The 121,896-nt window shown below is 38.6% G+C and overlaps 2 protein-coding genes across 3 annotated transcripts; both read right to left on the bottom strand.

Annotated features, from left to right (window-relative positions):
- Positions 1 to 680: 680 nt before the first annotated feature.
- On the bottom strand, positions 681 to 51,044 carry syne3 (spectrin repeat containing, nuclear envelope family member 3). Of its 2 annotated transcripts, none has more exons than XM_022673287.2 (18): positions 50,873 to 51,044; positions 42,286 to 42,444; positions 40,871 to 41,043; positions 39,025 to 39,334; positions 37,447 to 37,602; positions 34,955 to 35,299; positions 30,670 to 30,806; positions 27,257 to 27,431; positions 25,879 to 26,061; positions 24,027 to 24,170; positions 21,520 to 21,654; positions 20,905 to 21,066; positions 16,678 to 16,850; positions 13,367 to 14,033; positions 11,897 to 12,055; positions 9,759 to 9,926; positions 8,050 to 8,091; positions 681 to 1,757 (listed from the first exon to the last, which is right to left on the bottom strand). In XM_022673287.2, the coding sequence occupies exons 2-18, from the start codon at positions 42,427 to 42,429 to the stop codon at positions 1,566 to 1,568; spliced, it is 3,465 nt and encodes a 1,154-aa protein (XP_022529008.2). In that variant the 5' UTR covers positions 42,430 to 42,444; positions 50,873 to 51,044; the 3' UTR covers positions 681 to 1,565. The 2 variants fall into 2 exon arrangements, with proteins under 2 accessions (XP_022529008.2, XP_049319282.1); XM_049463325.1 differs by having other exon boundaries at positions 11,897 to 12,052.
- A 2,173-nt stretch (positions 51,045 to 53,217) lies between these two features.
- gabrr2a (gamma-aminobutyric acid type A receptor subunit rho2a) lies at positions 53,218 to 120,122 on the bottom strand. The gene is made up of 9 exons (XM_022673288.2): positions 119,909 to 120,122; positions 111,621 to 111,727; positions 82,120 to 82,187; positions 77,232 to 77,455; positions 65,938 to 66,020; positions 63,904 to 64,044; positions 62,201 to 62,353; positions 60,243 to 60,451; positions 53,218 to 57,098 (listed from the first exon to the last, which is right to left on the bottom strand). The coding sequence occupies exons 1-9, from the start codon at positions 120,031 to 120,033 to the stop codon at positions 56,796 to 56,798; spliced, it is 1,413 nt and encodes a 470-aa protein (XP_022529009.2). The 5' UTR covers positions 120,034 to 120,122; the 3' UTR covers positions 53,218 to 56,795.
- Between the last annotated feature and the right edge of the window lie 1,774 nt (positions 120,123 to 121,896).

The raw sequence follows: 121,896 nt of genomic DNA, 5'->3' as shown, positions 1-121,896 counted from the left end.
AATCCCTTGAGAAACTAATTCCATCCGGATAGGGCTTATCGTCGCTGTCCAATAAAAAACAAGTATCTCCAAAACAGCAACTTTACAGGATAGAGAAAAAAACTTTTCAATGGAAGTCAATGTAAAAAGAGTTTATTTCAAGTCATTTTGAAGAGTTTCTATTGGTTCGTTCATCAAGATATTTTGGCACAGTGTAAGGTACAGTCAAGGCCTCGGCATACTTCATGCAGAGACGACGTTCGCATGGCTTCAGCGAACAATGTGACGTAATTGCGGAAAAAAACGAACAGCCGCGGACGTCGTACAGGGATTTAGTTCGCAGTGTGGTGCACATGGAAGCTGGACGAACTCCATGGCCGAACACACAATGCGACAACGCCTGTGATTGGTCGTTTAAAAAAGAGGCATGCCATGAAAACAAAAATGGACGATTTCGAAGATTTTCGAAGATGATTTTTCATTGAGAGAAACATACCGAAGCTTGTCTAGACAGAGCGTGATGGGTAATTGTTTTCCGGTAGTCATGAAACTTAACTTTAGTAATGTCACAGCACCACCTGCAGTTGTGGAGCATACGAGACAGGCAAAGCGAAGCCGCAGAAAGTATGCCAGCTCTAAAACTCACAAAAGCGCGCTTGACTTTGTGCAATGCTCACGAAATTCGTGAGGCCTTTAGTCTGTTCAAATGATTTAGGAACCTAAAAGTCGACAAAAATGGAGATAAGTGTTTAAGTATTTCATTGGACAGCGACGTTATGTTCCCTTTAACTGTAGACTACTTTATCATGATGGGCTTAGTGAAGAGAAATTACGTACATGATTTTTACTAAAAGTGTTATAAAACTTATAATCTTTAGCTTTTCTTAAAATATAAGGGTTAAAATACGACTTCAGCAAATACTGCCTTCTGAAAAATTTTCGCAGGTTTGAAAAAAATAAAGCAGGTCCCTCACTTAAGCCAAGTGCGAACACACACACACACACACAAGCCACTACTGTACAACAGAGCGGAGTGACGTCTCTTTAAGAGCTTCTGCACTCCACTGCCTTCTCCAAACGCAGGAACCCAGCAGAAAAGCTTGAGTCATGTGGAACAGGCTGCGAGTGTCAGAGCTAACCACCCACACACACTTTCTCTTACACACACACACACACACACACACACACACACACTCTCTCTCTCTTTTACAGACATACACACAAAAGCTGCAGCCAGCCGCTGAAGTGTGAACGGCGCAGCTGAAGTCGCCGGGTGGCTCTGGGTGGTGGGCGCAGTGCGAGAGGTGGTCTGTGTATCTCCTCAGGCTTTTGTTTTCTCCTGTATCTTCTCAAAATTATTCATTATATTACATAACTATATTATATTATATTCCACAGCTACCCTGGTTCGTGTGTCTGTATGTGGGAGTGTCTGTGTGGGAAGGAGTCTGGGAAAAGCTTCTTCTCAGGAGTGTGCTGTGTAGGAGTGTGTGTAGCTGTGTGTAGGAGTGTGTAGGAGTGTGTGAGTGTGTGTAGGAGCGTGTATGTGTGTGTAGGAGTGTGTGTAGGAGCGTGTGTGTGTGTGTTCAGGTGGGCGGAGGGCCGTGGTAGCGCAGCATGATGTTGAAGGAGCGGGCGAAGTTGTTGGACAGTGAGCAGCTGGTGCCCTCGTCCATCATGGGCAGCAGGAAGGCCAGCAGCAGCAGAGCCAGCAGCAGGAGCTGCAGAGGGAGAGCCACGCGGCACACGCGGTACAGGAACCCACAGCACGTCTTCTCCTGTAACACACGCGACACAAAGACACACGTGCACACAGTAAGTGAGAGACACATAAAAACAGTAAAAGCATTGAATTTGCTTAATTTGTCTGATTCAAGGATGGGAATCAAGATATGAGACCACGATACTGTACATTTAATACTGAGATCCAGTAAGAAGAAGAGAAAAAAAAAACGTACTTTTCACACTATAAGGTGCACCCAGAGACTGTAAAAAAAGATGGACGCCGTGTCGCCGTTCCCATTCATTCAATGAAAATGAAGCCAAAATCTTCCGCCATGTTGGCGATCCCGAAACCCGAGTCTGCGCAGTAGAGACCAGAGGAGGGAGAAAGACTGTGGAGAGCTTCTACTCATTTAAATAACCCCGCCCCTGAGGGCTGCCTCGAGGTCACAGGCTGCAGAGCGGAGCTGACGTTCTGTTATTGGTCCCGCCCATAACCAGTCCTTTTACAATAACCACACCTTTTTTGAATAGAGCTGAATAACCTTCTTAAAAATGAATTCTGTGGGGATATAAAAAAATTGACAATATAAGCAGAGGTTACACTAGCTGCTACATTTAAATAATGGAGGTAGAATTACAGTATATTTGAAAAAAAAAAACGTGATTGAAAGTTGTCTGTTTTGCCATTGAAACCTATGGGAATGGGTGGAGTTACACAGCTTTCTGAAACCGAACAGCAGGGGGCGCCCGACCTGTGGTGGCTTCACTTTTGAGAGACGATGCTCTGTCCAGCTATATAGAGTCTATGGGTGCACCGGATTATAGAGCGCACTATCAATAAACATCTATTTTCTGATCTATATTCATCAATAATGCCAAGCTCAGACTACACAACATTTTTGTCCCTCACGATGTTCACTGTCAGATTAAGCAGTTATCTTCGGTTTGTGTCGCTCTCAGGGATCTGGCAACACTACACGTTAGTCACCCACCAATCATCGTCCATGTCCATGCGTGAGTTCGTAGGTCATCGCGGGAGAGGAGCATAGAATCTGACAACCATGGCTACAGAAGCGCTTTTTCGGGTCAAAATAGGGCTAAAATTGTGTAATCTGATCCGGACATAAGACGCACCAGATTATAAGGCTGTTTTAAGAGACTATAAGGAACTTCTAATTCAGCAGGTCTCGCCGCTGGGTGGTGGTGGTGGTAAGGGGTAGCTAACCAAGTTAAGTAAAGCTAAGCTAAGTAAGCTAAGTACAACTGTAATAAAAAAGGCTTTTTTTTTCCAAAGTCAAACAAGTGCTGGATGTTAATCTACAAAAAAACTTAAAAAACTTATTTACAATAAGCTTAGATTCCTGAATTTCTCCATCGCTAACGCTGAAGCATTAGCATTAGCCGCAAACCAATAGCAGTACAGCGCTACACTGAGGAACCCTGAGTGTTCCAGTGAGCCAGGATGATATTAGCTAGCAGTTCGTCCCACATGTTTTAACATGGTAAACATGCAGACTACAGTCTTATACACTCACCTCTGAGCGATGAAAGACCTAGTGCTTAACACTGTTAGCGGCTAATGCTAATGCTGCCCAAGCAGTGCTAGCCGGGGTTAGCAGCAGGCTACAGGCTGATAATACTCACCTTTAAACAGGGAAATAGCAGTTACAGGCTAATATTACTCCAGTCTCAGTGCTGGAGAACTAAACTGAAACTCCTGTATAACTCTGTACTTCAGCAGAGTGGCTTTACTGCTCCTTAATACCTGACTGATACACCAGGTTATAAGTAGCACTGATGATTTTGGAAAAATTAAAGGATTAACCAACCATTTAAGCAACCATGAAACACCAACATTAGGCATCTGCCTAAAATACCACTAAAATATCACTTGGCAGCACTGTATCTGGCAAGGACTTAGCAACCCCACAGAAACCACCAGGGAGGCCATAGCAACCACCTAGCAACACCACAGTAACCACCTAGGACACCTAAGAAAGTAAACAGCTGTCAACATCATAGTAACCACCAAAAAAAGTGTTATTTTTTTAGTCCTTAGTGTTTGTTTTATGTTACGTTATTTCGAAGCATTTCTAGAACGTTCAGTAAGAAATTTGGCACAGTGTAAGGGACAGTTTGTTAGTTCAAATTTATATGGCTTCTCACCTAAATTGCAAAAGACCTAGTTCTTAGCGCGGTTAGTGGCTAATGCTAATGCTGCTCCAGCAGTGCTAAATGGGTTATCAGCAGGCTACAGGCCAATAATACTCACTTCTGACCGGCAAAAAAAGAGCTAGCACTTAGCAAGGTTAGCGGCTAATGCTAATGCTGCTGGAGAACTAAACAAAAAAACTCCTGTATAACGCTGTGCATTTTTGGGAAAATAAAATTATTTCAAGTGCACCTTATAGTGCGACAAATAAGATATTACCCTTGGTTTTAAAAGAAGTAAAATAGCCTTGAGTTCAATGCCTTTTTAGCAGATTTAGCAGAAATGAAGTCCAGTCTGGACATGGTATCCAGGGAAACGGTTAACCTTTAAAATCTGCAGCAGGTTTGAGAGCTGAACTCTTACGTAATCGAGCGGAGACACTTTGGGACAGTTTGTTTTAGAACCTCCTGTACTTTCTCAGTTTATAATAACAGGCTCTGCTGTTCTGCTGAACCTTGTTTGACTACCCTCCTCTCTAATTTCAACAACCACCTCAGTGTCTGACGAGGAAAAGAGCACGTTTTCCCATTACGGACCACTACAGCCCAGTATACTCTCTGTGCTGATCCAGTGTTCCACTACAGAATCACACAAGAGTCCTTCTATCATCAGCAGGGACTGAAGGAAAGCATGAGAGCACATCTCTCAGATCTAGCGCCTCTGCTGGCTGGTTGCAGTATAACATGTAGCTCAACTCGCCTTGCAATAATGTATATGGAAAAACACTTAGCAATACCACAAGAGGCCATAGCAACCACCAAACACCACCACAGTATCCACTTAGCATCCCAAAGGAACCAGCTAGCAACGTCACAGTAACCACCTTCCATCCAATACTGCAAAACCGTACCAATTAGGGGTGTAACAATACGTATATTCTTAAGAACAGTCACCATACAGGGGTCACGGTACAGTTTGCTAGTTCGTACAGTCTCTCTCTCTCTCACACGTGCTGTCATTCGCGCTGTCTGTCTTTCTCTCTCTCTCACTCTCCCTCACTCGCGCTGTCTGTCTCTCTCTCTCGCGCTCTCCCTCACTCGCACTGTCTGTCTATCTCTCTCTCTTGCTTGCTCTCTTTCACTTGGCCTTGTCTCTCTCTCAGTTATTTGCACCCTCTGTCTCTTTCTCGCTCATTCTCTTTCACTCGCTTGTACTCTCTCTCTCTCCCTCTCTCTCATTCACTTATGCCATCTGTCTCTCTCTCGCTTGCTCCCTTTCACTTGCTCGTACTTTCGCTTTCTCTTCCTTACTTGTGCCGTCTGTCTCGCTCTTTACCCTCACTCGCACCGTCTGTCTCTCTTGCTCACTCATTTTTGCCCTTTCTCTCTCTAACTCACTCGCAGCACCTGTCTCTCTCTCCCTTGCTCTTTCACTTGTGCCGCCTGTCTTTCTCTTTCACTTTGCGCCCTCTCTCTTCCTCTCTCTCCCTCACTTGCGTCGTCTTTCTTTATCTCTTTCTTTGATTTAACCAGCTAATGCTGATATTTCTAAAAAATAACTTTAATGCATCCAATTATATGCTTTGTAAATTGTAGTTTAAGCAGTTGATTATGAAGTTAATAAAGGTGAGGCTATACAGAATGCCCAGCCTCTTTATTTTTCACCAAACGTACCGAAAACGTACCAAACTGTGGGGTTTATACCGAGGTGTGAACAAAACCGTGAATGTTCTGTATTGTTACATCCCTATTATTAATGGTCTTGTTACTGAATGCAATCAAATTTTCACTGTAATGCGTAATAATAAACAGAGTAAACAGAGTCTGGAATACAGGAATAACCACGAATTCATGAAAAAAAATGCTCTGCTTCTGGGGATTCAGGCTGCACTATAAATTCAATGAAGGCAGTCTGAGACTCTTGGGCTTCGAGAAGAGGGCAGGGCTAGCTGACTCCGCCTACTCTTAACTACACAGACTCTGGTTGCAATTTAACAACATGGTGAACAAACTGGTCTTGATTTCTACAGAATATACAGGAATGGAACCATATCATCCATGCTTATACAGTTATTAATTTGCACCATAAATCCACATTTCACACTAACCCTAATACATATATTGCTTTAAAAACATATAATAAATAAATATAAATAACAGCCTGCGACTGAGTCACTTTTCCACATGACTCATGGATCAGAGCAAAATGAATCCACACAGTCTAATCCAAATTACAGCGTCAGGCCTGAGCACAGGCAGGGTGTATGAAGAAAGCGCTCATTGATGGAGCTCCGGCTCCATATTCCGCTTGATTGGTGGACGTGAACACCACCCACACCTGCCTGCACCCCCTAACGCCTATGAGCACGAGGGTTTCAGAATGAGAGTGTGTGGGGGAGAGAGAGAGAGAGAGAGAGAAAGGAAATCTCTTACGTTCTTAATCTGCTGCTGTTCTCTTTATAATTACAATCATTACACTCAGCCAACTGACACAGTGCACCACATCAATATTCATCCATCCATCCATCCATCCATCCATCCATCCACGTATCTATTTTTCAATCTATCTATCCATGCATTCTTCTATCTATCTATCTATCTATCTATCTATCTATCTATCTATCTATCTATCTATCTATCTATGCATTTTTCCATCCATCCATCCATCCATCCATCCATCCATCTCTGCATGAGGCATATCTATGAGAGAGACAGAGAAAAATATGAGACAGAGAGAGACATGAGACAGAGAGAGACAGAGAAAGAAAGAGAGAGAGAGATGAAAGACAGAGGAGAGAAATATGAGAGATGAGAGATGAGAGAGAGAGAGATGAAAGACAGAGGAGAGAAATATGAGAGAGAGAGAGAGAGATATGAGAGAGAGGGAGAGAGATAGAGATAGAGAGAGCAGTAGTGATAGTTGTTTATGTGTAATCTTCCAATTGAGCTGCTAAATTAAACTAATTTTGTTACACTATGCAAATATTGCTATTCTATATTGCTGATCTGTCCATCGATAAACACCATTAAACACCATCAAACACCAGCAACCTCCATTCATTCTATTCTATATCGCTGATCTGACCATTGATAAACACCATTAAACACCATTAAACACTATTAAACACCATTAAACACCATCAAACACCATCAAACACTATCAATCTCCATTCATTCTATTCTATATCGCTGATCTGTCCATCGATAAACACCATCAAACACCATCAACCTCCATTCATTCTATTCTATATTGCTGATCTGACCATCGATAAACACCATTAAACACCATTAAACACTATTAAACACTATTAAACACCATTAAACACCATCAAACACCAGCAACCTCCATTCATTCTATTCTATATCGCTGATCTGACCATCGATAAACACCATCAAACACCATTAAACACTATTAAACACTATTAAACACCATTAAACACCATCAAACACCAGCAACCTCCATTCATTCTATTCTATATCGCTGATCTGTCCATCGATAAACACAATTAAACACCATTAAACACTATTAAACACCATCAAACACCAGCAACCTCCATTCATTCTATTCTATATCGCTGATCTGACGATCGATAAACACAATTAAACACCATTAAACACTATTAAACACCATCAAACACCAGCAACCTCAATTCATTCTATTCTCCTTCTTACTTCCCACTCCATGACTATTCACTTACACTACTACATATAATGTATTTACCAAAGACTGTATATACGTACTTATATAAGCACTTACAGTGGCTTGCAAATGTATTCATACCCCTTGAACTTCTCCATATTTTGTCATACACCTGAGCTGTGGATCTCTGCATTTCGTCCAGTCACCATGGGCCTCCTGGCTGCATCTCTGATCAGTGGACACTTTTATGTCTTTAGCATCATCAGGCAACTTCTGAATGCAATTCGCTGCCTCATACTTTTAGTTTTTTATTTGTAAAAAATATTTTGAGTCATGCATAATTTTCTTACCACTTCACAATTGTATACCACTTTGTGTTGGTCTTTCACATTAAATTCCAATGAAATATATTTGTGTTTGTGGTTGTAATATGACAAAATATAAAATATAAAAACATTGTTTCTTTGCAGAAACTTAACAGGTAAGTACTGTTTTCTGCTTTAATATTTTTTTCACAGTTAATTATAAATATATAATTTTAAATAAACCCTTACCTTTCTAGAGCGAACGAGCTCCTCCTGCTGGACTCCTTCAGTCTGGAATAAAGCAGAGCTCTGGATCAGACAGTGCAGTAAGTGCGCCCTCTTGTGGTTGGGAATAATCAGCACATTCAAATATATATTTATCAAACCTTTTCTGTAATGTTTAATTTTTTACAAAATATAATGATATTGTTAGTAATACAACCATTCTATCTGCTGACAACTTTTATGGAGATGCAGATTTCATTTTCCAGTAGGACTTTGCACACTGCCCAAAAGGTCAAAGTAATGGTCTTATATAATATTCTAATTTTCTGAGACACTCAGATTTGTGGGTTTTCATTGGCTGTAAGCCATAATCATCAACAATAAAATAAATAAACGCTTAAAATAGACCACTCTGTGTTTAATACATCTATATAATATATAAGTTTCACATTCTGAACTAAATTACTAAAATAAAGTAACTTTTCAATTAAGGCTACGTTCACATTACAAGCTTGTTGCTCAAATCAGATTTTTTGCTCAGATTCAGATCTTGACGGTTCACATTCACTGTAAATGTAAGTGATCTGTATCTGTGTGTAATGTGGATGAATCTGTCCCTAAATTGTCTCACATGTGCCTCACATTGATACCCAGTTTATAAACGTCTCCTTCTTCACCAACAATAAAAACCCTCATATTAGAGAGAGGAGAGACTCGTAGCTTTATAAAGGGAAATGGATGAGTTAGCAGCTCATATGTGGAGCATCTTTTGCTGGAGTGGAGAAACAGGAAACAGCTGCTCTGAAGTTCATGCTCAGGTCCAGGAGGTGAAAAAGACCAGGTGGTTTGCTTTTGCTGTTTTTTTTTGCGGCTATAGCTGCACAGCTGCACAAAGAGATGTGTGATGGGTACGAGAGAGAAGCACATAGAGCTAATGCTAATGCGTAAAAGCATTTCCCCTCGGGGATCAATAAAGCATCCATCCATCCATCCATGATCCGATTTAGGAGCACATATGAAAGTGACTCAAATCTGATTTTAAAAAATCGGATTTGTCACGTTCACACAGCTATGAAAAATTCAGATTTGCGCAACATTGGGCAAAAACTTTGATTCTGGTAATGTTTAGTAACTGAGCTTTATTAATGAGGAGAAAGGGATTTCTATCAGATTTTATCAGTGATTTAATTTATGTTTCTGAAACGGTAATCTGACATTTGATTTGCAGGATTTTGGTCTCTCTCTCCCTTAAATAAATCCTTTTTTTGATTTTAAGGCGAATAAATGTATATTAATCTATAATAAATTAGTCTAGTGTTGTAAGAGATACAGTACAGTATTTACAGCATCTGTTAATGACTGATGTTCAGGGATGTAAAGGAAGCCACCCTATGCCTTTCCTAGTTTCTTAAAGGAGTTCCTGGAGGTGCTGAACAATAGTTGCTGCTTTTCCTTCACTTTGCTGTGAGGCTCCAGCTCATCCCAATTAAATCACCTCAAATCACCTCAGTCTCAGTTCATCAGGTTTAGATCAGGAGATCAATATGTGTAAATGAATTGTTTTCATGTGTTTAATATTAATCTACAATGTAGAAAATGTATTAAATAAAGAACTAAAACATAAAAATGGAATAAGAAGGTGTGTCCAAACTTTTAGCTGATACTGTATATAAACTGGACTTGTACTCAATAGTGGTGTTTTAGCTCCCTCTGCTGGTTGTAGTTCTCAGTACCTTGCGTTTGAGCGGAGCTTTCAGGTCTTCTGCTTCCTTCAGTTTGGATTTGTAGAGCATCCATCTGTACCTCAGCTCCTCCTTATCCTCCACCCCAGCATCCGCCTTCCACCAGTCCATCAGCTGCTGGAACAGAACCTGACCTGTGGACACCTCCGCCCGCAAGCCCTGCAGCAAAACACACACATAGAATGAGTGAAAAGTACAGATACACCTTCTCATGTAATGTTTTTTATGCTTTATCTCTTTATTTTATTGATTTTCTACATTGTACATTAATATTAAAGACAGGAAAAGGATTAAGCGTAGTTTCTTAGCGGGACGTCTGTGAAAAATATATCACACTTCTAATCAGTGATCAACTGTAATTGGAAAAAAAAAAAAAAACAGGAGGAGCAGTGATTTTTTTTTTTTTTTTTTTTTTTTTTTTTTTAGGTTTTCTCGGTCACATGACATCGCGTTCAGTAGCTCCTCCATTTCCACTCGCTGTTGTGTTATTTTTTTTTTATAATTTTATTTCTAATTTTTCCCCATTTTCTCCCCAATTTACACGGCCAATTACACAACCCACTCATAAGGACTCCCCCTATCACTAGTAATGCCCCAACACACCAGGAGGGTGAAGACTAGCACATGCCTCCTCCGATACATGTGAAGTCAGCCACCGCTTCTTTTCGAGCTGCTGCTGATGCAGCATTACCGAGCAGCCAGCGCCCTTGGAGGAAAGCACAGCGACTCGGTTCCGATACATCAGCTCACAGACGCCCTGTGCTGCAGACATCACCCTGTAGTGATGTGTGGAGAGAGCGCCATCTACCCACCCGGAGGCAGCAGGGCCAATTTTGCTCCCTCTGAGCGCCGGCAGCTTGATGGCAAAGCTGCATGAGCTGGGGTTCAAACCTGCAACCTCCCGCTCATAGTGGCAACGTTTTAGACTGCTGGACCACTCGGCGCCTATGCTGTTGTGTTTTTAACGTGGATCTCCGTGGAAACGTGCTCCCAAAGTGTATTAATAGCTATTAATAGACGAAACTCAGAGATGTGGATCCGGATGGGACTAAAATTACCGGAGGACCACGGAGTTCAGCAAAAAACAGTAGATAATTCAGCCTGTAGTTTTTTATCTCAGAGGACGTCTGAGAAAAACACGTACAAGATAGTTCTGGACGGGAATAAAATCACAGAGGATAAAAAAAACCCCATAAAAGTTAAAGAAAGAAAATTACCCCAGAACCCCCTGAGAAACAAATCCCGTCCAGATCGAGCTGTATTTTGGTTTGTTTAACAGCTTTAATACAGTTTTCAATATTAAATTTACAAGGTAAAAAAAAACAAAAAATAATAAAAAGAAAGACAAAACACATTAAATGAGAAGAAGAGGTGTGTCCAATTTTTTTTTTATTTCTACTGTATATTAGACGATACCTGATAAGTCAATAATGACACTGCCACTACTCTGACAGGCCTAGTAACTTAAACTTTTCCCTTTTTTACTTAATTAATGCCCAAGAAAAGAATACACGTAATATTAATGGCTGAATTTCTTATTAAGAGATTAAGAAAAACATGTTTACATCAACACCAGTTCTTCTTTATGAATATTATTCAAGGCGTAGAACTTCCACAGACCTCTCCAACAAACAAACACGTCTAAATATTTCTCTTTTATGAAATACAGACACCCTATGGAAACGGCGAACTCACTTTTCCCCAAATCACGCTCTCAAACTGTGACCAAACACAGCCGATCCCGTCCTCCGCCAGCAGCTCCTCGGCTCCTCTGGCAGGAAGCCTGGAGTTCCTGAGCTCTGTGTTCTTCAGAGCCCGAGGTAACAGACGAGCCACGACTATCAGCCTATCAGACGCAGCGGTGCAGCGCTCACGGCACTTTCACAACCTCATAACTCTCATATAAACCCATATAAACCCTCCAACACCTCCTCCAAAACCTCCTCCAACACCCTCCCACTGAGCTCCTGCACTTGCTACACCACACAGAACCCCACAGCTCTCACACACACACAAACACACACAACACCAAGTGAATAGGACATCAAAACACTAAACTCTCAGAAGCGAACATAAAAGTTTCATCAAACAGAACACAGAGGGAAAGTGAGGACATAAACAGGCCTGACCTTCAGTACGTTCTGCCTCTTCTTCAGCTCTTTGGAGCTCCAGACTCTCTGGTTGTTGGAGATGGACGAGAGCGTGTCGTTTTCCTTACGCAGCCAGGCCTCGAACTCTCGCCTCAGAGCCTGCCAGTCCCCACCACGCTCTCTAAACCCCGAGATCTTCTGAAACATACAACATATAACAGTGAAATTCAGTACAAACAAATATTAGAACATTATTTAAGACCAGTTGGTACTTTTGGCAGTACTGTGGGCAGTGTGCCAAATCCTGCTGGAAAATGAAATCAGCATCTCCATAAAAGTTGTCAGTAGCAGAGAGAAGCTCTGTAAGATATTAAGTGCTGTAAGATTTTGTGGGAAAACAAAACTGCACTGACTTTAGACTTGATAATAAAACACAGTGGATCAACACCAGCAGATGACAGACATGTCTCTCCAAGCCATCACTGATCATCAGTACATTTTACATTTCATTTAAAGTAAAATAAGGGAGCAGAGTCTGGAGGAAGAGTGGAGAGACACACAGTCCAAACTGCTCGAGGTCTAGTGTGAAGTTTCCACCAATCAGTGATGGTTTGGAGAGACATGTCTGTCATCTGCTGGTGTTGATCCACTGTGTTTTATTATCAAGTCTAAAGTCAGTGCAGTTTTGTTTTCCCACAAAATCTTACAGCACTTCATGCTTCCCTCTGCTACTGACAACTTTTATAGAGATGCGGATTTCATTTTCCAGCAGGACTTGGCACACTGCCAAAAGTACCAAAAGGTCTTGTATTATAATATTCTAATTTTCTGAGACACTGATTTTTGTTTTTTTCATTGGCTGTAAACCATAATCAATAATCATCAATAAAATAAATAAATGCTTAAAATAGATCATTCTGTGTTTAATACATCTATATACTATATGAGTTTCACATATTTTAACTCAATTACTGATTTTTATCAAATTCTTTGAGATGTACTAATATATACAGCTCTGGAAAAAAACAAGAGACCACATATAAAATATGAGTTTCTTTGATTTTACCAAATTGAAAACCTCTGGAATATAATCAAGAGGAAGATGGATGATCACAAGCCATCAAACCACCAAACTGAACTGCTTGAATTTTTGCACCAGGAGTAAAGCAGCATAAAGTTATCCAAAAGCAGTGTGTAAGACTGGTGGAGGGAGAACACGATGAAAAGATGCATGAAAACTGTGATTAAAAACCAACCAGGGTTATTCCACCAAATATTGATTTCTGAACTCTTAAAACTGAAATATGAATATTTTTTATTTGGAATTTGGGAGAAACTTTGTCTATAGTTTATAGAATAAAACAACAATGGTCTCTTAATTTGTATCCAGCGCTGTATAATGAGCTGATGTACAGTGAGTATGGCTGTTGTCTTATCCCTTATCTGATGTGGTTACATTGTTTTACATGGTTTATTGTTAAAGTGTTGGAGAGAGTGAACTTTGCTGACCTCAGTGACGTCCGCTGATCCGTGAGCTGCACTTCCTGTAGTAGGAGGTTTGTATGGAGACGGCTGTCTCTGCCGGAATTCGCCAGAATCGGAGGTTTGGAAGGGTCTGATGATTCCAGCTCCTGCAGTTTGATCATCACCTGAATACTGAGCCTTGTTTATGCGAAGACCAAACTGTCCATCCACGTCCTGGACCCCAGACGAGTGTTCCTCAACCCATTCTCTCGTCCGGCCTCCACTCCGAGATCCTCCTCCTCCTCCTTTTAACCCCTTCTGCTCCAGACCTCCAAAACCTCCACCCACACACCCCGAGTCCACCTCATCCACCTTCACGCCCAGCTCTGAACGGATTTTGATGCCAGGGCTGAACTGCCCATCACCTGATCTCTGATCTCTACCATCATAACCCGTCACAAATCTCCCAGCAGCCCCGAACTCGGACCCTCTGCCCAGTCCGGAGTCTTCATACGGCCAGTGGCCGAGCTCCTGGGCTGGATGACCATCTGCTCTGGCTCTGCTGGAGGACGAGCTGCCCCTAAGAGAGCCATCTCCTTCTGTCAGCACTCGTCTTTGGTCCAGCCCCAGGAACCCATCCCCCTCACTGAAGGCTTGGTGTGTGAATGAGGAAGAGTCCCGCCCCCCTGAGACACCGTGTTCATTCAGAAGCCTGGAAACAAAGTACAGGGTTCATACTAAAGCTGGGCGATTAATCGATTTTATTGATTAATTCAAATTTACAGTTAAGGACCCTCTCTCCCTCCCTCCCGCAAGCTATTCAACAATTTGTCTATAATAGGTTTGAAAATAAAGAAAACTTAAGAAAGCTAAAAAAAAACTGCTCTTATAATAACACTTAACAACACAGCAAAAAACTGATTTATGTAATTTACGTAAAAATAAAGTTATTTTTAGACGTGACTGCCTATTTAAAAAACAACAGAAGTTGTTCATTTGTTGGAGTTCATTTGTATCATTTCTAACATATTTAGGGTGTTTTTTACTCAGTTTTTTTTCTCTCACAATGTTAATCCTTTACAGCTTCAAAAACACGTATTATGCAAATTAGCGATGACGTCATTTAGCGACTTCTAGCGACTTTTAGGAGATTTAAGTAGAGGAAAAAAATCAATTTAAATCGAAAATCTGATTTTTTTTTTTTTTTTTGGGCCATATCTCTAGTTCATACACGTTTTAACCAATAAATTTCCATGATTTTCCATGACTTTAAGGTAAATTTTCATGACCATACAATTTTTAAAACATCAGTGCAGATATGGACAATAAAATCAAAAATAGGTCTAAAATTTAATCAGATAAAATGTTGACAAAATTTCGCAATCTTTAATAATACAACATGTATCTAATCCTGAGAGCTCCATTGTGTAGAGGCTTAAATTACTAAATTAACTCTGAGATGACATATTTGTTTGCTCAAAATAGATTTTCTTCATCAATAAAACTGAAACACAAAGATTTGTAGAGCAATTTTTAATGACTTTTCCAAAACTTTCTGAGCCTTTTTAATTTTCCAAAACTTATCCAGGCCTGGAAATTGCTATTTTCAGATTCCATGACTTTTCCAGGTTTTTCATGACCGTTATGAACCCTGAAGGTATTGCAAATATTGACATGATTTTTTTATCAAATAGTATTTATTTATTTATTTCAGTATTCTGAAATAAAGCTTTTAGCTTTTAGTTGATGAGTCCAACATGCTTAAAATGCAAGTAATAGGAGCACAGAGTTCCCTATGCAAATACATGCCTATTTTTACACCATTAACAAATTCTGAGGGTCCTGACGTTTAAAACAAGGGTGAAAACACTGTATAGGTATATACAGCTCCGGAAATAAATGAAGAGAGCACTCAGTTTAAAGGCACTTCAGTTTCTCTGATTTTGCTATTTATAGGTTTATGTTTGAGTAAAATAAACATTGTTGTTTTATTCTATAAACTACAGACAACATTTCTCCCAAATTACAAATAAAAATATTTTCATTTAGAGCATTTATTTGCTCTATTTATTCAAGTTCATATTCATAAAGTTTTAAGAGTTCAGAAATCAATATTTGGTGGAGTAACCCTGTTTTTAATCACAGTTTTTTTCATGCATCTTGGCATCATGTTCTCCTCCACCAGTCTTACACACTGCTTTTGGATAACTTTATGCTTTTACTCCTGATGCTTTACGCCTGGTTCAGCTTGGTTTGATGGCTTGCATCTTTTTCCTAGCGGGTGTCCCACGTATTCACTGCTCCGTGTATTAGAGCTTAGATTCTCTGCCCGAACCCGACCTGACCCGAGGCCCGACCCGTTCGGGCCGAGATTTCCTACCACATTCCTCGGGCCGGGTCGGGTTCGGGCTCCAGAAAATAGTCTGAGATGTAGGCATCTGTTTTTTATTTAGATTTTTATTTTTAAATAAAATAACGAAAACTGAAAGTGAAACTAAACTAATTTATTTAGAAGCGATGATTTCACTCCCGCAGTTGTACAGCGGGGGGTGTTGTGCCGATTCTGTCCGCGAAGTGGGAGTCGGATCAGCAGGGAGTCGGATTCGGCACAAGCGCGGCGGCACCTCGCGGTCCGCGGTGTTAGTTGTAAGCGCTCACGCTAGCCGCAAAATACGACAGAAAACACTGAGGGAGCTGCAAAATTATGTATGGGACTAGAATATGAGCACCAGGAGAAAAAAGAGAACCTTTACCTGTGAGTAGCTCACACCAGAACACGCAAATCTCTCCCTCTCTGTGTGTCTCTCTCCGTGTGTCTCTCTCTGTGTGTCTCTCTGTCTCTCTCTCTCTCTCTCTCGCACGTGAACTCCTATGCGTTTGACTTGCAGCACTGTGTTTAGCTGTTCTTAAAAATCATTTTAATTAAATAATAGTTCTATGCTTCTATGTTTCAGTGTTATTTAACATAATTCTGATCATATTTCGCTCATTCAAACAGCCCGAAAACAGCCAGTTTATGGGGCGGGTCGGGACGGGCTCGGGCTCATAACGACAGTTTATGGTGCGGGGCGGGGCGGGGCAGGACGGGTCGGGCTTGGGCTGGGCGGGGTTGGATTTTTTGGGCCCGATCTAACCTCTACCGTGTATTCCAAAGGGATCGATTATACACATCCTCATGGGCGAGGTTTGCTTTTCTCAAGTCCTCTGCGGTTATATCTTCAGAAAAAAGCAAACCTCCTCCCTTTATCTCTGCAAATAAATGCTCTAAATGACAATATTGTATTTGGAATTTGGGAGAAATGTTGGAAGTGCTGGAAGGAGAGAAAGATAAAATCACAGCATGTGAAGAGTCTGACCTGTAGAGGTTGAGACTGAGCGAGTGGAGGGACATCCAGGACTCGCGGAGACGCTTCAGGTCTCTCTGAATGTGAACTTTTCCCTCCTCAGAGGTTTTAGCCAGAACAGCCTGACCCTGACCTTCTGTCTCGTGCAGCTGCAGCTCCTTATCAGGAAACTCCCCCAGCGCCCTCTGCAGGAGAAACACACAACTTTCATTTCTCTCATTCTCATTTTCTTTCTTTTTATGATTTTTTTACATTGTAAATTTAATATTGAGTTTATGGGTAAAACAAACCAGAATATGTTTTATACTTTAGATTCCTCTAAGTAACACATTTTCATTCCAGACGGGAATAAAATCACAGAGGACCCCCCTTAAAAGAGAAAATTACCCCAGGACCCCCTGAGGGCTTAAGATTTTATTTTTTTTAAATAAAGGATTATCTACAAAAGTAGGTAGGAAGGATTGTTAGAAACAGCACTTGTTTTTTTCTTGTTTAGACTGTTACATCAGACTGTCCTAAAAACACACATTACACTCAGGAACAGGAACACATGCACAAGATTATTCTTCAAAAATAATAATAATAATTTTGTTAAACAAACCAGAATATATATATATATATATATATATATATATATATATATATATATTTTTTTTTTTTTTTTTTTTTACTGTTTACTACGTAATTCTATACGCCTTCTTTAATTGTTTCATGTCTTAAATATTAATCTACAATGTAGAAAATAAATTAAAGAAAGAAAGACACTGAATGAGAGACGAGGTATGTCCAAACTTTTGACTGGTTCTGTATTTTCCGAAATAATAATGTGGAAAAAAGACAGAGGCCTTCAAATAATAATAAAAACCTCACCCACTGAACTATATATCAGAGCTAATCCTATTTTCAGTACACAGAACTAACTGGGTTTCCCAAAAAACATCTCAGAGCACTAACATGTCTCTCCCTCTCTGTCTCTCTCTCTTGGTCTCTCTCGCTCTCTGTCTCTCTCTCTCGCTCGCTCTTTCTCTCTCCCTCTCCCTCTCGGCCTCTCTCTCTGTCTCGCTCACACTCTTTCTCTCGGCCTCTCTATCTCGCTCTCTGTCTGTCTGCCTCTCTTTCGCTCTCTCTCTCTCTGTCTCGCTCGCTTTCTCTCTCCCTCACGCTCTCTCTCGCTCTTTCTCTCCCTCTCTTTCTCGATCTGTCTCTCTGCCTCGCTCTCTCTCTCTCTGTGTCTCTCTCACTCTCTTGCTCTCTGTCTCTCTCTCTCACTCACTCTCCCTCTCGCTCACTCTCCCTCTCGCTCTCTCTCCCTCTCGCTCTCTCTCCCTCTCGCTCTCTCTCCCTCTCGCTCTCTCTCCCTCTCGCTCTCTCTCCCTCTCGCTCTCTCTCCCTCTCGCTCTCTCTCCCTCTCGCTCTCTCTCCCTCTCGCTCTCTGTCTGTCTGCCTCTCTTTCGCTCTCTCTCCCTCACGCTCTCTCTCGCTCTTTCTCTCCCTCTCTTTCTCGCTCTGTCTCTCTGCCTCGCTCTCTCTCTCGCTCTCTCGCTCTGTCTCTGTCTCTCTCTCTCTCTCTCTCTCTCTCTCTCTCTGAGTTAAGATGTTCTTAACTCATTAAGATGCTTTTAGAGAGCAGAGCTCTGTTCATTGAGATCAGCACTAATCCTGCTCTCTATTCCTGACTGATAAACACTCAGCGCTGCTACAGCTCTATACAGCCACCTGCTATTGTTTTAAAACACCAGCGACGGCATTCTGGATGATTTAGGACAGTTACTAAACAATAAATTAAATGTAACTTAAATAAAAGTACGAAAGGGTATATATTTACAGTGGCATGAAAAAGTGATCTTATTTTTTTGCACGTTTTTCACTCCTAATTGTTTCAGTTTAAATAAAACGCAAGTAAACATTAATTTCAGTTTTAAAATGAATTCATTTTAAGGAAGAAAAACATCCAAACCTACATGAACGCTGACCTTCACTAAGACAAATAAGGCCTACAGTTCTTTGGATGTTGTTGTGGGGACTTTTCTGACCTCTTAGATGAGTGGTTGCTGCACTCTTGGGGTAATTTTGATTGGGCGGCCACTCCTGGGAAGGTTCACCACTGTTCCATGTTTTCTACATTTGTGGATTATTGATCTCACTGTGGTTCTCTGGAGTCCCAAAGCTTTAGAAATTACTTTGTAACCTTTTTCAGACTTATAGATAATCAATAACTTTGTTTTCTCTTCTGTTGTTTCTGAGTTTCTTCAGATCACAGTTTAACGTGTTGATTTTGAGGTCTTTTATCTGCTTCATGTTGTCCGACGGATTTTATTTAAGTGATTTCTTGGTTCTACAGGTCTGGCAGTAATCAGGCCTGGTTGTGGTTAGTAGTGAAATTCAACTCAGCTTTCCAAAAAAGTGTGATGTATTAGGGGCAAACACTTTTTCACAAAGGGCATAGACTATTTGACATAGTTTTTTTTCCTCATAATGAACAAAATCAGATTTAAAAATGTGTCTTTTTATATTTATTTAGGTTGTATATATCTGATATTAAAGTTTGTTTAACTTTTTTTTATTTTCAAACAAGCTGATGAAAAAGTGCACAACTATAACAGAGCTAAAGTGTGAGGAAACAGTGGGAAAAGCCACTACAGAACTCCAGTATGTTCTTTGTACAGTATAATTCATGAGGATGAGGATACGGCAGGAGGAAGATCTGGGATTTGCCGGCAGAATTTTAGCTCCTGACATCTGTGTGAGAAGGCTGCTTATATTCAGAGAGCAAGATCGGATTTGGTCCATTAGGATTACAGTGTAAAAAAGTGTGTGTGTGTGTGTGTGTGTATAGAGGAAGAGGAGCAAAAAGTCTATTTATTTTGGTCACTGAGATTAAGGTTAAGGTAAGATTAGATTAGATTAATACAGTGATTCTCCATATAAATTAGACCAAAAAACATTCCATATAATATACAATACAGCTTCTCAATTCTTCAGTCTTTTTATATTTTACTTTTTTCCAACACAGTAAACAAACAGTGAAGTAATTCAGATTATGAAGGAACACATATTGAATCATGTAGTAACTTAAACATGTAAAAAAAAAATAATAATACTCTGTGAAGAAGCATTTAGATGCTCTTATCTGGGGAGCTGTTAACTTGCGGTTTCTGAGGCTGATAACTCTGATAATGAAATTATCCTGTGCAACAGAGGAAGGTCTTGCTCTTCCTTTACTGGAGCAGTCCTGATGAGTGCCAGTTTCATCATTATAATGTTTTGATGGTCTCAAAGTTGTTGAAATTCTTCTTTTCAGCTTCACTGACCTTTATTTCTTTTAAAGTAATTTTTTTCCCTCTTGCTTCTCATAATCTGGATTAGAACATTACTCAAATAGAGCTATTCACTGTATACCAACTAGGGATGCGCCATATCGTATTATACCGTATTGTAGACCCTGAAATATAGTACTCAATATCACCCACCCCTAATGATCACATCAGGGAACTACTTGTTTTTAGCAAAAGAAAAATTCACACTGTTCTCATTTCCCAGTAGATATATTTACTAGAGACAGATTATATCTGTCCACTATCATTTATTTTACTTTAATCCTGGATATATGGAGATATTAAGATATTATAGTATTTGGAGTGTATCATTATCAGTATCATGACATTTTGGATCATTGACTGATTCTGTTACAAATCTGATATATATATATATATATATATATATATATGAATTATTGTATTTTTTTATATCTCAGTTAGGGGTGTAGCATATATAATATCGTATGCAATAATAAAATTTAATTCTAATTTTGGTGCAGTATATATATATATATATATAGTGTTTTGTTATATCACCCACCGCTAGTATCGCTAAAAAAATAACATGAAATATCATGATATTATTTTAGGGCCATATCGCCAATTCCCAATACCAACTCAACCTCTTCACTTTCAACTTTACACAACTGAAACACTTTATTAAGAGACAAGAAATTCAAGTAATTAACTCTTGATGAGTTCAGCACAGCTGTTAACTGAAAGCCTGAAATTCCAGGAGACTCTACCTCATAAAGCTGACTGAGAAAATGAAAAAAAATTATTTAATATCACATTTAGGGCTTTATTACAGGCACTTAAAAAGACTAACGTAACTTCTGCATCTGTAGCTTAATAAATATGATGCTTTATATATGAGTGTGTGTACATATAGTGTGTGTGTGTGTGTGTGTGTGTGCGTTACCTCTGCTTCGTGCTGCCGGTTCTCCACGCTCCATTCTCCGCTGGACCCTCGGAACGACTCCAGCTTCTGCCTCATGATCATCAGCCATTTCTCCATATTAAGCATACTGTCATGAAAACTCTCGTGCTGAGAAATATTCTCCTCGCTTTCATTTACCTTGCCCTGATAAACAAACACACACACACACACACACACACACACACATATATACACATTACACACACACGATCTTCCAGAAAACAATGCCACGTCTGAGATGCAGGGCTGCTATAGGACGGAGATCACTTTGTTCAATAAATAAAGAGCTCCTCGGGCCAAAACACTGCATTAAAACTAAAATAACCACAGTTTGATCAAGGTCTTCAACATCATCATCATCATCATCAAAGCACAGCAGGAGATAAGGAAACCAGGGGGGCAATCTTCGCCGCTTCTACAGATCTTGAGAACTGAGTCAGAATTACTTGAAGCCTGGCATTTTGAAGTGGCTAGTTAGAGGGTATAAATTCACTCCGTGAAATATTTCACATCTTTATTCATTAAGGAGACGAAACTTTACTTCATCAGGACTTCCAAGAACCTGCAGCAGCAGCAGCAGCAGCAGAGCCCGCTTACCCGCACTGCTTTATACAGGAGCTTCCAGTCCGCGTACAGCCGCTCGAACCTGGTCCGGTTGGTGGGGCTGGACGAGACCAGCATCTCCAGAGCTGTGATGTGAGCCTCGCTGTCCTCCAGGTCTCTCTTAATCACCTGAGGATAGAAGAAAATACAGCGTTAACCCCTCATATTCAAGACTCAGCATTGAGAATCACGTTCATGTGCTATTCCAGTATATCTTGGTTCAAATAGGTCATTTTTACTAATTCTTTGTGATTTAGAACACTTCAAGTCAAGAGTCAAGAGGCTTTTATTGTCATTACATCTGAGTACAGGTACACAGTGTGATGAAATTACCATGGTGCAACATGGAACAACAAGCAATAGACAACATAAAGTGCAGGAGTGACGACAGTGCAACATAAAATTATAAAATTATAACACTAAATAACAATAAATACAATAAATACAAAGGACGAGACAATTTAAAGACAGGACAGTGCAGTACCGATACGGTATAATAGAGTGTTTAGTGGGGATAAGGTGCAGAGATGTGTAACATACTGAACATATAGAACATATATAATCACAGCAGTTACTGAGGTAGAGTTTATAGTCTTTAAGAGTGCAGCAAATAAAGTCATGTCAGCCTCTGTGTGCTAAGTGGGTGTGTGTGTGTGTGTGGGGGGGTGAAGTTCAGTCTCTGTGTGTGTAAAGGGGGGGGGGGTTGTTGGGGGTTCAGTTCAGTTTTGTGTGAGTGGTGGGTGGGGTGAGGTTCAGCTCTGTCTCTGGGTGTTGAGGAGTCTGACTGCCTGGTGGATGAAGCTGTTCCAGAGTCTAGTAGTGGAGGCTCGGATGCTCCTGTATCTTGTATCCTGTATGCTCCTGTCTTGCGGTCTGAGGTGTTGCAGTTCCCAAACCAGACGGTAATGCAGGTGCTCAGGATGCTTTCTACTTTTTATCGTCTTCAGGAATTGAAATTGTAGTTAACCTCCTATTATGTTAATTTTTCAGAAACAGCATGTTTAATTATCAAAATCATCTGAAACTCCCAAAAAATCATTACAAGCTGCGTAAATATTCTATTTCTAACTCCATTACTAATTATTATAGCAATATATAGTTCAATAGTGTTCCTTACCTCAAACCGCTCTGTGAAAAAATAAGAGAGCACTTAAAATGATGAGTTTCTTTGATTTTAGCAAATTAAAAATCTCTGGAATATAATCAAGAGGAAGATGGATGATCACAAGCCATCAAACCACCAAACTGAACTGCTTGAATTTTTACACCAGGAGTAAAACAATAAGGTACCACTTTAAAATAAGACTTCCCTTATAAATGGTTTATAAATGGTTTATAAACTAGATTATTAAGTATTATTGATTAGGTTGCAAATGCCTTAAAACCATTGATAAGCAGTTACAACACATCAATTAAAAAGGCAACAGTGATCCATGGTTCAGTTTTCTTATTATTTTAATCAGAATGATTAATTTAATTTATAGTAAAGAGTTGTGACTGATACTGACAAATTTATTACTATCACAAGCTTAATGCAGATTGATGGAAAACACAAAGAAATATCAGTATCCAGAAAGATCTAAAGGTTTGACAGTAGAAATTAGTGTAGAATCACTACTTTGACATTTTTTTAACTTACTGTAGTCATTTCTATCCATGTTTTTATTTATTTATTAACTGCTTATTAATGAGTTTTAAAGTATTTGCAGCCTAATTAATAACCATTCATAAATGTTTCTTTATAAATGTAGTCTTATTTTAAAGTGGTACCAAAAATAAAGTTATCCAAAAGCAGTGTGTAAGACTGGTGGAGGAGAACATGACGCCAAGATGCATAAAAAATGGAATTTAAAACCAGGGTTATTCCACCAAATATTGATTTCTGAACTCTTAAAACTCTTTATGAATATGAACTTGTTTTCTTTTGCATTATTTGAGGTCTGAAAGCCAATAAATGCTCTAAATGACAATATTTGTATTTGGAAATTGAGAGAAATGCCTGTAGTGTACAGAATAAAACAACAATGTTCATTTTACTCAAAAACATACCTATAAATAGCAAAATCAGAGAAACTGATTCAGAAACTGAAGTACTCTCTTAATTTTTTACAGAGCTGTATATTCTTAATGTAAAATTAAAGTACTAAAAGTAGTACTCCTGCAGTTTGAGTGTGTGAAACGCACTCTTCACTCCAGTTCTTCGCTCCTGCATGAGAAACCTGGATCATAGGATCATACAGAACCCCCTGCGGTCCGGCCTGACGTAACGCTCATCAGTGTCATTCCTGACATACGCTTCTCCTCTCTCTCGCTCAGAGTTACGCTTTAATCAAACGTACGCTCGCCCGCAGCGGACTCAGCCTGGAGCTGTAAACTCCACCTGCTGCTTTTGTGCTCCAATAAAGACCAAATCTAAAGAATTTATCAAAGCTGCAACATTTATGAGAACAGCTCTGAGTCGGCGGACTGCTGGAGCCCTCGCCGGGGCCGGGCGCACTCACCTTCAGCTGGTCAGCCTGGCTCTTCTTGGCCAGGATGTCGGGCTGGAGCCCTCCGGCTGCGAGAAAGCGCTCCTTTATTGAGATCAGCCTCTTCTGGATGGAGTCGTAGGCATCGCCGAAGTCCTTCGTCCTTGAGATCAGGCCCTGAAAAGAAGAGAAGAAGGAGGAGGAGGAGGAAGAGACATAAAAGTCCTTCAACTGTCTGAAAAATCTTCATTTACATGCGATGATTAGAGTTTAGAGAAGGCGGATGCGCTGACTGAGACAAACAATAAACAGAAATTTCCATAAAAATCAGGTTTGGTGAGAAAGCACGGAGGTAACTGCAGGGCTGCAGGCAAGATCAGTCAATCAACCAGAGCAGTAGCCGTCTAACGTCTGATTATTCAGCTCTGCAGCTCTGCAGTTAGGAGGATAATATAGCTGATAAATAAGGATATATGCAGAATAATGAGAGAATACACATTTAGAAAAAAATGTAGAAATTGGGAACAAACCCAACAAGATCAAAGATCAAAAGAAAAGATGAAGAACAAAAAGGTTATAAATGTCAGTTTGAACTGATCATCAATTAAATGTAAATAGCTTATACTTGTATAGCCCTATCCGGACAGGATTAGTTTCCCATGGGATTCTGTGGTAATTTTCTTTCTTTAACTTTTATGGGGTTTTTTTATCCTCTGTGATTTTATTCCTGTCCAGAACGATCATGTACGTGTTTTTTTTTTTATTAGTCATCCTCTGAGAAAATTACAAGCTGAATTACCTACTGTTTTTCTCTGAACTCCATGCTCCTCCGGTAATTTTAGTCCCGTCCTGATGCACATCTCTGAGTTTCGTTTCCTTACGTTTAATAAAATAGCTATTTGCACTATTTTTGGAAATGGAGGAGCTACTGAACACTACTGATGTCATGTGACAGAGAAAGCCTAAAAAATTTATTGGTTCTCCTGTTTTTTCAATTGCAGTTCGGATGCAGGAGTTTTATCACTGAGTAGAAGCATGAATTATTTTTTTTCAGATGCACCTCTGAGAAAATAAACCCGTCCGGATAGGGCGGCGACTCGGTTCTGATACATCAGCCCACAGACACCTCGTGTTGATCGACATCACCCTAGGAGTGATGAGGTGAAAGTGCGCCATCCACTGTACCCACCCAGAGAGAGCAAGGACAATTTTGCTCTCTCGGGGCTCCGGCAGCTGATGGCAAGCTGCATGACCAGGATTCGAACCAGCGATCTCCCGATCACAGTGGTGTTTTAAACTTTATTGACATCCTATTCTTGATCCATAGGGTTTACCATAATCTGTGCCCACCCTTTCCACCTTTACAACAGCTTTAACACTTCTGGGAAAGCTTTCCACAAGGTTTAGTAGTGTGTTTATGGGAATAAATGTTTAATAATTCTTTCAGAAGCGCATTTGTGAGGTCAGACACTGATGTTGGATGAGAAGGTCTTGTTCAAAGTCTCCTTTCTAATTAATTCATTCCATAGGTGTTCTCTATCAGCTTGAGGTCAGGACTCTGTGCAGGCCAGTCAAGTGCTTCCATACTAAACTCACAAAGCTCAGCCCTGTCTTTATGGAGCTTGCTTTACAGCAATCGTGTTGTAACTGTAAGGGAGCGTCTCCAAACTGTTCCTGGAAATTTGGAAGGATGAAATTGTTCAAAATCTCTTCGTATACTGAAACAATAAGTTTCACTTTCACTGAAACTAAGAGGAAGAGCTCAACTCCTGAAAAACAACCATGCACATTATCCCCCCTCTACCAAACTTTACACTTGGCACAGCAGTCGGACCGGTGCAGCTGGTAGCTCAGCTACAGGCTGGATGAAGTGTTTGGTTCTGACCTGTAGGCGGTTCTTCCTCTGCAGAAGCTGGTTATGGAGCAGCTCCCTCTTCTTCATATCAGCGCTGAGCTCCTCCAGCAGACTGCAGGCTTTCTCCTGACCGAACACATCCGTCAACAGCTCCGCCTTCATCTGCAGAGGACTCAGCCTCTCCTGCAGCTGCACACTGTGCTTCAGCAGCTTCTACACAGCCAGAGACACAGAGCAGCACAGCTTCATAAACACAGTCATTAGAAGAAGAAGCAGTTTTAACACAGCGATTAATATTTCAGCGTATCGGTTTTACCAGAGCAGTAATATTTAAACCCCAGATCAGCTCAGGTTAGAGACAACACCTCACAGTCTTACAGAGAACATCCTGAACCTTTTAAACCACCAAACATCATCAGAAACGCAACACAGGGCAAGACAGGGCATCACATGGCAACACGGAGCAAAAAGGAGAAAGACAAAACAACACAGGGTATCACAGGGCAACACAGGGGAAAATAGAGCAACACAGGGCATCACAGAGCACAAGACAAGACAAGGAAACACAGGACAAGACAGGGCAACACAGAGCAAGACAGGACAACAGGGAAACAGAGGGCAACACAAGGAAACATAGAGCAACACAGGGCAACACAGAGCATCACAATGCAACACAGGGAAACAAAGGGAAACAGGGAAACAGAGCAACGCAGAGCAAGACAGGGCAATACAGGGGAACCAAGGGAAACACTGGGCAACACATGAAAAAAAAAGGGAACAAAGGGGAACACAGGGCAACAAAGGGAAACACAGGGCAGGACAGAGCAGCACAAGGCATCACAGGGCAACACAGTGCGAGACAGGGCAAGATAAAGCAACAAAGGGCTGCACAGGGCAAAAAAGGGCATCACAGGGCCACACAGGGCAACACCGGCAAGTCAGAGTATGACGGAGCAACTCAGAGCAACACAGGGAAACAAAGGGAACACAGGGCATTACAGAGCATCACAGAGCATCACAGGGCAACACAGAGCAACAGGGAGCGAGACAGGGCAACACAGAACAAGCCAGGGCAACATAGAGTGAGACAGGGCAAGACAGAGCATCACAGGGCAACACAGGGCAAGACAGTGCAACACAGAGAATCGCAGGGCAACACAGTGCATCATAGGGCAACAGAGAGCCAAACAGAGCCAAATAGAGCAAGACAGAGCAACACAGGGAAACAAAGGGAAACAGAGCATCACAGGGAATCATAGAGTATCACAAAGCAACACAGGGCAAGGCAGAGCGAGACAAGGCAACACAGAGCAACACAGGGGAACACAAGGGAAACACAGTATCTAAGCTCAGCTTCTCCTCTGTCTGAATGAAGAGCAGAACTCCGGCGGTGCTCTGGGGGCTTTACCTCGATGTTCTGCACCAGCAGAGCGATGTGGGAGAACTCCGTCACTTCAGCCGACGCCTCCAGCACCTGAGACACGGCCTGACTCCACTGACTGAACCCGTGCAGAGGATCCTGCAGAACCTGCCTCAGAGCCGTCTCACTCTCCGACGACAACCGAGACGATCGCCCCTTCACACTGCACACAAAAAAAAAAAAACACACACAAACTAGTGTCAATAGATACAATAAATTCTCATTTTTCTTCTCTGTACAAATGAGCCATTAATAAACTACAACATTCTGTAATATATTGTAATCATGATTAATATCCTTGAATTATTTTTTTAAATGCTCAGTAAACATCAGTTAACTGTTTATTTTGTGTAATAAAACAGTATACTCATTGCTGCTGCAGTGATGTAATATGTGCAATATCTACATTAACCATGTATAGCAGAGTCTGTTTTCAATAACCATTACTATGTGCAATATTTTTATTTATTTACTATTTATTTACTATCGACCTATGTGCAATCTTAGTTTTTGTAGATTTATATAGTTCTAGTATTTTTATATTCTCAGTTTTTAGTCAGTGTAAAACAAATAAATTTGTATGTATTTTTCTGGTGCATGCAGTGCTCAAATTATCCACCAGGGGACAGTTTTTTTAACTTTATTTTATCATGGATATTACTAAATAATATTAAATTACTAAATAATTCCATGTTTTTCTTCATAGTTTGGATGATTTTAGAATTAATCTACAATGCAGAACCTTTCAAAATAATGAAAAACCTTTGAGGTGTATCTAAATGTTTGACGGGTACTGTACAGGGGTTGAACAAAGAAACTTAAACACCTGGTTTTAGAGCACAATAATTGATTGTGGTGACGGACAGTTCTGGTGGAAACAGGAGAGTTGAGGTGCACATTGAATTCTGCTGTGATTTGATCAGCCGTGGTTTTATGTTTTTTTGGATACAATCCGGGTTAGCACCCGAACATCCCTTTCAGACAGCTTCCTCTTACAGCGTCCACAGTTAATCCCGTTGGATGTGGTTGGTCCTTCTTGGTGGTATGCTGACATTACCCTGGATACCGTGGCTCTTGATGCATCACAAAGACTTGCTGTCTTGGTCACAGATGCTCCAGCAAGACGTGCACCAATAATTTGTCCTCTTTTGAACTCTGGAATGTCACACATAATGTTGTGTGCATTGCAATATTTAGAGCAGAACTGTGTTCTTACCCTGCTAATTGAACCTTCACACTCTGCTCTTACTGGTGCAATAATGTGCAATTAATGAAGATTGGCCACCAGGCTGCTCCAATTTAGCCATGAAACCTCCCACACTAAAATTACAGGTGTTTCAGTTTCACTGTCCAACCCCTGTATGTGTGTGAAATATTGGATATTGGCATCAGTGCAGAATTCTTATAATACACTGCTATAGCTATTAAGAGACACTAGTAGTGTAATTACATCAATCAAAACTGACATTTAAACATGTGTACTTATACTAGCTTTAATCTCTAGCTGTAACAGTGTTACATTGTTATTACATGGATTTTTATTAATTTTAGTCTTTCAGTTTAGCTGCTTTTGGCGAAAACTATGTGTGACGTATTTTATTCATATAGAAGATTTTCTATGCAGTTTTCAGTGGGACTGAACACAGCTGGCTGTGTGCGCTCTGTTCATAATAATACAGTCTTTTTAATCCTAAAGGCTGAGATGTGAATGAACTGAGAATAAGGGGGTAAATATGTATGTGTGGAAAGGTTGCACATGAATAAAACATCAAAGCAATCCTGTTACATCAAAGCAATTCTGCACATAACAAGTACATTAAAGAAAACAATGTGTTGATGTAATAAACTGTATTTGTACGCAATGTTTTCTGGCATATGCCAATGTTTATATATTTTACTAGACCATCAACCACTGGATGGAGCTCCATCATTCCTGAGAACCCAGTTCTCCAAGGTACTATGATAGAACTGGAGCGAGAACGCCTCAACACATCAACATAACGCATATAAGGGCCATTCCACCGAATCTGTGCCATTTACTTGTTGTAACTCTTCAAAACATGGTGTAAAAACGCTCTTTTATACTCAGCTAATTAAGTTCTAATTCAGAAATCCTTACAAGCAAGCCGAGATGTTTATAATAAAATAAAAAAAGTTTCCTCTATATAATTCATTATGCTTTCTTTATTTCAGAAGCCCCACTTCGGAATAAAGTTCACCTCCCCTCAAATATATACTCAAGTATATACTTGTATTTTTTATAATATAAATATTAGGGCTGCAACTAACGATTATTTTGATAATCGATTTATATGTCAATTATTTTCTCGATTATTTGATTCATCGGATAAACATAGTAAACAAAAACACAAATTTAATTTTCAGCATTTTATTTCTCAAACCAAACTCTGTTCGTAAAAATTATAAAAAATAAACGTATGCTACATTGAGTTAAAAATAAATAATGAAAAAAAAAAATTGCAGCAGCTGAATCAATGAAAAGAAAAACTTTGTCCCTTTTATATCTAAGCCTAGCAGGCTTAAGTAACACTTAGAGAGAAAGTAGAACATGAAACTGCTTTCCGCTGCACATTTAAGGTAGATTTAAGGTGGAATAGAATACTCGGAGGTTAATTTTAAGGGAAACTTGTTCACTAAACGCGAGAGAGATATAAATTTACTAAGAATGTGATCTTGTTTAAATCCAGGAGGCTTTAGTAACACTGAGTGAGAGAAAGTAGAACGTTAAACTGCTTTCCGGCTGCACATTTAAGGTGGAATAGAATTCTCGGTGGGTAATTTTAAGGGAAACTTGTGCACTAAACGAGAGTGAGACACTAAACGTGATTATTAAATTAGTTGCCAAATATTTTATTAATCGATTTTAATCTATTAAATCGATTCGTTTTTGCAGCCCTAATAAATATAATTTCATTTTAGCTACATTTCCTTTATTTATTCTTTTATTTACATTTATATATCTACTAAAAAACTTATGTCTTAAGAAGAACGTCTTTGATCACAGAATATTGTTGTGATTAATTTGATTTTTTTTTTTTTTTTTTTTAAATCGATTGACACCACTATTATAAACGTTTCTACGTTTTTTTCTAAATCCATTTATTTTGCTGTACTGTTCTGTATAGCTGAGCAGTTGTAATGGTGTAATTGGTGATGACAGTGAGAAAGTTAAGTTGAGAAAGTAGAGGAATGTAAAACCTGTCTGTCTGAATATTTGTGGCTGTCTGTCTGTGCTGCATGCCAGAACTACACGTGTGAATGAGATGATTATCTTAAGTTATTATTATCATTATTATTATTTTATATACAGGTGTTACTTGTTCGGGCGTGAGCGTGTGATGATCCACCCTGTGGGCGTCTCACTCTCTCTCTGGTCTCACCTCTGGTACTCTTTAACCGCAGACAGGACGTCGTCAGACAGCTCTCGGCGGTCCTGCGGGAACCGGAACAGCTCCTTCAGCTGAGCTTTGAGCTGCTCGACCCGCGGCTCCTCCGCCAGCAGAGCGTTCCTCACGGCCTGAAACCACAGAACCACAAATCACACATTTACTATAATATATCAAAGCACACCCTATAGTAACTTAGAACAACATTTATCAAATAAACTTATTTTTAATTGAGCTAATTGAGTTTAATCTGATATATATATATTAGTCACATAATACACTGCTATTAACAAAAGCTGTGTCTGCTGCTGCTCTATGCTGTTCACACACTAAGATCGCGGTATGTGCAGCGTTCACTGCTTGCAGCTGCGCAACATTATTAGTTCAATCCAACCAAAGGTGACTTTAAAACCTAAACATGTTACTCCACATTACATTTACTGTTGTTAGAAAAAATATATACATACAATGTCTGTTATATATATATATATATATATACAAAAACTGATCAGTTATCACCTAATATTTAAAATAGTATAACAACAGATTTGATTATTATTATTATTACTATTATTATTATTATTTTTTATTATTATTATTATTATGTATTGGCATGATAACTCGTTTGTATATTCACATTTTCTCTACTGCACTTTCTGTGAAAAAAAAATCTTTTTTTTTTTTTTATTGTTTAGCCCTGCCTTAATTCACTGAATTAGAGGTCTCTAAAGAAAGACAGGATTTGGCTCTTGATCATGAATATTTATACATGCAAATACATTGCCTCTGATTGGCTAACAGCACTGCAGCAGAGAAAGCCTAGCTGCCCCACAGTCAATTTACAGCTCTAAACCTCAGAGAAAAAGTGGATTTTAGCGGAAGGAGACATTTAATATAAAAGTTAGATAACCCAAACCCTCCTAGTCCAAAAGTCATTTGTATTGCAGTATATTGTCATTGTTGCGATTTACTGCTCTCATCACTGATCTCGCGTGTAAAGCCAGTGTAAAGCCAGTGCTCTCAGGAGCGTGTACGCACGTCTTTTAGGCTTTTACTTAAAAAAATGGAAATACCCAAGACACTGTTCTAAGCTACGCTGACTTGAAAGAAATAAGGAAAAAGGAACGTCACTTGCTGAAATCTGCATCCCCGCCGTGAAAAGCACCCCCTCTTGGTAGCATGTACGCACCATCTTCTCGATAAAAGCGGAGATAATTGCTTTAGTCAACTTTAATTAGAAACGCACTCCAGAGAGAGGGTGCTTTTCATGGCGGGGGTGCACATTTCAGCGTGCTTTCAAAAGAAAACAAATATTTTAAAACAATTTCTGCTTATCCTCTGCAGTATCTAATTCTGATATCTCTTCCAGTTCCTACGCCAATGCACAGATCTAATCAACAGCGCAGAACACATGCTGATCACGAGCCCAGAAACAAGCTCTCCAAACCCGCATTAACCACTAACTCCTCTCCACAGGGTACAGAACCCCGCACTCACTGATCTGCACAGGATTCAACCTGTCAGAACCTTCAAACCCAGCCTGAATCCTAACCAGCCCCCTGTATCAGCTCGAGCTGCTGCAACGTCTTCCTCAGTCTCTCCCTCAGAACATGAACAGACTGATAATTATCAAAATTTCATCAAAAACAGCTGGATAAAGTGATAAAGCGCATCAGAGAAAAAGCCCAAACAGAACAGAACTCTAGTCTGGATCAGGAACGGAAACACGGCACTGTTTGAACTGGAGAAAACATGAAAATTATTATTAAATCTTAAATTTAAGGATTAATATTAATACCGTGCTTTACATACACTCGTTTCTGGACTTAAATATGAGCCAATTCTAAAAGCAGTGCTGGGTGATGTTGCAAAAGTAACTAAATGTTGATTTTACTATAAATTCTTCAAAATTATAGGTAAATATTCTCAAATTACAACTTAGATTTCTACATAACTGAAAAAAGACAGTTTTATTCAGATTTTGTCTATACATTTTTTCAACAAGACAATGAAAAAAACACATGCTGCACACTAGGTGTGGACAATATGGCTCTAAAATAATATCACAGTATTTCATGGTATTTTTGTGATAACAATACTCTTGGCAATGAGACAAAACACTGATTTAAAAAATATATATTGTATCATTGTATACTATATGATATGATATAGTATGCCCCTAACTGAGATATATAAAATATACAAGAATTTTATCAGATTTGTAACAGAAATCAATAATCCAGAATATAATGATACTAATAACAATGCACTCCAAATATCTCCATATATCCAGGATTAAAGTAAAATAAATGATACTAGACAGATATAATCTGTTTCTAGTAGATATATAATGGTAAATGAGAACAGTATGAATATACAGAAAAAGTATATTTATCTCACTTTTCTATTCCTACCAGTTACAATCCCTTTCAGAATACGCCTTTTAAGGGCTCTGTCACTTTTATGCAAATAAAAAGCTGTTGCTGGCCACGCCCATGTTTACGCTGAGTGTTTGCCACATGTTAGCGTTAGCTTGTGCTAAATAGCAATACACAAACTCGCTACAAAAGCACAAAACGTATTATTTGAAAGTTCTTACATCTCTCTCATCTGCTGATATGCCACAAACAGTAAGTACAGATCCCACCCTCAGAAGAAGTCTGCTAGCTTATCCTGCAGTGTACTCTCCAAGGTTCTTAACCAAAACGAGTGGTTTCAAAGTGGCGTTACTTCAACTGATGTAAGGGTGAGGGGTGGAACCAGGGTGGTTCTATGCAGGTTTCCTTATTGTGACTTGTGGGCGCCATTAAATGGCTTGTAGAAGCTTGTAGAAGATTCCTGACAGATTCCTGACTCTTATAGCTGATTCACAGAAAACAGATGGATTGATATTTTTTTGGTGTTTGAAGTGTTTTTATAGGGGCAGTCAAGACCCTGTAAATACAAAAGCAGGTAAAAAGTGAGTTTTGAATAATACGTCCCCATTAAATTACTATATTTTTCCTTTTTTTCTTTATTTTATTAGGGGTCCAAGCAGTCTGTTGGGATTGCTCAGATGTAAAAAAAAAAAAAAAAAAAAGTATATATCAGTGGCGTGCAGTGAATATAGTGGGTACCCCTTCTGCAACCCCCCCACCCCCAACCTGCTGCCGGCCGACCAACACATAAATAAATATTACAATAACTACATATTCTCTCTCTTGACTTAATACACATCACCAGCTCACAAATTCAGCTACAACTTACAAAAGTACACAATAGACCCAACAATAAATGTTTAATTTTCCTACAAGTACAACCGTTCAACAAAGATCACTCATTAGTATGTCTACAGGTCGCCCGAGCAGCCAAAACATTAAGTACACACAAAAATTCACCAGTCAGACGGCCTATTATTGTGAATTAGTTTCACATTGAAGGACAGCATTTAAAAAGGATTTTTAATATAATATGGAACAATATCTGTCTTTTTTACCGTCGCAATTCCGTGATAGTTCACTAACTATTGAATTAATCCAGCATGAGCTCCGTTTATGACTCAGCAATGCTTAACACCTGAGAGGGGGTTAGGCAGCCATGGCCCCGCCCCCAGAGTGAAAATCATGAATCTGATTGGTTAGATTGTCCTGCAAATATATACATATATATATATATATATATATATATTTTTTTTTTTTAACAAGCTAGTATCTTAAGGGAAAGGTTCTGAACTAAGGGTGAAACAATTACACTCAAGTAATTCAAGTTCGATTTAAAAACATTATCGCTTCATTTTCTACGCCTCGAGGAAATGTTTAATGTGAAAATAATTAAAATGTATTAATTAAATGATTAATTATTAAATTATTACTTGTGGTATTCATGTCTATTTTGTGTTTTATTTACTTCTATTTGTTTGCAATGTGGAAATATATGTTGTGAATTTAAAAATTAAACCAATTGGTCGTTCATTATTAAGTGACATTTCTTTTTTTTATAAAATCTCTTATTTTATGTCTTATCTGATTATCCGATTAATCGAATCGGTTTTTCAGAAGAGTACTCGATTACTAAAATAATCGATAGCTGCAGCACTATTCTGAACTGCCCTTTTTCTGCAGTGAACAAAAACAAAACCCTGTAATTACTAGTGAAATTCCTTTCACTTGCTGGTGAACACCTGTCACTCCTCACTGTGGAATGTACCTGAGGTTGTGCTGCTGCATAACTGCAGCTCAGGACTCTCCTCAGGTGAAGTATGTGTAGGGTGGGGTGAGAGTGAAAGGAATGGAGCACTAACCGTGTATCTCCTCCACTGATTCACCATGTGCTCCTCGGTGCGCTCCCCGTCTCTGAGCTCCAGCTCCCGGCTCAGTTTCTGCACCAGCGTCCTGAGCTGAGCGATCCCGGCCTGCAGCTCCTCCCTGCGGATCAGGTACCGGCTCTGAGAGTCTAGAGAGCTCTGCAGCTCCTCCCGGATCTCCACCAGGCACTGCCGGAGCCTCTGCCAGGCCAGCCGCAGCTCCTCCACCTCCCCCGCGATGTTCTCTGCTCCGGCCGGAGACGTGTGGACCTTCACCTCCTCACCCAGACCCTCAATATACTGCAGAGTCTGCTCCTCATGAGCTACACTCACATCCAGATCCTGAACACAGAGCCGGAGTTACATTTATAACAATATACTCTACAATATACTCTACAATATACACTATATTATACATTACACTCACATCCAGATCCTGAACGCAGAGCCGGAGTTACATTTATAACAATATACTCTACAATATACTCTACAATATACACTATATTATACATTACACTCACATCCAGATCCTGAAAACAGAGCCAGAGTTACATATATATCAATATATATAAAATATACACTATATTATACACTACACTCACATCCAGATCCTGAACGCAGAGCCGGAGTTACATATATAACAATATACTCTACAATATACACTATATTATACACTACACTCACATCCAGATCCTGAACACAGAGCCGGAGTTACATATATATATCAATATATATACAATATACTCTACAATATACTCTATATTATACACTACACTCACATCCAGATCCTGAACACAGAGCCGGAGTTACATATATATATCAATATATATACAATATACTCTACAATATACTCTATATTATACATTACACTCACATCCAGATCCTGAAAACAGAGCCAGAGTTACATATATATCAATATACTCTACAATATACACTATATTATACACTACACTCACATCCAGATCCTGAAAACAGAGCCGGAGTTACATATATATCAATATATATACAATATACTCTACAATATACACTATATTATACACTACACTCACATCCCGATCCTGAACACAGTGCCGGGAGTTGCATTTAAAACAATATATTTATATATATATATATATATATATATATATATATATATATATAAAATGTACTCTACAATATACTATACACTACACTCACATCCAGATCCTGAAAACACAGCAGGAGTTCGCTTTATAACAAACTATACACTATACTTTACAATATACACTATACTCTACAATATACACTATACTCTACAATATACACTATACTCTACAATATACCACTATACTCACATCCAGATCCTGAAAACACAGCAGGAGTTACATTTACAACAATATATATATATATATATATATATATATATATATATATATATATATATATATATATACATACATACATACATATATATATATACATACATATATATACACACACACACACACTATACACTATATTATACAATATACTGTACACTACACACTATATTATACAATATACTGAACATTTTACTACAGAATAGACTACAGTACACAACAAACTATACACTATACTACACTGCACAAAATACACTAAAGGCTATACAATAATCACTATACAATATATACTATAGGCTATTCTATACATTATACTGTACAATACATACTATAGGATATACATTATAATATCTTTACACTATACATTATATGCTATAAACTACGTGATGCTCAGTATACTATCCTGTACTCCACACTGTAAACTATACAATATATACTATACTGTACAAAATACACTACATAAAATCTACTCTTATGTACACTATGCAATATACATTAGCCTGTACACTATAAAATATACACTCTATTGTACACTATACAATATATACACTATACACTATAATGTACACTACACTATACAACAAACTATACACTACACTGCATGTTAAACAATATAGGCTACACAATATACATAAGGCAATACAGTACACTATATTGTATACTATACACTGTACACTGTACAATATACACTATGTGCTATTCTATACACTACACACTATAGGCTATACATTTTAATATCTATTCTCTACATTATATGCTATACACAACACTATATTCACTATATTTAGTACGCTATATTCTACACTGTACACTATACAATATATCTTATATTGTGCACTACAGAGTACACTATACTGTAAACTATAGAATAGTACAGTACTATTACACAGTATCTACAAGCACTATAATGAGTTAGCACTCTGTCCTGTTAAATCCTGTACTGCTCTAGTCCTGAACTCTGTATCTGAGCTTAAACTCCAGCTCCTCAGTAAATGACGGATCTTTGATTTAAACTTTAAAATATTAAGAGATTTCCAGCTTCAAAGAGAGAAAGCCGAGTACAGAGGATAGAATACGGCACAATGTCACAGCCAGCGTCAATCACCTCTCCTGTAGAGTAAAACTACTGCACTGTAGAGTGAGTTACAGTACCTGCAGGGCCTGCAGTCTATTCTCTGTAGTGTCCTCCAGCTCTGTGAAGCGGCTCACTTCATCCGTCTTCACCACCAGCCACTTCTGAAACTCATGAACGTGATGCTGGAGCTGCTGGTGCTCTTCTGACACTTTCTGAACCAGAACCAGCCTCTCCTGCAAATCAATCAGATATTAAATTTATAGATGAGGAAAGGAATTGGTTTGATTTTGGTTGATTTCAAAAAGTAAAGTAAATTTATCATTTTATAAAAGGATTAGGAACACTGCATAAGCCTCTCTGCAGTAACAAACACACATCAATGCATCTATATTATAGAATAAATGGGTTGTATTGTACACCCTGTGCAAGGCACGTCGTGACGCTTGTTACTATCTTAAACCCCGTCAACAGTCTATTTCCGTGTCTCGTGCACGTGCCGTTAAAATAGCATCAGGGTAGTGCTGGGCAGTATGACCAAAAATATCTGTATATCGCAATATTTTTAAAAACTCTCTGCTTTTACTGTATATTATGGTATTTCTAAATTTTCTTATTTATAGTTTTTTTTTTTTTTTTTGCACGACTAGACTTTTAATATAGGTTTGTGAGTTACTGTACTGTTAGGAGTACATATAATATAAAACATTAAATCTTTAAATTAAGGCTTTGATTACTATTGGGTTTATTTTGTCACACAAAATATATACACAATATATGAAGAAATAAGAATTAATTACCAGAAAAACAGACCTTAAAAAGAGATACGCCAACAACTTTAACTCGGCTTCCTTTACAAAACTATATATATTAAATAGTTCCATAAACACTATAAACAGACTTAAAATACTCAAAATCTAAATATTTAAAAGGGATATTTCTCAAATGCACAAGTAAGACACTTACTAAGTTAAATACTAATTTACAGTATGTTATTATTGGAACCATATTGGAGGCATTACAGTTTTAAAATCAGCCAAAGTTTATTTTTTTACCTTGTATCCAGAGTTTTATGGAGTTTTATCACTACCCAGGACTGATTCTAACATCTTTCCAAGCTGTGGATTGATCGTGCTATTGCATGTCTCTTTTTGAGTAAATAATTGCTGTTTGCTGTTGTTTTTCTATTTTACTTAGATAAAACACTTATACAGTGAGGAAAACAGCAGCAGGAGCTCCTCAGATAAAGTGCTGTTCACATTTCTCTCCAGTCAGAACAAAGTGATACGAGCGTTTGACTCTACAGAGATGAGATATCATTACTCCAGTGTGTTAGCTTGTTATGCTAACTGGCTAGCGTTAGTTAGCAAGCGGTATTAGCTTCTTAGACGATGCTGTTCTACACAGCACTCCACAGCGCCTCTAATGGTACGGCGACATGTGAAAATTGCATACCGGTTTTAATGTCCCCTCCAGTATACCAGACAAACCTGTATACCGCCCAACACCACTCTATAGTAAATACAAATCACGCTTTGAGCACTCGCTTATAGACATGTGTACACATGCATTCCTGAACAAGCTGAGAGATCCAGAAGCAGCATCTTAATCAAGAGGAGCATGTGGACTGAGGCACTAGAGTACCTCATAAAATGTACCTCAGCTTTGGTGCGGATGTTGTTGTAGGCGTCCTGCAGCTTGTCCTGGGCGTGTTCGTCCACGCTGGTGTCCTGCGTTCGGTTGTAAAGGGCGGCGGCTTCGTCCAGCAGCCTCTCCAGGAACTGACTCTGGGCCTTCACATCACTGCAGAGCACCAGGTGATGATCCAGCTGCCACAGCTTCTCCCGCAGACCCAGCTGCAGCTCCAGCTGCGGCTCCAGCGTCCTCTGCGTCTTCACCAGCCACATACTGAACTCCTCATACGCCTTCAGATACTCGCTCCAGTGCAGCCATACCCACTCGATACGGCTACAGCACAGACAGGAGGGAGGACGCGAATAAAATATAAAATCACATTTAACTTTGGGTAGTGCACCTCTTGGTGAGAACTTCCATAAAAAAATATTTGTAAAAAAGCTCATACTTTAAGAACACATGAAATAGAGCCGTCTGATAATTACATTATTGACTTACCTTAAATAAATAACAGTGGGTTGCAGTAGGTGAAAAAAAAAATAGTATGCAACTTCCACACTATTATAAATCAAAAGTTTAGTGTCTTTTAAAATGGTGTGATTGCTTTATTATGCGAGTTCACTTTCATTAATAGGGCTGAATATCGTTTTAAAATGTGCAATATTGATGCGATACAATACTTTGAATTCGATTCCGATACCCAATTGATACTTTTTTCTACATTTTGACCAAAAAATACAAAAAGTACTAATTATTCTCACAAAACGTATTTATTTAACAGCCTACATGAGTAATCTCATTCTCATATTTTCACCAGGAGAGGCTTAAAAATCACTTGATTTATGAATTATAATCATGATTTCTATTTTTTTTTTTTTGTATATTTGGGAGGGAAGCAATAATTGTAATAGTGTAGTGTGGTTTACTTCTGCTTTATATCTGGCAGACTTATTGTATTACAATATCTCAGGGTAGAGTGCAAAAAAAAAAAAAAAGAGCGAGAGACAGCGCAAGAGAACAAGAGACAACGGAAGAGAACAAGAGGCAGCACAAGAGCGAGAGACACTGAAAGAGAGGAAGACAAATCACAAATAAGTGAGCGAGGGACGGTGCGAGAGAGCGAAAGACAGCACGAGAGAGCGAAAGACAGAGCGAGAGAGCGAAAGACAGAGCGAGAGAGCGAGAGACAGAGCGAGAGAGCGAGAGACAGAGCGAGAGAGCGAGAGACTGCATGAGAGAGCACGAGACTGTGTGAAAGGGCAAGCGACAGGGCAAGAGAGAATGATAGACAGCACAAGAGAGACACAGAGCAAGAGAGCAAGAGAAAGCAAGAGACAGCACGAGAGAGAACAATAGACTGAGCCAGAGAGCAAGAGACTGCACGAGATATCAAGAGACTGTGAGAGATAGCATGAGAAAGCAAGAGACAGTGCATGAGAGCGAGAGACAGTGCAAGAGAGCGAGAGACAGCGCGAGTGAGCAAGAGACAGTGCAGGAGAGAACAAGAGATTGCGCGAGAGATAGCGTAAGAGAGCAAGAGGCAGTGCAAGAGAGAACAAGAGACAGCATAAGTGAGCGAGAGACAGTGCAATGAGCAAAAGAGTGAGAGTTAGAGAGCAAGAGACAGCGCGAGAGACCTTTCAGTTCCCGGTAGGTCTGAGACATTTTGGTCGGCACCTTTTTTGTATTGAATTTCGATACCCAGCCCTAATCATTATGTCAGTGTCATGCACTTGCCTTAAAAAGGACAATGCCATTTATCTTAATTATTTCTGTGAAAAAATAGTAAACATATATATTGTGACAGGCTGAATATAAAGAAACACTTAATTATGTAGCTCTTACTGAAGTTAAACCCCTGATCTGTACCTGTGGCAGTGGATGATGTAGGTGGACGTCTCGTCCCACAGAGACTTCAGCTCCTTCAGTTTGGAGTGAGTTTGGTTCTTCATCTCTTCGTCTCCGTTCTTCAGCAGAGACTCTGCAGAAACCAGAACCACGTCCATCTTCAGACGCCCGTCCTGCTCCGACTCACGGATTTTCTACACAACAAACACAGTTTAATATACAACACCTTTAATAAACATACTATTTTTATAGAGTTCTTCTTTAGCACTCAGTGCTGCATCTTTATAACTAAGGCTGTATCTCTAAATACATTTTGTCCTTTGAGTTTTAGAGCTGTAAAATTGACTGTAGGGGGAAGGCAGGTGGGCGTTCTCTGCTGCAGTGCTGTTAGCCAATCAGAGGCGATATGTTTGCATGTATAAATATTCATGAGCAAGAGCTGAAATCCTGTCTTTCTTCAGAGACCACTAATTCAGCGAATTAAAGCTGAGCTAAACAGAAACACCTGAGCACTTTTTTCCACAAAATGGCTCCTGTGGCATTCATAAAACATTAAAAAATCATTTTTTGTTTTAATGTTTTATATGGTGTGATTTTTTCAATTTTATAGGAAAGCAATTCATCGTGTGAAGCTATAATGCATACTATAGCTCTGAAAAGCTAAGAGAGCACTTCAGTTTCTGAATCAGTTCTCTAAATTTTGCTATTTATAGGTTTATGTTTGAGTAAAATGAACATTGTTATTTTATTCTATAAACTACAGACAACATTTCTCCCAAATTCAAAATAAAAATCATTTAGTCATTTAGAGCATTTATTTACAAAAAAGGAAAAATGGCTGAAATAACAAAAAAAAAAGAGTTTTCAGACCTCAAATAATGCAAAGAAAACAAGTTCATATTCATAAAGATTTAAGAGTTCAGAAATCAATATTTGGTGGAATAACCCTGGTTGGTTTTTAATCACAGTCTTGGCATCATGTTCTCTTCCTCCACCAGTCTTACACACTGCTTTTGGATAACTTTATGCTGCTTTACTCCTGATGCAAAAATTCAAGCAGTTCAGTTTGGTGGTTTGATGGTTTGTGATCATCCATCTTCCTCTTGATTATATTCCAGAGGATTTCAATTAGGTAAAATCAAAGAAACTTATCATTTTTAGGTGGTTTATGTTTTACTAAACTGTTGGCTAAATGTTAGCTACATTAGCCTTGTAGCTTCAGTGTAAAACTATAGAAGCACAATTAAAGAGTTCACTGCAGATAAACTACATTTAAAATGAGTGGGAGAGATATATGTTCTGCCTGAACATGTAAAACATGACCCATATTTGATTATCAAAGGTCATACACACTCCCTAGCATCATCACACACACTCCCCATCACACACACTCCCAGTAAGTGTGTATCAGGAGCTCTGCAGGGGGGTTGGCTCACCTCGGTCTCTCTCAGCCGGGCCTCCAGCGCCGCTCGGGGACCCTGGGTGTTGTCATTGAGCCGCAGCCTCTCCTGCACCGCCTGCATCCACAGCAGAGCATCCTCATAACTCTCCTTGAACTCCAGCTGCTCCTGTTGGGTCATGAGATCGAAGAAGACCTGCCACATACAAACACACAAATACAGACACACACAAATATGATTATATCAATAGATCATATATTAAAAGTACTGGTATCTGAGAAATGTTTATTTTTAGTGATTGGGGATGTAGCCCACATCTGATCATCAATAATAATAATAATTCATCAAACTCAGATATTAAACGATATATATCTAAACAAACAAAAGGAAATAAATAAAAGTTACAGTAAAGTAAAGTGAAGCATATCTGAACCTGATTTTACTGCATAATTAAACAAAACAAGTCATTCTTTACCCAAACATGAAAAGCAGGGATAAAAAGCATTACCAACATAAAATGACAATACATTAATAAATTATCCTCAGTGAAATCTTATATTATAGTAAAATCTTATATTATTTTTGTACAGCTCTGGAAAAAAATAAGAGAGCGCTTAAAAATTATGAGTTTCTTTGATTTTACCAAATTGAAAACCTCTGGAATATAATCAAGAGGAAGATGGATGATCACAAGCCATCAAACCATCAAACTGAACTGCTTGAATTTTTGCACCAGGAGTAAAGCAGCATAAAGTTATCCAAAAGCAGTGTGTAAGACTGGTGGAGGAGAACATGATGAAAAGATGCATGAAAACTGTGATTAAAAAAAAAATATATATATATATATATATATATATAAATAATGCTATGTAAATAGCATTATTTGTAAATAAAATGTAATAAATGCTCTAAATGAGAATATTTGTATTTGGAATTTGGGAGAAATGTTGTCTGTAGTTTATAGAATAAAACAACAATGTTCATTTTACTCAAACATAAACCTATAAATAGCAAAATCAGAGAAACTGATTCAGAAACTGAAGAGCTCTCTTCATTTTTTTCCAGAGCTGTATGTTTTACTATTTATATTTTGCACTTATTTTCTTGTTATTTTCATTTTTATCTATACAGTTATTTCAGTTATATCAATTTAGTTATACTATATAATTCTACTGCTTTTGTTTTTATCCCAAAGTATAATTTATTTTGAAGTTTTAAATTATAAAATATTGTTTACTCTCTTGTGCATTCTATTAAGTTCCACAGTTTTATAATTCTGCATTCAATACAAACTGTAAACTGAAATATTAACACATTAGTTATCAACACAACAGAGAATTTAGATCTTGATTATTACCAGACAACAAAAACACGATGCACACAATTTACTTCTAATATGATAACAGCCTATTTGGAATTATTGGGATTCAGAATTTTAACACTGTGCTACTTTTATGATGCAATCCTATTCTAAAGCCATTAGCATGGAGTCAGTTCCTCTTTTTGCAGCCACACTATATGGGCAAAAGTATTGAGACACCAACATACTACACCTATAGGAGCTTTTATAATGATCTCCCATTCTAAAACCATAGTCATAAGTGTGAAGTCGGTCCCCCTTTTTGCAGCCACACTACATTGGCGTTTGTTATAAGACACCTACATATTTTACTAGGAGTGTGTTTAAAAAATAGATTTTTCCATTTAAATCGATCTTAATTTGAATGAACCGATATCAATTCATATAAACCCAAATGGATCTTTAGAATTAGTCCATTTTCCCTGTATATGTGTACAGTTTTAATGTCTTGTGTTTTATCTTTAGTGACCATCTTTCTGTAGAATGTAGCTGTTGTGTTAAGTCTATATAATATAAACACTAGTATTTTAATAATGGAAGTTTAAGTGTTCCTTGTATAATCACATACATTTAATATGCAAACTAAAAATTTTTTGCAACTAAAATCTCCCTAAATTAATCGATTTTTACTTGAATCTGGACCTTGTGAATCGGAATTAGGGCTGCCACAAACGATTATTTTTATAGTCGACTAATCACCGATTATTTTTTATGATTAGTCGACTAATCGGATCATACGTTAATTGAATATAAAACACAGTTTATCACAATAGAATGCAGCTGCTATTATACAACCATCATTAGATTTCAGCTATATGCTAACTAAAAATAAAAACAATTAAAATCATAGTTCATTAAACCTTTAATGAAATATGCAGCTTGTTGTAACAGACAATTATTTTACTGTTTAGCATAAAGTGTAAACAACTGTGTAAAATAAGGATAAGGCACTGGCATTTATGAAACATCTCAACCGTGAGGTTGTTTGAACTATTATGAAAAAAAAGTATATTAATAAAAAATGCCTCTCTGTCCAGATATTGTGTACATTACCGTACACAGGGCAGCGGTCTGCACAGATCTGATTGGCAGAGGAGAGCGTTTGGTGATTTTACACCACACATGACTGATCTGTGAGTTTACTGCACCGAAAAGCACTGAAAACAGAAGCCACTGTCAGAATGAAATCCTTCTCTGTAGTTTATCGGTTTGGGACGGCATTTGTGACGTCTGGGTCCGGATCCGGATCGCGGTCCGCCTATTAGTGACCTCTGTTTTAAAGCTATCAAGATGAGTAAGTTAAGTACTAAGTTAACGCTCTGTTTACGCTAATTTTAGCAGCTAAATAGCAATTTAGCTTCTTCGTCATTTAATCAGCCACAACATGCCTCCTTTTCAGGTGCTCGTGCATCGCGGTTGTGCTGCCGAGGAAGGCAAGTTCTTCATTGCAGATATTGCATTGCACGCGTTTCACTTTTATTTTCTTGGTGATCCCACACTTTTGAGTTCTGTAGCGGGGTAGCCATGAAACCAGAGCCTGTCTGTATAATGTCCTGAGATGTCGTCCACTACCTACCCCGGTTTCCACTACTGCGCATGTGCGTCCAGGACAGAAAGGCAGTCGCAGCAGTTTGGAGAGAAAAACAAAGAAAAAAAAAACGACTAATCGACTATTAAATTAGTCGTCGACTATTTTAATAGTCGACATAATCGTGACTAGTCGACTAATCGTGGCAGCCCTAATCGGAATACACCAATATTTTACCTATAGGAGATTTTATGATGATATTCTATTCTATAACCATAGGCATCAGTGTGGAGTCGGTCCCTCTTTGCAGCTACACTATATGGGCAGGAGCTTTCATGCCATCCCATGGTAAACACACAGAGAAACTCTATCTAAATCCCCTTTCCAGCGACAAAAGATCTGCCTGTCCCATCAAAGCGTCTCTGTTTTCTTCTGAAAGTGGGATGAAATTCCTGCAGTCAGAAACTGTGCCTGGGGTGAGTTCTGTTCAGGCTCCTCGTGACCGTAAATTCCTTCATAATGAGAAAGACATGGAGCAAAATCCCACCCGGCCATGAGCCACCTTCCTGCATGAGTCACAAAACCCGCCCAAACTACTACTGCTGCTGCTGCTCCTGGCACACGGGCGGGTACACCACAACCCCGGCCTGCCACTCATTATACACTACTACACCTAATGAATTCCAGCCCTCTGTATCACTGCAGCTACGCTAACTCTACACAACCCAAAACAACCAAAAAACAGACACACACAGCAGCCTGATTAACATTTAAAGGTCAAAGATTTAATTTAGCAACATGCTAATACACAGTTCAGCATTAAACCCAGCGCATCATACTTACCCTGTCTCAAAAACACAGCTTAAAAAGTCAGAAACCAGATATTTTTAATGCCATCCCATATCCCATTATAAACCCATAGGCATCAGTGTGGAGTCGGTCCCCCTTTAAAGCTGTATTATATGGTCAAAAGTATTAGGACACCTACTGGTACATATTACACCTATAGGAGCTTTTACTATGATATACCAATCTAAACCTATAAGCATTAGTGTGGAGTAGGTCCCCCTTTGCAGCTACACTATATGGTCAAAAGTATAGGGACCCCTGCATATGACATCTATATGAGCTTTTATAATATACCATTCTATTTATTTTTATGATGATATCACAATATAAACCCACAGGCATTAGTTCACAGTCGGTCCCCCTTTGCAGAGACACTATATGGGCAAAAGTATTGGTACACCTAAACATTACACCTATAGCAGGGGTGTCCAAACTACGGTCCACGGCCCATTTGCGGCACGTTTCCTTCTTTGGAGCGGCCCGCGAGGTATTTTAGAAATAGAATGAAAGTTGGGTTGCTGTTAAGCAGGGTTTTTATAATGTGAGATTCAAAGTTTGAACGCTAGGTGTCAGAAATGGGCCAAAGAGTCTAAAAACAGAGAGGGTGTGCAGTTTTAGTGCAGAAAAAAACGGACCAAAGAGTCTAAAAGCGGAGAGGGTGCGCAGTTTTAGCGCAGAAAAACAGGCAAACGAGTATAAAAGCAGAGAGAGTGTGCAGTTGTAGCACAGAAAAAACGGGAAAACGAGTCTAAAAGCGGAGAGAGTGCACAGTTGTAGCGCAAAAAAAACGGGCCAAAGAGTCTAAAAGCAGAGAGGGTGTGCAGTTTTAGCGCAGAAAAATGGGCCATAGAGTCTAAAAGCAGAGAGAGTGCTCAGTCGTAGCACAGAAAAACGGGGCAAAGAGTCTAAAAGTTGCCGTAATTAAGGAGTTTAATATTAGGAGACATCATGAAATGAAACATCAATTTGAAAAATCTTAGTTTACTCAACACTGTTAAAGATAGATAAAGATAGTAAGTCAAGTAAAATGGTGTGTAAATGAAATAATCAGGAAAAAGTATTATTTAAAGTGGTATATTTTATTATTTGTTTTATTACAGAGTCTGTGGCCCGTGACTTCAAATATATTTCTCCTTCTGGCCCCCAACAAAAAAAGTTTGGACACCCCTGACCTGATAGGATATAGTATATGAAGTTGGTCCACCTTAAAAGCTACACTAACATATTACACCTGCAGGAGCATTATGTTGTCCTTTCTTAAATGTAGAGGCACTTGTATGGAGTTAATCCCCCCTTTTAATGCTAAATTATATGGACAGAAGTATTGGGACACCTACTAATACTTTAAGAGAATCTCACTCTTACAACTTCTCCATATGGGAAAAAGTATTGGGACATCTATAACAGCTGTTATGGCCTCCAATTCTCCATCCATTGTAATTCATAAGGAGCCAGTCACTTATGTAGCTACACTCTATAGACAAAAGTATAAAGACCTGTATAGGAGCTTTAATATATATTTCAAGAATGCACTACAGCAACATAATGAAAATTCAATTTTACTATTCCATATACGATATGATACTGAGATATTAAAATATACAAGATATTAGATTTGTAACAGATTCAATGATCCAAATTGTCATGATACTAGTAATATTAATACTGCACTCCATATATCTCCATATATACAGGATTTAAGTATATTTAATCAATAGTTTCTAGTACATTCATAATAGGAAATGAGAACAGTGTGAATTTATCTTTTGCAAAAACAGTAAAAAAGTACCACCCTGATGTGATAATTAGGGGTGGCTGATATGGCACCATATTTTAAGGTATATATTATATGGGGTATATTATATATGGTGTATATGATATAGTGTTTGTGCCTGTTTTGCTATTTTACTGTAATTAGGCCTAAGTGTGTATATATCAGTACCACTCCCACTCTCACTTCCCTTTTTCCTGTAATACGCTACAAAAGTGCAGTGTAAACATCTCTAACTGAACTGTATATACATGTTTTATATAAAATAATGCCAATATTATGTCTACGTTATATTATAACCCTTAAATCCTTATATAATCTGTATAAAAACACATATAAATCCAGCAGTATCAGCAGCAGAGTGCAGGTAAAGACAGTGGAAGCTCTTACAGTAGTTTAAAGGTGCTGGTCAACGAATTAGAATAATTTGAAATAGTGCAATCATGAAATTCTTTGAATGCATTTTTTGTGCAGAAAGCAAATCAGGTGTTCACCGCACCTGTCCTACTCGTTAGACTAATCACAGAACTCGTTACCTGGAAAAAAATTTGCTCAGCTGAGCTTTCCAAAAGGCCCATTTTGGCCATTTAACTGTGACACTGTTGTTTTATTGAATTAGAATAATGGAGAAACCGTTTGATTGAAGTAGAATAAATGCTCGAATTTTTGTTTTCTGTGAAGAGTGTTCACTGTGCAGTATAAAGTCAGGGTTGAGTAGAATTTCTAAGTTAATCAATCATGGGTAAGCAGCGCAACCTCTCAACCGAAATAGTGGCTCAAATTCAAGCCCTTCGCCAACAAGGCTTGACCCAAACTAAAATTGCTGAGCAGTTGGCATCAGCCAGTCTTCCGTCTGCAAAGCTCTCAAGAAAAACTGCAGCAAGCGCACCAACTGTTCCAGCGTCCGAAAAACTTCTGCTCGCGACAACAAGCAGCTGAGAAAGATCGCAGTCAGCAACCGGTTCAAGTCCACTTCCGAGCTCACCGACTTGTGGAACAAGCAGACCGGCGCTGACGTCTCCAGATCAACCACTTACCGTCGTCTGCGCGAACTCGGCTTCAAATCTCGCGTTCCAGCAGTAAAACTGATGCTGAACAAGAAACAAATGGAGAAACGGCCGAAGTGGGCCAAAGAACACGGCGAGTGGACTGCTGAAGACTGGCAGAAAGTGGTCTTCAGTGACGAATCACGCTTCTGCATCTCCTTCGGTGACCAAGGTCCTCGTGTCTGGCGTCGTGGTGGCGAAACCTACAACCACGAGTGCGTGAAAAGATCCGTCAAGTTTCCCCAGAGCGTTATGGTCTGGGGATGCATGTCCGCTCGAGGTGTAGGGAAACTCTGCTTCCTCAAGAAGACTCTCAATGCTGCCGTATATCAAGATGTTCTGGAAACGTTCCTGATTCCGACTGTTGAGGAACAGTTCGGCGAAGAAGACTTCATATTTCAACAGGATCTTGCACCGGCTCATGCGGCAAAGTCGACCAAAGATTGGTTCACTAAAAAACAGCTTGAAGTTTTGGCATGGCCGGCCAACTCGCCTGACCTCAATGTCATTGAAAACCTTTGGGCCATCGTCAAGCGGAAAATTTGCGACAGAAAGCCTACTACGCTGGACCAACTGAAGCAGAACATCGCCACTGCCTGGGAAGCTGTGAGTGCGGAAACTTGCGACAAGCTGGTCAAATCGATGCCGCGGAGACTTCAGGCAGTCATACAAGCCAAGGGGGCAGCCACAAAATACTGAGAAAGTGATGATTGTAATTATAATAAAAATTATTCTAATTTAATGAAACGGTTTCTCCATTATTCTAATTCAATAAAACAACAGTGTCACAGTTAAATGGCCTAAATGGGCCTTTTGGAAAGCTCAGCTGAGCAAATTTTTTTCCAGGTAACGAGTTCTGTGATTAGTCTAACGAGTAGGACAGGTGCGGTGAACACCTGATTTGCTTTCTGCACAAAAAATGCATTCAAAGAATTTCATGATTGCACTATTTCAAATTATTCTAATAATTTGCACCTGTAGACACATGTATACTGCAGTATTAAATAATTTCCTCATTTATTTCTCTCTCTGTGAGTTTATTATTGTCTGTAATCTGCAGGATCTGTGGATCACTCACTGCAGGCAGGGCTGGATCATCAGCAGATGATTTGCATGGCAGTTGGAAGAGTGAAGCAGTGACTTCTGCTCTATTTTAGGATTCAGTATAGAATAAATACTGTTTTTATTGTCTGTATAGTTTAGAAAACTTGCTAAAATATGCTAAAAATGAGCTAAAACTGGCCCAGACAGGATAAAACAGGCTAAAAACAGGCTAGAAACAGGGTGCAGGGTAAATAAAGTCTAGAATATGGTGAATACAGGTTAAAATAGGCTACAAAATAAGCTAAAACAGGGTGAATAGAGGCTAAAACATGGTGTACACAGGTTAAAACTGGCTAAATATAAGATAAAACAAGGTCAATATAGGTTCAATCAGAGTGAATAGAGGCTAAAACAGGGTAAGCAGAGGCTACAACATGCTAAAAATAAGCTAAAATGGCTAAGACAGGGTGAATAAAGACTAGAACAAGGTAAAACATGGTGAATACAGGTTAAAACAAGGTGAATACAGTCTAAAATAGACTTGAACAGGGTACAACATGGTGAATAGAGGCTAAAACAGGATAAATAGAGGCTAGAAAAGGGTGAAAAGTAAATACAGTCTAAAGTAAAGTAAATACAGTCTAAAATAGGCTAAAACAGGGTAAAACATGATCAATATAGGATAAAACAAGGTAAAAATAGGGTAAATAGAGGATAAATCAGAGTGAACAGAGGCTAAAACAGGGTGAAAGTGTAAATAGAGGCTAAAACAGAGTGGAGACAGGTTAAAACAAGATGAAAACATGCTAAAATAGGCTAAAAACATGGTAAAACAGGGTGAATACATGTTTATAAGTCGTGGTTAGCTATATAACCTTCAGTTGAGGCTTTGAGTTACTGTAAATACAGCAGATCCTGCAGTAGAGCCGAGCTCAGCCCGTAAACTTTATTTACCGGAGAAATCCGAACATTACCGACTCATTCAGCGCGTTTAGCGGGTAAAGAGGGGTAATAGAGGTACTCACAGGCCCGGGCTCATGTGCAGAATGTAGTATAGTAGTGTAGAATGCAGTATATTAGAGTATAGCTGAGTATAGTGGAGTATATCTGCGCTGGAGCTCCGCAGGGGGAAAGTTGTGAGGCTGGGAGACACAGCGCTGCTGCTGCTGCTGATCTGAGGAGAACAGGCCGCTCGGATTTCAGCTTCAGACCAGAGCAGCCGAGTCGCAGAGCAACCGATTAGCCCCGCCCACATATTCAAACGCAGCCAATCAGAGAGTCGTGCGTAAACCTTACGCCCATTCACAGCGCTACAGTGCGCACTTTACCTACTGTATTATTTTATTATTTTACTCATATATTTATATACAGTTTTGGAAAAAAATGAGACCACTTAAAAATGATGAATGCTGAACTGCTTGAAATTTTGCACCAGGAGTGAAGGCATAAAGTTATCCAAAAGCAGTGTGTAAGACTGTGATTAAAACTAAACTTAAAACTTTATGAATATGAACTTGTTTTCTTTGCATCATTTGAGGTCTGAAAGCTCTGCATCTTTTTGTTATTTCAGCCATTTCTCATTTTCTGCAAATAAATGACAATATTTTTATTTGTAATTTTGGAGAAATGTTATCCGTAGTTCATCAAATAAAACAACAATGTTCATTTTAGTCAAACATATACATATAAAGGGTAAAATCAGAGAAATATATACTTACATTAATCATTTTTATTTTATTATTTTACTCATACTACAGACACACCACCCTGCAAGTCCTATCACAAAAGTAGCTCCATAAAATACAATTCCTGCCCCGCCCCTAAACCCATACATCACCCAGTGCCCCTCCCAAACTACCTCTCCCATTTTTCAACCTTTTTAAAATTTAAGCTGAGAGTGGAGTTAAGCTAAAATCAAGGGATTTATTTCCTCTTAATAAAGTGTTTGAGAGCATCAGTTAAAGTAAAGTAGTGAAGAGGTAGAGTTACAGGTATACAGTGAATAGTGACTATTTGAGTAATGTTCTAATCCAGATTATGAGAAGCAAAATGACTGAGGTGAAATGAAGCTCAGTTAATCTGAAAAGATGAATTTTAACAATTTTAAAAGTATCCTCAAGTGCAGTCTCAATGATTCAGTAGTAATACTGGGTCTAATCCCTCTGAACAGTGCGGTATATGTACAAAGGGATCTAAAGCACCATAAACAGTTCTGTTATGTTGTTGAGAGTGAGGTTACTGCAGGATTCTGGTGGATTCTGATCAGAGCTGTGTTATCAGATGAAGATGAGCTGAAGACAGTGGGCTCTGATTCTGTTAGTGGTGTTTTATTTATTTATTTGTTTTATTTAGAGAAGTGTGCGATTGTAGATTCAGCTACAGAACAATGATCTGCTCACCTGCTGATAGACCGCTGTGCCGTCCTCACCCACCAGTCATTTCTGTTTATTAATTTACTATAAATTATATCATTTCTGTGGTTCGAGTGACAAATCTTTTGTTCACAGACGCGTAACCATTCTGTAGAGATCAGAGCTCATCTATCTATCTATCTATCTATCTATCTATCTATCTATCTATCTATCTATCTATCTATCTATCTATCTGTCTGTCTGTCTGTCTGTCTGTCTGTCTGTCTATCTATCTGTCTGTCTGTCTGTCTGACAAACCATCTGCTGATCTATCTATTGATCTCTCTATTTATGTGTCTGTCCCTGTTCACATCTGTATGTCTGTCTATTTATCTATGTGTCTCTGTGTGTTCATATTTGTCTGTCTATTGTTTAATCTATCTGTCTGTCTGTCTACCAAACCAGCTATCTGTCTGTCTGTTTTCATATCTGTCTGTCTATCTATGTGTCTCTCTGTGTTCATATCTATCTATCTATCTATCTATCTATCTATCTGTCTGTCTGTCTGTCTGTCTGTCTGTCTGTCTGTCTGTCTGTCTGTCTGTCTGTCTGTTTACCAAATCAGCTGCTGATCTATCTATTAAACTCTGTCTATTTATGCCCGTCTGTGTTCATATATATGTCTATTTATCTGTCTCTGTGTGTTCATATCTGTCTGTCTATCTATTTATCTGTTTGTCTGTCTATTTATCTATCTATCTGTCTGTCTGTGTCTGTCTGTCTTTCAAACCAACTGCCGATCTATATATCAATCAATCTGCCTGTCTATTTATCTGTGTTCATTTCTGTCTGTCTCTGTCTATGAACACTCATTATGAGTGTTGCTAAGTAACACAACATCTATCAGATTTATCCCAGTAATAAATGTATTATATATATAAGCACATTATAAATATTATAAACTGTATATAAATAAAATGTATAAAGTGCATCAGCAGGTAAAGTGAGTAAAGAAGAAATTCTAACAACAAATTCATCTCTTTATTTCTCCATTAGTTTACAGTTCTAACAGTGGATTACACAGAGTAAATAAATAAACACTCAAACAACAGCTGATAATGTAGCTCTCCACCTCACAAAGGCCTAAAGAAACCAACCATCTAACAGATAAACCAAACCCACCAGAGCTCCTGCAGAATCCAGCGTCTGAGAGGATACAGATCATCATTCAGAGAGGGGTCTGCTGAGACACAAGCTTACTGAACCTGGATACTTACAGGGCATCTCCTGATACGATATCATCACGATACGTTGCCCATGGTAACGATTATATCACGATACTGTGATCCTGTGATACTCGATATATTATAGGATAATTCCCTATGATACTTCACTGCATCTGCGTTACTGAAGAGAATAAAATACTCCTAAATAATCAAATACCAGGAATTATGGATTTACTGGTGTGCCAATCATCCAATATTCTTCATTGAAGGTTTTCCCTATTCATTTGATTATAGCGCCACCATGTGGAGTAGTAATGAAGCAGTATTTTTAATAAGTTAAATAAGAGGGGAGAAGCCACATATTAATAATGTATCAAAAACAAAAATGGTACTATATATCACAATATTGCTATTTTATATTTTAGGACTTCCCTATTCACTACTGATGCCACAACACCAGGAGGGTGAAGGCTAGCAAACACCTCCTCCGATACATGAGAAGTCAGACTCCGCCTCCTTTTGAACTGCCGCTGATGCTGTAGCATTACTGAGTAGCATCACAGCACGGCGCTAACGCTCAGAGGAAAGCGCAGCGATTCGGTTCTGATACATCAGCTCACAGACGCAGCCTTGTGCTGATCCACATCACCTTAGGAGAGATGAGGGTAAAGAGCGCCATCTACTGTACTGTACCCACCCAGAGAGAGCAAGGACAATTCTGCTGTCTCAGGGCTCCGGCAGCTGACAGCAAGCTGCATGACCGGGATTCGAACCAGTGTTATCCTAAACACAGTGGCAGCGCCGATATTTCGTCCCAGCTATGAATACTGGAATAATGGATCTAATTAACATCATAACATCAACGAGACACTAGGCTATTTTTAAGATTTAGGTTTTAGCCACTGCTTATTTGGAATTATTAATTATTCATTCTCATGCAGGATACTTAGGGGGAAAAAAGAGCCCTAAAATTTGTATTTTTAATATTTTCCACAGGTGGTCCATCAGCAAAGTTGCATATGTTTACTACTACACAAAAAACATATACAAAAAATAAAACAATAAAACAGTTTTACATTTTTTGACAAAATGCAAATCTGGCATTTGTTCCTAATACTGTGTCAGAATTTTATGATGAATGAACCAGAAATGATTTAAAAGGACTTCTAGTAAAATATTTTGGTACCTTCCCATGCTAAGAGTGTCAAATCAGCCACAACATTAAAACCACCTCGTTAAGTGAAGGGGAGAACACTGATGATCTGGTTCCAGTATCTTAAATCTGTAGGATTCATCAGAAGGATTTTTTCCCCCAATAATATGTTGGTACTGAATTACTAGTAAGTATTACATTTTTAGTATGCACTAACTAAAATGTAGTTTAAACTTATCAATGTTTTCTAAGTGTTACAGGTCACATTCTTTTAATGCTCAATCTCATTCCAAACACCAGTCTGTCTGTCTGTCTGTCTGTCTGTCTGTCTGACAAACCATCTGCTGATCTATCTATTGATCTCTCTATTTATGTGTCTGTCCCTGTTCACATCTGTATGTCTGTCTATTTATCTATGTGTCTCTGTGTGTTCATATTTGTCTGTCTATTGTTTAATTTATCTGTCTGTCTGTCTGTCTACCAAACCAGCTATCTGTCTGTCTGTTTATCTATGTGTCTCTCTGTGTTCATATCTATCTATCTATCTATCTATCTATCTATCTATCTATCTGTCTGTCTGTCTGTCTGTCTGTCTGTCTGTCTGTCTGTCTGTCTGTCTGTCTGTCTGTCTGTCTGTCTGTCTGTTTACCAAATCAGCTGCTGATCTATCTATTAAACTCTATCTATTTATGCCCGTCTGTGTTCATATATATGTCTATTTATCTATCTGTCTCTGTGTGTTCATATCTGTCTGTCTATCTATTTATCTGTTTGTCTGTCTATTTATCTATCTATCTGTCTGTCTGTGTCTGTCTGTCTGCCAAACCAACCAAATCTCAATCTCATTCCAAACATTTTCTAGATGTCTTTAGAACGTTTTTCACTGTATTTAGTGTTTTAAAATTGACTTGTTTCAATGTTGTCCTTATTAGTTTTGGGATTTTTTATAGAAACGTTCTAATAGTGTTGTGATGCAAACCATTACCACATCATAAATGTTTTCAGAAAGTTCCTGGAACGTAGTTCCTATGTAAACAGGCTAGCCTTCCTGTAACATTTTCAAAATGTTGATAAACATTCTTATAACGTTTTAATGTTTTCCCTAGCTGGGATAATTATGTGAGGAACGTTATAATAGTTATGTAATGCAAATCATTTTTATGTTCCTGAAACATTTTCAAAACGTTGTCAAACGTTCTTCTAACGTTCTTATAATGTTCTCTGTTACCGAAGTTTAAAATAAGCCCCTATTCTTAAATGTCGTTTTTAGTTTTGGGAATGTTACTTTTAACATTTTCATAATCATTTAGAGGAACATTATGTGAGAAACCATTTCAAAATATTGATAAACATTCCGATAACATTTAGATTTAAACCAGTATTACGTCACAAACATTTTCAGAACATTCCTAGATTAATGTTTATGTAATGTTACAGCCTAACCTTCTTGAAACTTTTTCAAAATGTTGATAAATTTTTAAATAACACTGTGATGCAAACCATTATTTCGTCACAAACAAAGAAACAAACAAATGTTTTCAGAACGTTCCTGGATTAATGTTTATGTTCTTATAATGTTCTTTTAACATTTTTTAATGCTAGTATTTGTGTAGCTGAGAATGTTATGTGCAAAACATTATAATAAAGTTTTGATCCTGGATTAATGTTTATGTAATGTTACAGGCTAAACTTGATAAACACTCAAATAACGTTGTGACGCAAACCCTTATTAGGTCACAAACATTTTCAGAACGTTCCTGGATTAACGTTTATGTTCCTATTAATTTCTTTTAACATTATTTTAATGTTCTCTAAATGCTGTGATTACTAGTTTTGGGAATGTTACTTTTTATGTGAAAAAACTTTCCATTAAGCTTTTCGAAATGTTGATAAATGTTCTTCTGACATTCTTATATCGGTCTCAGTTAGCTTTAGCTTAGCATTTATACTATAAAACCCCTACTCTGAATGAGACTAATTCAAACACTGGATTGTACAGAACTGTATAAAAACTGGTGGGATTCCCGTTTGAATCCTCCTCTCTCCCGGTGTTCCCAGTGAAAGCTGGCCGGGGAAGCTGCAGTCCAGTCTGGGGAGGGGGAATCGTCGTGTGCGTAGCCAAAAGTCAGCGTTAAAAGAAGCCGACCGGACGTCAGGTCAGCCAGAGTCTTTAAGTCCGAACTTGAGCGAGTGCAAAAGGAGCAGGACGGCCGCGGGATCAGCAGTACACTGACCAGTATATGAGGTTGAAGAAGATGTAGGATCCGGGGAAGATCATGCGGGAGTACTTGTCGATGGCGTGAGTGTTCTGGATGATGCTGAAGTTCTTCTTCTTCTTGGTGGCCGTGGACTCGCTGCTGACGGACAGGTGAACCACCATGTGCTCCGGCTTCTCCGGCTCCTCCTCCGGAACCATGGGGGCCTCGGTGTATCCGGCCAGGCTGTTAGTGTCCGCCTCGCTGTAGGTCCCGTCCAGCATCATGGTCCTGGTGTGAGACATCCCGCAGGTGCACGGCAGAGACTGTAACGGACAGAGAGTGGAGGACAGGGTGAGGACAGTATGCTCATTGCTATCTTACACCCCTATTTTCTTCACTTTAATTTAAAACATATAATGATTATATAAATATATATATATATATATATATACACTATAGTTCAAAAGTTTGGGGTCACATTGAAACGTCCTTATTTTTGAAGGAAAAGCACTGTACTTTTCAATGAAGATAACTTTAAACTAGTCCTAACTTTAAACAAATACACTCTGTACATTGCTAATGTGGTAAATGACTATTCTAGCTGCAAATGTCTGGTTTTGGTGCAATATCTACATAGGTGTATAGAGGCCCATTTCCAGCAACTATCACTCCAGTGTTCTAATGGTACAATGTGTTTGCTCATTGGCTCAGAAGGCTAATTGATGATTAGAAAACCCTTGTGCAATCATGTTCACACACCTGAAAACAGTCTAGCTCAGTACAGAAGCTACAAAACTGACCTTCCTTTGAGCAGATTGAGTTTCTGGAGCATCACATTTGTGGGGTCAATTAAACGCTCAAAATGGCCAGAAAAATAGAACTTTCATCTGAAACTCGACAGTCTATTCTTGTTCTTAGAAATGAAGGCTATTCCATGCGAGAAATTGCTAAGAAATTGAAGATTTCCTACAACGGTGTGTACTACTCCCTTCAGAGGACAGCACAAACAGGCTCTAACCAGAGTAGAAAAAGAAGTGGGAGGCCGTGTTGCACAACTAAGCAAGAAGATAAGTACATTAGAGTCTCTAGTTTGAGAAACAGACGCCTCACAGGTCCCCAACTGGCATCTTCATTAAATAGTACCCGCAAAACACCAGTGTCAACATCTACAGTGAAGAGGCGGCTGCGGGATTTTGGGCTTCAGGGCAGAGTGGCAAAGAAAAAGCCATATCTGAGACTGGCTAATAAAAGAAAAAGATTAAGATGGGCAAAAGAACACAGACATTGGACAGAGGAAGACTGGAAAAAAGTGTTGAGGACGGATGAATCCAAGTTTGAGGTGTTTGGATCACAAAGAAGAACGTTTGTGAGACGCAGAACAAATGAAAAGATGCTGGAAGAATGCCTGACGCCATCTGTTAAGCATGGTGGAGGTAATGTGATGGTCTGGGGTTGCTTTGGTGCTGGTAAGGTGGGAGATTTGTACAGGGTAAAAGGGATTCTGAATAAGGAAGGCTATCACTCCATTTTGCAACGCCATGCCATACCCAGTGGACAGCGCCTGATCGGAGCCAATTTCGTCCTACAACAGGACAATGACCCTAAACACACCTCCAAATTGTGCAAGAACTGTTTACAGCAGAAGCAGGCAGCTGGTATTCTATTGGTAATGGAGTGGCCAGCGCAGTCACCAGATCTGAACCCCATTGAGCAGTTGTGGGAGCAGCTTGACCGTATGGTACGCCAGAAGTGCCCATCCAACCAATCCAACTTATGGGAGCTGCTTCTAGAAGCGTGGGGTGCAATTTCTCCAGCTTACCTCAACAAATTAACAGGTAGAATGCCAAAGGTGTGCAATGCTGTAATTGCTGCAAATGGAGGATTCTTTGATGAAAGCAAAGTTTGATGTAAAAACAATGTTATTTCAAATACAAATCATTATTTCTAACCTTGTCAATGTCTTGACTCTATTTTCTATTCATTTCACAACGTATGGTGGTGAATAAGTGTGACTTTTCATGGAAAACACAAAATTGTTTCAGTGACCCCAAACTTTTGAACGGTAGTGTATATATAAAACACAGTGGATTAACACCAGCAGATGACATGTCTCTCCAAACCATCACTGATTGGTGGAAACTTCACACTAGACCTCGAGCAGTTTGGACTGTGTGTCTCTCCACTCTTCCTCCAGACAAATGAAATGTGAAATTTACTGATGATCAGTGATGGTTTGGAGAGACATGTCATCTGCTGGTGTTGATCCACTGCTGAGAACATTTATAGAGATGTGGATTTCATTTTCCAGCAGGACTTGGCACACTGCCCACACTGACAAAAGTACCAATTGGTCTTATATAATATTCTAATTTTAAGAGACACTGATTTTTGGGTTTTCACTGACTGTAAGACATAATCATCATAAATAAAATAAATTTCAAAAACAGTTTCACATTTTAAACTGAGTTACTGAAATAAAGTAACTTTTCAATGATATTCTAATTTTTTGAGATGCACTAGTAATATATATAATATTTTGACTATATACAGTTGCAAGAAAAAATATAAGAACCATTTGGGATTACATTGATTGAACTCCAGGTTGGCTGACTTCTGGCTCCAATTAGCTCTTAGAAAAAAGTCATTAGCCTAGAGGTTCACATACATTTTCCACCCTCTACTGTGATGTTGTGTTAATGAACATACAGTACAGGCCAAAACTTTGGACACACCTTCTCTTTTTCAATGTGTTTTCTTTATTTTCATGACTGATATTCACATTGTAGATTCTCACTGAAGCATCAAAACTATGAATGAACACATGTGGAGTTTTATGTACTTAACAAAAAATGAGCTGTCCTCCACAGTCACCGGACCTGAACCCAATCCAGATTTGAGGTTTGGGGTGAACTGGAGCACAGAGTGAAAAAGACAAAGGAGCAACAAGTGCTAATAAACACCTCTGGGAACTCCTTCCTTCAAGACTGTTGAAAAACTTTTCATTTCAGGTGGCCACCTCTTAAAGCTCATTGAGAGAATGATGCCAAGAGTGTGCAAATCAGTGATCAGAGCAAAGGGGGGCTATTTTGAAGAAACTAGAATATAAAACATGTTTTTTCAGTTATTTCACCTTTTTTGTTAAGTACATAAAACTCCACATGTGTTCATTCATAGTTTTGATGCTTCAGTGAGAATCTACAATTTAAATAGTCATAAAAATAAAGAAAACGCATTGAAAAAGAGAAGGTGTGTCCAAACTTTTGGCCTGTACTGTATATACTTGTATGTGGTATTAGTTTAAGCAGACTGTGTTTGTCTATTGTTGTGACTTAGATGCAGAAATCCAAGAATAATCCCAAAGAGTTCACATCCTTTTTTTCTTGCAACTGTATATAGGAACAGGAATAAGGCTATATATTATATTCGCCGTACAGCTATATAATCACAGTCTCAGTGTTGTGCTGTACCTGAGCTCGGACTCGGTCTCTGAGCTTGCGTTCTCGCCGGTCCTGTACGGTGGACAGGTAGTTGACGGCCGCGTACTCCAGCACGGAGAGGAAGACGAAGACGAAGCTCACCCACAGGTAAATATCCACAGCTTTGATGTAGGAGACTCTGGGCATGGAGGCGTTCACTCCGGTGATGATAGTGGACATGGTGAGCACCGTGGTAATGCCTGGACCAGACCGACCACAACACACACGCTGTTAAAATCTGCACAACACCGCCCCCAGCTATTAATACACCTGCCTGACTTTAACCAGTTACACTGAAAACTGGGATTAAGCCTTACAGCAGAATAAACAGCCTACAACACCCACGCCTGGCAGCTTCCAAATATATAAAATATATAAAATAAAAAACACACCCAGGAGAAGATGCTACCTTCTGGGGAATGACTACACACTGAAGGTAAGTAGTGGAAACTTCAACATAGTTTTTTTTTTTGTGCAGGGGTGTCCTAACTTTTTTTGTTGGGGGCCAGAAGGAGAAATATATTTGAAGTCACGGGCCACAGACTCTGTATTAAAATAAATAATGAAATATACCACTTTAAATAATACATTTATCCTGATTATTTCATTTACACACCATTTTACTTGACTTACTATCTTTATCTTTGATAGTGTTGTGTAAACTAAGATTTTTCAAATTGATGTTTCATGATGGCTCTTAATATTAAACTCCTTCATTACGGCAACTTTTAGACTCTTTGCCCCTTTTTCTGCGCTAGAAATGCGCACCCTCTCCGCTTTTAGACTCTTTGTCCCGTTTCTTGTGCTAGAAATGCGCACCCTCTCTGCTTTTAGACTCTTTGGCCCGTTTTTCTGCCCTAGAAATGCGCACCCTCTCCGCTTTTAGACTCTTTGACCCGTTTTTCTGCGCTAGAAATGCGCACTCTCTCCGCTTTTAGACTCTTTGGCCGTTTTTCTGCACTAGAAATGTGCACTCTCTCCGCTTTTAGACTCTTTGTTCCGTTTCTTGTGCTAGAAATGTGCACTCTCTCTGCTTTTAGACTCTTTGGCCCTTTTATCTGCGCTAGAAATGCGCACTCTCTCCGCTTTTAGACTCTTTTGACCCGTTTTTCTGCGCTAGAAATGCTCACTCTCTCCGCTTTTAGACTCTTTGGCCCGTTTTTCTGCACTAAAACTGCGCACCCTCTCCGCTTTTAGACTCTTTGTTCCGTTTCTTGTGCTAGAAATGTGCACTCTCTCTGCTTTTAGACTCTTTGGCCCTTTTATCTGCGCTAGAAATGCGCGTCCCCTCCGCTTTTAGACTCTTTGACCCGTTTTTCTGCGCTAGAAATGCGCACTCTCTCCGCTTTTAGACTCTTTGGCCCGTTTTTCTGCGCTAGAAATGCGCACTCTCTCCGCTTTTAGACTCTTTGGCCCGTTTCTGACACCTAGCGTTCAAACTTTGAATCTCACATTATAAAAACCTGCTTAACAGCGGGCAAACTTTCATTCTATTTCTAAAATACCTTGGACACAGCTGATCTAGAGGGAGATAGTCTGTTAGTAGATTTTTCAAGTGATTGATGTTAATGTTAATTTTTGTTTTTCAGTATATAAGGATGATTTTCTTGGCGATGGCCAGCGACATCTAGATTATTCTATAGATTTCTGGTGTTGTGTTAGTGGTTGATGTGTCTACTAGTAGGCAGAGTGATGGTGTTGGGTGGATTTGGGTGGTAAGGGCATGAGATAGGTGGGTGATATTTTTTTTTTTTTAGAGCTGGTTAACGTGCCACACAGCATGGATATAATCAGGCATGTGCAGAGTGGGGGGGCAGAGGGGGCTGGAGCACCTGCCCCTTTGGCTCTTACTGCCCAATGTTGAAGATGTTGCTGAGTTGTTCTGGACGGTACATGATAATACCTGATTATCTGAGTTAAACACATCTAAATCAGGGTTTAATTCTTACCCAGGGAGACTCTGGCGGGCACGGCCCTGCGGTCGATCCAGAAGGAGACCCAGGACAGCATGACCATCAGCGTGGCGGGGAAGTAGGTTTGCAGCAGGAAGAAGAAGATGTGGCGCCGCAGAGTGAAGTTAATATACAGCCGATTATACCAGCCTGAGGAGAGAGAACACACACACACACACACACACACACACACTGAGATCAGATCAAAGCTAATACACACACACACACACACACACACACTTATACACACACACAGTTATACACAATCTCTCTCTCACACACATACACACACACTTAAGCACTTTTTCCCAGCTCAGACAGACTGAATAAAGTTACATACATACATATATATATATATATGATTAAATTACAGATATTGTTATACACGTTTATTTCTTTTGCCTGTATTAAAACAACACAAAAACAGAAAACACTGAATTTTTTTATTTTAATAAATTATTATTTTGCAAAAAAATATAAAAAATGGTTGAAAAAACATATTATTTATCATATATATTATCGCACACACACTGTAAAAAACTGAAAAAGTGAAATCGATCACTTTCTATAACCATCAACAACTTTTTTAGTTTTGCAAGAAATTATGTGAAATATGTTTTTTTTTTCCCTCTGCTTTCTTGTGTTGTTCCAATATAAACAAATGAAATAAAAGCGTATAACAAAACAGGCGTAATTGCATTAATTATCTGGGAGAAATTTTGTAAATTTGTGCCCTATTTTAGTGCACCAGTCAATTGTGGATTGTGCAGCTGGATTTAGGGAGTGTCGGTTTGTCTTTAAACGTAATTTTAATGCTGTTAAAGGAGAACTCTGGTGTAAAATTGACTTTTGTTGTAGTAAAACATGATAAAAAGTTCTTACCTTTGATGAATAGCTCACCCCTGCTCTCCCACAGCGTTCAGAGATCCAGACATTTTAACAGTTTATCCAAACACCCTTGGTGGGTGATACAGGGCATAATTTACCCTGATAAATCACTTTTTACACCGTTATCCAGCTCAAAGTAGCTCCATCTTTGTACTGATAATGATAGACATATGTATATACATAGACTCCGCATAGCATAGCAGCTGGCACCAGGAGGTAGGCTATGCGGAGTCTATGTATATATATATATATATGTCTATGACATTATCAGTACAGGGATGGCGGCGCTCGGAGCTGAAGCTAGCATTATAGGATGTGAACAGTGGTTTTAATATAATAAGCTTCTTGTGCACTTTTTTTAAGTTATTAATGCCTCGTTTTAAATATAAGGGCTCTCCAGATTCTAGTAAGGAGGTGTTTTTAGCTACTTTGAGCTGGATAACGGTGGAAAAAGTGATTTATCAGGGTAAATTATGCCCCGTGTCACCCAGTCTGAAGGGTGTTTGTTGGACAAACTGTTAAAATCTCTGGATCTCTGAACGCTGTGGGAGAACGGAGGTGTGCTATTCATCAAAGGTAAGAACTTTTATCATGTTTTACTACAACAAAAGTCATTTTACACCAGAGTTCTCCTTTAAGTATACATTATACATTTTTAGAAGGGTGAGCCAAACAGCACAAACTATTCATAAGGTTTTTGTCAAATTTTATTATTGATGTAAAATACATTGTTAAAATGGTAGTTAGACCTTAAATTTACAGTATTTTGGTCTCTCTCCACATTCAGACAGACAGCAGGCTGGTTCTCGTACCTGTGCTGCTGTAGAAAGCCAGACGAGAGGTAGTGTGAAACTTCTGGATGAGAAACTGTGAGAGCGAGATCCTGTCGTCTGTGCTCAGAGACTCGTCTCCACTCTTCCAGTACAGCATCAGATCCTCATCTGTGTACGCATCTGATCAAATCAAACACAAGCAAATTAGCGTTAGCACACAGGCTAATTATCAGCACAGTGGATCAGCAGAACACAGCAGCAGCAGCAGCAGCTCTCAGGATGCCAGGTCTGAAGATTTGGGACAAAACACGTCTTTAATTATTAAAAACGATGATTATAATAAATAATTTGAGGGCTGTGCCGATGCAATATTAACCGATTAAACTCCCGCTGATGTGTTTCTGTGCCAGACGCATTTTTTAAAGCGTTATTCTGAAATTCAGATTCTGATTTACTGGAGTAGATGCGCTCTTGTGTTTTTTAGGATTCATGCAGAGATGAAAGCAGCAGTGATGCAAATGCAGGAGGTTCAGACTAGAGCTGAGATTAGGCTCCAAAAATCCAGCCTGAGCCCGATCCAGACCCGTAAAACTGTCATTATGAGCCCAAGCCTAATTTAACCCGGACATTTTTTTGTAAGTAGAGCGTTAAAACTGAGCTTTTAAAAACATTTTAGGCTGTTTGAAAGATGATTTATTTATTATTGACTATTATTATTATAATTATTTTAATATTCTTATTATATTTTTTATCTATTTTTTATATTTTATTCACAGCTATTTTAAAATGATTAAATGTAGTTATTATTTTCTTTGTCATGTCAATGCTTGGCTACATTAAAATGAGGGTTGCCCTCAATTTACTTCCGAGTTAAAATAAAGGTTAATTGATTGATTGATTGATTGATTGAATATTGCAACACTGAAGAAGCGTAGACCTATTATTTAAGAAAATGTTTTTTAAAAACAGATCTCCAAAAGATTTAAACACAAACACGTGAACAATGATCTACAGAACTAAACATCTGGAAATTAGGCACCAAGAACGACCCCCCAAATTAAAACACTAATTACCCAACCCACTCATTAAGACTCTCCCTATCAGTGTGTGAAGACTAGCACACGCACACACATGTGAAGTCTGATGCAGCATTACCAAGTAGCATCACAGTGCTAACGCTCAGAGGAAAGTGCAGCGACTCGGTTCATCACATACATCAGCTCACAGATGCAGCTTTGTGCTGATCCACATCACCCTAGGAGTAATAAGGGGAAAGAAAGAGAGAGCAAGGCCAATTATGCTCTCTCAGGGCTCCGGCAGCTGATAGCAAGCTGCATGACTGCGATTCAAACCAGCGATCTCTCGATCATAGTGGCAGCACTTTTTAAAACACAGTTTAATTTGTTACTTTGTTTTATTGTGATTATCACGCCATACAGCTCTGGAATAAATGAAGAGACCACTTCAGTTTCTGAATCAGTTTCTCTGATTTTGCTATTTATAGGTTTATGTTTGAGTAAAATGAACATTGTTGTTTTATTCTATAAACTACAGACAACATTTCTCCCAAATTCCAAATAAAAATATTCTTATTTAGAGCATTTATTTACAGAAAATGATAAATGGCTGAAAAAACAAAAAAGATTCAGAGCTTAAATAATTTTAGGCCGCAAAGAAAACAAGTTCATATTCATAAAGTTTTAAGAGTTCAGAGATCAGTATTTGGTGGAATAACCCTGGTTTTTAATCACAGTTTTCATGCATCTTGGCATCATGTTCTCCTCCACCAGTCTTACACACTGCTTTTGGATAACTTTATGCTGCTTTACTCCTGGTGCAAAAACTCAAGCAGTTCAGTTTGGTGGTTTGATGGCTTGTGATCATCCATCTTCCTCTTGATTATATTCCAGAGGTTTTCAGTTTGGTAAAATCAAAGAAACTCATAATTTTTAAGAGCTCTCTTATTTTTTTCTTGTATTTTCTAGTTCAGACCCAGGTTTGAGGAGGTTCTGGATAGGAAGGAGCAGATGGATGTATCTGGGTTTTGGTGAAGTTTAGAGGAATTATACTCACAGCTCTCCAGTTCTAGAGAACACGTCTGAGAGTCCAGAGGGAACCGGCTGAAGTCCATGTTACAGGCGGCCGTAACCGTCACCCTGAGTAACAACACACACAGTACATACTGTAGAGATTAGAAATAACTCACCAAACCCAAATACCAGTCAAGACACACATTCTCATAAATATATGTTCCATATGTGTATTATTTATTATGTTGCAGCTTACTAATGAAGACTTATAAACTATGAAAGAACACATACAGCACTGTGCAAAGGTTTTAGGCACCAAAGCAATATGAGTGTTTTTACCTAAAAAAGCACCACATATAATTTAATCAGATGCAATTAAACATACATACAATAAAACGTAACAAGAATTTTTCTCATTTTTAACTATAAGTATGTGATATCCTGTGAGCCGAGCTGAAGAATAAAGTGTAGAGATTCCAGATTTCTCCTGGATGCTCCTCAGCCAGCATGTGTATATATATATATATATATGTTCAGTTCCGTCAGCAGCTCACCTGATTTACTGCATTTACCAAAATTTACCAAACCAGGTGTTGATTAATATGATGAGAACTAGATACTATAACTCCATTAAACTCAGATGAGGGGAAGAGATTAGGAGATGTTTTAAGGAAAGAAAACAGGGCTGTAAATTTGCTGTTTGTATTTATTGTAATGCTGTAATAGTGTTTTACTGAACTAATACACACTTACTGCCCAGATAAGAAGCTTTTTCTTTACTGAAATTTCCACAGATGCCCAAAACATTTGCATAAAACTGTATCTAATTAGGCAGTAAATAGAAAAATGTCCTTCACAAACATCGGATATAAAACCTAACCCGAGTATTTTAGGATGAGTTGGAGCACAGACTGAAGGAAAAGCAGGTAACAAGAGCTCAGCATCTCTAAAACTTCTTTAAAAAACGCTTTCACACCAGTACTATTTGGTCCATTCAACACAGACTCTGGTTCGTTGCTGCTCCATGCTGTTTACACACTGAGCTCAGTATGTGCAGTGCTCACTGCTCACAGCCGCGCAACTCTGTTTACATTACATTACATTACATTTGGCAGACGCTTTTGTCCAAAGCGACTTACAATAGTCAAGTACAGAAGTAAAATAAGTTAAAGGTAAAACATCGTTGGATAGGGATTAAAGGAGGTCAAAGGGAAATAATAGGATAGAGGAGTGAAGGAGGGGAAGAAGGAAATGAGGTTAGAAGTAGTTAGTGTGTTAGAGGTGTTAGGAGAGTAAGTGCTCTTTGAAGAGCTCTGTCTTCAGGAGTTTATTAAAGATAGTGAGAGATTCTCCTGATCTGGTAGTAGAAGGTAGTTAGTTAGAGGTGTTAGGAGAGTAAGTGCTCTTTGAAGAGCTCTGTCTTCAGGAGTTTATTAAAGATAGTGAGAGATTCTCCTGATCTGGTAGTAGAAGGTAGTTAGTTAGAGGTGTTAGGAGAGTAAGTGCTCTTTGAAGAGCTCTGTCTTCAGGAGTTTATTAAAGATAGTGAGAGATTCTCCTGATCTGGTAGTGGAAGGTAGTTTGTTCCACCATTGGGGAACTCTGTATGAGAACAGTCTGGATTGCTTTGTGTGAATGTTTGTTTGGTAAAGCGAGGCGACGTTCATTGGAGGAGCGCAGCGGCCGGGAGGTGGCGTAAGTCTTCAGGAGCGAGTGCAGGTAGGAAGGAGCTTTTCTGTATCACCTTGTAGGCGATTGTAAGAGCTTTGAATTTGATGCGAGCATCAACTGGTAGCCAATCAAGAATTTAAGTATCTTCTAAATATATATATTCTGGCTTGTTTAGCATGTTTTCAGTCTTAAGTTTAGCATGTGTTTAATCTGTTTTCTGGATGTTCTTAGAATGTTTTAATTTTTTTTAGTTTTGAGAATGTTACTTTTAACATGTCTGTAATGTTAATATTTATCTAGCTGGGAACGTCATGTAAGAAACATTCAAATAACATTGTGATGCAAACCATTATTACAGCTCACGTTTTTTTTTCAACATTCTTGGAACATTATTTCTGTAACATTACAGATTAACCTTCCTGGAACCTTAACAAAACATTGCTAAAGGTTCTTATAATGTTCTCTGTTAGCTGGATTTCTGCTAGGTCTTCACCTGGATGAGCAGCTTTTTAAACCTTGTTGACCATCAGAGAACTTCTGAAGACTATCTGAAACCAGCTAGCAGATATAAAAAACGATGTACAGTAGCTGCACTGTAAAAGTATTTGGACATTTTGAGCATTTTTTACATTAATAAGGTTCTTCAGAAGTGTTTGACTTTTGTTTCTACAGAAAACACTTGAGGGCAGAGCGTGGGTCTGAAGGTTGACTCTCAGAGTGGAGAAAGCCTGGAGGAAAGCTGTTTAAAGCACAGAGGTGAAAACTTCAAAGTCTGTCTGTTTTTCTCTCAGGTCTGTGTTTGTGTTCATTGATGGGATGGTGAACTCTGAAGTGAAGAGATTCTGAATGCAGAACTACAGAAGACTGAAAACTGCAGGTTTTAGCTATCAGTCCATGCTTACTTTACTGTGTTTGGAGTTTTTGGGCTGAAAACTTGTCTTTTTGGTCCCCTAAATAGACTTAAGCCCTATACAGACAGGATTAGTTTCTCAGGGTGTTGTGGGATAATTTTCTCTTTTATGTTTTTTTTTAATCCTCTGTGATTTTATTCCAGTCCAGAACGATCATGTACGTGTTTTTTTATCAGACGTCCTCTGAGATAAAAAATTACAGGCTGAATTATCTACTGTTTTTCTCTGAACTTCTCCGTGGTCTTCGGGTAATTTTAGTCTCGTCCGGACGCACATCTTTGAGTTTCGTCTCCTCGCGTTTAAATAATAATAGTTAATAAAATAGCTATTTGTCCACTGTCGCGCACATTAATTATTGTACACTTTGGGAGCTTGGGCGTTTCCATGGAGATCCATGTAAAAAACACAACTGCAGCGGAAATGGAGGAGCTACTGAACATGATCAGTGTGCCAGTTGTCATTCACTTTAAGAACCAGAGCTCTGACTTTGGCGAGTTCGTATCTTAACAGTGCGGCGCTTTTGTGCGTCTCAGCAGAGACAGATACTGAGCTGTGCGTTTATGCTGTGAAGATACACCAGCAGCTCACTAACGGGAACAGTAATGTTGTTTTATTCTTTATTCTGTTTATTGTTGAGTTTCAATCTAGGTTTGGGCTTAGTAGTATGTCTGCACGTCGCTCCTGCACGGCTAAGATATGATTAGGCGGTTGACTGTTGACTGTTTTCAGGGTTTTAATCAGTCAGTGGCGCACCTGTATTTTTGGCCTACCAAGAGAGAAAAACGCTAGAAATTTACCTGAACACACCTCATTTCCAGTGATAGATCACAGTAAAAACCAATAGGGAGTCAGAATGGTATATGTTTATACTTCTCTACATCCAATCACAATCAGATTCACTCTATCTGGATGGAGAGATTTATCTGGATAGGGGTTTTATTAAACGATGAGAAGCCGGAATAAAACGAAAACAAGCTGAAATGAAATAGGAGTAATAAGGCTATTTTTAAAATGTAAATAGAGTAGAAAAGTAAAAGAGTAGAAGTAGAGAATAGAAGTAAAATGTCTACTGTATATACAGCTCTGGAAAAAATAAGGGAGCACTTCAGTTTCTGAATCAGTTTCTCTGATTTTGCTATTTATAGGTTTATGTTTGAGTAAAATCAACATTGTTGTTTTATTCTATAAACTACAGACAACATTTCTCCCAAATTCCAAATAAAAATATTCTCATTAAGAGCATTTATTTACAGAAAATGAGAAATGGCTGAAATAACAAAAAAAGATACAGAGCTTTCAGACCTCAAATAATGCAAAGTTCATAATAATCCTGTTTTTAAATCACAGTTTTCATGCATCTTGGCATCATGTTCTCCTCCACCAGTCTTACACACTGCTTTTGGTTAACTTTATGCTGCTTTACTCCTGGTGCAAAAATTCAAGCAGTTCAGTTTGGTGGTTTGATGGCTTGTGATCATCCATCTTTATCTTGATTATATTCCAGAGGTTTTCAATTCGGTAAAATCAAAGAAACTCGTCATTTTTAAGTGCTCTCTTATTTTTTTTTCAGAGCTGTATCTATAGATTGTGCCAAAAGGCCTCAATAATATCAATCGGAGTTACTGCTTGAACTCTAAATTCATTTCACTAGTTGTAAACCCAGAGTTGCAGCCCTATTTTCAACAGTGCATGCACCAAAATATGAAATATTATCATTTGCATAATTCCTGAGCTGTTGAGCTGTTTTTTTTTCTACATTTATTTATTGATGGAGTCGCAAACTCAGAGAAGTGCATGAAGGCATTTTAGATGCCAGTTTGCACAAGTCCACAAATACAGAAGTCCACAAATTTAACTTGGTTTTACGTTGGTTTTCTAGTGCAATTAACATAATATATCATTAATTAAGGCATAAATGTCCAAACACTTTTTCGGGCACTATAAACAACAGGTCTCCAACTCTGCTACTGGTGATCTGCCTTCTCCCAGACTCTGGATCCAACCCTAATCAACCAGATCCAGTTAATTACTGCCCTCAGCAGTGCTGGATTGGCGCAGAATGGGCTGTGGTTGGATTTGGGTTGGAAAGCTGCAGGATTGTAGCTCTGCTGGAGGACGGCTGGAGAATTCTGGTATTCTGGTATTGAGGTAATTCTTCTTCTCAGAGGGCTTCTTTATTAAACTTTAAAGAAACTCCACATAATTTAAAGCACTGGAGTCCAACTCTACCTTCCCGCAGAGTCTGGATCCCACCCTAATCCCTGACCCAACATGGTCCAACTAATAAAGCCTTGAGAGGGGCTTCGCTGGCTGGACTGGGTGGGACAGAGTTGGGCTGGAGATCAAACCTGCTGGGGGAGGTTATGGACAGCAGGTGGAAGGTTGAGGAGCATTGGGAAAACATAAAAACCAGTGCAGAGCCTTTTAAAAATGAACACCTGCGAGCAGAACCTGAGTCCGAACCATGGTTCTGTGTGTGTGTGTTATACATTGTATTCTGGGGGGGGCTTCCGGTATGATCCGGTATCATTTCTGAATAAAAGGGGATAATTTATCGCTTCAAAAAACAGGCAAATTGACTTTTCTAGTGCCTAAAACTTGATGTAGTGACCTTTTAAACAAAACGAACTAAAAAAACCTAAGCCACCACAATTATACGTAGAGCTGGTGATAGCGGCTTTGACTCGCTGTGTCAGGTTTTATAACAAAGTCCATACCTTTGAAAATTTGGATATACCAATTCATTTATTGTTCTTACATCAGCAGTACATATTCCAGCAGTAGTCCCAGCATTCACAATATTTAAACGAACCGCTTAACACGCACCAATAGCGTTCACCATGCGGTCAAAATACTGTTGACTTCCTCGCCAAACCCCTTCCCCGCTCTCTACCATACATTCACCTTTAAACAGCGCCCCCGTATGGAAAGTGTCAAATTAAACAAAAAATTTAAGAAACATAAATAGCTCCAACACTCGATATTTGTTGAGGAATTATGCCGAAACCAAAGAGCCACGCTCTAGCACTGCCGAGGCTAGCACTGAGCTAACTCCGACACTGCTAAAAGAAATGCTAAAAGAACTACTACAATTCAAGAGGAGATTTCCTTGCTCAGAACAGAGCGCTCCTTGCTGAAATACACACATTTACTGCCACATTTTAGACTACTATCTCGGCCCATGGCACACAAAAAATTCAAGAAATCGAGTCCGCAGTGAACCTGATGGATGCATGGCTCGAGGGAAAATCATTGCAGGCGAATAACGAGGCACTGAGGCAGGAAGTGGATGATTTGGAGAACCGTGCACAAAGAAATAACCTCCGCGTTATCGGCACAGCCGAGATCTACTGACTTTATGGCGTCGCTTTTCTCTACATTGCATTCTGTTCATTTAGTACGGAAAGTTTCGGTTTCACACTGCATTAAACAACTTTACTAGGGCTGCAACGATTAGTCGACCTAATCAACAACATTGACTATAAAAAAAATTGTCGACATAGAAATTTAGTTATAGTTAATAATAGAGCATCCTGTGCTCTGAGTTTTCCAGCGGTATAAAGTGCTCCCACTATGATTAGGAGATTGCCTTTTCGATTCCTGTTTATGTAGCTTGTTATCAGCTGCCGGAGCCCCGAGAGAGAACAGGTGGCCTTACTCTGTCTGGGTGGGTACAGTAGATGAGTGATGTGGATCAGCACAAGGCTGCATCTGTGAGCTGATGTATCAGAACCGAGTCGCTGCGCTTTCCTCCGAGCGTTAGCGCTGTGATGCTACTTGGCAAAAAGAGGCAAAGTCTGACTTCACATGTTTCGGAGGAGCCGTGTGCTAGTCTGCACTCTCCTGGTGTGTTGGGGCATCACTAGTGATAGGTGGAGTCCTAAAGAGTATGTTGGGTAATTGGTGATGTAAACTGGGGAGAAATGGGAAAAAAAGATAGGTTTCAGTTAGGGCTGGACTTCGTGAGACAGAGCAGGAGAAAGAGAAGTATCAAGAAAATGATCTGTGAAGTAGAGTGGTAAACAAATCACACTGTGATCTTGTGATCTGTGATGTTGTACAAGTTAGAATGTTATAATCACCCAGTGCTTGCTCAGCGCAGCATGCGCAGCCGCCTCTGTGTGTTTAAATAAAAAGCTCCGTTGCTCAATCGGTGGATTGCACACCTCATGGGGGATGCGTATGTGGCCGCCAGACAAGATAATTAAAGGTGTCCTTTAGCTAAAATGCTCTTTTTCTTGTTCTTTGTGAAATACAGAAGGTCACTCTAAGTTGTATATGATGCTGCACATAATGAAACTTTTTCTCAGCCTCCATTGTCTGCAGCAGCTCGTAAAAAGAACATCCTCAGAAATACAAGTTGATCAGAGAGACCTTAGGTGTCTACGTCAACCAGTGAATCAGTGACTTCATGGCTTTGAATTGTAGTTAAAAAGGTCTGTTTTAATGCTCAACTTACTAAAAAATGTAGGGTTTAAATCAGGCTCGGGCTCACAATGAGAGTTTATGGGGCGGGACTGGATGAGGGCTGGATTTTATGGGCCCGATTTTACGCTTAAATGCATTTTAAATATGGATAAATGGTAAAAAATCTGAAACATTTACAAATTAATCAGCCACTGTATCTATAGCTGAGTGAACGGAGAAAAGTAGCATAAATCCAAACGAAGAAAATACAGCAGTAAGAGCCCAGCACTCGGCTTCACCTGCGCTGCAACAGAAACTATAAAGTTGACTCTATTTGTGCTGTGTTTGAGCTGTGGGAAATTTTGCCGTGATTTGACTGGGCCGTGAGTTGGAAAAGGTTGGGAACCCCTGCTCTAGTCTGTTTTTAGCTGAATGGGGTAAAAGGAGGACAGTTCTGCTCGCTGCACAGTTTGAACACTGACTTCTACTATATTACCTGTGGTGGATTAAACTACTGCAGAAAGCATGATAAGGTGAGTTTAAACTGAGTTAACTCCTTCATTACCATTATTAACATTAGTTAAAGCACAGGGGTTGGACAATGAAACTGAAACACCTGGTTTTAGAGCACAATAATTTTTTGCACATTGAATTCTGCGTGATTTGATCAGCCGTTGTTTTATGTTTTTTGGATACAATCCGGGTTAGCACCCGAACATCCCTTTCAAACAGCTTCCTCTTACAGCGTCCACAGTTAATCCTGTTGGATGTGGTTGGTCCTTCTTGGTGGTATGCTGACATTACCCTGGATACCGTGGCTCTTGATGCATCACAAAGACTTGCTGTCTTGGCCACAGATGCTCCAGCAAGACGTGCACCAACAATTTGTCCTCTTTTGAACTCTGGTATGTCACCCATAATGTTGTGTGCATTGCAATATTTAGAGCAGAACTGTGCTCTTATCCTGCTAATTGAACCTTCACACTCTGCTCTTACTGGTGCAATGTGCAATTAATGAAGATTGAACACCAGGCTGCTCCAATTAGCCATGAAACCTCACACTACAGTAACTCCAGTAATCGGCCCTTTAATCAGGCATTTAAATGGCTTTTTTAAAGGGTAAATAAGAAGAGCGTTTGTTTTTCTGGGATTAAAAGCGTGAATTCAGCTGTAACTGGAAATATCTGCACTGCTAAACTGTGCTGGTCTGAGGTGCACAGCTTTCCACATGTGCTCACGTTTACAAGCACGTGCCCAACCATGTGGATGGAGGCCATGCATGCGTTTACCTCATGTTTACTCCTGATCCCCTCCCTCGTGCTCCCCCTCCCCTCGCGCTTCTCAGGTAGCAGCAGCCTGTCACTCACACAGACACAGAGACAGCGCTGTGTATCTACTTCTTGTGTCAAGAATCAAAACACTGCAACATGACATGTTTGATTTAACTGCCTTAAGTGACATCATATGTCCTGCGATGTGACTATTGCGCATGATGATGCCCTACCACAATGACAGTTTTTACCAAAATTGTGCACCCTGAGGTGCAGCTTGACAGAAAATAAAGGGAAAAATAAACAGTCAAAAAGATTGTAAAAGTTTTGAGGCGCAAAAAAGGCACAGTATTCTGATAATAACTCTTCTGCTAATGACTTTCTGTAATTAATCTACAGTTACAGTAGATACAGAATCACCAGCAACGTAATCTGCTGTACCCGTACTGCTCTGTAATTAATCTACAGTTACAGTAGATACAGAATCACCAGCACTGTAATCTGTTGTACCCGTACTGCTCTGTAATTAATCTACAGTTACAGTAGATACAGAATCACCAGCACTGTAATCTGTTGTACCCGTACTGCTCTGTAATTAATCTACAGTTACAGTAGATACAGAATCACCAGCACTGTAATCTGTTGTACCCATACTGCTCTGTAATTAATCTACAGTTACAGTAGATACAGAATCACCAGCACCGTAATCTGTTGTACTCATACTGCTCTGTAATTAATCTACAGTAACAGTAGATACAGAATCACCAGCACTGTAATCTGTTGTACCCATACTGCTCTGTAATTAATCTACAGTTACAGTAGATACAGAATCACCAGCAACGTAATCTGCTGTACCCGTACTGCTCTGTAATTAATCTACAGTTACAGTAGATACAGAATCACCAGCACTGTAATCTGTTGTACCCGTACTGCTCTGTAATTAATCTACAGTAACAGTAGATACAGAATCACCAGCACTGTAATCTGTTGTACCCATACTGCTCTGTAATTAATCTACAGTAACAGTAGATACAGAATCACCAGCACTGTAATCTGTTGTACCCATACTGCTCTGTAATTAATCTACACGTACAGGGAAAAATACAGGGAAAAATAAACTTAAAAAATATTTTTTTTAAGTTTTAAGACGCAAAAATCACAGAATTCTGATAATAACTCTTCTGGTAATGATTTTCTTCAATACCATCATATCCCAGCGACACCCCCCACAAGCAGTCGATGGTAATTGACGTAAAGGGCTGCAGCGAAGGGTAAAAGAGAGATAAAGGGCAGGAGAGGAGCACAGCACATGCATTATTCATTAAACTGCGACCACCGGCTGTTTTTTCCCTGCTCCTCTCTGCGGGAGAACCCGAGAGCCGGTTCCGCGCTCGGCGCTGTCCGGTTCTTATCAGCCGGCGCAACTAAAGTAGGCCAGACCCATCAATAATGACACTTTCCCTGCAGCAAGTACAGCCAACCCCACGCTCGACTTTGAACTCAACACTGCAGCCGCACTCTCTCAGGTAGCGTGGCCTAATTCATCATCATCCTCATCTTCATCACCACCACCATCATCATCATCACGGCAAAAACATCTCGCGCCGCCGGCGCTTCTGCTCATTTTAATGCAGCGGCGGTATGCAAATGTAACAGAACCAAACTGCTGCAGGACACAGCTCGCCTTTTACAGGACAGCAAAAAATAAAACAAAAAAACACACACAAACCAAAGACAATTCAACTACATGCCCCGCGGATTCCACGCGGCATGCAGGCGACCTGACGCAGAGGTCACCGTGCACCACCTAAAGGTCATCGGCAAGGTCAAAACATTTAACCTACAGATCCTTCCATCACATCAACATCATTAAATCCATTAAATCATAAGCTCTGACCTCTAAATTCAAGTCTAAAAACACAATAATTTGATTTAATTAGTTGTAACCCAAATCACACTAACCTGAATATAAAACATTACAATTTGCATAATTACACAATCACTCAGAGCATAACCACATGCAGTTTTTTTTAGGTAATTATTCTCCTAATTGCTGTTCTTCTGCTTTGTCCCAACTTTATTCAGTATCTGTATTTTCCAAAATATTACATTTACAGGAGAACTAACTAACTTTTTTTATTTCTTTTTTTTTTATTTTCTCACCTATTCAGCTGCTATTCAGCTCTATATCCCACTTAACAACAGGATGTTAAAGACCAGCACATGCCTCCTCAGACACGTGTGGTTCCGATACATCAGCTCACAGATGCAGCCTTGCGCTGATCCACATCACCCTAGGAGTCATAAGGGGAAAGAAAAGAGTGCCATCTACTGTACTGTACCCACCCAGAGAGAGCAAGGCCAACTGTGTGCGCTCTCACAGGGCTCCGGCGGCTGATGGCAAGCTGCATGACAGGGATTCGAAACAGCGATCTCTCCTGATCATAGTGGCAGCGCTTTAGACCACTGGACCACTCAGAGCCCCTATTTTAAAGCATTTCCATTGATCTGTTCATCGATAGAAATTCACATTGACACTGGCATGCCAAAAGTCATGGGACTACACTATAGATACTCATAGATCATGATTAATTGGTCATGAAGTGTTACCTGAGGGAACGGTTTCAGAGACACCTACACTTGTTTAAAGGTTGAGGTGTTATCTTGTGAGAAGTTGATTGAACATTTGTTATTTTATTCTATAAACTACAGACAACATTTATCCCAAATTCCAAACAAAAATATTGTAATTTAGAGCATTTATTTGCAGAAAATGAGAAAAAAGGTCATATTTATAAAGTTTTAAGAGTTCAGAAATCAATACTTGGCGGAATAACCCTGGTTTTTAACCCTAGTTTTTATTCATCTTGGCATCATGTTCTCCTCCACCAGTCTTACACACTGCTTTTGGATAAATTCAAGCAGTTCAGTTTGGTGGTTTGATGGCTTGTGATCATCCAGCTTCCTCTTGATTATATTCCAGAGGTTTTTAATTTGGTAAAATCAAAGAAACGCATCATTTTTAGGGGCCGTAATTATCCTGACAGACCTTTACAATACTATAATAATGATCTCACCTTAAGCTGTAGAGGACGTGGCCGTCTGGGTAGACCCTGAGCATGATGTTCTCGGTGGTGGTGTCGTGGATGAAGGATCTCTTCGAGTGCACGAAAAACACGTCAGGCACCCAGATCTTCTTCACCAGACGCCCGTCGAAGGTCATGCTCTTGTTGGTGGTGCTGGCGAAGGACAGACGCTCGTCCTTCCAGTAGTGTCTAAGGTATAAGGTCATGGTGAAGTCCTACACAATGAGAGCAGCAGCTTTTACAACCAGAATTCACACACACACAACACACAATAGTTATTAATTATTCATTAATAATAAATGATTAGCAAAAAAAGAAACAAAACAATAAAAAAAATACACAGCAAAAAAATAAATCTTATCAGGAGAAAAGATCTATCGTATTTTTCAGACTATAAGGCCCATTAAGTAACACTAGTTAGGATGCCTACATTGAAGTGAGCAAGGATAACATTATAATTAGCATTAGCCGCTAACCGCAGCCCTAGCAAGACATAAATGCCACTCAACTCTAACCTAGGGAGCTATCAGCTAGCGGTTAGTTCCATGTAGCTTGTTTTAACATGCTAAATACGCAGACTATAGTCCAATATACTCGCCTCTGTACGGCGAAAAAGCTAGTGCTGTGGTTAGCGGCTAATGCTAATGCTGCTGCACCCAGCCTTAGTGCTGGAGAAACTTCATTGAAAACCCATTCTTATAGTGCTGTACTTCAGCAGAGTGGCTTTACTGCTCCTTAATACCTGACTGATATAATTCATACATAAGACGAACTGACGATTTTTAAGAAAAATACTAGAAAGTTTACATTTTTCTAGTATATAGTTTTCTTTGTGTGTCCTGATTAAAATACTGAAAGTTCATAGGCTGCTCTGAGTGTCAGGTGGTTTTTAGTATCTACATGTATCCTAGAGGTGTGATTATTGATTAATTTCAAGATGAATAAATCCGCCTGATGCTGCTTCTCCATGTATTTTATCAAATATATAATTAATAAACCATGTAATGAACTATGTATCATCAATATTCTTATGCTTTTAACTCATAAACACTCTAGTGTAAACATTTTTGAGAAGATATATCTCAGTGTCACGTCTTAGCCCTGTCTCATGTCTCTGTGTGTCTTCCCCACGTGACCTGTGCCTCTCTGTGTCTCCTGTCAGTAGATTTCCACCATGTGTTTCTCATTTGTAGCTCCGCCCCTTCCCCAGGTGTTTCCAATTCTAGTGTGTTTTATGTTACTATAAATAGCCCTCCTCTGCCACCTTGTCCTCCGTCGGTCTTTGCACCTTCCTCTGTTGTTTTGTCTCTCTCTGTGTTCTCCGCGTCTCTTAAGCCTTAGTCCTTGCTCTGTGTTTACCTCTGTTTATTTCTCGTTTGGTATTTCTAGTTTCCTGTTTATTTCCATTGTTTTCTCTCTTACCCTGCTTAGTTTAGTTCTCTTTGTCTAGTTTAGCTTCTTGTTTATTCCCTTGTGTATTTATCCCTGCCCAGTTTCGTTTTGTATTTTATTTAGTCTCTAGTTTACTTCTTTGTTTATTTACTCACGGTTTGTTTGTTAGTTATTGTTTATCGAGTTTAGTTCCTTGTTGTTATTCCCTGTTTAATTATTATTATCTCTTGTTCGTTTATGTTCTCTAGTCTCCCTCGGTTGTTTTGGTTGATTATCTTTGTTACGTGTTTACTTGTTTCTTTGTGTTTCTTTGTTATTTATTTAATAAATTATTTATTTATTTCGCCCTACCTGCACCTGTGTCCGCCTCCTCGTCACCCTGCCTGGGTCATCCGTGACACTCAGGTGTGAATATATTTAAAGTATGATCTGTTCCAGGAAAAAATATAGCAATTCTGCTTCCTTTTACATTTGAAATGATTATATTTTTGAGCAGCTGTATATCTTCTGGAGTAAAAGAGATCAGGGCATGTGTCTGTCTGATATAATTACTGTGTTATAAGACCTGAAAGAGGAACTGAAAACAAAAACGGAGAAAAAACACACCACAACTTTTTAGTCTAAATAAATAAAATTGTTCAGTGCAAAATAACTTCTTAGTATAATAAAAGCTATATAAAGTAGTGCGCACACCATACCTAGCTTTAGTTTGAGTAAAGCAGGTAGTTTCACTCTTTTTTTTCTGTGGACACTTTTGAGTCTTTATTTACTGATATTATTTGGTTTGAAACATCATATAAATATGTTTGAAGCACTAAAGGTAAATAATATTGGTTGGGGAAGGAGAGTTTTCACTTTTTAGATGTTTTCTCAATGGGTTTCTTGTAGATTTAGCTTTACCGCACTGGGATGTGATCACTATTTTTAGAAAGAGTAAGCTCCGCCCTTTCTAACCATATATGGATTATGTTTATGTGTGAAGGGATTCCTGAGTAATTAAGCTGAGAACACAAGGTGAGATTTTGGAGGGAAAATCTTTCAAAATAAAACTTTATTTTGATAAACTGGTTCCTACGCCAAAGGTAGAAGGAAAGGTACATTATGCAGCCGTAGTGCTTGTCTGCACACACACACACACACTAGGGCTGTGTGTGTGTGTGTGTGTGCAGACAGTGAAAGGTCATTAGAAACAGGTTAGCCGTGCTTGTAGATGAATATGTCATCTTCTCTGCTGGGCTTTAGTGCGAGGTCAGACAGTACATGTAACACTTGATCCTCCACACTTACTCTCACTACTCTAAATCACTAAAGCTGATAAACCCCTATTCTTCAGCGCCGTTACGTAACCGCAAACATTCAGAGTGGCCTGTAATTACGGACGATGAAAGATGGCGCTTCGGTTTCTTTGTTACATCACACACATTCATACACTCATACCCACACACACACACACACATATTCATACACAAACAAGCGCTCCACACACCAGACGCCCAGATATAAAGATGCACAGGCAGCACGGGTGTCATATATGCTTAATGTTCGGGGTAAACAGCACAGCCGAGTCGCGCACACATCCTCAAAGCGCCGTCATCAAACAAACACTCTACCGCCTTTGAAACATCTGCCTGACGCTCTCGCGCCGCGCACCACGCAATCCAGTGTAACAGCATCGCAACAAGCAACGGAATATCAAATCTGACGGAGAGCAAATCAGAAAACAAGTAAATAAGAAATGGACATTATTAGAAATGAGATGCATAGAATTTTCGAAGTGAAAGAGAGAGAGAGACATTGCATCGCAATGTTCATTGCTATCTTACCACCTATCAGTTAGAGTTTAGGAATAATTATAAAAATATCTGGCGTGTTTCTTCTGTATCTTGGCGGTGTGAAAAACAAGTGCGCCACTGACTCATTAAAACCCTGACAACAGCCAACAATCAGCCTTCAAAGTGCATACACCCCCACTCATTACACAAACAAATAAACGCTCCTCAGAGCGAAAACCTGACTTTTAACTCGATAATAAACAGAATAAAGAATACAATAACATCGCTGTTCCCTTAAATGAGCTGCTGGTGTATCCTCACAGTGTGAACGCACAGCTCAGTTTCCTCTTTTAAGAGCTGTTAAGATACGAACGTGCCAAAGTCAGAGCTCACCTGGCTCTTAAAGAGGAGCTCTGCAGGAGGAAGAGCTTTCTCTTATAAAGCCCCCTAATTCTGGAATAATCTTCCCGAATATGTTCGGGACTCAGATACACTCTCAATCTTTAAGTCTAGACTTAAACTTGTTTAGTTTAGCTTTTGGTAACTAATGTTTTTCCCTTTAGATAAGGCTGCAGATCCAGATAGATAATCACACTCTGATGATGAATGTTTCATATTCTTTGTTTTACACAAATCCAGTCCAAACTAATCCATCACCCTGCTATCCATCCATCCATCCATCCATCCATCCATCCATCCATCCATCCATCCATCCATGTATGGAGATGCTCTGTTCCTGATGTTCCCAGCCTGGCTCTCTACCGCCCACTGTGTTTCATTCCTGTTCTACAACCCTGCACTGATCAACATTAACACACTCAGAATCTCTTTCTATATTAGCCATAGCTCTTCATTGTCAATTACAGTATGTGCTCATCTCCTTTAAACATTGATAAATTAGTACCTGTTTCTATATTATCCCATTATCTCTCCATTATGTGCCCATCACATGTTTACATTCATGAATTAAATATTTGTTACATTAGCTTTATCTTACATTATCTCTCTGTACTGTTGTTCGTTTGTTATTTGATTGTACTGAGCGGGTCTACCCGAGTAGGATGGGTTCCTCTGACTCTGACTGAGTCTTGTTTTTTTTTTTTTAGGTTTTTTCTTGACACTGTGTCACCATCTCTGTGGTGCTGCTCATAAGAGGCGTGGACATGTTTTTTTTCTGTAAAGCTGCTGTGCTTTACAACTTCTGTTGTAAAAAGCGCTATAGAAATAAAATTGAATTGAATTGAATTGAATTAAAGTGCATGACGACTACCACACTGGTTGAGAGAATTAGTTCATGACTTTTGCGTGTTTTGAGCTGAACAAGGCATATTTTTCCTCCCTTACGATACCAAAGACGCACCGAAACGCCCTAAATCAAGCTGTGCCATGTTCAATTAACTGGTGCACCACAGGTCGCTAAAATAGGGTCCAGAGTGTCAGATGAGCAGCAGAATAAGGTATTCTGTAGAGCGGTGTTGGGGGGCGGGAGTTCACTAATAGAGGGACTGTGGTTAAAGTTTGTGTATTAAAGTTTGTTTGATAATCGGAAAAAATGTAATTATGACAAAAATGCAAAAATAAAAGAAATCTGTAGAGGGCAAATTCATTTTTACACCACTGTAAATTGTATATCACGATTCGGCAAAAAAATAAAATAATATATATATATTTTTTAATATATATATCGTCCAGCACTAGCGTGTAGTATGACCTACCATATCTACTTCAGAAATACTGTCCAAGCTCTCCACCTGCACGTCCACCCCCACCGGAATAGCAGGACCTGCATTAAAACACAAACACACACATATAATCATTAATACTAACGTTCATTATTCATTCATACTGCTATTAACCAAATGAGAAGCAGAGGAGCCAGGCTTGTTCAATGCAGGTTTCCTCTGCATTTTGACACCAAACGCTTTCAGCAGATTTCAATATATTAGATTTTCAGGACTGATATGATTCACCACAATACGGCTGACTCCATAATCCTAAGGGTTTCTACTGTACATAAGCCCACACAATCATACATCTTAGTTTGATCAACAGTAACCATTAAGTTGAGCCTTAAAAAAATAATAATTAGCTGCCATGCACTCGAAGAAGAATTGAGAAAACAGTGTGGCCACAGTTGCATTCGTGACACTTTTCTCCAAAAAAAAAAAGGTTTAATGGATGGAAATTAATGAATAATGGTAAAAAAAAATCACATATGTGATATGCATTGATTGCTTATCGAGTTTCTGCACTCCATCCAAACACCATTCCTACATTGGAATCCACGCTGTGCTGCTGCTGATGTAGGAGGCTGAGAGCCGTATCTTGCCCAGCCTGTAATTAGGAAGATCTTTAAAGAGAACGTGGCAAACATCATTAACTATCTTCTCTATCGTCTTCTCTATCGTGCTGTTCAGATGTGTACACAGGCTTTCTGCTGGATCCACCGACATCTGAGGGACTGTGAGCGGGTGCCATATCTCACGGGACGGGCCCTGTTCTCTCAGCGCTCGGCTGGAACCCGGGCTTTGATATCTTACACGCCTCTTGTCTTGTTAGTCCCTTTTGTACAGCACATAAACCCTTGCTTTCTCTGGGATTAGGATAACAATACTGTCTGTCACTCAGACGCTCGGCCTGCTGGGTAAACGGCGCGGGTTAGAACATGTGCGCACGGACACGGACGACTTAAAGGAACGACTTAAAGTCAGATTTTCACCACTTAGCAATTCCATACTTGACCCACCATAAATCTGCATGAATAATAGATAAAAATGTAAATCCAGGCCAACTTAGAGGGGAGATATTATGCAAATCTCACTTTTTTGTCTGCTTGTCTATTATCCTTCTATCCGTTTTCTGTAAATCAGCTGAAAGAGTTTGGTGTCAGGAATCTTAAGCTTCTATGAACCACTTTAATACCCCTCCCTTATTGTAACATGAGCCCCACCCACTAACATCTGTACAAAGCAGGATTAGCCAGCAGACTTCTTCTGAAGGAGGAATCTATACCTACTGTCCATAACAAGTCAACAGATGAGGGAGATACAGTAAGAATAAGTACTTTTAAATAATTTTGAGAGTTTTTTCTAGCTTCAATGGCAATTAAGCATGAACTAGTTTGTGGTAAAAACTCAGCATAAACATGGGGCGTGGCCAGCAACATCTTTTTATTTGCATAAAAGTGAAAAAGCCCTTAAACGGCTCATTCTGAAAGAAACCAAATCTGGTAAGAATAGAGCTGGTGAGATCTTTATCTTTATTTGAGACTGATTTTGAGAAAAAACTTCATAAATATGTTTACTACTACTATAGCCCATAGACATATTCTAACTTGTGTAAAAAAAAAAGGTATAATATGCCACCTTTAAGGCTTTTTAATGTGACCTATTGGCATCCTGGCATTAATGCCAAAAGTTCACGCTCATAAACCAATGCTCATGCACTAAAGTGCATCGCTTCACGTAAAGTTTCGGTTTCGTATTCTCCAGCATCAAAGGAGCTATCAAGGAGTTCCAGTGTCTAAGTCCTCATTGCAAAGAATGTGTTCCATCTCACTAAAAAAAGGCTTAGTATTGGCCACGCCCAGTTTTGTATGGACTATAGAACTATTTTAACTTGTAAAACTTGTAAAAATTGCAATTTAAAGTTTTAGTTACCTCAACTTAGCTTAGTCAAAGGGTATCCTAACTTCTACATCTCAGTTTGATCAAGAACACATCAATTAAGTTGAGCCTCAAAAATATTAGTGAATAATTTGCAGTCACAATTGATTCAATCCTATAAGATAAGATATCCTAAATTCAAACTATTTTATTCAGTATCCACACTACAGCTCAGCCCCAGTTCATCAGTAATGCTGTTTTGCCAAATACACACAGCCTGGCTGCCATGTACTCGAAGAAGAATCGAGAAAACCAGCTGTTATAGAGCTAAACAAAGGATTTAATAGATGGAAATGAATAAATACTGGTAATAATTTTGCATTCTACTGTAGTTAAGTTTAGAGTTAGAGCTAGTTTAGGTTAGGTTGAGTTAAAAGTTTGCCTGGTTCTGCAGCAAAGGCATGAGTGTCTAACTATAATTAGTGCAAATTTCTCGTAAAACCGTGCCGTTTATTATTGAGGTTCAACTCAACATGTATAGTTGATCAAACTGATACATATGCACAAATAGAAAGATATGATTTAGGAGAACCATATTCTGTATTCTGATGTTCCTCGATCAGATTATCCGTGATGACATTAATCGTTCTTTATTAGCATAGAAATGAGTTTGGATATTAAATGAATTGTCATTTGCAGCCAAGCAATTAAGTCATAGTAAGATATCAAACCCATCATTCAGTGAAGGGTTTAAAAACCTCAAGAGGAAGATGGATGATCACAAGCCATCAAACCACCAAACTGAACTGCTTGAATTTTTGCACCAGGAGTAAAGCAGCATAAAGTTATCCAAAAGCAGTGTGTAAGACTGGTGGAGGAGAACATGATACCAAGATGCATGAAAAAAAAAAAAAAACGTGATTAAAAACCACCAAGGTTATTCCACCAAATATTGATTTCTGAACTCTTAAAACTCTTAAAACTTCATGAATATGAACTTGTTGAACTATATATTGAACTGTATTCTGATGCTACTCCATGAGATTATTCGTCACAAAATTAAACGTTCTTTATTAGCATAGAAATGACTTTGGATATTGAGTGAATTGTCACTTGCAGCCGAGCAATTAAGTCATAGTAAGATATCAAACCCTTCATTTGTTCAAGCTGAACTGCTTGAATTTTTGCACCAGGAGTAAAGCAGCATAAAGTTATCCAAAAGCAGTGTGTAAGACTGGTGGAGGAAGAGAACATGATGCCAAGATGCATGAAAAAAAAACTGTGATTAAAAACCAACAGGATTATTCCACCAAATATTGATTTCTGAACTCTTAAAACTCTTAAAACTTCATGAATATGAACTTGTTTTCTGTGTTCTGATGCTCCTCCATCAGATTATTCGTCACAAAATTAAGCCTTCTTTATTAGCATAGAAATGACTTCGGATATTGAGTGAATTGTCACTTGCAGCCGAGCAATTAAGTCATAGTAAGATATCAAACCCTTCATTTAATGGCGATAAGTTACATAATCCTGAACTTCATTAGCATTTCAGCTAAGCAGGCAGTCGATTTCAATGTCATGTGCCATCAAGGGCTGATAACAGATGAATCAGGCTAAATAGGAACACAGCTCCTAGGTGAAATCGATGTGGCCAAACTAATCAACCCCCTGCCGCTCGGCGGCTCGGATATCGTCTGGGCTGACCTTGGGTGGAGATGCCCCATATCTCGCTCTGGCCCTAATCAGAAGTCTGGCTGCATATGTAGGGAGTCGCTGCTGCTGATTACCAGCATCATGATTCTGTTAGCAGTGGAAGGAAACAGATTAGGCCTCTATTAACCTTTAAAAGTTAGGTTTTATTACAGTACTTCAGGCTGAACTATTCACATGTAATTACAGAATGAATGACATTTAAATTTAATTCATGCTCTGCTTCACCAGGTTCAAATCTGACCTTTTCCTGAGTTTTTATGTTAAAGTGTTCATTTAAACTGAGTTAACAACCACTAATTCACATAGTGAGAGCCATGAGTATGTTATTACTGATGTACAGTGCTGTGAAAAAGTATTCGCCACCCTGTGGATTTCTTTACTTTACTAATTTATACATCAGAGTAAACATAAAAAGCTGTTTTCAAACGATGTTGGAAAAATCTATTCAAACCAATCCAAGTTTAAGGTCACAAATGGTAGAAAAACATTACATTCTCCTTCAAGATTTTTTGGTAAAGAGCAGAATTCATGATTCCAAATAATGAAATGATTACTTAAAAAAACTATTAAATGTTTTTAATAATCTGTAACATTTAAGTATGAAAAATTCAAAAAACAAAAAAAATCGTATTTATATAAATACTTATTCGTTGCACTGTATACAGCTGTGGAAAAAAATAAAAGAGCTCCTAATCTTTAATTTCTTGGATTTTACCAAATTAAAAACCTCTGGAATATAATAATCGAGGTTGGGATATAATCAGTGTGTAAGACTGGTGGAGGAGAACATGATGCCAAGATGCATAAAAACTGTGATTAAAAACCAACCAGGGTTATTCCACCAAATACTGATTTCAGAACTCTTAAAACTTTATGAATATGAACTTGTTTGTTTTCTTTGCATTATTTGAGGTCTGAAAGCTCTGAATCTTATTGTTATTTCAGCCATTTCTAATTTTCTCCAAATAAATGCTCTAAATTACGATATTTTTATTAGGAATTTGGGAGAAATGTTGTTTGTAGTTTATAGAATAAAACAACAATGTTCATTTTACTCAAACATAAACCTATAAATAGCAAAATTTCCAGAGCTGTATGCGATATTGTCATCCTTTGATATAAATATATACTCCATTTTCAGGGGGATAATGTTGAATAATGTCAACTCAGTCCATTTTTTGACCGAAAATCAGAAAAACTGATTTAGAAACTGAAGTGCTCTCTTAATTTTTTTCCAGAATTGTGTATACCCTTTTGGCATATAGTAATGGGCAAATGTTTTAGACATAATATTATTTTCTGGGTTGTAAGTATATATTTACAAATTAAAGATAAATGTTGGAATATACTCTATATAAAACACATTCACATTAAAAACGGGGTGTTTTACATCCTGGTATCATTAAAACATCTCTGAGTTGGGAGGTTGTTGGGAGGTGGTCTACTGGTCTAAAGCACTGCCACTATGGTCGGGAGATCACTGTTTGGGTCGAATCCCAGTCATGTAGCTTGCCATCAGCTGCCAGAGCCCTGAGAGAGCACAATGGGCCTTGCTCTCTCTCTGGGTGGGTACAGTAGATGGCGCTCTTTCTTTCCCTTCATCACTCCTAGGGTGATGTGCATCAGCACAAGGCTGCGTCTGTGAGCTGATGTATCAGAACCGAGTCACTGCGCTTTCCTCCGAGCGTTAGCGCTGTGATGCTACTCGGTAGTGCTGCATCAACAGTTTAAAAAGAGGCGGAGTCTGACTTCACATGTGTCGGAGGAGGCATGTGCTAGTCTTCACCCTCCTGGTGTGTTGGGGCATCACTAGTGATAGAGGAATATTGTCCTAGTTATATTGGGAGATATCATCCCCATATCAGCAGCTGGTTTGGTAAATCAGAGCTTAATGATGCAATATATTTTAAATAATATTAATCAGGTTTGTAAATGCCTTTTCCTTTTAAAAAACAAGGATAAAATAAATGAAAACCTGTGAAAACTGTATTATGTTCTTGGACTTTTATTTTTTCATTTAGTTTTGCTTGTTTTAGTTCTAACCAAAAATGAAATTTTGATGCATCACTACAAAACCTGTGCCTGGACCCCATATAAAGTAAGATATCTCCTTTTCAAGAGAGAGTGAAAGCTGAGAAACAAGAAAAGAGACGAAGATCTGAGGAACCGAGAGTAAGGAAGATGCTCTGAGATCAGACGAGGGCAAAGAGCCGAGTTAACATCAGTGAGGCGTTTCAATCCTATAGAGACGGCCAAGAGTTGAACAAGACATAAAAATTGAATGAGGATGTTGCTCTGCTCCTGCGGTAAGAGGTGAGCAATATTAACCTTATTCTTACTGTTTCACAGAAACAAAAGCTCACAATTGTTTTGTTCTGTTTGCAAACGTCTGAAATATCTCGTCTCAGAAGAGATAAAAAAAAAAATTTACTGTTCACTATTAATATTCATCCTCTAGAATAATATTCAAATATCAAACCAAGATAAAACCAGGCTAAAGTCTTAAATATAACCTGCGATCAGAGACACTGTATATATGGAGATATATACGTATACATATATATTGTAGGTACGTATGTATATAGATGGACATAGACTGGGTTATAGATAATTTAAATGAGCATGAATAGGTATAGATATGTGCAGATGCGTATGGGTGGATATAGATGGTTATTTATGGTATATATACTGGTAAAGATGGTATGAGTGAGTATAGAAAGATAAAGATTTAGTATAGAGGGGTATAGATAGATATAGGTGGGTATAGCAGATGGTTATGTATGGTGTAGATGAGTATAGATGGTATGAAGGAGTATAGAAAGATAAAGATTTGGTACAGATTTGTTCACTTTTAAAAGCTTAAACTGTCAAATATTTCCAATGTTACTTAAAATATATACAATTCTGTAATGAGACAGATTTTACTGTCCTTTTTATGTACTGATATCAATATATACTCCATTATCAGTCTAATAACATTGGATAATGACAACCCTTATCAATAAATACTCCATTAACAGTCTAATAACATTGGATAATGACAACCTTTATCAATAAATACTCCATTAACAGTCTAATAACATCGGATAATGACAACTCTGATCAATAAATACTCCATTATCAGTCTAATAACATTGGATAATGACAACTCTGATTAAGATATACTCCATTATCTGTCTAATAACATTGGATAATGACAACTCTGATCAATATATACTCCATTATCAGTCTAATAACATTGGATAATCACAACTCTGATCAATAAATACTCCATTATCAGTCTAATAACATTGGATAATCACAACTCTGATCAATAAATACTCCATTATCAGCCTAATAACATTGGATAATGACAACTCTGATCAATATATACTCCATTATCAGTCTAATAACATTGGATAATCACAACTCTGATCAATATATACTCCATTATCAGTCTAATAACATTGGATAATGACAACTCTGATCAATATATACTCCATTATCAGTCTAATAACATTGGATAATGACAACTCTGATCAATATATACTCCATTATCAGTCTAATAACATTGGATAATCACAACTCTGATCAATAAATACTCCATTATCAGTCTAATAACATTGGATAATCACAACTCTGATCAATATATACTCCATTATCAGTCTAATAATATTGGATAATGACAACTCTGATCAATAAATACTCCATTATCAGTCTAATAACATTGGATAATGACAACTCTGATCAATATATACTCCATTATCAGTCTAATAACATCGGATAATGACAACCCTTATCAATAAATACTCCTTTAACAGTCTAATAACATTGGATAATGACAACCTTTATCAATAAATACTCCATTAACAGTCTAATAACATCGGATAATGACAACTCTGATCAATATATACTCCATTATCAGTCTAATAACATTGGATAATGACAACTCTGATCAATATATACTCCATTATCAGTCTAATAACATTGGATAATCACAACTCTGATCAATATATACTCCATTATCAGTCTAATAATATTGGATAATGACAACTCTGATCAATAAATACTCCATTATCAGTCTAATAACATTGGATAATGACAACTCTGATCAATATATACTCCATTATCAGTCTAATAACATTGGATAATGACAACTCTGATCAATATATACTCCATTATCAGTCTAATAACATTGGATAATGACAACTCTGATCAATATATACTCCATTATCAGTCTAATAACATTGGATAATCACAACTCTGATCAATATATACTCCATTATCAGTCTAATAATATTGGATAATGACAACTCTGATCAATAAATACTCCATTATCAGTCTAATAACATTGGATAATGACAACTCTGATCAATATACAGTTGTGGTCAAAAGTTTACATACACTTGTAAAAAAACATAATGTTATGGCTGTCTTGAGTTTTCAATAAGTTCTACAACTCTTATTTTTCTGTGATAGAGTGATCGGAACACATACATGTTTGTCACAAAAAACAGTCATAAAATTTGGTTCTTTCATAAATTTATTATGGGTCTGCTGAAAATGTCACCAAATCTGCTGGGTCAAAAATATACATACAGCAACATTAGTATTTGGTTACATGTCCCTTGGCCATTTTCACGGCAACTAGGCGCTTTTGGTAGCCATCCACAAGCTCCTGGCAAGCTTCAGGTCGAATGTTTGACCACTCTTCTTGACAGAATTGGTGCAGTTCAGCTAAATGTGATGGTTTTCTTGCATGAACCCGTTTCTTTAGCACTGTCCACGTGTTCTCAATGGGGTTTAAGTCAGGACTTTGGGAAGGCCATTCTAAAACCTTAATTCTAGCCTGGTTTAGCCATTCCTTTACCACTTTTGATGTGTGTTTTGGGTCATTGTCTTGTTGGAACACCCAACTGCGCCCAAGACCCAACCTTCGGGCTGATGGTTTTAAGTTTTCCTGCAGAATTTGGAGGTAATCCTCCTTCTTCATTATCCCATTTACTTTCTGCAAAGAACCAGTTCCACTGGCAGCAAAACATCCCCAGAGCATAATACTACCACCACCATGCTTGACAGTAGGCATGGTGTTCCTGGGATTAAAGGCCTCACCTTTTCTCCTCCAAACATATTGCTGGGTGTTGTGGCCAAACAGCTCAATTTTTGTTTCGTCTGACCAGAGAACTTTCCTCCAGAAGGTTTTATCTTTGTCCATGTGATCAGCAGCAAACTTCAGCCGAGTCTTAAGGTGCCTTTTCTGGAGCAAGGGCTTCTTTCTTGCACGGCAGCCTCTCAGTCCATGGCGATGTAAAACACGCTTGACTGTGGAGACTGACACCTGTGTTCCATCAGCTTCCAAATCCTTGCAGACCTGCTTCTTGGTGATTCTTGGTTGACTCTTGACCATCCTGACCAATCTCCTCTCGGCAGCATGTGATAGCTTGCGTTTTCTTCCTGATCGTGGCAGTGACACAACTGTTCCATGCACTTTATACTTGCGTATAATTGTCTGCACAGTTGCTCTTGGGACCTGTAGCTGCTTTGAAATGGCTCCAAGTGACTTCCCTGACTTGTTCAAGTCAATAATTCGCTTTTTCAGATCCACACTGAGTTCCTTTGACTTTCCCATTGTAGCTTTTGTAGCTGAGTCTAATCACTGGGTCAAATGAGCCCTATTTAAATGGGCTCATGAGAAGTCAACAGCTGTAGTCAATCAGAATCACTTACAAGAAGTGAAGAGGCCATGACATGAAGCTAATTTGATTGACACAACTCGCTACATCACCAAAATTGACAAATTTTGTTGCTGTATGTATATTTTTGACCCAGCAGATTTGGTGACATTTTCAGCAGACCCATAATAAATTTATGAAAGAACCAAATTTTATGACTGTTTTTTGTGACAAACATGTATGTGTTCCGATCACTCTATCACAGAAAAATAAGAGTTGTAGAACTTATTGAAAACTCAAGACAGCCATAACATTATGTTTTTTTACAAGTGTATGTAAACTTTTGACCACAACTGTATACTCCATTATCAGTCTAATAACATTGGATAATCACAACTCTGATCAATATATACTCCATTATCAGTCTAATAACATTGGATAATGACAACTCTGATCAATATATACTCCATTATCTGTCTAATAACATTGGATAATGACAACTCTGATCAATAAATACTCCATTATCAGTCTAATAACATTGGATAATGACAACTCTGATCAATATATACTCCATTATCAGTCTAATAACATTGGATAATGACAACTCTGATCAATATATACTCCATTATCTGTCTAATAACATTGGATAATGACAACTCTGATCAATATATACTCCATTATCAGTCTAATAACATTGGATAATGACAACTCTGATCAATATATACTCCATTATCAGTCTAATAACATTGGATAATGACAACTCTGATCAATATATACTCCATTATCTGTCTAATAACATTGGATAATGACAACTCTGATCAATATATACTCCATTATCAGTCTAATAACATCGGATAATGACAAATCTGATCAATATATACTCCATTATCAGTCTAATAACATTGGAAAATGACAACTCTGATCAATATATACTCCATTATCAGTCTAATAACATTGGATAATGACAACTCTGATCAATATATACTCCATTATCAGTCTAATAACATTGGATAATGACAACTCTGATCAATAAATACTCCATTATCAGTCTAATAACATTGGATAATGACAACTCTGATCAATATATACGCCATTATCAGTCTAATAACATTGGATAATAACAACTCTGATCAATAAATACTCCATTATCAGTCTAATAACATTGGATAATGACAACTCTGATCAATATATATGCCATTATCAGTCTAATAACATTGGATAATGACAACTCTGATCAATATATACTCCATTATCAGTCTAATAACATTGGATAATGACAACTCTGATCAATATATACTCCATTATCTGTCTAATAACATTGGATAATGACAACTCTGATCAATATATACTCCATTATCAGTCTAATAACATTGGATAATGACAACTCTGATCAATAAATACTCCATTAACAGTCTAATAACATTGGATAATGACAACTCTGATCAATAAATACTCCATTATCAGTCTAATAACATTGGATAATGACAACTCTGATCAATATGTACGCCATTATCAGTCTAATAACATTGGATAATGACAACTCTGATCAATATATACTCCATTATCTGTCTAATAACATTGGATAATGACAACTCTGTTCAATAAATACTCCATTATCAGTCTAATAACATTGGATAATGGCAACTCTGATCAATATATACTCCATTATCAGTCTAATAACATTGGATCATGACAACTCTGATCAATATATACTCCATTATCAGTCTAATAACATTGGATAATGACAACCCTTATCAATAAATACTCCATTAACAGTCTAATAACATTGGATAATGACAACTCTGATCAATATATACTCCATTATCAGTCTAATAACATTGGATAATGACAACTCTGATCCATATATACGCCATTATCAGTCTAATAACATTGGATAATGACAACTCTGATCAATATATACTCCATTATCTGTCTAATAACATTGGATAATGACAACTCTGATCAATAAATACTCCATTATCAGTCTAATAACATTGGATAATGAGAACTCTGATCAATAAATACTCCATTATCTGTCTAATAACATTGGATAATGACAACTCTGATCAATAAATACTCCAGGGAATAATGCCCACTCTGCTCACTTTCTAAATGGTTTAATGATAGCTTTGTTGATTTATGACTGCAAATACTATACTGCAATTCCCACCATATATGTGATATTGTCATCCTTTGATATCAACATATACTCCATTATCAGTCTATTAATGTTGGATAATGTCAATTCTGTTCATTTTCTAAATGGTTTAATGATAAGTGTTGATTTATTAGACAGACATTTCCATACTTTAAATTTACCTGCAATTCTTTAAAATCAATATATACTCCATTATCGGAGTGATAATGTTGGATAATGTCAAATCTGCTCATTTTCTAAATGGTTTAATGATAACTATGTTGATTCATGACTGCAATTTTAGAATGCACAACCATATATGTAATATTGTCATCCTTAGATATCAATATAGACTCCATTATCAGGGTGATAATGTTGGATAATGTCAACTCCATTCATTTTCTAAATGGTTTAATGATAGGTGTTGATTTATTAGACAGACATTTCCATACTTTAAATTTACCTGCAATTATTTAAAATCAATATATACTCCATTATCGGAGTGATAATGTTGGATAATGTCAAATCTGCTCATTTTCTAAATGGTTTAATGATAACTATGTTGATTCATGACTGCAATTTTAGAATGCACAACCATATATGTAATATTGTCATCCTTAGATATCAATATAGACTCCATTATCAGGGTGATAATGTTGGATAATGTCAACTCCATTCATTTTCTAAATGGTTTAATGATAGGTGTTGATTTATTAGACAGACATTTCCATACTTTAAATTTACCTGCAATTATTTAAAATCAATATATACTCCATTATCGGAGTGATAATGTTGGATAATGTCAAATCTGTTCACTTTCTAAATGGTTTAATGATAACTTGGTTGATTCATGCAATTTTGTAATGCACCACCATATATGGGATATCATCGTCCTTTGATATCAATATACACATTATCAGGGTGATAATGTCGGATAATGTCAACTCTGTCCATTTTTTGACCGAGGATCTGCCAGATATCATCCTACATTTCACATACTTATATCAATACACTCTACACTCCATTAAAATCTGATAACGCTCCTTGTGAGGTTTAATCTGCAGATGAAAATGAATCAGAGTGGACCTTATGATGCAGCGTCTCGCAGCGTCTGCAAATCCCTGAAGTGTGTAATCTATGACATTATGAAATGCATATCATGTTCTGATTCGTGAAGAGAGAATGCTCCGCTCGGTGTGTAAGTGAAGCCGTAGAGGTGCTTCCCCTCTCTGAGGATTATCCATAAGCTTAATGCACTATTGGTTATCTGTCTGGAGGATTAGGCCTGCGCTGCAGCCGCTGTGGATGCTGCGGATGCTGCTGCTGCTGATGATGCTGATGATGCTGCAGCAGCGTTTCCTCTGCTTTCTGAAGTCAAAAATACCCTGGGCTCCTGCAGAGAGCGACACTTCATACCTGAGCCGCGGTAATTAGTCGTCTAGCCGGGGAATAGAGGAGTCTGGAGGAGTCTGGGAGGCTCTAAATGATGAATCTCCTGTTAAAAAGTGGATAAAACTGCTTTTCAGGCCCGGAATGGGCTGCAGAGAGAAGACGGCGAGGCTGCAGTCGGCGGATTACATCACACGGTGAACTCCCAGCATGCCTCCTACAGTACGACAGCTACTGACTGCAGCACATCTGTGGCATCTTTATTGACAGACTGGATTCCTTGTAAAAAAGTGCTGGGGCTATTTTAATCCCCATCGCCTATTTTATCGGCCCCCCGCCGATACCAGCGCTATTCCCCAAGGTACCACCCTGTCACGCTGCCAAACAAGCAACTTTCATTAGTTACATCATTCTTAAAGGAAAAAAAATAAGCAAAAAAAAAAAGCATGAGAAAAGACGCTTTTCTCCCTGTTTTTCTCGGTCTATGTAGAGCCAAAGCCAAAAAATACTATTTAAAACCATTTAAAAAAATAAAGATTGCATAGGCCTTTAAATTAACAGTAGATCCTGCATGAATTCAGCTGTAACTGGACATATCTGCGCTGCAAAGCTGTGCTGGACTGAGGAGTACGCACTGAAATAAAGATGAGAAAAAAATGAAAATGTACCTAAAAAACGTTTCGCAACTTTCTAAACTTGATTTTTTTAAGTAAATTTAATTTCAGATAAATTTAAGTAACTTCAACTCGGTTTCAAGACTTAAATGTTACATAGAGTAAATAAGTGAACTGAACTTCAGTCAATCATTTCTTTTAGTAAACTTTACTTCATTACTGCATACAATATTACCTAATTACAATTACTTCATTTATACAATATTACTCAAATAATTTATTATACATAATATAATATAATTCCTGAAATTTAAATATTTTAGTTAAAACACACATATTACTCTGTCTCAACACATGGATGGCATGTAATGCATTCTTTTTAGTATACTACATACACAAAGAATGTATTACATGACATCCGTGTGTTGAGACAGTGAGACTTGGTCTGTTTACAAAATAAATCTTTGAGATTATGTAAATATCTGAATGTGTGTTTATTTAAATTTTAGTAATATTGTATAGATTAAGTAATTGTAATTAGGTAATATTGTATAAAATAGAATCCTGGAAAAAGTTTTTTTTTAAAGTTAATAATATAGAATGCCAATTTAATCACTTACTTTAATTATAAATAGCAATGTAAGATAGTAAGATAGCAAGATAGCAATAAGCATCGCAACACACCTTACAATCTGCCATAATCGAGAATCCCCATAACAAAAAAGGTCCCTTATTCAGGGGTTCTGAATGGTCCAGTGGTTTAAAGCACTGCCACTATGATCGGGAGATCGCTGGTTTGAATCCCAGTCATGCAGCTTGCCATCAGCTGCCGGAGCCCTGAGAGAACATAACTGGCCTTGCTCTCTCTCTGGGTGGGTGGGTACAGTAGATGGTGCTCTTTCTTTCCCCTCATCACTCCTAGGGTGATGTGGATCAGCACAAGGCTGCGTCTGTGAGCTGATGTATCAGAACTGAGTCGCTGAGCTTTCCTCGAGCATTAGCGCTGTGATGCTACTCAACCTCACAAGTGTCGGAGGAGGAGTGTGCTAATCTTCACCCTCCTGGTGTTGGGGCATCACTAGTGATAGGGGGAGTAATTGGCCTTGTAAATTGGGGATAAAAATGGGATAAAAATTAAAAAACGAAAAAAAAAGTCCCCTTGCCCAGCTGGAGGGAAGACCTGAGGAGCTTTTCACTAGATGAGCCATCTGCGCCCAGACCAAGAAAAAGCCCTGAGATCTGCTCATTTACCCTGATACAGCTCACAGTACTGAATAAACCAGAACTGAACAGAAGGAGAACCCAGAGCAGCGGGAAAATACAGGCCATAATAATAAAACAGCATGCGTCCACACACACACACACACACTCACACATTTCCAATCACTGTATTCTCATTACCCAACACTAAGGAATGTGATATTGTTTCCACGGTAACTGACAGTTCATTAAAGCTTCACTATTCAGATTTATTTATTACATCATTATCTGTCTAGACATATATCACTAAATCCATGTAGTGGATTAACCAGAGGATTTCTTCATTGCTTGGACACAAACACACACTACCCCCACTTTATGGTCTATAAGGAACTTCAACCCCCAGAACACTCTAAAAAAAACCTTGGAGTAATCTTTTTTTCAAACAACCTTAAATTTCAAAATGACATTTACTGACTATTTCTTCACTCAGCCTCGCCCGAGAGCCCTAAATGCGAGTTTAGGGTAAAATTCTGTTTACATTCCTCCAAGTCATAAACCTCGGAGTTAATGTAAACATTTGGAACATTTGCAACACATTTGCAACATTTGCATCACTAGGACGGGACTGCGGACTTAAGAGAGTGTCAAAACTTAATTAATGCCTTGGAAATTGTTAATTCACCAAATGTTGTACCAATTTAGGGGTTTGTGCCTAGTTACTTCTGCAATCACTTAGAAATAAGATTAATGAAATTAAGAGAAATGTTCTAAGCTTGGAAATTCCATTGACCGTTTGTAAGTGAGACTCTCTGCTCTCTGTTCACCAACCTCCCCCACCGTCGTAAATTCCGATGCCAGCCGCTTATCTAAGCATTCAGCAAAGGGAGAGGAATTTCTCACTGAGAAGATTTTGCTTAAAATACATATATATTGACTATATAAAAAAGGTGTTTTATAGAATGTTTACTAGATAATGGTATATGTGTCTGGTATATGGTATATGTGTTTGGATGTGTCCTGATTAAATTCTCCTACACATTCAAGTCTGAATCAACAAGGTTTAACTAGCATTTGATAATTTAGCTTTATTTGGTTATCAGTGGTTTAACCATGTATTATCTTTTAAGTGATTTAATTGGGTTTAAATAATAACATGACTCTTGATCTCTTTCTGACAGAGTACCATCCATCATTGTATTCCTAAGATTATCTTGAGTATTACAAAACTGTTTGTGGGCAAAATATATATATATTACATTTATTGTGATTCAATTGTAAGATTGTTTGTTTCCTGAATTTATCCTCACAAACTGATATGCTGAAAAAGGTATTTTGATCCACTGTTTAATTGAGTTTTCTTTTGGTTTGATCTATTAGAAAAATGCTGAAGCATGTTGACCATGTGAGGAGGGGGGGGGTTTATGGCCCTTTGTGAATCCCCACCAAAGTTTGAAATTGCTCCTAGACCAATCAAAACACAGACATTTGGGCCACAGGGCCAATCATAGCTCAGGGGCCAAACAGGCCACAGAGACTAATAGTAAACTGGGCAGACACAGTTTTAGTTCAGTTCAGTTGGAGGAGTTTGCAGTTCAGTTCAGTTTGGAGTTGAGGAGAGGAGAAGAAGATGTAGTTGAGATGGAAAAAGGATAGACTGTTAGTGTAGTCATCTTAAGTTAGTTTTCTTAGACTAGTGCATTTAATCTTCAAGTATATTAATATTAGCTATCCTAGGTTAAATAACTAGGCTATTTTATGATCTACGGAGTTCTCCTGCTTGCCAAGATAGTTAATATAGTTCAGTAAACCAACTAGACCAACCGACGGATCACCGAGAGAGTACGCCAGCCGATCCAGCTCCAGGGAAGGCCTTCCCTGTGCAGAGACTAGAAGCGGGTGTCGTCCAGGTGCGCCGCTGGCCCACACGAGCACCATCTTTACCCTGCGGATGGGTCCACACCGGACCTTCTAGGGGTGCAGGATGTCAGCCGAACAAGAGGTTTAAACAGCGGACCGAACCGATGGGGACCCCCCTTTGTAGACGTCTCAGAGTAAGGCAGTTTGGGTATTTCTCTCAGTAATTGGTGTTTTGGTTGGTCAAGTCTAGTTTGGTTATTGTTCTTAACTCTCTTCTTAGTATAGATTAATTTTTAGTTATTTGGCGAAAGGGATGATCTTTGTAGGCCGTAAAATATCTTACTTATCTACTTATTTTAGTGTTCTCATTTGATTAGTTTGACCTCATTACATTTAGATCCTTATTTAGAAATATTCACTTAATAGTTCTATTAATCTCTATTCCTTTCATGTCAGCATTATAACGTGTTTGTTCTTTTATTTCTCATTTATTATTCTACACTATGATTTGATATATAATGGCTACATTATGACTTTTTAATGAATTATTTACTCATATCTGTGTGATTTAATAAATACTTTTATTTTACAAAACCTGTCATTTCAGTGTGTTTTTCTGGATAACTTGGTTATGAAAATTTCTGTTACCTGTAGAAACCACACCCTGAGATGTCTTGTGTTATTAATTAATTTGATTAATTAATTAATTAATTAATCTAATTAAATTAATTTAATAACTGGCGCCCAATTAAAAAAATATTTCAACATCTCAATTAGCACCAGGTATTAAACCACTGAGCCGCTACATAATTGGCTCGCCAACGTGGGGCAGGATTATATTCTTATTGGTTCTCCGCCGCGAGACCAGAATATATACACATTTCATAACCAGTTCCAGAAAATAGCGCTGTAAGTTGCAGAATAAAGTGTATTTTGTTGTTATTATTAAATGCGTTAGCTGCTGGCTAGCTGGCCTAGTTGGAGTTAACTGCATAAACCCAGCGTGTTAGAAACACACGCACATGTTCTACACGTGTTTTTGTTTACAATTCAGGACTGGCCAGTCCCCCGCTGTGTGTGCGCGTCGCGCGCACGGTCCCCTGTTTGTCTGTATAACGTGTACAGTTATGTGTGTGGTATGCGAGCGCTCTTGAAAACATTACGCTTATTTGTAAAATAAGCTTGGTTGACACACCGCCGTGTGTGGGCAACCTTAAACCCGGGTGTATATACGTGTATATACGTGTGTACTTACATAAAGTTCGAACTGTTTCCGGTAAAATAGACATATTTTGCCAGTGTTGATCTGATAAGGCCTTCGCGCAGCTTTGAGTCGCGAATTTCCGGCTCATTGACTCCGCGCTCCAGTTAAAACTGCCGGTTTTTGCGCGAAATCCGTAAAATCCTGCAGTACTGGACACTTCCACGTGCGTAAAAGAGTAGCTAACTTTTACGTAACACCACCCTGAGTGGCAGGAAGTCTATTGTGTGCGTGATTAAACTAACCACGCCAGGATGTAAATCCTCTTTGCTCATCTTGTGAAGTGTGTTGCTGCTGTGTTAAACTTTAGGACAGCCGAGTCCTTCTCCTCTGCTATTCACAGTCGACTGAGTCAGTCAAATCTGCTGACCAGGTCCCAGACCCAAGGGGCGGTCCTTAACGTGGCATCATCAGTGGGCGTGACCACTCCCACCAGTCGGCCTCTGCCACCATCTGGTGGACAGCCTGACTATTTACACTCAAACTCAAAGGGTGTTTTACTACCCCTCACCACTAGGGGGGGTACACTGCCACATCGCCATCTGGTGTTTGATTTGGTTAACTGCATACAGTGCAGAAAGGTGCATTTCATTTGTTTGACCACCAGAGGGAGCCACTTAGCCATATAGCTGTGTCGCCACCTGGTGTTGTACTTGTGTAATTGCTATCATCCTGTAGAGTGCATTTAGAGTTTCTGTCGCCAGAGGGTGCCAATTTCAAACAAACTTTTTGTTAAGTTAATAAAGGGAATTTGCATTGTGGTGGGGTTAAATGGTTTGTAAATAAGTAAACAAATAACTGCATTCATTTAATCGGTTAATATTAAATAGTTAAATTTAAGTTTCAGGTCTGCTCTCTCAAACATTACTCTTTATGTTACATTGAACCAAGCTAAATAGCTATCTCCATTGAGTAACTAATCACAACATAAAATAATTAACTGGTCATTTTAATCAATTTGATTAAGTAAAGTTAATTAAATTTTTGTTAATTAATTATTTTCAATTTAATTCAACCATCTTCAAATAAATTAAGCTTAATTATTGATCGATTAAGATCAATTATTAATAACTGATTGAAATTAATTAATTAATTAACCATTAAAAAAAAAAAAAAAAAAAAAAAAAAAAAAAAAAAAAAACCTATCCAGTTATCAGTTACTCAACCATATACCCAGCACACCTGTGCTTAATACATAGTTAAATTCTCCCATCCTGTACATAGTTAATAACTATACCCATATTTAGATTTAGACATTGTGTATAGTGCCCTACAGTTATTAAACTGTTCACTAGCATCACTGACAACAAATCTAACTATTCTTTTAAAATTAATCTACTAATTGTAACCTTAGGTCGCCCACTTTTACAGATTTTCTTCTTAGGAAAGGCACAATGCTAATTGACTCGAACATAAAATAAACTTGTTTGTCATCAAAATTGTTTGATTCCACGGGCTTTACGTAAATCAAAATGTGTGCCACCGAAAAAGCTCTTTTAGAGCTTACAGCTGGTCTACCCCCAGGACTTACCATCCCAGTCCAACAAATGGACAGTGGGGGTCTCCATGCACTAATTGCCAAAAGCCTCAATGAGTGTGTATCTAAAATCCTTGAGGGCAAGCAACAAGTGGATCCGATTTCCCTAATACTGTGGAAACAACTGCTGTTGTCACAGGATCAACTTGCTGCTTCCTCCAAAACCATTCAAAATCTCCAAGCAGAGATTGTGACTTTAAATGATAGAGTTGCAGACCTAGAGAACAAAACTGTACAGTCTGAAATGAACCAAAGAGACCTCAAAACCGAAGTGCAGCTGCTTCAAAAGGAAGCCAACATAGCTACCCAACTTGCAGCTCAGTCACAGGAAAAACTAAAACATGCTATTGCAAGACAGGTTGAGCTACAAACTGAATTAGCACATGCTAACAATGCAGTCAAATTAACTCGAGACCAAACAGAGTTAACATTTGAGCTGATGATGGAGGGAGACTCCCCCATCAATCCAGCTGGTAAATCAGGAACCCCTGGGGTTCCGGATCCTAAGCAACAACCATCCACAAATACATTCCCTCTAGTCTCCCTTAAAGGTGCTGAAGCGCCAGTAGAACCAAGGTTCACTCAGCGTTCCCAGCCACATGGGACCTCTGTGCAACCTCAAGCACCCTCTGATAGAGATTTGGACAAAATTGCGCGTAACATCCCACGCTTTGAACCAGAACCGGACGGTTCTAATGATGTCCACCAGTATCTTCGCGACATTGACTTCTTCTTACGCCGTTTCCCCAAGGCCATGGTAGATGATAAAATCTACCTCATTAAGGTGTCCTCTAGTCGGGAAGTTGGACGTTTCATTGAGCGCCAACCACCCCAGGTTAAGAGAGATTATCCTGCTCTTTGCAAGGCTTTGGAGAATGAGTTCTCCAACCACCTTGTTCAAACCGGCCTTGCTGCAGCTCTTGCAATTAAGCAGAGCCGCCAGGAAACACCCCTACAGTACTATCACCGCCTCAGGCTAGCTTATTTCGGCTATAGAAATGAGCCTGGAATGGAGGAAGAGGAAGTTTTCAAAACATTGTTCGTGAGAAACCTCCATCCCTCCACCAGTCACTCTTTTGGAGTCGCAGCCTGCCCTCGTACGCTAACAAGCCGGCAGCTGCGTGATTTGGCTCTCAGAGGATTTGCTAAGTTCCAACAAAACATTAATAAAAAATCAGAGTCAAATGACGTCCTGATAATTAATGAGCAGTCCTCCCACGTCAAGCAAAAAGGGGCACACAAGGCTCCAATGCCACCTAAGACCCAGTTAAACCACAAGAACCAGAGAGTGTTCCACTCTTGGCGTCGCTCGTCCCTACATTGGGCCAAGCAAAGTGACCAAAAGCCCTCCTATCGAAGGAAAGGTAGGATAAAACGCAGTTGGAATGGCAAACACTCACAGCACCATGCTCGAGCACAGAGCTCCAGCAAACTTCAATCTCCGCTCAGGAGAAAGAGCCCAAAGCACCACAAACGTTGGTGTCCACCTAAAGGGCACAAGCATGAGAGATATCCAACTAACCTGAGCACTAAAGACGGCAGTCTGCTCAGACAATTTCGTAATGAAATATGCAAGCAGGACAATGCTGAATCTGAATTCTTGCCAATTGTCCATGCTCCAGATCAACCTGCTTGGGGGGGTGCGAAATCCATCCACCCCAATGCAGCCTTGGTTGTACAGCCAGACGCTGAAAACAACCACACTGAGGAAGCTTCTTCCCTCAGCCTGGAGGATCCACCACCTAAACAATTCTTGGGTTTCTTAACCGAGAAAGGTTCAACACCAAAATTCTACCTAGCCACCTGGCTGGAAAATGTGTTCGGGTATGAAGCTCTTTTGGACACTGGGTCAGACATTTCTTTAATGTCAAATTCACTTTTTGACCAGGTGAGGGCGACAGCCCACCGAAACAACAAAGAGATACCTCTGAAAAAGTGTGCTCTTCACCTTCAACCATATTCGCACACTGGTATCACTCTGCATTCTGCAGCCCTGGTGCACGTTGCCATCGGTCCAATGAGCCTCACCCATCCAATTCACATTTCTCCATTGGAGAACGTCCCATTGCTCTTTGGCAAAGACCTCCTTGACCGGGTCAAACCATTAATTGACTTTCAGCATCGTAGAATCTGGGCACAGGTTTGCGAACCCCTGCCCTGTCCTAAGGCACAGGATAGAGTTCAATGCTATCATGTTGCTAGCAACATTGAGCCACACAAGCTCATTGAACCTTCAAATTCCACGGGAATCAATGAGAAGCTCACTGTCAGGGTTCTGAAACCACCATCCTCAGAATCCCCTACCATGATTCTAAAACAAAACACCTGTTCATGGGCATTGACTCCCTCTACGGCTGTAGATGAGTACAACCCAAAAGCTGGAAAGTCATTCACTCTTAACACAACGGTCAACGGTGAAATCTTTGTTCCATGGGCTGACAAGTCAGCTGTTCACAGAACACCTGCAGGTTCCTTGCCACGGACTAACTGTGATCCTCTGTTCGTGCACCAAAAGGATTGTTCTCTTCTTGTTCCTGCACCAGTGGTTCCAGACAAACACAGTCCCTTGGATTCTTATGAAGGTAAAAACATTCCCGCCATCTACACAGATGGATGTGCTTTTCGGAATGCTCAAATCAAATGGAAAGTTGACATGACAATTGGTGCATGTGACAACACTTCTTTCAGAACACTGGCATTTCACCTTGATCCACTTGCCACTTACTGTGCGTCTTTCAGGATGCTCAAGGGCCTGTTTGTTTATGCCCCAGATACACACGCTTCATCTTCATTCGTGGTGCCTCAGCGCCATGGGGGGGAGAGCCTAGCCCAGGCCCTCGATCACCCATGGGTGGACCACAAAATGATGGGGAAAACACACCGAGCATTCCCACAATTGACATATCTGCCACTTGTTGGAAAAAGGCTAGTGTGTTTTCATCCCCAATCTTCAGAAGATCTGTGTGGTATATGGCCAATTCCACAAATGGATTGGGTCGAAAGACTCATGAAATTTGTCCGAAGGAACAAACATCTCATCACTGTGGCAGGTGCATTTGCCAGATGGGGGGGACGTCCCCCAGACCCTATTGAAATGGCTCAGGCCACAACTTTTTGCTGAACCACACTTTCTCAGGTGTTGGTATATCTCACCGTTCTAGCGGTGAACTGCGGAAACACCCAAAACTGGGAAAAAGCACGCTTGGATACCAACCATTGTGCTACACTGCTGACAAGCTACTGGTGAGGTCCCAGCACAGCACTGGCAAAACAATTCGCGAGCTCAGGTCTCATTGGTTTGGTCCTCATGCAGGGGCAGACAAACTGCCTCGCATCTGGAACCAAATCCCGCATCGTCAGTGTTTTATTAAACCGATTCTCAAACAAGTTCACTGTAACCCAATTAAACTATGCAAAAGCCCCATGGGACAAGTCGGGACCGATAATGCCCTAGGTTAAATCATAATACTGGGCCAAATACTTAGACACACTGAGTGTTCATTGTCCACCATATTCTGACCTGACGCAATTGTTAAATTGAGAAAGTACCACACATTCACTGTCTGGAACTCACCTATCCAAGTAGCATAACTCACAACAAATTGGATATTTTGTTAAACCTAGTGTTTGAATCACCATTTCAAACCATTAGCATAGCAGTATAATAAATACATGGAGAAGGGGGGGTGCCAATTTTTTTTTTCCTCTTCTCTTCAGGTGCCCAAAACATATTTTGTTTCCCTTCTGACTACGTTTGCTCCGCTATATTGTTCTCAATTGTTGACTAAGTAGTGGCTAATTATTGAAGCATACCTTATGGGTAGGTTGTCTTGATAAAGTTATAAAGGAACAAATAGCTAGCAAACTATTTGTGACCCTTTCATATGCTTGTTGCCACACTATCACATTAAATTAACTATTTTATTCAGAACCAAAAGCCAATAGCTACAACAAAAAAAAAAAAAAAAAACTGATAGATACCTCAAAAGAGAAATTGTATATCCATTAGACCAAAAACTCTGTCAGCGACCTTGTAAGTAGATTGTCTTAAGAAAGCATGACCAACAAGACACCAATTGCATGAAAGATGTACCCTAACATGCTCTGTCTACAGAAATCCACGTTGACATCGACCGATGACCCAACGTCCAGTGGCCCATCGATCGATGGGGGGGGAATGTAGTGGATTAACCAGAGGATTTCTTCATTGCTTGGACACAAACACACACTACCCCCACTTTATGGTCTATAAGGAACTTCAACCCCCAGAACACTCTAAAAAAAACCTTGGAGTAATCTTTTTTTCAAACAACCTTAAATTTCAAAATGACATTTACTGACTATTTCTTCACTCAGCCTCGCCCGAGAGCCCTAAATGCGAGTTTAGGGTAAAATTCTGTTTACATTCCTCCAAGTCATAAACCTCGGAGTTAATGTAAACATTTGGAACATTTGCAACACATTTGCAACATTTGCATCACTAGGACGGGACTGCGGACTTAAGAGAGTGTCAAAACTTAATTAATGCCTTGGAAATTGTTAATTCACCAAATGTTGTACCAATTTAGGGGTTTGTGCCTAGTTACTTCTGCAATCACTTAGAAATAAGATTAATGAAATTAAGAGAAATGTTCTAAGCTTGGAAATTCCATTGACCGTTTGTAAGTGAGACTCTCTGCTCTCTGTTCACCAACCTCCCCCACCGTCGTAAATTCCGATGCCAGCCGCTTATCTAAGCATTCAGCAAAGGGAGAGGAATTTCTCACTGAGAAGATTTTGCTTAAAATACATATATATTGACTATATAAAAAAGGTGTTTTATAGAATGTTTACTAGATAATGGTATATGTGTCTGGTATATGGTATATGTGTTTGGATGTGTCCTGATTAAATTCTCCTACACATTCAAGTCTGAATCAACAAGGTTTAACTAGCATTTGATAATTTAGCTTTATTTGGTTATCAGTGGTTTAACCATGTATTATCTTTTAAGTGATTTAATTGGGTTTAAATAATAACATGACTCTTGATCTCTTTCTGACAGAGTACCATCCATCATTGTATTCCTAAGATTATCTTGAGTATTACAAAACTGTTTGTGGGCAAAATATATATATATTACATTTATTGTGATTCAATTGTAAGATTGTTTGTTTCCTGAATTTATCCTCACAAACTGATATGCTGAAAAAGGTATTTTGATCCACTGTTTAATTGAGTTTTCTTTTGGTTTGATCTATTAGAAAAATGCTGAAGCATGTTGACCATGTGAGGAGGGGGGGGGTTTATGGCCCTTTGTGAATCCCCACCAAAGTTTGAAATTGCTCCTAGACCAATCAAAACACAGACATTTGGGCCACAGGGCCAATCATAGCTCAGGGGCCAAACAGGCCACAGAGACTAATAGTAAACTGGGCAGACACAGTTTTAGTTCAGTTCAGTTGGAGGAGTTTGCAGTTCAGTTCAGTTTGGAGTTGAGGAGAGGAGAAGAAGATGTAGTTGAGATGGAAAAAGGATAGACTGTTAGTGTAGTCATCTTAAGTTAGTTTTCTTAGACTAGTGCATTTAATCTTCAAGTATATTAATATTAGCTATCCTAGGTTAAATAACTAGGCTATTTTATGATCTACGGAGTTCTCCTGCTTGCCAAGATAGTTAATATAGTTCAGTAAACCAACTAGACCAACCGACGGATCACCGAGAGAGTACGCCAGCCGATCCAGCTCCAGGGAAGGCCTTCCCTGTGCAGAGACTAGAAGCGGGTGTCGTCCAGGTGCGCCGCTGGCCCACACGAGCACCATCTTTACCCTGCGGATGGGTCCACACCGGACCTTCTAGGGGTGCAGGATGTCAGCCGAACAAGAGGTTTAAACAGCGGACCGAACCGATGGGGACCCCCCTTTGTAGACGTCTCAGAGTAAGGCAGTTTGGGTATTTCTCTCAGTAATTGGTGTTTTGGTTGGTCAAGTCTAGTTTGGTTATTGTTCTTAACTCTCTTCTTAGTATAGATTAATTTTTAGTTATTTGGCGAAAGGGATGATCTTTGTAGGCCGTAAAATATCTTACTTATCTACTTATTTTAGTGTTCTCATTTGATTAGTTTGACCTCATTACATTTAGATCCTTATTTAGAAATATTCACTTAATAGTTCTATTAATCTCTATTCCTTTCATGTCAGCATTATAACGTGTTTGTTCTTTTATTTCTCATTTATTATTCTACACTATGATTTGATATATAATGGCTACATTATGACTTTTTAATGAATTATTTACTCATATCTGTGTGATTTAATAAATACTTTTATTTTACAAAACCTGTCATTTCAGTGTGTTTTTCTGGATAACTTGGTTATGAAAATTTCTGTTACCTGTAGAAACCACACCCTGAGATGTCTTGTGTTATTAATTAATTTGATTAATTAATTAATTAATTAATCTAATTAAATTAATTTAATAACTGGCGCCCAATTAAAAAAATATTTCAACATCTCAATTAGCACCAGGTATTAAACCACTGAGCCGCTACATCCAATTATATATGGAATTGTTCAAATGACAACACAATCTACACAACCTTTGATTTATATATATTTGGTCACTGTCAAAAAAAAAAAACTCTCAAAAACCTTGTATAACCATCCTATGACAAAAGTCATGGGACAGGAACAAACATTGTGCCCATGACTTTTGCTTATCTGTTTCTGTATTAGCCATAGCTCTATAGTTTGTGCCCATCACATTCTTATATTCATAAATTAGTACCTGTTATATTAGCCATAGTTCACATTAATTCTCTGTACTGTTTTTGTTCTGTTATTTGTTTGTTGTTTGTTTGTACTGAGCGGGTCGACCCGAGTAGGATGGGTTCCTCGGACTGAGTCTTGGTTCCTTCCAAGGTTTCTTCCTCTTAAAGGGAGTTTTTCCTTGCCACTGTGTCACCATAAAATTGGTATCTCTGTGGTGCTGCTCATAAGAGGCGTGGACCTGTTTTTCCTGTAAAGCGGCTTTGTGACAACCTTTGTTGTAAAAAGCGCTATATAAATAAAATTGAATTGAATTGAATTGAATTAAAGGGAATGTGAGGCAAGTGACACACTGATTGGTTTATTTCCTGTTATGCCCATAATTAACCACGCCCACGATTAGTATGAGAATTAGTTTCGCGTTGAGCTGTGCAAGGTGTACTTTTTCTGTTGTTACGATACACTGTAAGACCGGATAAGTTGAATTTACTTAAAACAAATTGTGGAAACTGGTTGCCGTAAAAAAGTAATGGGTGATGAAAACTTGAGTTAGCATAATTTAGAACATTGAGTTATTACAACTAAAGGGGAAGCTGATTTAACTTTATCTTTGTTATACTGTAAGACCAGATAAGTTGAGTTTACTGTACTTTTATGAGGCAGCCGGTTTGCTCAAATTTTGAGTTAAAATGAAAACTTTGAATTGGCATAAATTAAAACATCAAGTTATTACAACTGATGGTGAGTGTTAGTCAGAAACTGTTGGACACACCCAGTATGCAAATAGATTGTGACAGAAGCCAATGGAAAAGAAGCTGTTAATGACAAAACAGACTAAACTCAGTTATTATTATAAGTTGGTTCAAATATCTCAAAGATCTCAGTTTGAATAGTACAGTATATGTGCCCACAAATTCAGTTCAACTAACTCTAAATAGCTGAGTATTGATTAGAAATATCCAATTTTATGTAAAACAGACTTAAATCATTTGAGTTCAAACAACAAGACACACTGACACACCCTAAATCAAGCTAGGTGGACCTAGGTGGTTGCTGTGGTGTCTGAGGTGTTGCACAGGCAGTTGCACAGGTGTTAACATGTGGTTGCTTTGATACCCCTTGTTAATGGTTTGGTGGAACGAGTATATTCTGTGTATTATAAATTGTGTAAAATTCTGTGTACAATCAGAAAGCTTAAATCACATAATTACACTGAATAAACTACAGTTGGAAAACGGTCGATAGCTCAGAAACTGTGGGATGAGTAATGCGGAGGACATCTGGCAACCATAATTATATCATTTTTTGTTACTTTCTTGTGCACATCATTATTTTTCCACGCTGAACTTTTGCACTTTACACCCACTTAACCATATGCTCCTCTCTACACTGCATAACAATCACCATTAATATCACTACTACTATATTTACTCACACCCAGAATTACTCATCAGACTGCAGTGCTATTCAGAAAGAAGATAAAGATCACCAGGAACAATAAATGATAGTCCATCCAATAGCATCCCACACGTCTCTATATATACACATTTAAACAGATCAAGCAAAACTTTATTAACTTATTTCTTATTTCTAAACTCTAAATGTCTAAACTTTCTAAATGTCCATGTTTTTATGTAATGCTTGATCTGTAGCACATCTTCTCATTCTACAATTGAGAAGTGAAAAGTGATCCAGACTATAAAGGAACACATAAGGAATCATTTAGTAACTTAAAAGTGCTGTTAACTTGTGGTTTTTGAGGCTGGTAACTCTGATGAACTTATCCTGTACAACAGAGGAAACTTTTGCTCTTCCTTTCCTGTGGCGGTCCTGATGAGAGCCAGTTTCATCATTTTAATTGTAATGTTTTTGATGGGCTTTTATGATGACTGCACTTGAGCATACTTCCTGAAACTTCTTGAAATTCTTCTTTTTTTAGATTGACAAGGGTTGGACAATGAAACTGAAACACCTGGTTTTAGAGCACAATAATTGATTGTGGTGACGGACAGTTCTGGTGGAAACAGGAGAGTTGAGGTGCACATTGAATTCTGCGTGATTTGATCAGCCGTGGTTTTATGTTTTTGGATACAATCCGGGTTAGCACCCGAACATCCCTTTCAGACAGCTTCCTCTTACAGCGTCCACAGTTAATCCTGTTGGATGTGGTTGGTCCTTCTTGGTGGTATGCTGACATTACTCTGGATACCGTGGCTCTTGATGCATCACAAAGACTCACCATACACTAATATACACACACTAAATGCTCCCTCCTCAGTATAGCTTAAAACAAACGCTTCCTCCTCGCTTTAAATCTACGATTACATGCTGTGTGATGCTTTGGGCATGTCACATGTTACACACGGCTTAAACTCAGTTCAGCACAGTTTAACACACACACACATGCAGGCAAGGAGCTTTAATCCTCAAAAGCATGATGGGTAATCTCAGCAGTTCCAGTGAAGCGGAAGTAACAAACGTAAAGAAGAGAAATGTGATTATTGTAAGTGTTTGTTTATCCTCCAGAGCTGCAGTATATAGCTCAGTCCAGCGTCCACATATAACCCAACGTTACTGAACATATCATACAGATATATTAACAATATAATAAACATTGTACATTTAACACAATTACAGCTTTTAACACTGTACATATATTTGTCTATATATTATATATTTTCACTGTCACACAAAGGTACCAAATTTTTCGCACTATAACATGCACTTAAAATCCTTTAATTTTCCCTAAAATCGTCAGAGCTCCTTATCATCTACCAGTCAGGTATTAAGGAGCAGTAAAGTCACTCTACTGAAGTACAGAGTTATACAGGAGTTTCAGTTTAGTTCTTCAGCACTGAGACTGTAGCAGTATTAGCATTAGCCACTAGCCATGCTAACCACTAGCTCTTTTGCCGTTCAAAGGTGAATATAATCTGACTGTAGCCTGCTCCTTAACCAGGCTAGCAGTGCTGGAGCAGCATTAGCATTACTTGCTAACCGCACTAAGCGCTAGCTCTTTTGCTGTTCAGAAGCAAGTATATTGTATAGTGTATACTGTAGTCTGAACATTTACCATGCTAAAACAAGCTATGTGGGATGAAAACAGTTTTCAGGAGAGAAATCTGTGTAGATTAACATCCAGCACTCGTTTAACTTTAAAATATATATATTTTTAAGAATTACTGTTTTGTTTAGTTTAGCTTTACAGTGGTGAGACCTGGTGAATTCAAAGGAAAACATGGCGACACCCCTGTTCCTTACTAGTGTCAAATAATGCACCTATTAATTTCAGTGCTTCTATAGGTGTAAAGTATGGGAGTCCCAATACTCATGTCAATATAGTGTAGATGCAAAGGGGGACCGACTCCACACTGATGACTATGAGCAGAGGTTGCCACCAGTGGCAGCTTGACGAATGCAGGTATCGACCAAACAACCCACTGGTTCTGACCACTAACTTTAAATTATTGAAATTTAGAGTAAGTAGTTAATGACCTCACCTCCGAAAGCTGGCCTCATAGTAAAGTCATGATCATCCACCTTCAGCAGATGATCAGTCTTCAGCTTCCTCGACTTCGTCACATCAGGAGGCTTCTTCGTCAGAGTCCTGCAACAACAGGACATTCAGAAATCAGAACCACAGCAGCTCAACAAAATACACTGTTAAAAATCTGCACAAAAAGGGGAGTCTTTTTTTTTATCATAATACAAAATGACAAAATAGTATTTGCCTGAAACTTTGCTGGTGAATTTTTTTTTCCAGTTTTTATCTGTACAATTTAGAGAAGTCCTGTTAGATTAAAAAGTGTAAATTAACATTCAAAATGTAGTGATAATCAGTGCTGGTTTGGAGAGACATGTCTGCCATCTGCTGGTGTTGATCCACTGTGTTTTATTATCAAGTCTAAAGTCAGTGCAGTTTTGTTTTCCCACAAAATCTTACAGCACTTCATATCTTACAGCTTCCCTCTGCTACTGACAACTTTTATGGAGACGCAGATTTCATTTTCCAGCAGGACTTGGCACACTGCCCACACTGCGACAAAAAGTACCAATTGGTCTTATTATATAATATTCTTATTTTCTGAGACACTGATTTTTGGGTTTATTCATTGGCTGTAAGACATAATCATCAACAATAAAAGAAATAAACGCTTAAAATAGATCACTCTGTGTTTAATACATCTATATAATATAATAAAATGTTTCACATTTTAACTTTTCAATAATATTCTACTTGAAAAAATGAAAAAATGACGAGTTTCTTTGATTTTACCAAATTATGAGGAAGATGGATGATCACAATCTATCAAACATTTTTGCTCCAGGAGTAAAGGCATAGTTATCCAAAAGCAGTGTGTAAGACTGGTGGAGGAGAACATGATGCCAAGATGCATAAAAACTGTGATTAAAAACCACCAGGGTTATTCCACCAAATATTGATTTCTAAACTCTTAAAACTTAAAACTATAAATATGAACTTGTTTTCTTTGTTTGCATTATGTGAGGACTGAAAGCTCTGAAAACATTTTTTTTTGTTATTTCAGCCATTTCTCATTTTCTGCAAATAAATGCTCTAAATGACAATATTTTGAATATGTGAATTTGGGAGGAATGTTGTCTGTAATTTATAGAATAAAACAACAATGTTCATTTTACTCCAATATAAACCTATAAATAGCAAAATCAGAGAAACTGATTCAGAAACTGAAGTGCTCTCTTCATTTGTATATATATATATATATATATATATGTATATATGGATGCTGAGGTTGTTCCCGGTCGTGTGTGAGGCTGGTGGTACTGCAGAGCTCTGTAAAGACCCCAAGCTGCAATTAGGGTTGGCAATTATCATGCTCATGCATTATGCATGTATGTGGATGCGTCATATCAGGAGTGCAGCGGCTCTGAGCAGAGCTTAGCACAGTTTACCACAGCTTATACACTACAGCACAGCACTACAGAGCACTGTCAGAACAGCAGGACAGGGTACGGTTCATCCCCGGAGTTACTGCAGAGTAAACACACCTCAAAAGTACACCAAGATCCGACAGGTCCATAGGTTTCTAAAGGTACACGATGTTCAATTTCCCACCAAAAGGAGCATAGCAACAGAGACATTATTGAATCAGCGTGTTAGTGGAGAAGCCTCCACTTAATATGGAGATCTGCGCAAGTGCAGGAGCCGGAATAAGTCGAGTAGATTAAAGCATACTAAGCATTATTATGCTATAGTGCACTAGTGTTCTTGTAGCCACTTTATTATTAATCAGTATATTTAAAGAGTACTAAAATAAAACAACTTTTTTGTACTTATTATACTTTAATTACAATATAAAAATAGTACAAAAGTCTTACTTAAATTGTGCTAAGTGTACTTAACTGTACTAAAATGGAACTATTTTAAATATACTTAAGTAACATTTAAACGTACTACTTCGTGTATGTAACCCCATATTTTAAATATGCTTACAGTAAAATTATAATACATTTAATTTAGTATTACAACTGTATCACTATTATACACCAGGTATATTAGGATTAGAAATGTACTGAGAATTGATGTTAAATATATGTGATCTATTTACATTAGAGTACAACTATGCTTTTTGTTTCTGTCTTTTGTAAGTAGCACACTTCTAGTAGGCAACACTTCGTTGGGTATAAAAATATATTTTAATATACTGTACTACAATTTTTAGCATGTTACACATTTACTTGTATTTACATTACATATTTATATACATTTCTTATATTTAAATGTGTTATTTAACACTGTATCCTATAATTTACTATAATTTATCCTATATTTTCCTAATTATAATTACAGAGCATTGAAATACATTTAACTGTTATATTAATGTAATACCTAAATATATATTTTTTAAAAATTGCCAATATAGTAATTTTATTTACTTTCTAAAAAGTTAAATGATACATTGTACTTTAAGTGAACTACTATAACAGTTGTAGCAGTTTTAACACACTTTGCTAAAAATGTACAAAGGTATATTTGGAAATAAGTATTTTAGAAGTATATTGAATTACATTAAACTAAAAGTGTACTCATAGTAGTCTATTTACTTAAAATATACTATATTTTACTTTTTAAAAAGTATGATCGAAGTTTACTTTCAGAAATTTGATGAAAAGCATAACATTAATGTACTTTTATTATATTTTAAGTAAGTACATAAATCTGTAAGTATATTTACAGCATACTTAGACATTTCTCAATATGTTTAAGTACAATTAAGTACATTTCTTTTTCACCAAGGTTATGGATCCAAATGCTACAAAATCGCAGGACGTTCAATGTCACTTAAGGCAATTAAATCAAACACGTCATGTTGCAAATGTTTTTCACACTTCTTGACACTAGAAGTAGATACACAGCACTGTCTCTGTGTCTGTGTGAGTGACAGGCTGCTGCTGCCTGAGAAGCAGGAGGGGGAGGGGGTGCAGGAGTAAATACGTGGTAACCGCACGCAAGGCCTCCATCCACATGGTTGGGCACGTGCTTGTAAACGTGAGCACGTGTGGAAAGCTGTGCACCTCAATCCAGCACAGTTTAGCAGTGCAGATATTTCCAGCTACAGCTGAATTCACGCTTTTAATCCCAGAAAAACAAACGCTCTTCTTATTTACCTTTTAAAAAGACGTTTAAATGCCTGATTAAAGGGTTGATTAATGTAGTTTGCAATGTAACATTTAGTATATTGGTCTCTCCCCATTAAAACAGATGGAGGGTTGGTTTTGTATGAGCGGTGGATATAACTGCTCGGTGGTGTTATAAGTGTTATAAGTAACAAGTGAACTAACTGCCTTGCCTATTAAGACTTTGTTCATACTAGGAATGCAATGAAATTAAAACCCCACAAACTGTAAAAAATATTTGGACCACTTAATAATTAATTTAATCACATGAATAATAATCAATAATGTATCATTTCTGCTTTACATTACTTCAGCATTTTACGATGATGTGACCAATAGAAATGCTTCAAAATGACTTGGAAGCCTGAAGGTACAGACCCTGCCAACAGTCTATTTTCACGCCTTTCACCTGCGTCGTTTAAATAGCAACAGAGCTTCTGAATATATCTACGCTGATGGGTGTGGTGGTCTGGAAATGAGGTGTGTTCAGGTAGATTTTAGGTGTATTGCTATCTTTGCAACAGAAAACAAACACATATACAGGTGCTCCACTGACTGAATACAACCTAGACAGACGCCGACAGTCAGATATATTTATATACAGCTCTGGAAAATTAAGAGAGAACTTAAAAATGATGAGTTTCTTTGATTTTACCAAATTGAAAACCTCTGGAATATAATCAAGAGGAAGATGGATGATCACAAGCCATCAAACCACCAAACTGAACTGCTTGATTGATTTTTTGCACCAGGAGTAAAGCAGCATAAAGTTATCCAAAAGCAGTGTGTAAGACTGGTGGAGGAGGAGAACATGATGCCAAGATGCATGAAAAAAAACTGTGATTAAAAACCACCAAGGTTATTCCACCAAATATTGATTTAACTTAAAACTTTATGAATATGAACTTGTATTTTTTGTTGCATTATTTGAGGTCTGAAAGCTCTGCATCTTTTTTTTGTATTTCAGCCATTTCTCATTTTATGCAAATAAATGCTCTAAATGAGAATATTTTTATTTGGAATTTGGGAGAAATGTTGTCTGTAGTTTATAGAATAAAACAACAATGCTTATTTTACTCAAACATAAACCTATAAATGAGAAACTGATTCAGAATCTCAGATCCTGATCTGGATGTTGTAGATCTACTGATCTGAGGAGATTATTCTGGGATGTTTCTCTTTAATTGAATGGGGTTTTCAGTTCCATTAGGCTGCAGCCACATGTTGTGTCGGCTCAGCAGTGAGTGACCGCTGCCTCCTGACAGATGTACAAAACGTGCCGGAGACACGTGGCGGAAGCACGGCGAGTACGGTGCATGTGTGTGTGGGCGAGTGTGTGTGTGGGCGAGTGTGTGTGTGTGTGTGTGTGTGTGCTGGTTGCAGTGTGGGATTGACGAGTGGAGAGCAGGGAGCTGCGTCAGTCGTCTGGGTCACGCCCGCTGTGCCCCGGCCTCTGCCCTCATTACAGGACACTGGTGAAAGTGAGCGGCCAATAAAGGTGTGCGGGGGCGGGGTGGCACTGAATGGGGGGGGGGGGGGGGGGGGGGGGGTTGTCACTGTAGGCACTGTGGGGTCAATTACAGATAGAGGTCTGAAAAGCATTTAACAGTATCCAATAGTGATGATGACCTGGAAAATCCACATTTAGATACATCACTGTTATCATCATCATCATCATCATCATCAATCATACAACACTAAATTATTTTAAACTTTTAATTTCTAACCACGTTTCTAACACAAAATAGCATGTACCTGTTTTAGTTTTTATTTTATTTATTTATTGCTTTTATTTATTTTATGTCCTGTTTTACCTTTTGTTTTTTTATTTTTTTTTATTTATTTATTTGTTTTACCTTTTAATTTCTTATTCTACCAATTACTTTTTTACAAACTTAATTTTTGTTTATTTTCAGCTATTTAAATTTTTAGTCTACTAATATTTTTTATTTCTGTTTTTTGTTCTAATTATTTTAATTATTATTTTAGCCTGTCCACTTTTTTCATTTTATTCTAAATTATTTTATTTCTTCTTAATTAAATCATAATTGTTTGTTTGTTTTTCTAATGCTTTTGCTGCTTGATAATTGATTTTATTTTTTTATTTAATAAAAATATTTGCAGTTCCTTTAAGTTGTAAATGCTCAGTTGCATTAAAAAAGAGGGTTACCCACAAAGTATTTCCTAGTGAAAATAAAGGCTAATTAATTGATTGATTAATTGACTGATTATCATTCCAATTAAATTAATTTCTATCTTTCACTGCCAAAGACATGAAGAATTCTCCTGTAACCTTTGAAATAGTCACAATTGTGGCATAGCACAATAGCACAATAGCAGCACCAAGACAGTAGGTACAGATCCCTCTCTCAGAAGAAGTCTGCTGGCTAATTCTGCTGTGTACTGTCTGAGGTTCTTGGTATCTTGGCATGCTCTCCACCAGTCTTACATACTGCTTTTGCATGACCTTGTTCCACTTCTGGCGCAAACATTCAAGTATTTCAGCTTTATTTTGATGGCTTGTGATCATCCATCTGCATTCAAATGCAAAATGTGAGTTTTTGCATAATATGTCCCATTTAAAGGCTAGTATAACTATGTTAATATACTTGTGACCTTGTGGTACTTAACTCTGACATAACCTTTATCTTTATCATAATCATGTGTCATCTTCATCATCATTACCACAAAATAATTCATCTTGTCCACCTCCAAAAACTACACTTTTCTTGTGACTCTATGACAACCATGACACAATCTTCATCATCATTATCTTCATCATCATCATCATCATCATTTTTATCTAAGCACCTGTTTCATCATCATGACCTTCATTATCATCACCCAAATAATTTTTTCTGCCATTTACAGCTCACTATAACTACTTGTGACCTCATGACAACATCATAATCACCATCATCACATCATCATCATTATCATAATTAATTTTATCAGTCATATCTTCATCATCATCCCCACAACCATCTTCCTCCTTCTCCACCTCCAAATCCAGCACACTTGTTGCACCTCCTTCATCATCATAATCACCCTCAATACCTCAGAATGTCCTTTATCATCACACCACCACCATCATCATCATCATCATATATTCTATCTTCTACAGCTAAAATACATTACATTCACCGAAATAACAATAAAACTACCACCACCATCATCTTCATCATCATCACTTTTATCACTGTCTTACATTATGTCACAGGTCATCTTCATCTTCATCTTTATCATCATCTTCCTCCTCTTTATCCACCTTCAGACCCATCACAGCACTGCCTCCTTCATCTTCCTCAGGATCATCATCCCAAACTGAGTCATTTAAACCTCCTACAGCTAAAACCCTTCATCTTCCTCATCATCATCGTCCTCATCATCACCAATCAGCTCACATTCACACAACAATCATAATGATGTTAGTTTTCTATAATTGTTTTTTTCTTATAGCAATCAACACAAACCTCATCATAATTATCATCTTATATCATTTCATCCCTGACATCTTCATCTTCAACATCATCATCATCATCATCATCATCATCATCTATTTAACACTATGAACAGCATTACGATTAAAGTATCACTGGCTACATGATCTTTATCTTCATCACTCCTCCTCCTCCGCCTCATCATCATCATCATCATCATAAATCAACAAATGCCATAATGGCCTTCATCCTCATGATTTGTGTGACCATCATCATCATCATCATCATCATTAAAGTGGTACACACTGATAAATTAAATACCTGAAACATGATCCTCATATTGACCATCTTCGTCATTATCATCATCTTCATCATTATCAACTAAATTACAGGTATGAACAACATGATCATCATCATCATCATCATTATCATTATCAATTCACTAGAAGTTTAAGCATCGTCTTCATCATTAAATTAACAAACATCAGTCAACTAAATACCAGCATGATCTTCATCCTCATGATATTTGTGACCATCATCATCATCATCATCATCAGTATCTACTACATTATCATTGTGAACAGTGTGATCCTTATCGTCACTATCATCATCATCATCATCCACTAAATTATAGGCACGAGCAGTGTGATCATTATCATCATCAAAGCATTGTGCATGATCTTCATCATATCTTATATTTATTAGTGTAGCAATCGCTTAACTAGTTTTACCACCTGTTCACCTCCTCCACCTAATCAACTTCTCCACCTGACTAATCGCCTCCTCCACCTGAGCGCCTCCTCCACCTGATCGCCTCCTCCACCTAATCAACTCATTTACCTGACTGATCGCCTCCTCCACAGCACCTCCACCCCTGATCACTTTCTCCACCTAATCTTCTCCTTCACCTGACTGATCGCCTCCTCCACCTGAGCGCCTCCTCCACCTGATCGCCTCCTCCACTGGTTCACCTCCTCCACCTGTTCACCTCCTCCACCTGACTGATCGCTTACTCCACCCCTGATCACTTTCTCCACCTAATCTGCTCCTTCACCTGACTGATCTCCTTCTCCACCTGATCTAGTCTATTTGATCACCTCCTCTACCTGACTGATCACCTCTTCTTGTACACTTTCTACACCTGATCACATCCTCCACCTGATTACCTCCTTCACCTGTTCACTTCCTCCACCTAATCTGCTCCTCCATTTAATCACCTTATCTACCTGATCATTTCCACCTGATCTCCTCAACACCTCCACAATCTAATCACCTTCACCTGATTTCCTTCACCTGACTGATCATCGCCTCCACCTGTTCACCTCCTCAACCTGGTCACCTTTTCCACCTGATTACTCCTCCAGATGCCCTCCTCCACCTGTTCACTTCTTCTACCTAATCTCCTTGAACTGATCACCTCCACCACCTGATCTCCTCCTCCACTTGATAATTTCTACCTGATCTCCTCCACCTGATCACATCCTCTACCTGACTGATCACCTTCTCCACCTGTTCACTTCTTTAACCGGATCACCTCCTCCACCTCCATTTCCACTTAATCATTTCCACCTGATCACCTTCATCTAATCACCTCCTGTGGTGATAATCAATAACTTTATCACACATGTATTAAATGTTATATCAGTGATGTTGCTGCTGATGGCTGAATCTGATTGGTCTCCGGTTCTTACCCGCCGTGTTTCTCCGGTTCTCCGCTCCACCGCTTCTCTCGCGCTTTCCCGAGTCTCAGTCCGTCCGCGGGCGCGAGCCGCATCGCCGTGGCCGTCAGCAGGAGCGCGAGCCCGAGACGGCGCATCGTCGCACGCGCGTAGCATCAAACCGAGCGGAGCGCGCGCGGACCCGCCATCCGCTGCATCGCCGCCTGCATCGCGCCTGGACCGTCACTGTCTGTCTGCCTGCTGCTATAGCGGCGCGCGGCGGCGCGGACCGGTTTAAATATCGCCGCTGGAGCACGAGACGCCCCCGCCGCGCGCTGATTGGTGCCGCGTCTTCGCGTCACGGGCGCGCGCACTCAGACTATATGACACATAATACCTTACAACTTATACAGGAGTGGTAGAAGTTTAAATACTAGTGTTTAAAATACTTCTGTAGAAGCTGAAGTATCAACTTAAGCTTTTTACTCTTTAAGCAAAAGTGTTTCAAAAAGTACTGGTTTCAGAACTACTTAAAGTATAAAAGTAAAAGTAATGTAAATAGAAAAAATTAAGCCATTAAGAACAAAAGCTTAGGCCACGCCCACAGAGTCCTATAGTGCACTAACTCCAAAACACATTTTTCTAAAAACTATAATATTAAAATATTAAAATGTTAATGTTGCTAATATAATTTGGGATTTTGCCCTAGGCTGTTCCCTGTTTCAGCTGCATTTATGCTGATTGTAAATGAATGTATTTTTAAACAGTAGAATGTAAATATATTAAAGAAGTAGAAGTAAAAAGTAATCTGAAAAATAAAGAATTACTCCACTAAAGTAATAGATAACATACATAAGGTGAATTTGTACTACATTACTTGACACATCTGGTCTGTAGAGCAGCAAGGCAAGGCAAAGTACAGTGTGTGTGTGTGTGTGTGTGTGTGTGTCAGATGTCCTTTTAGTAAAGTATTTGTGGTGGAAGTCATCCATTCAGTTCTTTCCCAAAGGAGATCAATCAAACGCTACTGTACACTTTCAATCACTCCTGCTCTCCTTCTAATGTCCAAACTAAACTTCACAAAAGTCAACCAGTAATATTTCACTTTTTCATCTGAGAGCGTTTTCACACCCACAAGTCCACATCAATGTCCAAACCTGGCTTGAGGTGTTGCTACACTGTATACTGTACACTTTATTTCGGTTCATTTAAGGACAATGAGGCAGGCTATCGTCACCCAATAAACAATAGAAGAAGAAAAGTACGTCTTGTGCCTAAACCAAACAAAATCAAACTAAATCAAATCAAGTCAAGACACATAAAACTGAACTAACCAAACCAGACATACAGAAAACCAAGTCAAATCAAGTCAAGACACATAAAACTGAACTAACCAAACCAAACATACAGAAAACCAAGTCAAATCAAGCCAAGCCAAATCAAGCCGAGCCAACCAATATTAAACCAAATCAATCCAAACCAAACCAAACATATGCCAAGCCAAATGTATCTAAAACAAAACAAACCAACCCAAAACAAACCCAAACCAAGCCAAGCCAAATCAAAACAAGCAAATCCAAAACAAGCCTAAACCAAACTAAACCAAGCCAAGAAAGGCCAAGCTAAGTCAAGCCAAGCCACGCCAAGCAAATCCAAAACAAACCTAAACCAAACTGAGCCAAACCGATCCAAAAGATCCTAAACCAGGCAAGCCAAGTCTATCTGAAACAAAGCAAACCAATCCAAAACAAACCAAGCCAGGCCAAGTCAAACCAAGATCAGAACAACCCTGTCCAGAAACACTAAGTTTCCAAACTCAAATGATTTGGCCTAGCTTTGCTTTCATTATGTATCATATCAGTTTAAGACAAACCAAATCAATCCCAACTAAACCAAACCAAATCAATCCCAACTAAGCCAAACCAAATCAATCCCAACTAAACCAAACCAAATCAATCCCAACTAAGCCAAACCAAATCAATCCCAACTAAGCCAAACCAAATCAATCCCAACTAAGCCAA

Source organism: Astyanax mexicanus, chromosome 14, assembly GCF_023375975.1.
Source record: "Astyanax mexicanus isolate ESR-SI-001 chromosome 14, AstMex3_surface, whole genome shotgun sequence".
NCBI lineage: Eukaryota > Metazoa > Chordata > Actinopteri > Characiformes > Acestrorhamphidae > Astyanax > Astyanax mexicanus.
This window is presented reverse-complemented; position numbering and strand designations above follow the sequence as displayed.

Coding starts and splice junctions, on each gene's coding strand:
- syne3 (XM_022673287.2), bottom strand. CDS start 42,429: ATGACCCAACAGGAGCAGCTGGAGTTCAAGGAGAGTTATGAGGATGCT. Junction 35,300..37,446: donor ATAGACTGCAGGCCCTGCAG/GTACTGTAACTC, acceptor CTCTGTGTTCAG/GATCTGGATGTGAGTGTAGC. Junction 9,927..11,896: donor AGAGGCAGAACGTACTGAAG/GTCAGGCCTGTT, acceptor GTTTTGCTGCAG/GGCTTGCGGGCGGAGGTGTC.
- gabrr2a (XM_022673288.2), bottom strand. CDS start 120,033: ATGCGCCGTCTCGGGCTCGCGCTCCTGCTGACGGCCACGGCGATGCGG. Junction 64,045..65,937: donor TTCTCTAGAACTGGAGAGCT/GTGAGTATAATT, acceptor TGATTTGATCAG/ATGCGTACACAGATGAGGAT. Junction 60,452..62,200: donor GCCCGCCAGAGTCTCCCTGG/GTAAGAATTAAA, acceptor GGTCTGGTCCAG/GCATTACCACGGTGCTCACC.